General features: G+C 38.8%; 1 protein-coding gene across 4 annotated transcripts; it reads right to left on the bottom strand.

The window, feature by feature from the left end:
- Positions 1-60,924: 60,924 nt before the first annotated feature.
- C3H1orf94 (chromosome 3 C1orf94 homolog) lies at positions 60,925-127,083 on the bottom strand. 4 transcript variants are annotated; one of them, XR_012488480.1, is made up of 8 exons: positions 126,239-126,802; positions 99,906-100,630; positions 93,913-94,179; positions 90,860-91,035; positions 90,373-90,485; positions 74,358-74,432; positions 69,347-69,543; positions 60,925-61,409 (listed from the first exon to the last, which is right to left on the bottom strand). XR_012488480.1 is itself a non-coding variant. In XM_074305063.1 (8 exons), the coding sequence occupies exons 2-8, from the start codon at positions 126,307-126,309 to the stop codon at positions 61,334-61,336; spliced, it is 1,587 nt and encodes a 528-aa protein (XP_074161164.1). In that variant the 5' UTR covers positions 126,310-126,421; positions 126,818-127,030; the 3' UTR covers positions 60,925-61,333. The 4 variants fall into 4 exon arrangements, 3 of the variants coding, with proteins under 3 accessions (XP_074161164.1, XP_074161165.1, XP_074161163.1); XM_074305063.1 differs by lacking the exon at positions 90,373-90,485 and adding an exon at positions 126,818-127,030 and having other exon boundaries at positions 126,239-126,421; XM_074305064.1 differs by lacking the exons at positions 90,373-90,485; positions 126,239-126,802 and adding an exon at positions 126,818-127,083.
- Between the last annotated feature and the right edge of the window lie 17,096 nt (positions 127,084-144,179).

Raw genomic sequence — 144,179 nt, 5'->3', positions numbered from 1 at the left:
GCTATTTTACCTAATAGGAAAATAAGATCAGAAAGAAATGAGATACAGGGGAGGATGAAAAAAGGAAGACAGATTAATCAAACCAATGGTCAGAAGCAAAATAGATTTTCAAGAAGATACAAAATTTTAAAAAATTCAGAGAAGGATGAACAGAAAAAAATTGGATGAATGTAAACATAGAGCTAGTAATAATAACTATGAATGTGAATGGGATGAGCTGACCCATAAAATTAAAGCAGATAGCAAAATGAAGTAGAAACCAGAATCCAACAATATGTTGTTTATAAGACACAAACTTGAAACAGAAAGACATACATAGAATTAAAAAGATGGTGGCGATGGGGTTCATAACAAACCTGTTATGCATCAGATGAAGTGAAAAAAAAGTGTAGGGGTGGCAATCATGATCTCAGATGAAGCAAAAGATAATATGGACTCCTTTTCTAAAATGTACCATAGATAATGAAGTAATATAAATTTTTTTGCCCTATTCCCTCTGCAGCCTTACTCTCTGATTAAGGTCTCATTTCTCAAATATATAAGGAACTGACTCAAAGATGGAAAAATAAGAGCCATTCCTTAATTAATAAATGATTATAGAATCTTAAAGAATAGTTTTCAGAAGAAGAAATCAAAGATATCTATAGTCATATGACAGAATGTTCTACATCACTGTTGATTAAAGAAGTGCAAATTCAAGTAACTCTGAGGTACCATCTCACACTCCTCAGAAATAACAAATACTGCAGGCAATGAGGAAAAATAAGTGCACTAATGAACTGCTGGTAGAGGTGTGAACTGACTGAATTATTCTGGAGAAGTATTTGGAACTATGCCCAAAGGAATATAAAATTGTGTATACTCTCTGATCCAGTAATACCACAACTGGATCTGTACCATAAAAAGAATAAAGAAAAGGAAAAAATTACCTATATGTACAGGAATATTTATAGCAGTTCTTTTATGGTGGCAATTAATTGGAAATTGAGGGTTTACCCATCAATTTACCCATCAACTGAGTAATAACTGAACAAGTTGGGGCATATAGTTATAATGAAGTATTCTTGTGCTATGAGAAATGAAATGGGGGTTAATGTCAGGGGGAAAATGCAAGACATAGAGGAACTGATGCAAAGTGGAATGAGAAAAAACAGATCATTGTAACTCTCACCAATATAATTATCTAAGATAATTCTAAAGGACTCAGAAATGCTATTTATCTCTAGAGAGAGAATTGATGAACTCTGAGTGTAAATTGAAGTGTAATTTTCTTACTTTCTTTTTTGCCTTTTTTTGCTATATTGCTGATATGGAAATATGTTTTGCATGATTTCACATGTTTAATTGATATGATTTAATTTGCCTTCTCAGCAGGTGGGAGAGAGTTGGGAGGAAGGAAAAGAATTTGGAACTCAAACTTTAAAAAGAAAAGAATATTAAAAGTAAACAAAAAATTTTGAAAGTCATTAGATTATGAGGTCTTGGAATAAGTATTTTGTTTTTTGCTTTTTTTTGTATCCCCAGAACTTTGCACAGTGCCTGACACAATAGTAGACATTTAAGAAATACTAGATGATTAATTCTAACCCCTCTCCTTGTTCCAGATCTAAATCTATGACCCAATCATCTTCTATGAAGTACATTACAATTTAATGACCAAAGTTCTGAACTTTTTTTTGAGGCTGAGGTTAAGTGACTTGCCCAGGGTCACACAGCTAGGCAGTGTTAAGTGTCTGAGACCAGATTTGAACTCCCGTCCTCCTGAATTCAAGGCTGATGCTCTATCCACTGTGCCACCTAGCTGCCCCTGAACTTGGAGTCAAGAAGATACAGGATCAAATCCTACTTAAGACATCTATTATTTGATCTTAGACAAGTATCTTAAAGTCTCTCAGCCTCAGTTTTCTCACCTATAAGATACTAATAACAATCTAAAGCAGGCTTTCAATCCAGATTTTCCTGAATCACAATCCAGTTCTCTAACCACTAGACCACCATGATTTTCAAGAGGTTGTCTCTGATCTGGGTCTTGAAGGAAGAGAAGGATTTCAATGGATAATATGGAACAAATAGGTCCTTGATATGAGGAGTGGATTGTGGACTACACAGAACACAAAAGGCAGAATAAGCCCAGAGACTCTGATAGTCCAGCTTAGCTATAACAAAGCATGTTCTATGCATGAAATAAGGGCTGGAAAGGTAGATCTGATATATTGGAAAGGTCTAAAATTCTGTGGGGAAGATTTTGCATTTTGCCCTATAGGCATTAATAGCAGCTGTTGAAGGATTCTGAGAAATTAGGTAGCATAGTCAGATCTGTGCATTAGGAAGCATTGATAAGAGGAACAAGACTGGAGAACAAGAGAAAATGGAAGGAGTGAAATCATCGAAGAGGTTATGATCACAATTAAGGCTAGCAAGACTAGGGATCTGAATCACAGTGGTGGCCATGGGAGTAGAGAGAAAGGGATAGTTGCTGCAGAGGTAAAATTGCTAGGACTTGGCAACTAATTGAATGTGGGAGGTGAGGGAGAAGGAAGAGTCAATAGGGATTCTGACAATTCAGAGACTGGGTGGTTAGGAGAATGAGAATGCCATCAAGATGAAAAGGAAATTTCAAATTCAGGAAGACAATCATAATAATAACGTTTCTAGAGTTCTCAGTGATTCTCACAATAATAGCCTTGTTGTTAGGTGCTATTGTTAACCTCATTTTACAGATGAAGAAATTGAGGCAAATAGAGATTTAGTAACATACCTGAGGTCACAGTTAGTGAGTCTCTCAGAGGCAGTATTTAAACTCAGGTCTTCTTCACTGGCAGCCTCGTGTTCCCTCTACTATGTCATCTAGCTGTCTTTTATAAACTGGAGGATAAAGTGTACAGATGCTATTCCTGATTTGTAGCCAGAGTAACTCCTAAATGCAGGTGAATCTCTAGAAATGATCGTTGGTTATACCCATAAAGAGAAACAGTATTTAATAACCGTTAGGACATTCAGAAACCAAGTACCAAAGAGGCTTCTCTATTAAAGATAATATACCAGAGCCAGTATTTATCTCATCTCCAGGCAATAGGACTGGTGTTTAAGAATCTTGTTCTTTTTATTTACCCCACCCTGCTCTCAAGGGAATAAAATAAACCCCATCAGATTACCCCTAATCTCTACACAATATAGGGAGAATATGAAGAGTAGGTAGGATCCAAGGGACTAAAATTTTATGGGAAAAGTTAGCTATGGAGGGGGATGGGAAGCACTCAAGAATAATATTAGGAAGACTCAAAGAAAAACATTTTCAGTGAGGAAGAAAAGGGGGGAGTTGTCTAAAAAGACTGATGTGGATGGATGCCTGTGGAGAGAGAACTCATCAACTAGCTTAGATTTTTAAAAGACATGTGCAGAAGTTGGAAGCAGGAGAGGAAACAGGATGAATTGAAAAGCATGGCATAGTCCTGTAAGAAAAGTGTCAGGAGTGCTAAGGCTTAGAATGAGATGAGGCTGGTGAGGGAAGCTAAAGACAACAACAAGGGATATTTCAAATTTATTTTTTTAAAGCTACATTGGGGAAAGAGTAGGATTCAAGAATGAATAAAATCACTGCTACAGGTAGATGAGAAAATAACAGACAATGGAAAGAAAGCAAATCAGTTTGGCTCTCATTTTGTTCATTTTCTCTGCCAAGAACTATGATCGCTAGCCTGGAGAGAAAAGAACATAAATGGCTAATAGGTAGTTGATAACCAAGATAAGTAGAGAGAGAGAGGGAAATTGCACAAGAGGATCTAGATGCCTCTGATGAGTCTGAATCACCAGGCTTGGATGCATGACATGCTCAATATTGTGAGGATGTGAAGGAACAGATAGATGGGATTGCTGAGCCACCACTGATGATTATGAAAAAGTCATGGAGGGCTACATCAAGGCATTCAAAGATAGAAATAAAGATCCCATTGGTGTCAACATTTCATAGAAGCTTTTTTTTTTTTGTGGTATCAAAGAACCATAAACAAATTAAGTGCCCATCAGTCTGGGAAATGTCTAAAGGTGTGGTAGCACATGACTCCAATGGAATGGAATTAAAAGAAATAAGGAATATGAAAAATTCAGAGTAGCATGGGAAGACTTATATGAACTGATGTCAAGTGGTGTAAGCAGAACCTGGAGAATAATACCCAGGATCACAGTAATGTAAACAGAAATAACAACAAAACAAAACTGAACACTGAAAAATTGTGATAAAAGTTGGCCTGAGAAAAAAGTTGAGAAAATGCACTACCCTTACTTTTCTAAAGAGGCAGCTAGATAATGCAATGGATAGAGTGCTGGGCTTGGAGTCTGGAAAACTTCAAATCCTGTGTCTGACATTTACTAGTAAGCTGTGTGACACTGAGCAAGTCATTTAACCTTTATCTCAGTTTTCTCATCTATAAAATGGGGGAAATTACAGTTTCTATCTCACAGGGTGGTTGTGAGTATCAAATGAGATACTATTTGTAAAGTTTCTTACAAATCTGAAACTGATAAAGAAATGTGAGATATTATTAATAGGAGGGAATTGTAGATGTAAATCATTACATGCACAATCAGATATGGTTGACATACTGGTTGATTTTGTTGACTTTTTTCATTATAAAAAAGAACTTTGTTACCAGTAGAAATTTCTTGTATAGGGAGGGAAAAGCCTCAGTTTCTTCGTTTGGAAAATGAAGATAATAATAGCATCTACTTCCCAATTGGTTGTGAGGATCAAATGAGATAATAATTATAAATCATTTTGCAAACCTGCTGTAAAATATTAAATGCTAACTATTAAATGAAGATGGTAAAAACAAAGTGAATCTATAAAAATCAAAGAAAATAATCATGAAAAAGAAAGATCACAGAGAACTGAAAAAAAATGCTGAAATATTGGAGAAAGGGAAATGTTGCCACAGTTTGAGTTGCTCCCCCATAGCTTGCCAGGTCCAATTGTGGTTCACTTGATGCATCAATATTTCACCATCCTCCCTGCCATTGAAAGCATGCCTTCTCCAAACTGCAGATGACATAAGCCTGGGAATGATTCTTAGGATGTTGGATGAAAGAATCAGAATCCAAAAAGATTAGGAAATTGAGGTGAGCAAGATTAAGTGATTTGCCCAAGGACACACAGGTGGTGAAATCTGAGGCTGGATTTGAACTCAGGTCTTCCTGATTCCATTTTTGGTGCTCTGTCTACTGTGTCACTTAGCTATCCTCCACCTTCTAAAGACATTTCTAAAAATCCAAGTTGTTTGATGTGTTGCCTGTGTCTCACTTTGGGAATTCCACACCTGCACAGCTATTCTAAGTTGACCCACTTCTTTCATGAAGTCTACGTGACCAACCCTGTCCTCAACAATCTCTCATTCCTCAGAACCCTATAGCTTTTGTGGCCTGTACTAATAGTCTTGTATTTAGAATGTTACAAATTGTCACTAATCGTCGCTAATTTGCTATGCTTCTATCCTGTTTTTCCAACTAGATTGTAAGATCCTTATTAGGAGAGATAGGGTCATATCTTTGTATCCATAGCATCTTTTAAGATAACCTTCAGGTAGTGAGAGCTTCATGCATGTTTATGAATGATAGCCTTGATGGTTAGTCTGATGCTGTTGCTGAGAATTAGAAGGTGTCTTGAATTTTAAAATTAAAGAGCCCTGTGACCAAGGAAGTGAAGGAGAAAATCTGGATATCAGAGGCAAGGAGAAACAAGGTGGTTAGGTCTAATTAAATGAACAGATTTCTGCCTCTGAATTGGCATCTTTTGCTTCCGTCTCCCTTAGGGCTTGGCAGGAGTATACTAACTGCTAATCAAAGGCAGTTGAATAGATTGTATTGCCAATATAGATAAAGTGAAAAAAGCCCACCCCAGTATATTAAACTTCTTAGCAGGAGCCCCAAGTGACCAAGCCTCCAGTGGAGGAGACAATGTTACAAAAGGGCAAATAGATAGGATTCAATAGATCTTATAAATCAGGCCAACAGACAGTTAAGCCCAACATATAGCAAGAGTTAACCAAGTGTTACTAAGTCAACAATGAAAAATAGAATACAAAGGACTCAGAACCTGGGGTTCAACAAGTATGAGGGACAGAAAATTTTCATTAACCTACACAGAATGTTCTATATTTGCATTTCTGCCAACACCAAGGTTGCACAAAATGAGGGTTGGTCTGCATCCTAGAGGAGAAGGTAAAAAGACTTTTAGAATTTTGTTTTGTTTTGTTTTCTAGGTGCTCAGAACGAATGAAATATTTCTCGAAAGAATGAGGGAAAGGGGGGAAGGGAATCTTTCAAGAAGAAACAAAACAAGGGAAAGAATGTAAGTGACAAAGGGTAATTCCATCCAGTGTCATTTGAGGAAATGCACCCATCCAGACATTTGCAATAATGGTCTCTGCCAAAAGAGGAACAGTTAAGAAATTTGTGGCTTGCTTTAATGATAATTTAGTCCTTCAAAGGGGAAGTGATAAAGAGAATTACTACAGTTGGACTAAAAACATCAACTTTACAACTCTAGAATAAAGGAATTGTTACTAGACATGAGTTTATATGAAAAAGGTCAAGATTACAAGGGATCACAAGCTCAACAGGAGTCAAAAGTACAAAATGGCAGTTAAAAATGAATGTAGAAATATTATCATCCTTGGTCTGAATACTACATTTCTTACTGTAGCCCAGGAGAACATTCCATTTGAAATGCTATTTTGAAAAACAGCAACTACTATCAGTATTTATTTACACACATATATATGTGTTCCATCTGCTACCTTGCCTGATTTCAACTCCTGGAACCAAGATGCCCTTCCCAGGATAAGCTCATCACTTCTAAACTTACTACCAAGGAGCTAATTCAAGCCTTGATTGACACATCTAACTACTTGGGAGGATTGGAGGATGGAATACAAACTCCTTCCTATTCCTTCTTTTATGAAGTGCAGAGACAGAATTCTGCTGGGCTCTCTCCACTTTGCATCTGTTATCCTTCCTGGCTTCAACTTGAGGGACCAAGATGCCACCCACATAAGGTACTCTCATACTACTTCATTCTCCTTTTCTGTTCTTCTTTTGTGTACTGTCTACTGCTTTAGGTTGTAAGCTCTTTGAAGGCAAGGACTATCTTTCTTTTATTAATTGTATCCCCGGTGCTGAGCACACTGCCTGGTGCATAAGACACTTAATAAATGTTTATTGGACTGGATAGACTGTTTTAAAGTTTTGCAAAATACTTTTCCAATAATATCTCATTTGATCCTAACAACAACTTTGGAAGATAGGCTTTTCCTTTTTTTATAAATGAGGAAACTAAGGTAAACAGAAGTTAAAGGACTTTGTTCAAGGTCACATTTGATCTTAGGCCTTCTCATTTCACTTTTAGGGCACAGAGTAGAATGAAAATGAGAGATGCATTATAGAGATTGATGAGGTAATAGGGAACCTCAAAATGATGAGGTAACTTGAACTAAATCATGAGATAAATACCTAATAATGAGATATATACCTCAATAGGATTAAGTGAGGTCTAGTGGCAGAATTTGGGGTACAGGGAGTCACATGGAGCTCCCCTGCAACCCCCTTAGGATTCGGCGCAAGGATACAAAGCTAAATCAGGTCTAGTGGCGGCGAGAGTCCCCTGTAAATGAATTTACAGGCCCGAAAACCTAGATGGGTAAAAGATGTTTATTGCAGGGTTTGGAAGCGAAGTTAAGGTCTGGTTAGTAAAAGGCATTAGATAGAGGAAGATATACACCAAAAGCGGTGGGGACAGAGAATCTCTGATGCAAGCATCTTGGCTGGCATCTTTCAAATCTCTGAACCAAAGATGGTTCTAGCTTTGCTCTTTTTATCTGCTTGAAGAAGTAATGGGCGGAGCTCAGGTTAATTCCTAGAAGGCCAGATTTTTGGCGGGCTTTATCCAAGCCAGCTCAGATCCAGTGTGGGGCTGGGTACAAGCCCAGACTAGTTTGATCAGATCTTGTATCAAAGGTCCAAGTCCCAAAGGAAGTTGTAGATCAAACAAGGAATACCAAAGGGGCTACCGCCCTCAACAAGATCACATGTAACTAAAACAATAACAGCTCAAGTGAAAACTCTGTGCCCCTTTTTCAGAGTTTCATATCTTTATTAGGTGACTCTCCTCCCCTTTCCCTTGAATCTATAGAGTCTATCTCTTCCCTGTGTCATTCTTGAAACTGTTTCATTTTGGGGGTTTATAACTCTCTCAGTTTAGATCTGTACAGAAGGAGCATCTTTTTCATTGCTTGCTGCATCCTGGATTCTCTCAAATCAACTCTTGAATTGCTTGAATTTTTAAGTAAGGTGGATGGAAGAGGAAATCTCTCTTTTTTAAGATCTTTTTTTTCCCTGTGGGCTCTAGGGTCTCACTCCCCAAAGTTCTTCTGAACTAAATGCCTTTGAACTGCTAAGACTAACTTCTGGATTGGTAGAATTAGGTATGTAAAGGCCAATGAAGTTATGATCCATTTTCAAGCAACCAATACCAGGCTCTGCTTCATTCCATTAAAGAAACTTTGATATTTCATAAGGAAACATTGTGTATAAATTGAAAAATGTATAATTTTTATTTTCATATTCTATTCACATACTAATATCTCATTAATTCATTTATCTTTCCTTTGATTTCACTGATCATATCAAGTTGTGACTGGAAACAGAACAAATTAGTAAATCCAAGACCACACTGATCCTATGCTAGCAAGTGCTTTCCAAATGGGAAGGATGCAATGGAAGTAGGAGAGGGAGGGTGGATCCTTGATCAGATACATATGGGACTACATAATTAAAGCTTGAAACACATTGTAATTATTCTAGTCTTCTTCTGGGAGGATAATGTATCTTTGTGTCTTTACTCAATGATGGTTTGTACCATTGGATGCACCATTACACCATTGCATTGGATTGCACCATGTGGAGAGTCATCCACACTTTCTTACCTGGTTTTCTATGGTACTGATGGATTGGTTGGAGTTAAATGCAGCATGGGACCATGTTATAAATATTCATTTTGGTGCCAAAAGGCAAGGATTCAAATGCTATTTCCTGCATTTACTACCTGTGTTCTTTAGGTGTTATTGTAAGCCTTGGATTCCTCATCTCTAAAAGGAAGGCTTTGAACTAGATGATCTCTCTGGTCCCTCCCGGATCTAAATCTTCTGACTCTGTGATATGGGGATATTTATTTTTTTATAAAGTGACTGTCCCTTGGGAGAACTGAATTGACAATTACAACCTTATTAGCATCATGTTTTAAATACAGGGGTGACAGAATTCATTGGATTATTGATTTAGGCCTGGATGGGACATTATGAGTCATCTGGCTCACATAGCCCACTCCTCATTTTATAGATAAGTACTAAGACCCAAAGGACTAAGCAACTTATCCAAAAATAGTCATCATTACACTCAATGGCAGATAAAAATTGAAACTCAGCTCCTCTATGACCTTGATAAGTCACTTAATCCTGTTTGCCTCAGTTTTCTCATCTGTGAAATAAGCTGGAGAAAGAAATGGCAAACTATTCCAGAGTCTCTGCCAAATCTCAAATTGGGTCATGAAGAATTAGACAGAAGTAAATTACCATTGAACAATAAAAGCTCTGACTACAAACTCAATCTTTTCCCCCCAAAATACCCTATGTTGAGGGTGTCATTGTTATCCTGGTCACCCAGATTCACAACCTCTAAGTCATCCTCTATTGTCATGGCTATTTAGCCCAATTGCATTCTTCTGTCTCAACATCTCTTACATACATCTCTTCTTCACTCATATAGCTAAGACCCTAGTTCAAGCCCTGATCACTTCTTGTGTGGACCATTATAATAGCTTCTTATTTGGCATCTTTGCCACAAAGGATATTACCTAAAGAGCAGATATTACCATGACAGTTCTCCACCACCACCAATAAATTCCAGTGGCTCTTTCTATTACCTCTAGGAAAAAGAAGATTTACTTTTTCATTTGGCATTGAAAGTTGTACATAGTCTGGCCCCATTCTATCTTTCTACTTTAATTACACATTAATCCTTTCTGTACACATTACCATTCTGGCTTCTTTTGTTATTGCTCAGTTGTTTCAGTTATGTTTAATTTTTTGTAAAGTCATTTGGATTTTTCTTGGCAAAGATACTATAATGGTTTGCCATTTCCTTCTCCAGCTCATTTTACAGATGAGGAAATTGAGGCAGACAAAATTAAGTAACTTGCTCAGGTTTACCCAGGTAATAAGTGGCTGAGACTAGATTCTTGACTCCAGGAACAGTGTTATGTGCACTACAGCACTCTCTAGCTACCCTCTGGTCTTCTCACAGCTCCTCAAACAAGATATGCCAATTTTTCCCTCTTTGCTTTTGTTCTGGTTGTTTCCCCTCTTGGCAAGGCTTTTCTTCCTCAACTCTTCCACTATGTTTTGCAATATCTTTCCAAATTCAGCTTAGGTATCATCTTCTTTATGTGGCCTTTCCTGGTGCCCCCCAGCCACTGCTGCCTCCTTCTTTACCAGAGTTATCTTGTAATTTTCAAATGTGTACATGGTCTTCTATATTAGAATATAAATTCCTTGAGGGCAGGGACTGTTTGATCTCTGCATCCCCAGCACTTTGGACAGTTTCTGACACCTGGTAGGTGCCACGTTATTGACTAATTGATTTTTGTTTTTGTATACTTATATTTTGCATAGGAAGTATTCCATATCTGTAATGTGCTCTTGCCTCATCTCCATTTCTTAGAAGCCCATTTAATTGGATCTCAGAGTATTTGGACAACCATTAGCATCTAGGAACTGTAAAATCCTCATGAGATTTTCCATGAAAATAAAATGAGAAAATGTGTTTAAAGTGCTTTTAAAATACTATATAAATGTGAGGTGTTTCCCCTCTTTGTAGACTCCAATACTTTACACAAAGCCTTGCACTGGTTAGGTGTTTTAATCAATCTGTGGCGAATCAAACTGGTTATACTCAGTCTGAAGGATTGCTCTTATCTGTCAGATCAACCTGATCAAAAACCTCTTTTGGTCTTGGGTGAAGGGGATCAAATTCATCCACCACTCTCCCTACATCATGTCTGCTGGGCTGCAATTAACTGGATAATACCAGGCAACAAATGTTCTTCTTGGTCCCCAGATTACCTGGATAATTGAGCGACAGGTGAGTTTCACTCTGGGGGCTTGAAGAAAGCTTTTTCATCCTGAGCAATTTAGGCAGGCTGGCTTTTTACTCCGTCTGCATTTCCTGGCTTATTACCTACCCTAACCCCTACTCCCTCTCCTTCATCTTGTGCTGAATCAAATGGGCTTGAGAGCATCAGAAAGTTTCTTTCCTCTTCTGGGATTTACAGATGTCATGGGAAATTGTACAGTTGGTTGTACACCTCTCAGAGAAACTGGATAAAGGGATTACTACTAAGAATCACACTGATACATGGTAATGCATGAGGAGCAGATGATGAATGAGCATCATTTCAGGGGAGGGCTATTGCCACAAAATGAATACCCTGCTGGTGTTGTTTAATAGGTTTCTCAAACCCTCAGAACAGTTATAGATTCTGAAGCTTGGAAAGATTGAAGGCAAAAGGAAAAGGGAATGACAGAAGATGAAATGAATAGAGAATGACATGGAAACAAGGAACATAAACTTGAGTAGACTTTGCAAGATAGTGGGCGATAGATGGGCCTAAGGTACTCTAGTCCATGGGGTCTTAAAAGGTTGGACAGCTCAACAGCAACAGCAAATAACAATGAATAGCTATGAAATGACTGCATATGCGTGACCAGACCATCATCTCTGCTTCTTAGGAGAAGTGAATTTTGTAGATATCCTGTCTATAATAGGATATTAGTTTAGAAGAGAATCAGAATGCAGAGATGGATCAGTATCCAGGTCTATGACTCCTTGAAAAACCTGCTATAGAAGAGAAGGCCAACTGGAAAGTGGAGGCTATGGCATTGCTATGAGCAGTGAAATATCCTTCTTTACCATTATTGCCTTCTACAAGGCCTCAGACTACTGGATAGTAGAAAATGCCATCAGTGAGTAGGATGGTCTGTGCTATCAGGCCAAACAGATGAATTATTTTAAATGTCCAGATGATGAAATATTTCCCTCTTCATCTGATCATTGGTGTGGTGCTCAGAGAAACCTGAATGACCTGAGCAATTTATATAAATACATGATTATAGTAGGAAAGCTATGGGTTTCGGGTGGCTGAAGCAACATGAATATATTGCAGCTTTGGTTCTAGACTACTTTTGGTTCCCAATTAGCTATATAAATCTGGTTCTTCCTCAAGTCTTATTGAGACATATGCACAGGAAGGTATCTGTGTATATTTGGCTCTTCCCTAGTTCCTGTTGGAATATATGACCACCCATAAATGTGCTCATATAGATCTGGCTCTTTCTCAGGTGTGGGACATATGGACACCTAGGAATATGGTAGTTGCCATGCCTCAAATGTCAACATTGACTTCTTGCAGTTCAGGACCCAGGATGAGTTATTCAAAGCCAAATCTTTTGCATCTATATCCTCTTCTTCATTCAAAGAGGCTCCCCTAGAATCCAGAACCTCATTATCTCTTGCCTAGACCATTATAATGGACTCCTAATTGATCACTCTGCCTGCTGTCTCAACTCCAATCCATTCTTCCTGTAGATCTCACCAAAACAATCTTCTGAATATATAGGTCTAATTGTAGACCATTCCACTATTCCAAAACCTTCTATGGCTCCCTGTTGTCTCTATGATAAAATAAAACTCCATAAATGGGCATGTAAACATTCTCTATGATAAGAGCATAGATTTAGAACTGGAAGGGTTTTACAAATCAGGAAAATGAGGCCAAGAGTTGTGAAGTTACTTGCCCAAAGTCATACAAGTAGTAATTAATTGGTAGATCTGGGGTTCAAACCCAGAACCTGTGATTCTAGGTGGAGTATTCATTTTAGGCAGTTAGGTAGTACAGTAGATGGAAGGCAAGGTCTAGAGTCAGGAAAATCTGAATTTAAGTCTATCCATGAGCCTGGATATCTCATTTAACTTCAATCTTCCTCAGTTTTTGCCTATGTAAAATTGGAATAATAATAGCACACACCTCCTAAGGTTGTTGCTGGCATAAAATGATATAATATTTGCAAGACGCCTTTTCTGATTCCTCCTTAATTCAAGTGCCTTCTTTCTGATGGTCATTTCCAATATGAATCTTGTTTGTACACAGCTGTTTGTTTGCATGTTATCTCCTTCATTATAATGAGAACTCCTTGAAAGCAGAAACTATATTTTGTCTTTCTTTGTATCCCTAGAGACTGACAATGCCTGGCTCATATTGGGTTTCTAGTAAATGTTGACTAATTGGCTAATATAGTAATAGCTCTTAAATATCTAGTAATATATAATAAAGAACTCTGCAAACCCAAAAGTGCTATACAAATGCTATTACTATCACATTACTACTACTATTACTACTACTACTACCACTTCTATTACTGTTATTATGCTATTAATACTCCTATTACACTACTGCTACTGCTCCTACTCCTTCTACTCTTAATATTGCTACTGTTATTACTATTATCACCACTGCTGCCCCTACTATTACTACTGCTATTACTACTATTGCTACTATTATCACTACTATTACTATTACTACTATCATCACTACTGCTACTACCATTAATGCTTCTTCTATTTGCACTACTACTACTGCTAATACTGCTACTGCTACTATAACTACCACTGCTACTTCTATCCCATAAATAGCCTAGAAGCTCCTAAGTACAGGGACTGTGTTGTTTTTCATCTTTTTATCCCTAACACCTAGCATAGGAGGCAAATAATAAAAGCTCATTGAATTGTATTATCTGATGAACTGAATTTTAAGGAGAATGACTAGTGATACTACCATGAAGTCATTATACAAACCTTTGAGAATCCCATTGATGTATCTGCTACTATAGTAAATAAGTTTGTTAACTTAAAATGCTTTATTGATACTTTTTATATTTATATCACATTAATTTCAGGATATTCCAGAATCACCTTAGAAGGAATCTTCCCTTTTGACAAAGAAACCTGTCTAAGCAAAGATCAGACATTTTATATTACAGTGTGTTTGCCACATTATTTACCCCACAGTTTCCCATCTCTCAAAACAAAGGAGGAAGATGCTTCTAATATTTTCTTTGGGACAGTGGATAATTATACAAATATGGAAATATGTTTAACATGATGGTGTATATATAGCCTATATCCAATTGCTTGGGGAGGTAAGAGAAAAGAGAAGGAAGGAAAAATTTAGAACTCAAAATCTTACAAAAATGAGTGTAGAAAATTATCTCATCATATAACTGGAAAAATAGCTTTAAATAAAAATGTAAAAATTAGAAAACAAAATTAATTAAAAAGAATACTTGTTATTATTCATCATTAATCACTTTGTAATCTTTTTGTTCATATGATTGAAATCAATGAGCATATGATTTTTCTAATTCTGCTTTCTTTATTGTGTATCAGTTCATACAAGTCTTCCCAAGATTCTCTGAGTTCTTCATAGTCATTGTTTCTTATATCATATTATTCTATTAATATATCAATTTGTTCAACAATTTCTCAATCAATACACACTTCATTTCCCATTTTTACTCCCACAAAATAAAAATATGGCTATAAATATTAGCAACAGTTCATGTGGGTCATTTTTGGATCTTTGAGCAAGATAGTGAGATCTATGGGTTGACTAATCTCAATTTACCTCACCTAGCATTTATTATACATCTACTATGTTGTTAACGCTATGCTAAGGGTCCAGGATACAAAGAAAGCACAAAAAATCCCAACATTTGAGGATCATACAATCAGTCACAACAATTAGGAAAAATTTAATGCTATTCTAAGTTAAATGATGCAAGATTAAGTGAGAAAAATCAGAACCATCTACTCACCATGCCTAAATTTCAGATAAGTACCTTCAGGTAAATGCCATTGGTGGGGCATAGTGAACAGTGTGTTACCAAACCTCTCTGAGATTGAGTTAAAACATCTTTAAAATGGGGATAACAATGGCACCCATTTTAGAAGAATGAATATCAAATTAAATAATGTAGAAAAATGCTTTGGAAATGGTAAAACAATACCTAAATGCTAGTTGTTATTATTGTATTTATTTAGAATGATTAAAGTTCAAGAAGCATGCTTTAACTATTTTTGTTCTTCAGAGCATCAGGGATAAAGCATATGAAGCTTTGGTCAGCTGTTTCCTTAGCCTCCATCCTATAACTCCTCATTTGTAGGTATCTCCCACCATCTGAGTTCTTAGTTTCTCCTCTAGAGCACTGATTACTTTTGGAGAAAATAATGAAACTTAAGCTTTCACTCACTACTTTTGTCTATTACAAATTTATGTAACATAGCTTCAGTCAGATCTTCAGTCTACTTACTCCATGATCATTCTCTTCTACCATTATTAAATCCCTATTTCATCCATCTGTGTCCAATCTTTTCTTCTCTCTTACACTTTGGATAACCATACTCCAGCCCTTGTCTACTACCTTCTTTTCTTTCTTCTCCATTTTTCAAAGATTTCAGCATTATCACCAATCTTTTTTCACTTAGCCTGATCACAAAAGAGGTGTTCCCACTGTTCACTAAGGCTAATCTCTGAATCCTTGATCTCTTGGTCCATCAGTCACTAAATATGCCTTCTCTCTTCTGTCTACAAGAATGCTAAGGATCCCTTAAACCTTATTTAAATAATATCTCCCAGCTTCAATTAAACTGGGGTAAGAATGGCATCTACTTTATAGGGTGGTTGTGAAACTCAAATATATTGACACATGTAAGGTGCTTTGCAAATCTTAAAAGTACAGTATAAATGCAAACTATATGGTATATGACAATTAAATGTCTTTTCTTCCTTCTAGACTCTTATTTTCTAGAGAAAAGAGTTGGGTAATAGAATTCCAGACAGTTAGGAGGAACTAACTTGGCTCAGCTTTGCCTCACTTAAATCCAATTGATGAGCAAGTTAAGACTTCGGCCTTATGATGCCACTGGCTCTCTTCTTGAAGAAAGGACCACTATCATGAATAGCAGCAACAACAATGATCTTGGGCAAATCAACATGTCTCTCCAGGTTTGTTTCCTTATCTGTAAGTATAATTATGAGGCATCAGTATATAGAATACCAAATCTGAAGTTATGAAAACTCATTTTCTTGAGTTTCTTTAGTCTTAATACACATACTATCTGTGTGACCTTGGGCAAGTCACTTAACCCTTTTTGCCTCAGTTTCCTCATCTGTAAAATTAGCTGGGAGCAAGAATGACAATCACTCCAGTGTCTTTGCCAAGAAAATCCCAAATGGGATCACAAAGAATGAGACATTAATAAAATGTCAGAAAAACAACTACAATTATCCCAATTTTACAGGAGATAAAAATTAGACATATAAGAATGAAGTCATTGTACCTAGTCTTGGAGGTGGTATCATTGAAAGGAATGGCGTCCAGGCTCTTTGACTCCAGGGACCGTGCTCTTCTCATTCAATTACTTTTGTAATGAATATTCAATCTATTTACCTATGCTTTTCCTACAAAAATATTATTTGTTAAGAGGAAAAGATATAATGAAACTGAATACTATGCCCTTATAATGACCAAGCTTATTCTCCCATAAAAAGATAAGAAAATGTACTTTCCTTTCTTTACTGGAAAGGTGGGGGATGATGGGTATGAGACATTGCATATACTGCTAGAGTTGGTTTATGGGTTGGTTGCTTTTGTTGAATTGCTTATATTTCCTGTTTATTTTATTCTTTGTCACCAAGATGGCTCTCTGGGTAGGGGAGGAGGTAGGCAGAAGTATATTTAGAACTGAAAGTGATGTAAGAACAAAAGATATTGATAAAATTTTTTAGAAAGAAAAGTCATTTCATTTTCCACAATAGGCATTAATTTTATTCCAAATAAAGATATAAATATTCTTGGCTGTGGGAAAACAGAAAATGTTTCATATATACATATATATTTATATATGTGTTTGTGTATGACCGTGTGTATATAAATATAAAATACTTTCTTCTTCTAAGCAGCCTCTGAGTACCTCTCTTATTAATTATATTTTATGCTCTCTGACTGATTTAAACATTTACTTCTCTAGCTTCCTAGAGGAAGGTTGTTATCATTCTGTTATCTATGGTCCACCAGGATTTTTTTCAACTTTTTGTCAAAGCAAGATTATTAATTGCATCCTTAATACCTCCCTGTCAGTCTGTGAACATGAGTAGCTCTGCTTTTTTATATACACTGAAGCCCTCAGCCTATCATCTGGAGCTCTAAGCTCAGTGCTTTCTCTTTTCCAGGTGACTCTAAACTACCCTTCTCAATATAGCAACACACATATCTCCTTACTCACTCAGGCAGTCATTTGGGCAAATGATTCCTTTTTTTAGTTTTGCTAACTAGTTTCTTAAAGTGTTCAAACCCTTTTTCTTCTGAGAAATATTAACTTGAATTTACATTTATATAACATACTTGTATATTATATTAGAGTTTCCAAAGCATTTTCCCCACAACAATTCTGTGAAGTAGTTTGAGGAAATGTCACAATTTTCATCATACTTACTGAAGAGGAAAATGAAAGAAAGTGATGGACAATTTTTTTTTTAAATTGTAAGTTAAAAAGTGTATTGGCCAAGGTTAAGTAACTAGTAAATTTCTGCCAGCATGGGATAAGGATCAGTTTCCAGATTTACCTTTATTTTATTTTATTTTTTTATTTGATAGGTTTATAAGACTATCATTTCCAAGGAATAATATAGGTATAGAAACTTAGAGTTTTTTGTTGTTTTGAGAAGCAGTTGGGGTTAAGACACTTGCCCAGGGTCACACAGCTAGAAAATGTTAAATGTCTGAAACTGGATTTGAATTCAGGTTCTCCTGACTCCAGGAGTATTCCTCCATGTATTGTGCCATTTAGCTACCCCAGAAGCTTAGATTTTACAAGGGATTTAGTGAAGTCTCTCATGTATCCTTGTAAACAATCTGCAGAAATATAGACTGGACAATAACAAATGGAGGTGGATTAGGATGGTAGATAAAAAGAGAGATGATAAATATATTGATGGCAATTTAGGGTAAGGTCTAGTAGAGTGCTATAGGGCTCTGTCCTTGATTCACTTCTTGCCTCCACTGTGAATATGGCATGTCTATCAAATGCCTTACAACTTTTGAGGTAATGATCTCTCTCAGCAAGCTGAGAAAAAGGATCTGGCAGATAACCAGAATCAGAAGAAGCCCTAAAACTGGACGATTAGACAACAGCCTTAAGCAAAAGTCATTGGTGATGAGAATGCAGCCCCAAGCTATGTGACCTACTTGGCTGTCCTCCCCTTGTCATACCTCTCTGCCCTCACCTCCTCTTGGTCTTTGCCCTTTGACAAGTGCCTTCCATAACTAAAATTAAATAATGGCTATATCTTTATCTACATGGGCACATGAATTTGTTTGCCACTTGCTGGTCTCATGCATTCTGGACCACTAGCTCTTTTGCTTTGAGCACCGATTAAAACAAACACACAAAATAAACTCAAATCCTAACACTCAAGGTGAATCCTATTTAACCACTATCCATGAGCTAGGAATGATTCTTTAAATTTTTATTTTTAAAGACTTTATTTAAGATATTTAAATAAATATTTATTTAATTTGAATTTAATTTAAAATCATATTAAAACATTTATTTTTCAAAACTAAAATTTAATTTTTTTCAGAGGTCTGGCTGGGTTCAACACCCATCTCCAACACTTACTAGCCATGTGGTCATAGACAGACAAATTATTTACCTCTAAGCCTGTACTTTCTAAACTGCAAAGAGGAAATAATGATCCCTGTCTCATTTATCTGGCAAAGTTGTGAGAATCAAGTAAAATTATGTATATAAATCATTTTGATGATATGGATAAAATAATGGACCTAGGATAAACTATCCCTATCTTATTTATCTGGCAAAGTTGCTAGAATCAAATAAAATTATGTATATAAATCATTTTGATGATATGAATAAAACAATGGACCTAAGATAAAGAATTGAGATCAAAAAACAACTTCAGGCACTAGCCATGTAAATCTGGTCCAGTCACTTAACTCAGCTAACTTCTACCTTCCTCATTTGTGAAATGGGGTAACAATAGTATTTACATGACAAGGTTTTGTGAGGAGGACTAAATGAAATAAATATATGTAAAGTGCTTTGCAAGACTTAAAGTGCTATATAAATGCTATTATTATTTTTATTACTATCATAATTATTAAATATTATAAAAATCTTGGCTGTTGTTATTATCATGATTATCATTTGTCATCACTATCATTTAAATCAATGAGCTTGCTAGGATGATGGCTTGATTTGTCCCACATGTATTTACTCATCTATTCCCCTGTCCATACACATCTCTCTCTCCAACTATAAACCCACTTTATGTCCACTTTTCACTCTTCACCCCCTACCTTCCATCCTCCTCCTAATGGTTAAATAACAGCCCAGAAGAGAAAAGAAATTTAGGAAATCTGTGATTTCCCAAAATATTCCACCACCCCTTAGGGATTATGATGATATTGAGATCCTGTAGTGCTGGAACTCTGTCTTCACAGAAATCAGCCGGAGTCAGGATCACCAAAAGTCTTTATTCTTGGTCTTTTGAGGTCAAGGTCAGGGGATTAGCTCTAGCAATCTCCACACCACCTTCCTCTCTCTCCACTGCCAGGAGAGTGCCTCAATTTCCTCCTCCTACTCTCCCCACACACGTCACTTCCCCCTCTTTGTCCCACCAATCAAGTCAGCACAGAACAGCTGGGGAGGGTCAACCTTCAAACATGTTAATAGAGAACCGTCCAATTGGCAATTAGTCTCACGTGCTCCATTATCCAAGTGCATTTGCCCTTTACACTGTAGGGCTGGAAAGCCTGCAAGTTCAGATGATGCAAGTTGATTCCTGTGGTCTCTTCCTCCAGCTCCCATTCCCTCTCTCAGTATAAAATTACACAGCTTCCAGACTCTGGAGCCAGTTACTAATTGGGTTATGTCTAGATAGCCTATCTTCCGGTCACACTTGCATGTACAATTTCGTCTCCAGACAAAGATGGAACCCTGTGAACTGGCAATGAAGCATATGTGTGCATGTCTTCTTGAAGCCTCTCTGTATGTCTGTGGGGTTCATGTATTATTCAATAAACTTTATAGTTAGTCTAGAATGAGTTTAAGAATCTCTGTTTCTTGGTAACTACTCCAGTGAGTAAATTGGACATTTTAAGATAATGGTTATAATCCAAGTCCATGTGCATTGGTGGACAAAGACATGGGAAAATCTGGAAAGAATATCTTTCCTGAGGGAGAAGTTGTTGAATATTTAGAACCGAAAACAGATTGTTAATAGGGAGAAAAAGTCTGTTCCATGACTCTATCCAACTATAAATAGAGCCTTGTACATGTGGGCAAGTTGTCCAATATCTTTCTACCTCCTCAATGAGCCTCTGAAAAACCCATGCGGAGGCAATTACATGGGCTGGAATTTTAAGTGCCATAGCAGGGTTTCTAAAGGGTTAATTTTCCTCTTGGGTCAGAATTTGTTCTTTCTAGGACTTTCTGGCTGCTCGGTCCCTGCAGGACAATTGTGTTCCCGAACACCTTTTTGTCTTTTGATTGCAGCCCCCTAGAGGCCATGGTTGATGGGAGGGGGTGGTTGTGGGGGGAAAAAAAAAATCCTTCATTGCTCCAAAGTCATCCACATCTCTCCCTGTGGTTTCTCATTCTGTGTCGTGAGGGCTCTGTCTTTGAACCTGAGTAAGAGTGCTTGAGCTGAGCCCAGCTGGGGCTTCTCATTCTCTAATGGTTTCATTGAAGCAGAGGATTTTAATGTCTCAGCTTCCTTTTTCCTTTCCCCTGTTGTGTGACTGTGACAGGGTGGGGGTAACTGACAATATTCCTTTCTCTGATCACGGAAAAAAAGATAAAACAAAAGGGAGTTCTGAAAAAGATTAATAATGCCTTAGTTCCAGGTGACTTTTTAATTCAAATTTCAAATAGATCTGATGTCTCTCTGAGAAGGTGTTAATCTTTGACCTCTTCACACCATATTCAATCCATTACCTGGTGATCCTCTCTCCTTTCCCTCTAGAAAGTCATCTATTTCTAGCTCTACAGTTGGTCAGGCAGACGGTATCTACCTCACAGATGGGTAGGCCTCCTAAATTAACTTCCCCAGAGAGTGGCTGTTTCAGGAATGAGATTCCCGAACAGAATCTCTGATTCTGGGCAAGATGACTAGGGTGAGACAAGTGAGGCTTTGTCCCAGGGCACAGAAATTTAGCACTTCTGTTTCTTTGGTAGCAGAGAACTACTGAGCCTTGGATCTCTTAAGACTAATTAGTTAAAATAGGAAGTTACCAGATGGCTTCTTCCCAGTCATTCACCTGTGCCTTCTTTCTTCATTCAAGGGGGGTTGTATTCCAAGTCAACTCCTCCTCAGCCTGCCTCTGGAATCCTCTCATCTTTCCAGACTACAATCTCTCCATTAATGATCTCAAGGTAAGTGAGAAACTGGGAGGCTGGGGTGGTTCAAGAATGAGGAATAGGGATGTTTCCGTTTCTTTCCCCCATGACTGAATTAAGAGTAAGGAGGAGAGAGGACATTAAATCCAGACATTTAATGTCACTAATGCAGGGTACAAAGATTTCTTAATCCTTAAGGACAGACTAAACATGTCAGAGGCAGAATTTGAACACATATCATCCTAACTCTAGGACTCTGACTTCATCCACTATACCAAGAGGCCTTGACAAAGTATATTCAACATGATACAAATTTTAAGAAGTATCTAAAACAGTGAAATTCGGGGAAGGGATAGGCTTGCCTGTGATGAAGTAGACAGATCAAAGATGATGAATGGCAGAATGAATGATGAATGACATTCTCTGCCCCTGGGCATGATTGTATTGAGGGCTGTGCCATCCCAGAATTACAGCTGTCTGCCCTTTGATTTCATTTCTTCCTTGAAAACACGGGTTCCAGAGACTGACATCCATTTCAGCCAGGCAATAGGCCATCACTGCCTCTCCCTAGAACAGCTAACTCTCCCTCCTGGGCTGATAGGCTCATGTTTATTCATTTCTTTTGCTAGGTATGTCACTGGCAACATCTTGCTCTGGTCATCATCCTTGTGAATTAAAAGTTAATTTCTGAGCTCTGCCCACCTGTGAGGCAAGATGTACATGAGTGGCAGGAACCGGAAAGAACAGTGTCAAGAAAGGCAAAAAACCTAGAATTAGTAGAGACTTGATGAAAGCACGGAACACCTAAGATTCTTCAAAGCTGATAGGATCAAGGAGGAGGAGTGCTTGCCATGGTACAGTGGAAAGAATGATGGCTTTGAAGTCAAGATCTGGATTTGAATTCTGGCTCTTCCACCTAAAGCTACCTATGTGACTTGAGGAAAGCTTTTAATCTTTCTGGCTCTCAATTTCTTTATTTGCAAATGATGGATTTGCACTAAATGAACTTTAAAAGTGCCTTAATGCTAAAGTCAGCTAGGTGGTGCAGTGGATAATAATTTGCTTCACTGCCAACTCTTTGACCATCTCTTCCTTGGTCCTGTGTCCCCACAGATGCACTACCACACCCCCCCCCCACACACACACCAGTTCTCCAATGGAACCATGAACCATAATCAAATCTTCTCTGCTAATACTCCTGGATGAGCATGTTTATCTATTTTCCTACAGTTTCACTCACTATCCCTATATTTTCCCCAAAGGTCTATTTTTCCTGACCATCACCACCCCTTTGTGTGGACATGGACTTTCTGCTTTTGTTATTTGTAGCTCAAATGCTTAAGCACAGAGATTGGCACATAGTAGGCACCTAGTAATTTTTTCATTTCATTTTATTTCATTTATTTTTTATTTTCAAAACATATGCATGGAAAGTTTTTCAACATCAACCCTTGCAAAACCTTGTGTTCCAAATTTTCTCCTCCTTTCCCCCCCTCCACTAGATGGCAAATATATGTTAAACGTGTTAAAATGTAATTTCATTTATTTCTAATTAAATACCATGAACATTTATTAAATGCTTATTGGTACAAGGCACTATATTAAATGATACACATACAAAGGCAAACAAACAAAACAATCCTTTCCTTCAGGGAGATTACATTCTTCTGCAACTGAGGGGATAGAGAACATACTTTCTCCCCCCCCCTCTCAGGTGAGGGTGTGCAACTAGACCTGTGATTTCACTCATGTCACACTTCCAGTGTGGAAACATCTTTTATTCTTACAAACTCAGTGTCACAGAGAATTGTTCAGGGCATGAGATGGGTGACTGGCTTTTCTAGGATCTCATAACTACCAGGTGTCAGGGTAGGAATTACATTCAGACTGCCTGACTCAGTGCTTTAACTTTATCCACAATATTATACTGCTTCTCTAAAATTCATACCACAGAATACAAAGTAATTTTAAGAGATATCTAGAACTAGTAACTAGAAGAATATGTATAATTTTGGTTATTTCTTCAGATAGATGAACAAAGATAATGAATGAAAGAAAGCCAAGGTATTCAATTTCTTCTTCATTTAAATCAAGGAGAATGATCTTCAAGTTGACAAGAATTGTAGTTAAAAGATAAAGAAAGATAAATGATAAAATATACCTTCTGAGTTCCAGGTCAGCAAGCCAAAATAAGTAACATCTTGTAGATCTTGTAAATTTAAGGTTTTTCTGAATATTGGAAAGAGCATTGTACTTGGAGTCAAGAAGATTTAAGTTAAAATCCGCTCCCCCCCATGCCCTTATTAGTTCTGTAATTCTGGGCAAGTTACCTAACCTCTCTCTGCTTCTATTTCCTCATCTACAAAGTGAGGAAATTGAACTTGATGGTCTCTGGGTCTGTTCCAGTTCAAATTACTAAAGTTGCTGATTTAAGTAGATAACTTTTGAGGACTTGAGAACTCAAGTCACAGAATTGGAGAGAGGCAAATGCTTCACTGGCCAAAAGAGAGAAGAAATTGGATTCTACACATTATATTCAGTGAAATGAGCTTTATATTCACTCATGGAAAAATCCTCCTAGTTTTTGAAATGATGATTTTTGAGCTCTTAGAAGGAGAAACAGTAATTACCCCAAGCAAGCAAGTGTTCACTAAAGTTGAATCAACTAATCTCATTTCTTTTGACAAGGTTATAAAACTGGTACATCAAGGAAATGTTATGCAGCAGTATACCTGGAATTCAGCAAGGAATTTAATTTTATTTGTAACCCAATTTGAGTTTCAAAGCCTATTGGCATGGCACCCTTCTCATTCATTGAATAATGTCCATTCCTGCGAGGAGCAGGGAAGAGTTGGCAAAAGTGGGAGAGAGAGCTGTTCATTTCTTCAGGTCTCTTTATGCTATTAAATCTCTTTAGGTTTAGCAATTATTTTGGGTGGGTCAAATTTCCAGTTTTGAGAGAAAAGATGGATATCAGATTGCTAAAATGGATATAAGACTCTTGAAAGAAGCTGACATGAAAGAATATACTACTCTTCATCATGTTCCTATCTCCAACTTGTTACTCTAGAAACTTGGGGAAATTCCCTCTGGGTGTGAGTTAGGAACTTCTTTTTCTCCCTCTTAGTTAAGTTAAAATATCTCACTCTCAATAGGAGAGTTTCTTTATTCTGTATGTCCTAGTATATATAAAGAAATGCAAGTTAAATAATAAAATCCATAAGAGAATTTGAAAGTGGTTGAACAACCAGATCTTTCCTCTTATTTCTGTTTTTCTGTTGACTTGGATAAATGGGTTTCTTTATTACCTCCTATGTGTGTTCATTATGGAACTGGAATTTAGTGGGAAGGGAGTCAAGCTTTGGATAAAAAATCAAGAAACAGTGTTTATATTGAAAACTACATCCCAATTAAATTTTATCTTATTATATCTAATCACTTTAATCTGTTGAGATTCCTTTGTCCTTCATGTTGGCTATTTCCCCTCCCCACATACTTCATTTATCAACAAATTTGATAATAAGACATCCATACCTTTACCAAAAGGTAGGGCAAAGATATTGAACTGGACAGGGCTAAACCCAGGATCTTGCAGCTACCATCAGAAACCTCCCTCTAGTTTGAAATTGATTAATTAATCCACATTCTTTGGATCTGATTGTTGAACTTGAGAAATGTTTCCTTCCATCAGACCAATATCTACTTGTCAGGAACTTTTGCCAGATAATCCTAGTATTGCCCTCTGGGCCAAATGAACAAGGCTAATCACTCTTCCACAAGCTTTTCAAATTTTACTAGTTGTATTATTATCTAGCTTGCATTTCTTTCCTTTGTTTATAAGGTTATAATGGGAGACTTTTATTTTCAAACCTTGCTGGAGACCAATGTCTACTTGTCTGGAATTTCTGCCAGATAATCCTAGTACTGCCCTCTGGGCCAAATGAACTAGGCTAATCCTCTTCCAGAAGCCTTTCAAATTTTACTTAATTGTATTATTATTGTCTAACTTGCACTTCTTTACTTTGCTTATAAAGTTATAATGAGGGAGTTTTATTTTAAAATGTTGCTGGATCATGTAAAGTCCTCTACTTGGACTTTTTAAAAATAAAAATACAGGAATCAAAATTCACAAATACAGGATACATGAGATGGGCTTGAAAAACATTTTATATAAAAGATATAGTGATTGAATGGATTGCAAGCTCAATAAGTCAATAGCACAACATGACAACCAAAAAAGCTAATGAAATTTTAGGTTGTAATAATAGAAATCTAGTATCTGGAATAAGACAAACAATAATCTTATTCTCCTTTGCCCTGATCAGTCTATATCTGGAGTATTGTGTTCCATCAAAAGTATTACATTTGAAGAAGTAATTTGGCTAGTTGGAGGATGTACAAAAGATAGAATTTCTATCTTCCAGTATGGTGAGGGAACACAAATCTTTGTCTTAGGAATATCAGTTGAAGAAAAGACTTTTAATAGGGGTGTGATAGCTTCCCTCAAGTATTTTAAAGGCCTGTGGAAGAGTGATTAGCCTTATTCGATTGGCCCAGAGGGCAGTACTAGGATTATTTAGCAGAAGTTCCAGAGAAGTAGACATTGGTCTCATGGGAAGGCAACATTTCTCAATGATTGGAGCCATCCTAAAATGAAATAGGTTGCCTTGAAAAGTTTCACCAAAGATATTCAAGTGGAGGGTAAAAGACCATTTCAGAGAAGATTAATGTTCCAAAGTAAGTTGGAACAGATACCTCTGAAAGGAAACCTGGGTCTCTTAGCTGATTATAGGTTTAATTTGAAAAGCAAGTGTAATCTGAGTCTGCATTAAGCGAAATATTGTCCAGAAAAAAAATGAGGTTTATTATTCTGCTGTCTTCTGAGATGCTAAGACCACATCTGGGAGGTTTTGTACAGTTACACACAATAAATTTTCAAGAGGGAGGAGATGTTTATTTAAACCTCTAGAATACCATCATCCTGTGATTCTTTGGCCCTTTCCAACATAAAAAAAGTTCGGGACACACACACACACACACACACACACACACACACACACACACACCATCTAGGTCAATGAGGACACATCCCAGATGTAAAGTGTGGAAGGAGGTTGCAAGCTTCCTAAGGCCAGGGCCCCCATCTATGTAAATGCTTTGTACTGGGACTAGAAAGTAGCCTATGTTATTAGACCATAATGAGAGTTCTTTCAAATTTGCAAGAGTTCAAGTCATTCCTCAATTGATAAATGATCAAATGATATAAACAATTTTAAAATGAAGAAAATAAAGCCATTTGTAGTCATGGAAAAATGCTCTAAATCACTACTGATGAGATAAATAAAAAGTTCACACTTATCATATTGGCAGGAAAAGATAAATATTGGAGAGGATATGGGAAAATTGGGACACTAATGCATTGTTGGTGGAATTGTGAAATGATCCAACCATTCTGGAGAGCGATTTGGAACTATGCCCAAAGGACTATAAAACTGGGTATATCTTTTGATCCAGCAGTATGGGTCTGCATCCCAAAGAGATCATAAAAGAAGGAAAAGAATCCAAATGTGCAAAATCTTATAGCAGTTCTTTCTATACTGGCAAAGAATTGAAAATTGGGTGGATGCCCATCAATTGTGATGGTTGAATAAATTATAGTATATGATTCACACATATGTATTGTACCTAGACTATATTGTAACACATGTAAAATGTATGGGATTGCCTGTCATCGGGGGGAGGGAATAGAGGGAGGGGGGATAATTTGGAAAAATGAATACAAGGGATAATATTATAAAAAATATATATATAATAAAAAATTAAAAAAAATTATAATATATGAATGTAATGAAATATTATTGTTCTAAGAAATGTTGAGCAGGCTGATTTCAGAAAAGCTTGGAATGACATATAAACTGATGCTGAATGAAGTAGGCAGAACCAGGGGAACATTATAAACAATAACAGTATTATATGACAATTAATTGTGGTAATCTTCTCTCTTCTCAACAATGTGGAGATCTAAGACAATTTCAATAGTCTTGGGATAGAAAATGTCCAGAGAAAGAACAATGGAGACTGAATGTAGATTGAATAGGTTTTTGTAACGTTCAGGCTAGCTTTCTGGAGATAAATCGGACAGGGCTTGGTTTCAGCACGAGAATGGTCAAGAATAGAGTCTGGACTCTTTATTCTGGCCCAGTTTTGATCTTAGTGAAGGAGGCAGGACAGCCACCATGAGGCTGGTCAAAGTAGAATGTCTATCTTCCAGTCCTTCTCAGCCCTTATAAACCATATTATAATTACATCATTACAGCATACTGATTATGTGTGAATTTAGAGAACCATTAAATCACCATACTAAGTATTAAGTATATATGTGAACTAGAGAACCATCATCTCATTAATTCCACTGGGTTAACACCTTGTTTCAAGTATATTTTCCTCTTTTGATCTGATTTTCTTGCACAACCTGACAAATATGGAAATATGTTTAAAAGTATTGTGTATTTCTAACCTATATCGTATTACTTTTTGTCTTGGGGAGGGAGAAGGTAAGGGAGGAAGAGAGAAAAATTTGGAACTCAAAATATTACAAAAATGAATGTTGAAAACTATCTTTACATGTATTTGGAAAAAATAAGATATTGAGAAAAAATTAAACAAAATAAGAGCTTTTTTCTTTTTCTTTTTTTTTCTGAAGATGATTCAGATAGGGCAGGAATAAAGGGTTGCTTTGTTGATTTTGTAGCTGACCTTTCCTACTCCCTAAGTGTTCTCAGAGACATTAGTAATGAGAATCAAAGCAGGAAAAGGCTAGGATACTATGTGATATTGGTCAAATCACATGCAATTAGTGTTTCTGACCTCTTCCATTGATTGAAAATTGCCTGATGTTCATCATCAGGGCTTTTTGCTCTACCAGTATTTGTTACAGGTGCTGCCTGGAGAAGGATGCTTGACCTCTGAATGTAGAAGCCACTACAGAACTGGAACTGTGCTAATCACTTGGGATATAAAGGAAAAGACAGTCCTTGTTCTCAAAGAGCTCACAGTCTAATGGAAGATGCAGCATACAAACAACTACATTGAAACAAGCTGTATATAGAATAAATTGGAAATAATCTCAGAGGGAAGCCACTAGAATTAAAGGAGATTGGGAACTCAGGAGGGTGATAATAATGTGGGGGAAAGAAAGTATATTTTTTCTAGTTGTTAATACCCTTTCCTCAATTATTTTATATTTTCCTGGGTATAAATTCTGTATTTATTTATGTACCATTTTGTTTCCCCCTCAAAGGTTATGAGCCCTTGAAGGCAGGGACTATTTTATTCATTGGAAAGAATGTTGGATGTGGAATCACAGAATTTAAGTTCAAATCCTAGCTGTGATACTGAAATGGACAAATGTCAACAGGATGAGTGGGTACCTCTGTCAGGAATGCCCACATAGATAACTCAGACAAGGACTTCCTTTTCTATGGTGCTTTACACTTTGCAAAGAACTTTTCTTACAATTCTATAAGAAGATATAGGTTATGGAAGTACTATTATACCTATTTTACAGATGAGGAGGTTGAAACACTTGTCCATGATAATAATATGGCTAGAAGAATCTGAGATAGCAGGTGATTTGAATGTGGGTCACCTGGTCCCAAGTGTACAGCACATGCCCTCTATGTAGTATTTGAGCATTCATAACTATGCACAACACACACATATATATGTGTATATATATATATATATATATGTCAATATAAATCTATTTATCATTTGTGTGATATACATAATACAGTTGGGCTAGGGCATGGAGTAGGGTCAAATAACTATATACTGAATAGTTATAAAGGAGGGTGAGCACTCATGCACATTACTGACCAGAAAAGGCTAAGAAGCACTACTAAATGGTTTTATCAGGCACTAGAAGGCAGGGAAGCTGTGGATCAAGGAGCAACTAAAGTCTGATATCCTTTCTTGTCTGAACAACAATATGTTATGTGCCTTTTTGTAAAGCACTTGACCTCTCAGTGGGACAATTTACTGATCAGTATAGAAACATCTAATGTGCTTCATTGGTATTCATAAGTTGGGGGCAGAATGCCAAATGAATTTAATTTATTGTGAATAAACTGAGAACTCACCTTTGTCTGCCTGATAATTGACAATTCTTGATTTCAGAATCAACAGTCTCAGAGTTGGATGGGATTGTGTAGCGGAAAGAAGACCAATACTGGAATCAAGGTTCAAATCTAACCTCAAATGCTTAGAGCTTAGAGCCTTCTGGGCCTCAGTTCACTTATGTATAAAATAAGAATTTTATACTAGACTATCTATGAGTTCCCTTATAGTCCCTAGATCTAAGTTTCTCTGACCTGCGAGATCATCTAATCCAATTTAAACCTAGACATGAATCTTCTCTGCAATATATTAGATGATCATCTGATCTTAAGAGCATAGGAGTATGGACTTACATCTAATTCAGGGCTTCTGAAACTTTTTCCATTCATGACCTTTTTCACTCAAGAAAATTTTATGTGACCCTAGTTATATAGATATATAAAATAGGCATACAGATTAAACATTTATAGATAATAAATCATAAACTTGCAACCCCCATCTTTATCTTCATGACCTTATATAGGATCATGGAACACAGTTCAAGAAGCTTTGATCTAATTTAACAACCTCATTTTAGGGATAAGAAGGCTGAGGATCAGTGGATTAAATAAATGACCAATGTCAGAAGTAAGATTTTAATCCGGGTTTCTAACTGCAAATTTCCTCTATTCCACATACTTCTCCTTAAGATGGAAGATCTAATGATAAGGGAAAAGCCACAATTTTCCAAGGCATCCCATTCTACTTATATACACTGATCTAATAGATAGGAAGGTTTTCCCACCATTTCCATTATCCCTCTATAGTTTTGCTCATTCCTTCTCATTTTGCACTCTACCAAGGGTCCCTTTTATGTGTGATAATTCTTCAAATATTTAAAACTAGCTATATTGTCCCCTCTAAGTCTTCTCTAGGCCACAGATTTACTTTAGGCACATGGATGGGAAATGAGGGAGTAAGAGAAACCATGAGTTTGCTAGTCTAAAGGGAAGAGTACCAATAGAGTAGCAATAGATGAGAACATTTCTGATGGCAATGCGTGAGTTAAATGCGCTCTGTTTTGATTCCATCTCATTGTAACCAAGTAATTATAATGCAAGGTAGAGTTTGGTGGGGCAAAAGAAAGATCCAGACAAAACACACTGGAAAAATATGAAGAAGAGAACATTTTAGCTATTACGTGCCAGCTAGGCAGGATTAGCTAGGAATATTGGGAAGAATTCAGGGAGTGGGTGGCATCTGATCAGAGTTCCAAATAAAGATAAAGGTTCTGAATAGTGGAGATGTGAAGGGAACACATTTCTAATCATGGAAGACTGGGCTACAACAGCGAATTGGGAGATGGAATTTCATATTTGGGGAACAGCTTCTAGTCCAGTTTGGCTGAAATGTAGAGAGCCTGAAGGAAAGTACTGAGAAAAAGGGAAAGAAAAATGAATTGCAGCCAGATTGTAGGAGCACTCAAATGGCTGGCTTGAAGAATTTGTATTTTTTTCTATTGGCACTAAGAAGCAATTGGACATTTTTGAGCAAAATCATCTTGACAACTGTGTGAAGGATGGATTGCCGAAGGAAGACTGGGGCAGAGCCAGGATTGGTCCCTTGGTCTGGGTCAGGGCTGAGGCTGCAGGTGGGAATAAAGTGGACACAGCTGCCTAGGTTAGAGGGATGTTGGGGGTGGCAGTTCACTGTGGGATATTGCTTTCTCAGGGCTTTCTCATAAGAAGCAGAAAATGAGAGTTTTACCAGATTTGGGAATAGGAGTGAGGAGAAACAAGGGAGAAGAGATGACTATAAAAGGTTAGTGTGGCCATTCACTGGACTGTGTGGGAAAGGATGGGCTTTTATCTAAACTTTGATTCTTTTCCAGTTCCCAGCACATGATTAATGTTAAATGTTATTGAACCCCACTTTCTACAAATCGCCATCAGGATATTTTTTCATTTGACCCTTGAGATCTAATTTCAATCAATCAATCCATCAGTCAACTAGTATTTAAGTGCCTACTAAAGGTTTGATGTCATCCTAAGCCCTTGGATACAAGAAAAGGTAAAACAACACTTAAAAAGAGGCAAAGTTCTTAGAGGATTAGAACGGGAGATGTGGGAGGTTTGAGGAAGGATGAAAAGATTTGAAAAAGTGTCCTTAGTGAGCATTATAATGAATCAGTTAAGATTGCCTTGTTATAATGAGGGTCCTACTGAGATATGATGTAATATAAACTTGAGTGGATTCATTTAGCATGAGTTCCTCTTGTTTTGTTTAGCAACATGTGAGTAGGACTGAGAACAGAGAATGGAGGAAGGAATTCAAGTGTGGGGCTTGGAAGAGCGAGATCTTCAATAGGTACAAGTTACTCAAGAGAGAAAGGCAGTGAGGAGTTGAATTCTTCACCAAGTGATTAGGATGGGAAAGAGAAGATAGTTAAATTACCAGTATCTTTTTTGGATAAATAAATATGGATTGAATGAAACTGGAAGGAGGAGGGGTCACTGAGTGATAATGGTAGAGAGAAAGGCTGCAAGTGTCAATGGAGATCAAAGAGTAATCCATCTCCCCATGACCAGTGAGTTGGAAGATATGGGTAAAAGTGTAAATAATGCTGGAAAGGTAACTAGGGAAGCTGTATCTAGTCTAGAGGGAGTCAGGTCTCAATGAGAACAAGAAAGTGGAGGGAGGGAGTATAAAAAAGGTTTAAGATAAAATTGTTATCTATGGACTAAACATTCAAGAAAGTACAATGCAAAATTTGGGTAGTTTTAAAGTGGGAGGCTGTGTTGAGGGGGGCAGGAATAAGGGAGCACTCATTGGAGGATGAAAAACAGGTTTTGAACAATGGCAACCAGGGGTTAAGACTCAGTGGGATGTGTGTATGACAGGATGGGAGAAAGTTAATTGTTCCCTGCTAGAATTCATTCTTGAGAAGAGTTGTGCCAGGGCATCAGGAAAGTGTATGTGGTTGGTAGAGGTGGGATGAAGGATCATGGAAGGTACATGAGCTGAGAAAAGGCAAGACTTGTAGAACTGTGGGTAGCCCCAGGTAGTGCCTTCTTAGAGCCCTGTGGAGTTCAGTATGCACAAAGGGTGTTTACCTGGAGCATGATGGGAGGGCACAGGCAAAGTAGGTAAAACTACCAGCTTCTTTATTGAGTGGTACATATGGATTGAATGAACCACAAAGGAGGAAGGGTTACTTAGTGATGGTGACAAGGAGTAATCCATCTCCTCCACCAGTGAATTGGAGAGTGTAAATAAAAGTGTAACTAATGCTGGAAAAGCATTATAAAACTCCTCCAGGTATTCTATGTTCTAGTTGAACTGAACTACTCTCTAAATTCCCCATTTCTCATTCTTCCTATTTCCAGTGCCTGGATTTAGAGTAGAGGTTCTTCACTTCCTAACCATACGATCTGGGACAAGGCACTTCATTACTCTGGGGCTAAGTTCTCTCACATGTAAAATGAGGTGATTTTAGACCCCTATGGTTCTTTTCAGTTTCAATCTTGTGGTCCCTCTTTTCCCTCTTACTCTTTTGAATTACTAACTTTTTTTAAAGTTCAACTCAAATACCACCTCCACAAAGCCTAGATTCAAGCTTTTCTATATTTCCCCTGCCAGGAAGGACCTTCCTCCTCCTGCCTCTCAAAGCACTTTGCTTGAACCACTATTAAAGTATATTATAGGTTTGTGTCTTAAACATATAAATTTATGTGCACTTACACATGCAAATGTATATATGTATAAAACACTTTAAAGTTTATATAAAGCACTTTCCTCAAAACAAATCTTTTTTCACTTCAAAAAAGTAAAGCAATTTGCTCACTCCATCCTCATGAGTCTGAAAGAAAGGGAGGAGAGCTTTTGTCTCCACCTCACCTGCCTCCATCTCCTAGGTTTTTAGATCTTTTAGCCTGGGAAGGTGAAAGTGACAGGTGAATAGAGAAGCAGTCCATCCCAGTTCCACAGATAGCAGAGTGGGTAAATACGTGCAGATTAATTTTTAGAGCTAGAAAAATCATCATTGCATCATGAGATTTAGGGCTGAAGGAAATATTCGAGTTCTTCTGGTCAATTTTTCTTATTTATAGAAGAAGAAATATACTTAGGCAGGGGAAGACATTTATGGCAATGAATTAGTGGTAAAGTGTGGATACCTTTTAGACTCTCTCTCTCTCAACTTAAACTTTTCAACCTTCTTATTCACTGATGCTCTCAGAAGTTTAGAGCTTTCACTATGTGATCCCTGCCTTCTGTTATGATACTTAACTTTTCCTTTTGTTTTCAACTGTGGTAAATTTTCCCCTGGCCCTTCTTAGCCTGCACTGGGAATGAGAATATTTCTGGTATAATTCTGTTGTCTTTTGGTAAAAAGGCACCAGATAACTCTAACTTAATTGTGTTTCAGAAAAGGCCAGCTAGGTGGTACAGTGGATAGTGTTGGCTTTAGAGTCAAGAAGTTCAAATCCAGCTTCAGACATTTACTAGCAAGTCATTTAATCCTGTTTGCCTTGGTTTCTTTGTCTGTAAAAGAGCTGGAGATTCAAACAACAAACCACTCCAGTGTCTTTGCCAATAAAACCCCAAATGGGGTCTCGAAGACTTGGATATGACTGAAGTAACTGAACAACAATGAAGGGATACTTCCCTGCCTCCTCCAAGAAATATGACTTGGATCTAGGTTGAAAGAATTATCAAATTGCTAGTCAAGCTTCCTGCTTTCATAGGATTAGAGGGTTTGGAGGAGGGAAAAACCTTAGTTGAGAGAGGAAAGGTCACAATTTGAGAGCTGGAAGGGACTTTCAGAAATCATTTAGACCAATTCAGACTTACAAAAAGAATCTCTGCTCCAAGATAATTGACAAATGTTCATCCAGCCTCTTTTAGAGACCTATATTAAGTGACAATTCATTACCTCCTTGAGTAGCCCACTCCACTTTTGCACAGCTCAGATTGTTAGGAAATTATTCTTTATGTAATAGGGGAGTAGCCAATGAGAGCCCAGTCACTGAAGTATGCATAATCTGTTCTGTCTGATGATTCTCCATGCAGTTGCTTGGGGAGCCAGCATCTTGGTATACATAATGCTGTGCCCTCCCCATCACTTCAGAGCCGGTACAGGTTCTGTGTAATTGTTTCCTATCCACTTATTTTATGATGATGAGAAGCCTTTTAATTGGTTCTGAAGTGAGAGCTGAGTATGCATATAAAAAACTTCAAGGGTGAAATGTTTTCTTTTTCCTGAGGACAATTGAGAGAAGAATAAACTACAATGATCCCTCAGGTGGAGGAAGGATCTCAGTTCTTTTCCCACTCACCATCATGAAGTTAGAATATATAGTGCTGTTTTTCTTTTCTTTTCTCTTTCCATTCTCTGTAGTAATGCATCCTTTTCTGTCATTAGGTGAAGAAGTATTGAACATGGAATAATCCTGTGAGCCTGAAAAGGTCACAAGAGTCATCAGAAGTCCTGGAATTATACTAAAATTTGTCAGCAGCTGAGTCTCATAATCCAGTGCAGCCCTAAGGAGCAATATACCTCATCCAGTCCTTCAGTGCATCTCCCAGGCAGCTGAAATGCTCTATCCTGTAAGCAAGGGAGCAATGCTGTCCATCAACTTTGCCACATTCAGAAATGAGCTCAAATGCTTTGTAGCAGCCAGTTTAAGTGGGAGCCCATTCTCCCCAGGGACCAATGAGGCAGTAGGCCCCACTTTGGGAGGATGTTTTTGTACTCTGTTTCTTAACTGTATCTTGTCAGTATCTTTTAGAAAAATTATTGATGTTCATTGGCTAGATGAGTTCCACTGAATTCTTATAACTGACAATGGACATTGGGACAATATATGGAGCTAGTACTTGAAGCAGTAGCATTAGAAGAATCTCACTATAGCTCAGAGTAACCCTAGACTCTGAGAGGGAGATGTAGCTAGGTATATCCTGGTTTATACTTGTTAACACACCTGTGGATTAAGGAATTAGTCCAGGACCTTATTATTAAGTCAGAATTTGTCTCATAATTTCTTTTATTTCAAAATAGAAAGAGGTCAAAAGGAGCATGCTACTGTCTCAGTCACCTCTCAGATCTTTAAATACATTAAGACACCTACCATATGGCCTTCTTCACCAACCCCCTCCCCCAGTGGAAGGAATGCTGCCTTACAAGCTGGAAAAGGCAAATGGGTAGAAATGGGTTTGATAGATTTAGATTCAGTTCTCTAGGCTAAATATCTCCTGTTCCTTCCAACTTTTCCTTTGATAGATGAGGAAACTGAGGACCAGAAATATATGACATGCCCAAGATTACACAGGTAGCAACAACAGAATGCTATAATTAGAAGGGATCTTAGCATGTAAAGCTTTAGAACTCTAAGGAGTCTTAGAATGTCAGAGCTTGGAGGCACCTTGGAAAAAAGTATTGCTAGATCTGGAAGAGCTATTAGAACAATGTCAGGGCTGAGAAAGTCCTTGAAACACAAAATATCACACCTGGAAGAAACCTTAGAACAGAATGTCAAATCTGGAAGGGACCTAGAATATAAAAGTATCCAGAATATAGAAGAAACCTTAGAATAGAGAATTCCACAATCAGAAAGAACTTTAAAATGGAGAATTTCAGAACCAAAGGGATGCTTAGAGAGTTTCTAGTTCAGACTCTCATGGTGCCAATGATGAAATTGAGACTCACAAAGAAGGGGATTAAATCGGGATGATTTAATGGCAGAATCAGATCTCACACCCTGTCATCAGTCTAGTTTGGGGCTCTACCCAATGTACTGAGAGCATTCCTTATATTCCCTTGACATTTCATAGATAATTCTGAAACATGCAGTCTATCCCCAGCTATCTCTCAGTCCTGATACAGGATTTCTCATCTTCTTTTGTCATGACATCCTTGAAACAAGAACTCACAGATTCTTTGGACCACACTGTATAGTGCATTTTGTCTTAGGGAAGAAAATATGTCAGGAGATTCTAAATGAGCATCATCCAAGACATACCCAGGGGAGAAGTCCCAAAAGGTCTGCAGTGAATCTACCCCCAAAAGAAGCAGCAGAGGTGTTTTGCAAGATTGAAATGGGTAAATCTGGGTTTCACAAATCCTTTGTTCAGTTCCTACCCTATGCACAGGACCTTCCTGTCCAAGATGGTGGACAGATAAATAATTGGGACAGAAAGCTTGCTCTGTTTCTGATGAAGCAGTAATAGAGTGTTCTATGGTTTACAAAGAGCTTTACATATGTTTAATTCTCATAACAGTCCTTTTGGTTCTGGCAGATCACAGAAACTGTGAAGTGAAAAGGCTCCTGGATTTAAAGTCAGAGGTTCTGAATTCACCTCCTGAGGTTCTGCTATTTACTTTGTGTTACTTTGGGCAATAATAATAGCTAGCATTTATACTTAACCCTTTAGAGTTTGCAAAGCAAATTAGTGCCAATCAATAAACATTTATTTAGAGATTACTATGTACCAGGCACTGTGCTAAGTGCTGGAAATACAAAGAAAAGTAAAAAAACAGTTATTTCCCCAAGGAGCTCACAAATTGAATGGAAGAAACAAAACATAAAAAGAAGTTAAAGAGGAGGGAAGGAAAGGTGACAGGGTTGAGATGCAAAATTTACAAAATAATGAGATTCTAATGAAGCCCAGAGGTTCAGCCAGATAGGAAATTATGAGATAGCTTTTCAAGATAATTTCTTTAAATGGAGAATCTGGGAGAAACTCAACATTGGCCACTCTCTCCATCAGAGTGAGGAAAGGACCCTTTGTGCAACAGGTATAGAGAAGATATAAGTTTCAGGGTTTCACATAATGTATATTGTTTCATTTGATCAAATGAAATAATATTTATAAAGTGATTAGCACATTGCCTGTAACACAATAAGCATTATGTTAGTGCTAGTTATTATTATAGTCTTAAAACAACCCTGTGTGGTGAATGCTATTATTAGCTCCATTTTGCAGATTAAAAAAATTTGAGACAGAAATTAAGTGACTTGTCCAAGGTCACATAGCTAGTAAGTATCTGACCCAGAATTCAAATTCAGTTCTTTCTATGCTCTATTCACTTTGCCACCTAACTACATATAGCAAATTGTTTTCTCTGGCTTGTAACTGGGCTAAGTTATCAAGATACAGTCTGAAAAGATTCCCAACTCTGTCCAGAAAACAAAATTTTCTTCCCCATATGGCTACTGGAACTTTTCAATCTGGAATCCTCCAGGGGATACAAGCTAGAAATATACCCACGGGTGAAACTGGTGGGCAGCAAAAAGAAAGGGGACCTGGGAAAAACTTAATAAGCTCACTTGCTATTCAACAGATGGATTTCTAACGGCTGCCTCTTCTGCCCTGAGGATCCAGCTGTGGGAAGCAGAAAGCCCCAGAGGATGACCAGCCTAGTGCCAGTGAGGGAAAATAATGGTCACAGGTGGGAGAAATGGAGCAGGGGTAATCAGGAATGAATTTGTTATATTTTTGGCTGCCGGTGACCCCAGGTTGGGACAATAGCAGGGTTCACAAGGCCTCCTGAAAACATCTGAGGGCACTGGAGTTGGAAGATGGCTGTTTTAATTCTTCCCCTGAGGCCATTGTTCTTCCTGAGAGACTTTTACCAGTGCTACATATCAGTGAATAAGCTGACAACTTTCTCTTGTAAATGAAGGGATATTAGATCTAAGAATCTGGAGGTTTCTCTGGTATGTAAATGAATCCTGTGGAGGGTGTCCTTGGTGGTGGCTGGAGCAGGGAAGTAGCTACCCCTACGGAAAGCGAGATCACCTTGGGCTGAAAAAATATGTGTGTGTGAGGGGGTGTGTTGGGGGAGATGGATGGCTGTAGGGAGATGGATGGCTGTAGGGAGGAACTGAAGCCCAAGTCCTGGACTATTGGATCTGGGATGCCAGGGATGCAGGAGCGACACAGATACCAATGCATTCATAATACCCATCGTGTGTGGCTATTGTCCATGGCCTCTCATCAGTCTAGTATGCAGGTTCCTCTCAGTGTGCTGAGGATATTCCTCATATGCTCTTGACATTTCATAGATAAATCATGGAGCAATGGATTCTGTATATTTGTTATCTTTCACTTCTGATACAGGATTGTCCATCTCTTTTTTGTGTATTGTACATTGATGACATTCTGAAACAATTTTATATCGAGAGAGAGAGAGAGAGAGAGAGAGAGAGAGAGAGAAGAGAGAGAGAGAGAAGAGAGAGAAGAGAGAGAGACAGAGACAGAGAGACAGACACAGAGAGAGAGAGAGACAGAGAGAGAGATAGACAGAGACAGAGAGAGAGACAGAGACAGAGAGAGAGAGAAGAGAGAGAGAAGAGAGAGAGAGAAGAGAAGAGAAGAGAAGAGAAGAGAAGAGAAGAGAAGAGAAGAGAAGAGGAGAGAGAGGAGAGAGAGAGAAGAGAGAGATAAGAGAGAGAAGAGAGAGAGAGGAGAGAGAGAGACAGAGACAGAGAGAGAGAGAAGAGAGAGAGAGACAGAGACAGAGAGAGAGAGAGAAGAGAGACAGAGACAGAGAGAGAGACAGAGAGAGAGAGACAGAGACAGAGAGAGAGACAGAGAGAGAGAGAGAAGAGAGAGAGAAGAGAGAGAGAGAAGAGAAGAGAAGAGAAGAGAAGAGAGAGAGGAGAGAGAGAGAAGAGAGAGAGAAGAGAGAGAAGAGAGAGAGAGGAGAGAGAGAGACAGAGACAGAGAGAGACACAGAGAGAGAGACAGAGACAGAGAGAGAGAGAAGAGAGAGACAGAGACAGAGAGAGAGAGAGAAGAGAGACAGAGACAGAGAGAGAGACAGAGAGAGAGACAGAGACAGAGAGAGACAGAGAGAGAGAGAGAAGAGAGAGAGAGAGAAGAGAAGAGAAGAGAAGAGAGAGAGAAGAGAGAGAGAGAAGAGAGAGAGACAGAGACAGAGAGAGAGAGAAGAGAGAGAGAAGAGAGAGAGAGACAGAGACAGAGAGAGAGAGAGAGAAGAGAGACAGAGACAGAGAGAGAGAGAGAGACAGAGACAGAGAGAGAGACAGAGAGAGAGAGAGAGAGAGACAGAGAGAGAGAAGAGAGAGAGACAGAGACAGAGACAGAGAGAGAGAGAGAGAGAGAGAGAGAGAGAGAGAAGAGAGAGAGAAGAGAGAGAGAGAGAAGAGAAGAGAAGAGAAGAGAAGAGGGAGAGAGAGGAGAGAGAGAGAGGAGAGAGAGAGACAGAGAGAGAGAGAGAGAGAGAAAAAAAAAGAGAGAGAGAGAGAATGAGAGAATTATGAGGGAGAAAATGAGTGAGAGTGAGAGGGAGGGGAGAGAGCACTAACTGCCATGTGGAAGATAAGGAGAGGCTTTAGGGAAGAGGTGGCACATGAGCTGAGCCTTGAAAGACAAGTTTTCTAGACCAAGGGTTGAGGGAATGCACTTTAATATGGGGACTAACTTGGGCAAATGTCCAGACGTGGGAGGAACATTGTGTTTGAAGAATGGTCTAGAGTCCATATGGATTAGACTAGAGTGATAAAGGGAAGTGATATGAAATAATCAAAGAGACAGAAAAGATGGAAGTAGGGAGCCTGATTAGGAGACTTTTACAACTTCTAGGCAGAAAGTGATGAGGCCTTAAACCAGGGTACTGGCTCTGTGAATGGACAAAAGGGACTGAATGAAAGATATTAGGGAAGTGGGGTCCCCATGATTTAGCAACATTTAGATATGGGACCACTGGAAGGGGAAGAAATGAGGAGGCCTTTGTTGTTGGGTTACAACTTGGTGATGGGGCCAAAGTGCCTTCAGTGAAAATTGGGCGGAAGAGCACATATATGACTGAAAAAAGATGGGATGTCTATACCACCTTTCTTTTTAGTGATAGGAGAAGGTTAGCTAACTCTAGCACAGAAAATAAAAGACTTGGGAGAGTGTCAATGGAGCAGGTTCTAGAGTTGGGCATCTGAGACCTTGTGCTCAGTATCTTCTCTGGCTTCATCTCATATGACTGCAAATTGTTTAATTTTAATTTTCCTAGACCTCAGTTTCTCTATCTGTAAAATGAAGTTTAGACTGGATGACCTCAAAGTTCTCTTCCAGCTCTGGAATTTTCCAAGTCTATAATTGTATGAAGACACAAGGCAGGGGCGGATGCTGATGGTTTCCTCAGGCTGCCACTTGCATGGCAGTCCAAGGAGTTAGCTACCCAGCCTCATGGTTCCAGGGGCAAAGGGCTGGTGGCTGCAGAGAAGCATTTGGGGACAGGGCAAAAAATACCTCAGTAGATATATAAGCCTTTCCTTCTGAAGGAGGTGACATCAATCCCATCCAAGCCTTCCTCTCTTTCTACCCTTCACTAATCCACAGTGACAGTCAACCTGGTGCTCCTGGCAGGGAGATGGATTTCAGGCAGCCTTCTGTGCATGGGGCCTTGCAGCAGGTACATGTCGAGATTGATAAACCCCTCCCCTCCTGGCAGTCTCCCCTCCAGCACCCGTCCATCACCGAGGGCTGACTGCTGCCAGCTCAACATAGCATTAGGGAGCGTGCGGAGGTTAATGCAAAAACAGCCGCTTCAGAGACCGAAGGAATTAAAGACAAGGGAAACAGGCTTCTGAATTATCAACATAAATAAATGAGCTGTTCGAGAGGAAGATGTATGGCCCTGTCTGAGGCAGCTGAGGCGACAGACAGGAGGCAATGGAAAAAGCACCATCAGACAGGGAAGTGATGGGGCTCTGGAAACCCTTGCCAAGATTTGCCCCATCTGGGTCTAGGCCCTCTGCCTGCAATCTGCCTGGGGAATCATCAAACCCCCTCTCCCCAAGCTCCTTTAGTTCAAGTCAATTCAACACATGACTCTGTGGAATCTGTGGCCTAATGAGCAGTCCTTCCCTTCCCTACCACCTGACAACTAGATAGCCATAGGCCCTCATTGGTCTCAACACATTTTGAGTCATGTCCCCCTCTTAGACTAAAAGACATGCTCCTCAATATAATAGCTGTCCATCCCTCCACTTCGGGTCCCACCTGGGCATAGATAGAGCCCATCCCTAGAATTTCCTCTAGTCTCCTCTCTCCCAGCAAATCTGCCCTCCTCCTTAAATCCTACTAGACAATTGGCTGATGTGACAAATGCATTAGATCCAAGGTGGTCACTGTGGGGAGAGTGACTTAAGTAGTTACTGCAGCTCAATACATGCTTGTGGAATTGAACCCAAAGGAATTTGGGGACAAGGCACTTTGTCAGGGATAGTGAGAGAAGTCTGGAGAAAAGTTATTTTTCCTGGCCACCTCACAGTCTAGTATGGAGACGCAAGCCTGGTATAGATGATTAAAATTATATATATACATATTTACACATATATGTATGTATATACTTTCATTTTTTTCTGTGACTTGCTGAGTCTAATGAAATCATTCATTCACCAAATACTGATGGAGCACTTATGCTGAATTGAGCCATTAAGACTGAGAATATTCAAATCAACAAGACTTGGTCTTTTAGGAGTTCATTCTTACATGGAAAAAGAGACCTGAGCATACATTTAAAACCTACACATAAGTTCAAAAAACCAGCTACATTAATACAAGGTAGGGAAGATGTGGCTTTGATAGAAGTTCATCTGAAAAATATCTGGAAAGGGTTTAAGTAATTGACATTTATATAGAAGTTTAAGGGTTGAGAGGTAGGTACTGTTACTCCCAATGTAACAATGAGGAAATGAACTAGAAGAGGTTTGATTACACACAAAAGATCACATAACTAGTAAGAGTCTGAGGATCTTCTCACTTTATTCTGTATCAGTTCATACAAGTCTTCTAGGTTTCTCTGAAACAGTCTCCATCCCTCCTTGTGGCACAATAATATAAAAATGAATAAACTGGAAAAATTTATGAACTCTGATCAATGAAATGCAATCCAATCCATTGAATATTAAGTACCTACTATGTGCCAGGTACTGTGCTAAGTGCTGAACATACAGTTAATAAAAAAGACAGACAGTCTCTGTCTGCAAGGAGCTTACAACCTAATGGAAACAACACAATTTAAAAGAAGCAGGAAGGGGTGGTGGGGACACCAAAGGGTATCTAATTCTATGGAACTGAAACCAGACAGAATGGCAGATGCAAAGTGGAGGGAATGACCTCACTGCAATTCCACCTTCTGACATCTTCTGAGGTGATGGATTAGATATGCAGGATGAAACACACAGTAATGGACATGGCCAATGTGGGAATTTGTTTTCCTTAACTATATATATTTGTTATGAGGATTTTCTCTTTTCCCCCTGGGGAGGAAGCACATAAGAGAGAAAAAATAAATGTTTTTAATTGAAAAAAATTTTAATTTAAAAATAATCAGAGACAAAGTTCAAAGCTTGATTTTCCTCACTCCAGATCCAGCTTGTTAGCTCTTCCACAGTATTTCCTCCCTTTTAGTAGGCTGAAAGCTCCACGTGAGTCAACATGGCAGCCCACCACAAAAATGATTTTAGCTTAGGCCATATTAAAAGAGACATGGTACACAGTATGAAATGCGCATTATTCAGTGATCTAGACAAGAGAAAAGTCTCCTATTGTAGTTGGTTCTGGCCATTACATGTTAGGAAGAACGTTCATTTGGAGAACGCTGAGAAAAGAATAACTAACCGCAATAGTGTGGGAAGCCCCAATCATGATATACAAGGATCATTTGAAGAAATAAGAAAGTTTAATGTGGAGAAGTCTTAGGATGGATATGCTAGATAACTCAGTAGAGAGCAAGCCTCGGGTGCTTCCCAACTATCTGACAGTAGGTAAGTCACTTAACTCTGTTTGCCTCAGTTTCCTCATCTATAAAATGAGCTGCAGAAGGAAATGGTGAAATACTCAAGTTTCTTTGCCAGGAAAACCCCAATGGTCTCACAAAGAGTCAAACACTACTAATTGACTAAACAAAGTCAACAACAATAATGATAGACATGATAGCTGCCTCCAAATTGTTGTTTTTGTTTGTCCTTCATTCTCATGGCCTTTTTAAGTCTAGACCATACCCATACAGTGATTAAGGCTAGGTAATAATTGAGGCAAAGATTTTCTTTAACCTAGTCCAAAAAAACAAACAAAACCAAACCAAAAACTAAATAAATCTGGGAGGGGAAGACCCTCATGGGTTCTGCCAAAGCAAAAATGATTGTTACTTACATTCAAACTAAAATGCCAAGGTTTCCCATTTCATCTAGGACCATCTCCAGTTGTCCTAATTTTTATCAAGCCACTGGACCCAGATGGCTCTGGAGGGGAAAGTGAGGCAGGTGACCTTGCTCAGGTAACTTCAATCAAATTCATTTTTATGTCATGGCATCATTTCCCCGATGTCATGGCCCTCTTTGAGAACAAAGGACAAACAATAACTTGTGTGAGTAAAAATGGCTCACAAACTGGAACTAATCAGTTGGAAGACTCCTTCCCTCCCTCCCTCCCTCCTTCCCTCCTTCTCTCCCTCCCTCCCTCCTTCCCTCCCTCCCTTCCTCCCTTCCTCCTTCTCTCCCTCCCTCCCTCCCTCCCTGCCTCCCTTCCTTCCAACTTTCCTTCCTTCCTTCCTTCCTTCCTTCCTTCCTTCCTTCCTTCCTTCCTTCCTTCCTTCCTTCCTTCCTTCCTTCCTTCCTTCCTTCCTTCCTTCCTTCCTTCCTTCCTTCCTTCCTCCTTTCCTCCTTTCCTTTCTTTCTTCCTCATTTCCCTCTTTCCTACCCTCCTTTCTCCTTTCCCTTCTTCCTCCCTTCTCTCTTTCTCTCTCTCAAAAGCATTTTTTTCTCTTTTGTACCTCTGACCCCTCTCAATATATCTTGGGGTTTACTGGCTGGATTTCTTTCTTAAGGATCAAATCTTAAACCTAAAACACTCTGGTTTTCATTCATTGACTACCAACAGGTCCTGGGCCAAGCCCCATTTGGTCAATATTTAGTTTCCAGTTGACTCAGATTGAATGTAAATGGCAATTGTTTCTGCTTTGGCCAGAAACCCTGTGGGTCTTCCCATCCCAGATTCATTTATTTAGTTTTTTGTTTTTGTTTTTGTTTTTGTTTTTTTTTGATTATATGAAAGAGGAGATTCTTTGCCTCAATTGTTACCTAGCCTTAATCACTGAATGGATGCAACCTCAGTCAAACTGAGACCTGTTGAAGAACTTAAAAAGACCAAGGTCTCCCATTTCATCCAGGGCCATCTCCAGTCCTCCTGATTTCTATCTGGCCACTGGATCCAGATAGCTCTGGAAGGAAAGTGAGGCAGATGACTTTGCACAGCCCTCCATCACTTAAATCCAATTCATTTGCATGTCATGGCATCCTCTCCCTCATGTCATGGTCCTCTTTAAGAATCGTCAAGGATAAATAACAAGTCAATCAGGACACAAACAATGACCAAATGGGACTTAGCTCAGGACCTATTAATGACCAATGAGAATCAGATTGGTTTTGGTTTAATGGTTCTTAAGAAATAAATGTAGCCAGCAATCCCAAGATATTTAAATAGTTGAAGGGGAATCATGGTAATTTTATTTGATTCCAGAGGGCATAACCAGGAATTATGGAGTGAGGAATAAAGTAGGGAAGGTGCAAGGACAATGACGTGGGTATTTCATGACAGAGAGCCTATGGTGCCTCTGGAGGAGGTGGGTTCCAATCAACAAAGGAGTTGAAGCAAAAGTTGAATGATCATTTGGTGAGGATTTTCTGATCAGAAATTATTGTGCCATAGAAGGGTTTTCCATTTCTGGTAGTGGTTGAATTAAATGCCATCTGAGGTTTCTCCCTACTGTAGGATTCCATAATCCAAGGTATAAAACGACTTCCAAACAAGAGGTAAAAATGAGGTGCTTTGGGAATTTCAAGAAACTCAATTTCTAAACAGCAGCAGCAGGACAACAGTGGGCAAAAAAAGACATAAGGAGATAATGGAGAGAGGTGTCTGTGATACACATACAGGGAATCTCCCATTTTTCAAAAATCTGTGTTCCAATAAACCATATCATAAAGCAGATGACTATCCTCAGAAGCACAATATCATTGCTGAGCTATGTGCTACAGGCCAAGAGTATATGTACATCATCTACATCATAGAAGCTCCCAGTGATGTATCGTTATGGGGATATACACCAGCCATGAGCCACCAAATCATTTAACATTAGGGCTCACATCTTCAAAAACAGAGGGACACTCATTGGTCATACAAGGGATCCCAATGAAATTTAAAGTATACATATATCATACTTCATCATTTGAAGCTATTTGCAATCCGGATCTAACTTGCCTTTTTCTCATTAATAAACTCTACCTTCCTATCATCCTACCATAATCCTTGCTTAGTCTTATTCACAGTTTCATCTCTTACCTCTCTACTTGGCACAGATTTTTCTCCATCCTCAGAAAGCTCTCTTTTACTTCCCATTTAATAATTCCTATCTTCAGTCAAAGCACAGCTCAGGTTTACTTTTTATAGAAGGACTTGTGCTATCTATCCAGTTGTTGGTATACTCTCCTCATTTTGAGATTACTTTGCATTGTATATAGTTTCTTATTTGTGCATTTAAGGTTTGTTCCTAAAGAATGTAAGTCCCTTGCTCTAAATCACTACTGGACAGAGAAATGCAAATTAAAACAATTCTGAGATAACACTACCCACCTCTCAGATTGGTTAAGATGACAGGAAAAGATAATGATGAATGTTGGATGTGGGAAAACTGGGACACTGCTACACTGTTGGTGGAATTGTGAACTGATCCAGCCATTCTGAAGAGCAATCTGGAATTATGCCCAAAAAGTTATCATACTGTGCATACCCTTTGACCCAGCAGTGTTTCTCCTGGGATTATATCCTAAAGAGATCTTAAAGAAGGGAAAGGGACCCACATGTGCAAAAATGTTTGTGACAGTCTTTTTTTGTAGTGGCAAAAAAACTGGAAACTGAGTGGATGTCCATCAATTGGAGAATGGCTGAACAAAATTATGGTATATAATGTTAATGGAATATTATTGCTCTGTAAGAAACGATTAGAAGGATGGTTTTAGAGAGGCCTGGAGAGACTTCCGTGAATTGTAAATAGAATGAGCAGAACCTGGAGATCATTATAAACAATAACAACAAATTCTAAGACGATCAATTCTGATGAATATGACTCCTTCCAACAATGAGATGATTGAAGCCGGTTCCAATTGTTCAGTGTTGAAGAGAACCCTCTCCACTCAGAGAGAGGACTGTAGGAACTGAGTGTGAACCATAACATAGCATTTTCACTCTTTTTTTGTTGTTTCCTTGCACGTTATTTTCTTTCTCATTTTTTCTTTTTTGATTTGATATTTCTTCTGCAGCAAGATAATTGCATAAATATTATGCATATATTGAATTTAACATATATTTCTACCATGTTTAACATATATTGGTTTACTTGCCATCTAGTGGAGGAGGTGGGAAAGGGGGGGAATTGGAATACAAGTTTTTACAAGGATTAATGTTGAAAAATTATCCATTTATATGTTTTGAAAATAAAAAAGCTTTTTTAAAATCTCATTTAGAATTTTTTTCCACAGTATATATGCATGAGTAATTTTTTTATAATATTATCCCTTGTATTCATTTTTTCCAAATTATCCCCTCCCTCCCTCCACTCCCTTCCCCCGATGACAGGCAATCCCATACATTTTACATGTGTTACAATATAACCCAGATACAATATATGTGTGTAAATACCATTTTCTTGTTGCACATTAAGTATTAGATTCCGAAGGTGTAAGTAACCTGGGTAGATAGACAGTAGTGCTAACAATTTACATTCGCTTCCCAGTGTTCCTTCTCTGGGTGTAGTTATTTCTGTCCATCATTGATCAACTGGAAGTGAGTTGGATCTTCTTTATGTTGAAGATATCCACTTCCATCAGAATACATCTTTATACAGCAGTGGAGTGTACAGCGATCTTCTGGTTCTGTTCATTTCACTCAGCATCAGTTGATGTAAGTCTCTCCAAGCTTCTCTGGAAAATAAAAAAGCTTTAATAAAATTTAAAAAAGAATGTAAAACCCTTCTTGTCAAAGGGTAATCACTATTTAATTTCTGTCTTTGAAGCCCCAGGGCTTGGCACCTTGTAGGTACCAAAACAATGTTTGCCACAATGCATTGAATTGAATTGTTATTCATATGTACACTTGGCATGCATTGCTAATGTTTGTAAACAGTTATGTCTGCCATCATAAATGTTCATTATTTGTTAAAAACAATTGTGTTTCCCTTCTTAGAGTTTAAAAGGACTTTGGGGGATCAATTTATATAGTCCAGATTTATCTGAAGAAAAAATGTCCCAAGATGTCTGAATTTTCTTACAAAGGGCGATGATTGAGCTTCTGAAATGTTCACACACTATTTGTGCCTGACCTGTGGTAGAGCCTTTCAAGCTTCTGTTGGTTTAATCAGCCATAGTCGGACACCTGACCCTTATTTTGTAATGTCATTTTTATCCTTTTCAACTACAAAAGACAACAGAAGTCCAGTTTCCCAATAGAGGTCCAGAGCAATTTGCCGAAAATCACATAAATATGTAGTTAAGTTGTCAAGCCAGGATTTGAACTCCAAACTGATATTTGTCCTTCCCCCAATGCACCAATTTTCTCTTTAAAAATTTCCAATATAAATATTCAGAATCATTCCAACTGATGTTCAAACTGCCTCAAAGCACCCTAATAGTTTTCAAAGTACATTTCTTAGTGATGGTAGCAGCGATGCTGATCGTGGCACTGTGATGGTGCTGGCAGTGTGGGCATCCCAAAAACCCAGGTGCAGAGGTACTAGACTAGGGAAGTCCTGCCAAGAGGGACAGACTGGGTGAAAAAAATACTGTAAAGCAATTGCCAAACATTGTGGAATTCAGAGGCAAAGATAGCAAGCATATTCCAGGATTAGGAAAGGCAACTCTTAATTGCTGGTAGATAATTATGCTGGCCACATTCTTGTCCCTTTTTAGGTACATTTGGTGGCTTGTGAAATGAAGGTAAGATACAAACAATCCTCAGAGGCACAGGAAAGATTTGGGGACGCTTTACAAGTTTCTAAACATTTCCCAGCTAGACACATTTTAAATGTATATTTCCTCCTACCTGACACCCAGAAATAGTTGGGTCACAGAAACTATAAAAACCAATAGCAAAAAACTTTCTATAGGATCTACCGAAACCAACCACTCCCCCGTCTGTCAGGAGCCTATTTTCAGGACCTGGAGAATGGGTCTTTCATTTCCTAGAGAGACAGGAGTTATATATGGTGTCAGTCTGTTTATAATATACCCAGGTGGAGCTGAAGGGATTCTGAAGTGGGCCATAGGCAGATCAATTTACTAGAGGGGCAGTAGCTGTTGATGAAGCTTTGACTTTTGAATATGCTGTAGATCCGCACCTAAGAGTGTTTCTGCGGACCCACTGTGTCTAACACTAGAAGGACCATCCTGGGAAGCTAGCCAAGGCCATCTGGTACTTCCCCTTACCTTGAATTCATTCCAGATATTAAAAGAATATCTTCTTATATGCCAGCAATATTATTTTGAACCATTCCAATATAAGGTGAATATTTCCCTTACTTTTTAATAAAGGGCAAGGGTTATTTTTCTCACTGTACTGAGGAGGGAGGGAGATTAGCATCCAGATCAGTCTCCTGAAACCTCATCCTTCATTATCAACTCCCTTCTGGACATCTCTGCATAGATGTCCCACTGATATTTCAAATTCAATGGGCCCAAAGCAGAAGTGATATTTTCTCCAAAGCCCATCCTTCCTCCAAACTCTTTTATTTCTGATGAGCATACCATCAATTTTCTAGTCACCCAAGTTAATAATCTTGGAGTCTTCCTATTCCTTCCTTTCTTTTCCTTTTTCTATCCTGCCTTATCTCCATCGTATAGAATCCTCAGCTTCTTTCAAAGTACAGTTCAATCACCTTCATGGCAGGAAGCTTTTTATTTCTCCTCCTTCCAACTTCCCCTACTCACTAGGATTCCTGCCTTTTTGAAATTACTTTTGTGTTATTTTACATATGTTTTTCCTCATTTCTCATATGTAATCAATTATCAAATCTTGTCAATTTTACTTGCATAAAGTATCGATCCCTTTTTTTTTTTGCACTCATTTAGCACACTAGTGCTGATCTTTATCATCTCTCAACTGAACTATTCAAAGAAGGTTTTAATTTCAACCCTAATTTTTTCTTTCCTACTCTAATCTATTCTCACACAGCTGCCAAATTATTATTCCTAAAACACATACACACACACACACATACACACAGACTCACATATATACACATACCCCTCTCTTTTCTCTCTGTCTTTGTCTTCCTTTTTTTTTCCTGTAGTCTGTGTCTGTTTGTGTCTCTCATCTCCTACATATACACTCTAAAAAATTCAATGACTCCCAATCACATGAAGAATAAAATATAATAATTCTTGTCTTGATATTTGACTTCCTCCATAATCTGGCACCCACTTTCAGTTCCTTTGTAATTTATATTTTTACTTTTTACTCATTCACTGTTCCAGACAGACCGGCCTGCTGTCTGTTCTCTGTATTAGCTATTCTAACTCCTACTTCCATGTCTTTGAGATTAGTCTCTCATATCTGGAATATAGTCTTGCCTTATTTCCATTGTATAGAATCTTCAGCTTTCTTCAAAGTACAGTTCAGCCACCTCCTTCATGACATGAAACATTTTATGATTTCTCCTCCTTCCATCCTTCCCTACTCATTAGGATTCCTACCTTCTTGAAATTACTTTTGTATTATTTTACATATTTTTTTTATTTCCTTAGCTCTGTGCCTATTTTATCTTTCAGTATAATGTAACCTCCTGGAAGGCAAAATTTCCTTTTTTTAAAATATGCATCCCCAGTGCCTTGCATATAGTAGGTGATTAATGAATGTTTATTAAATTGAACTGAATGATAATGTAAGCCAATAGGGCAATGAAGTGGGGGAAACTGGATTTGCTACCATGTTATTCACAACTCCACACCTGATGTGACCAAAGGAATAGTCTACAGTCACTGCTATTACTGTGTTAGACTGATAAGAAATTGGTGGAAAAAAAACCTCAAAAATCTTTCACCGAAATCCTTTCTTTTCCTTCCTTCCCATGTGCTAACGTTCAGACACATGCTTTCTGACCCAGAGTAATCACTCTAGATCAATGGCTCCTCTTTTGAATAAAAAAAAATCCAACATGTTCATTTTAATTTTAAAAATGCAATTTTAAATGGTAGGGAGCCTTTTAATTCTCCACTCTAGGTTATAAAAAAATAATAGATAGGCAGAAACGTGTTATTAAAGCCATCTATTTTTCTTGGCGTCCTGGTAATTTAATAAACTGCTGAAGCCAGACTTCAAGACTTTATGATGCTGTAAGAAGAAAACTTGTCTGTTGATTCATCGTCGTCCAACTCCCACCCCAAATATCCCCTCCTTCCCAGAATGATTTCCAAAGAACAATGGATTTCTGAAGAGACTGAGAAATATTTGAAATATATGTGGTAAAAACTTTAGATTTATAAAGATTCCAGAGGGCAAAATGAGGACCAATGGCTAAAAGTTATGGTGAGCTAGCATAAGAAATTACTTGTTATAATTACACCTGTCTCAGAATAGGCTGTTTAATGAAGTATTGAATTTTCCATCAATGGCAATGCTGAAGATCAGACTGAATGACCATCTATCAAAGATGTAGGAAGTGCTTTTGCTCAAGTATGAGTTGGCAGATGTATTCTACACACTCATTTCCAGCTATAAATTTTAGAAGTTTTCATAGTAACATGGGAGGAACATTGGATTTAGAGGCAGAAGACCTAGCTCCAAATTTCATTTTAATTTTCATTTAATGATGATAGAGAAGGGTATTGTAGATCTTGGAGGAAGCAAAGGTGAAAAGGATTGAAATCATGAAGCATGTGGGTAAGCAGAGAATTATCCATTCTGACTAGAGCATGGAAGTATAAGAATAATAAAGTTACGAGGTAATGCCAAAGAGCCTGGATGACATCAGATTTTGGAGGACCACACTAAGGAGTTTGACCATTACTGGAGAGGCACAGAAGGATTTTGTGGAGTTATGTGGCCATGTGTGAACATAATCAGATTTATTTGGCAGAAGTGTAAAGGATATACTGGAGTGGGAAAGGAGAATATAGAGGAAAATTAATTCAGAGGTCATTGCTGGGTTGTGTATGGAATACTACAGTTGGTCATCTAGACTACTAGACATCTGAGCTGATCTTGAAAGGATGTTCTCCATTAAAAAGTGCTGAGAGATTTTTTTTTTTCCTGAGATAGATGGGGTTAAGTGACTTGTCCAGAGCCACATAGTGTCAGGGGCAGAATTTGAACTCAGATCTTTTGGCTCCAGATCCACTGTTCTATTTATTGCACCATCAACCTTCCTGAATTTAAAAGGTGGCATTGAAAATGGATACAAGAAATATGTCAGAATTAAGTCACCCAATTAGATGACGGAGGTGAGAAAGAAAGAGACAAATATAATAATGAGATTAGAAACATGAGTGAATTATGGTGCTACTGACAGTAATGGAAAAATCAGAAAGGGGAACAGTTTTTGAAAGAAAGCTAATAAGCTCAGTTTGAGGACAAAAGGTAATTTATAAGAGGTGGAGGAAATGGCAGATAGTAAGGAAGAAAAAAAAGTTTATACCGTGAAGTTTAACAGTGAAAGAGGTTAGAAAAGATGGATGGGTATAGATATGTCAAGAGAACTCTGACCTTAATCCTTATTCCTTACTACCATGCTATTCACTGCCCCACACCTAATGTGATTAAAGGAATAGTCTGCTGTCATTACTACGATTGTGCTAGTCTGACAAGATATTAGTGGCATTTTGAGTGTTCCTAGTCAGAGGGGAAGGATGATGGAAAAGAAGATACTTAAGAGACATCCCAAAGGATTATTGTTTTGTCAATGACTTTTAGAAAATTGAAGGAAGTAGACCAAGGATAGATAGAGAGATCTACTTCAGAGAGAAGGGATGCTGAGACCTTTTGTGACCCAAGGAGAGGACAGTTGTCACTGAAAAAAAAATTACTGAGAAGTTTAAAGGTACAAAGTAAGGAAAATGAAATGGCTCATGTTGATAGCCTTGATCTCTCTAGATCTAGAGATTTATTTAAAGAACTAAGCTTCTCCTGGAATCATATGACCAATAGATGTCAGAGCTGGGACTTGAACTCAGGTTGTCATAAATTCATACCTGAAATTTAATTAATTAATTGATTGATTCTGTCCACTGTACCATGAATCACCCTCCATTTCCAACTTTATTTGACATTATTTCTTTCCTTGTACTCCATGCAAACTGACTACTCCTTGCCCTTTATAAATACAATACAATACACATTTCCATCTGTATACTTTTTTTCAGCTTGCCCTCTATACCTAGAATAGCTTTTCTCCTCAATAAAAAGATGAATTTCCACCCCTCCTTTAAAGCCTTACTCAAATATCACGACTTTGTGAATCCTTTCTGAATCTTCTCAGTAGGTAAACTTATACCTCTCTAATAAACTTATATGTTGTATGTCCTGTGTATGCCTTATCTCTCTACCTTCCTGTGAGTTTCTTATAATTATCATGTACATTATAAAGCAAGATAATCGTCCCATGAGGGCAGGTCCATATCTCATCTTACCTTTGCATATTTACCTGGCTCCTAGCTCGGTGCTGTGCATATTTCCTTTAGTATTTCAGTGAATGATTTCACACATGTAACCACTGTATTCCCTGGTGCATAATAAGATCTATCCATACGTCTTTGGGCCTTGCTATCTTTCCACCAATCCTCCATGGGGGATCTGCTCAATATGACAGACACATTCTTTTAATTCTTTTTAACATTTTGCTGATACCCGTGATGCTCAAACTGCCCATCTATTATCCCTCACTCCTGCTAGATGACCTTTCCTGTCATTCTTGTCCTTTCCTTAACAATGTCTTTTGCATCATTTCTCAAATACAATCCAGACACAGTAATATGCGTGGATCCACTCACACACCATACGTCTAGCCACCATTGCCCTCTGGGGAACCTTCAGTTTTGCTTCTTTTGAGATCATGGCCTTCCACAATTTGCAGGCACACAGCTGAAGAATACCAGAGTTAAAAAGACGGGTTCTTGTGGCAGAGAGCAGCTTAAGATCATTGAAAACACTGTACAATTTCCCAAGTTCATTTAAACAATTTAATTTAACACGATTTTATTAAAGCCTTACCATATGCAAGACCCTATTGGGCAAATGGAATAGATGAAATGTATATTAGACACTCTATGCAAAACATAGTGCTTGGTACACAGAAAGTGCTTAAGAAACATGTTGATCATGTCTGCTCTTATTCAGTTCTCAGTCCAGTCTATGGCTTTTTAAATTTTTGCTTTTATTTTTTAAACTTATTTTCAATTCAGGGAACAAAGCAAACATTTCCACAACATAACACAACAACAACAACAACAAAAAGATTATTGTACATGAAACTGCAAATCTACCCTGTACAACTTAGCAACTAACAGGGATACATTGTCATTGAACTTTCTGTATAATTGAATGTCGTCAGCTGGGCAATATACACAATACAGTATTTCTCCAAATGTTTTTCCTTTTTCTGTATGGATGGCTAGGCTTAACTCTTCAGTGGGCATGGATCCCATTTAAGGAGATTTTGTAGTGTTTGGGGGCTTGATATATAATCAACACATCTTCTATAAACAAATATCTGAAGAAATATCTGTGCTTATTTCCTATATATAGGCTTCCTATAAGACATTCTCTGTGAAAATTAAAAAAAACCCACTTTTGACAGACTTGTCTTACTATTTTATGCTTTGCTGGATTCAGTACTCAGGAGAGTACTAAACAAAGCCATCTTTATGATTGGATCTTTGAAGAATCTTATATAATTTTTTTTACATTTGCAATGGAGACATCTACATTGTATTCTATCTAGTAAATGTGTTTTTTAAAATAATCAATGAAAAGAACTAGCAGGATGTTGAATTCTCTTCACCTTTTAGTCATGGTGATTAGAGATATGGTCACTTATGAAAATATCATTTATGAAAGAATCATGTTCCTTTCTCATGTTGTCACTAGGGATGCCCCCTTTTAGTACATTGACTTTATGTACATTTAATTTCATAAATTATTTCTAGAGTTGAGAAAGCAGGCATGGGGTTGGTCACTTCTGATGCCTTTTTAAAATCAACTTTTTTAAGGTAATAAATGGTCACTATTTTTTCCATTTGGAAAGGATTATTCTCTTTGAGGTTTCAATCCTTTGATACCTTTAAAAATGTTACCTTCAGCATGAATTGCTTCTTTGCTTATCAAGTGCTCTTCCCACCTTCACTGTTTACTTTCTCAATTTCTAATTTCTTCCAACTTTTGCATACATTATGGATTAAAGTTTCTTTTTGTTGTTCAGTCATTTTAGTCATGTCTAACTCTTCATGGCTCCATTTGGGATTTTTTTCACAAACTGAAGCAAACAGGATTAGGGACTGGCCCAGGGTTACACAGCTATTAAATATTTGAAACTAAATTCGAACTCAGGTCTTCTTAATTCCAGATTTGGTACTTTATCTACTGTGCCATGTACTAAGGTAACCAATCAAAATCTGGTGAATGATTTCATTGTCATTGATGATAAAAGGAGAATGCTATAGGCATTTTGGCAAATTTGATTTTAAATCAATTTGTTGTATTCCTTCCTAAGAGCTCAATCTATAAAGGCTGTCTGAATGACTTGTTTCAGTGGGGTTCTATACCAACATTTTTATAGGCTTATTTTTCTTTTCACTATTCAATTGTTTCATCTGTGTCTGACTCTTTGTGACCTCCATTTGGGATTTCTTGGCAAATATTCTGGAGCAGTTGCCTTTCCTTCTCCAACTTATTTTACAGCTGAGGAAATTGAGTTAGATAGAGTTTGTCCATGATCACAAAACATGTGTCTGAGATCATATTTGAATTCAGATCTTCCTAACTCTAGCCTCAATATTCTATCCACTAAATCACCTAGCTGCCATTTCCTTTCCACTACTTTTGTGTTATTTTAGATGGCATTACTGCTTGTAATCTTTCAGAATTGAGCTCAGTAATGTTCTCACAAATGACTTTGTAAGCCAGCATTGCCCTTACATGTCTGGTATTTGTCCACTTCCCTTCTCTCACATAGCCATTACTATGGTGCAGCCTTCATAGTGTCACACTTTGACTAATGTAATCACCTTCTGACTGGTCTTGCTGCTTCAAGTCCCTTCCCATTCCGTTCCATACTTTACTTGGCTGCCAAAGTTATGTTCTTGAAGAGGTCTCATTCTATCAGGTCATTCAATAAACTCCAGTTGTTACCTATTACTACAAGGCTAATATCTAAAATCTAGTTAGTACTTAAAATCATTCACAGCCTGACTCATTCCACTTTTCAGTATTCTTATGTATTAGTTCCTTCCATTCATCCTACAATACAACTACTCTGTCCCATATCTAGCACAGAGACTCCATTTCCCAACTTCTTGTATTTTCACTGGTTTTCCTTCAGGACTGAATTTCTCTCTCCTCATTTCTGTCTTCTGGCTTCCCTCACTGTCTTAGTTCAAATCCCTCTTTCTGGAAGAGGTGCTTCCTGCTCCCTCCACTAATGCCTTCCTTCTATGATTATCTCCCATTTACACTGAATAAACATTTTCTCTTAGAATTTAATCTCCTTGAATTTAGATACTATGTCTTCCTCTTTCTTTGGAGCCTGACACAGAGAAAATGCTTAATAAACACACTGTTTAGCAAAGAAATTATGTATTTGTTGAAATAGTTTCTAGATTCTGGACTTTTGTGGTGATTTTTCTATCAAGTCCTCTCTATATGTTAATCTGAATTGATTTACCTTCCTCATTTTTTTTCAGTCATCAGCTTGTCTGAATAGGATAAATAAGAGCTATTAAAATTATCCCTATTATCTTCTCATCTTAATCCTTTCTTCTAACTTGTTTACTTCAACCTTTGCTCAGGTCAGTGATTTGACTACAAGCAAACAGATCACTTTGAAATGACTTTAGTAACCAGTGATTTCTCTCCATTAAGATATTGTTATTGCTTTTTGTAATTTGGCCTTAGTCATATCCAGTGCCTTTCACCTTTTTTTACTTGAAGAAAACATTCATGATATATGAGTGAAGCTTTTGAGTAATCTATAAACCTCTGGCCTCTTTCAATTCTTATTCCAAGATCATATTTTCCAACACTTTTCACTATGCTTTCCTGTGTTCACCTTCATATCAAGCTTGCCATGTGTCAAGGTCTATATTGATTTGATATGGAACATTTTGTCCAATTTCTCCTAGGATGCTTTTACCTCATCCTTTACAAGATGTTGTGTTGTTCAGGAGAACAAGAACTTCTGGTGTGGAGACTTGCTGAGACTTTTTCAGGGCTTTTCATTTAACTTTGATGTCCACCTGTCATCCAACTCTCACCTGTGACTCTAAGTTGTAGCATTCACAGTAGCTCCACCCTGGCAAAAAATGTCTTGGCAGACAGGCTTAAACCAACATGAGAGTAACTGATAGGGCTCAAACCCATTGATGAATCAGGGGGATGTGAAGTATGTGAAGACTTCCCTCAGTGGAATGGACAGATGAGAACAATTTGTTCCCATGGCCAGGAAGGTGGCTGAGGCAGGTATTGTGGAGTGCTTAAGAGCTTGATCAGACATAGAAGTCACCAAGGTCATCCAATGCTTCCAAGGGCAATCACCAGTCATCCTGACTTTAGTCTTGCACTGGACTTTGATAACTCTGGAAGACAGGGAAAGGCTGACAACTCTACCTTGTTTAAATCCAATTCACACACAAGTGAAGACATTATTCTGTGATGTTATCGGTCCTCTGAGAAAAATGACAAATAAAAACAATATGATGGGAATATAGCTTAAAGTAGCTTCCTGACTCTTCATGAAGATAAGCAATTGTTGTCTTATCTCTCCATGCTGATGAAATCAAAGATATCAACTCATTTTTTTTACTTTACCATGAAATTTTTTTACAATCACTTCAATGGATAGAATATAAGACCTAGAATTAGGAAGATTTGAATACAAATCCAGATTTAGACATTGTATGGCCCTCATAAAGTTACTTAATTTCTTTCTGCCTCAATTTATTCATCCATGAAACAAGGATAAGGAATGAAATAAGAATTTATTAGAGTTAGCTAGTTTGCTCAGTGGATAGAGCATTGGGCCTGGAGTCAGAATCTGAATTCAAATCTGGCCTCCGACACTCACCAGCTTGTAAACTTGGGAAAAATCACTTAATCTATGTTTGCCTTAATCCACCAGAGAAGTAAATAACAAACCATTCCAGTATCTTTGATAAGAAAGTTCCATATGGGGTCACAAAGAGTCAAACATGACTAAAAACAAAAAAATTATTAAACACCTACTATGTGTCAGATGCTGTACTAAAAATGGCTTAAAAATATTTGATTCTCATAAGCACACTGGCAAGCAGGTCTCATGATTATCCTATTTTATAATTGAAGAAAAAGAGGCAAACAGGTTTAAGTGTTTTATCCAGGATCACATGGCTGGTAAGTTTCAGAGGCTAATTCTCCAGCTGATAAATGGTCAAAGGATATGAACAGACAATTTTCAGATGAAGAACATGAAACTATTTCTAATCATATGAAAAGGTGCTCTAAATTATTACTGATCAGAGAAATCCAAATTTAAACACTCTGATGTACCATTCAGATTGGCTAAAATGACAGGAAAAGATAATGATGAATGTTAGAGGGGATGTGGGAAAACTGGGACACTGATACATTGTTGGTGGAGTTGTGAACAGATCCAGACATTCTGGAGAGCAGTTTGGAACTATGCTCAAAAAGTTATCTACTGTGCATACCCTTTGATACAGCAGTTTTTCTACTGGGCTTATATCCTAAAGAGATCTTAAAGGAGGGAAAGGGACCTGTATGTGCAAAATGTTTGTGGCAGCCCTCTTTGTAGTGGCCAGAAACTGGAAACTGAATGAATACCCATAAACTGGAGAATAGTTAAATAAATTGTGGTATATGAATATTATGGGGTATTATTGTTCTATAATAAATGACCAGCAGGATGAATACAGAAAGGCTTGGGGAGACTTACATGAACTGATGCTGGGTGAAATGAGCAGAGCCAGGAGATCATTATACATTTCAACAACAATGATATATGAAAATCAATTCTGATGAATATGACTCCTTCCAACAATGAGATGATTGAGGCCAGTTCCAATTGTTTAGTGATAAAGAAAACCATCTACACCCAGAGGGAGGACAGTGGGAACTGAGTGTGGACCACAACATACACTTTCACTCTCTTCATTGTTGCTTGCTTGCATTTTATTCTGCTTTTTTTTTTTACTGGTTTGATTTTTCTTGTGTAGCACAATAATTGTATAAATATGTATGCATATATTTGATTTAACATATATTAATACCATCTTTAACATATATTGGACTACTTGCCATCTAGGGAAGAGCATGGGAGAAGAGAGGGAAAATTGGAACATAAGGTTTTGCAAGGGCTAATGTTAAAGAATTGTCCACACACATGTTTTGAAAAATAAAAACTGAAAAAAAAAAGTTTTGGAGGTTAGATTTGAACACAAGCCCGGAACTCTATCCAAGTATTATAATAGCAACTAGTGTTGTTGTAAAAATCCAATATTTGTCAAGTATTGTGTGAGTCTTAAAGTGATATCTAAATGCTAGTTATCAACATCATCATCATTATTATTCATAGTGAGAATGTCAATATGCATGTGGTTCAGTTCAGGAAGTACTTTTTAAATACTACTATGTGTCTGTCATTAAGCTAAGCGCAAGAGGTATAAGGACAAATGTTCACTGATCCTGCCCTCAGAGCTTACATTCTAATAGAAGCTTTCAACATTCAAAATGGAATCATGTTCAGGGAAGTCACAGGGGAGAGACAGGGAGTGGAGTGAAATCATAGGGCAATGGATTTTCTTTGGTAGCAATGAGAGTAATAATTTGAGTTTTTTCTTCTTCCCCAAAGCAAGAACAAAATATGGGGTAGGGGGAAGAGGGAGAGGTGAGAAGAGGTTTGTTGTGAATGATACTAGGGCAGATGGCAATATGGTTCCAGTATGTGGGCCTTGAAGTCTTGGTAGATGTCCAGATGGGATGTGATACATGGTCTGGGACTAGATATAAGAGTTAGATGTTTCTAACTCATCCAGCCTTCTAATAATCAAAGAGCAGACAGAGAATTTGCAGTTAAAATAGCTTTTGTAGGCAGTTTATAAACTCTCTTCCCCCCCCCCCCCCCCCCCCCCCCCCCCCCGCCATACCTAATTGGATGGAGGGTGGGGTGGAGGATTGTTATCTACTGTGTACTGCATTATCCAAGAATTCCTCACTATGCAGCCAACCTGTGGAGATGAAGTGAGACTGAGTTGTTGAGCAATGGCCGTGAGCCATTATAGAACCCATACTCCATGGCTTTTTAGCTTGTCAGTATTTGTAGGCAATTGGTGTAGTATCCAAAAACCAGGGAACCCTCCTTTCTATGACGAGTTATGGGCTTTTGTGAACTCCTTAAATAATAGATGCTTTATAAATGTTTGTTGAATTGAATTGAGTTAAACTTTCAAGATCAAGTCTATTCCCTCCTAGATCCTGAGATCACCTCTAGTACTTACCCTGGTTCAAGTTCTTTTGTTTAAGGAAGGGAGTTAATATACTTTGTTATCTCGACCTTATTAGGGGTTGTTTTCAAGTTTGCATTTGGTGATTGTCAAAGTCCTGTGGCAAGCAATAGGAAGTTCCATTCCCCAGATGAATCAACTGAGCAGGAAGTGTTTGAGGGTAGGCATTTTACCAGAGAAGTTCCATGACATTTTCAAGGTCACACAGTTGGTAAGTGACAGAGACAGGATTTTAAATCAGGTTTTTTCACCCCAGATTCAGTGTAAACAAAGGCAGAAGGAAACTTTCCATCAGAGCCCTGATAAAAAGACACCTCAATTGAAGGTTTCTGCTTTCTTCTTTCTGCTTTCTTCCCAGCCCATCCCATCCCCAACACATGTACTGAAATTGGGTAACTTTAATAAATGGAGGGAGACCTAGACAGGGAGATGGGACACTTCAAATCAAGCAGGCAGGAAGAGAGATGAATTCATTTCAAGTAGTTCAGAGTTTTATTATAAATACAAACTTTTTTCTTACTATACGCCTTACTCCTATTTTACCAACAACAACAACAAAAACCATTCATGTCAGCTAAATACAACTCTGTATGTGCATTTTTGTGGGTAGGTGTGTATGTTTGTATGGAGTATGTGTGTGTGTGCATGTATGTTTGTGTGTGTGTGTGAGTGTGTGTGTGTGTGTATGTGTGTGTGTGTGTGTGTGTGTGTGTGTGTGTGTGTGTGTGTGCATGTCTGTATGGGGGGAGAGGGTCTGCCTGGCCAGAACATTGGTTTTCCAAACCTGAAACCAGACGATCTTGGAGGCCAGGGTTTCGGAACACTTCACTCTGGCCCTATGGCATGAGAGGTGGCAGAGAAGAAAGGGAGAAGGGCGGCTAAAAATTGATGCCGTTGCCACTGGAAGAAAAGTAGGGGCTGTTCACCAGCGGTCCACTGGATGTTGAACTAAACCTACAAGAAAGAACAGTTGATCTGATGAGATCTCTCCCTGCCATCAGCCCAGGGCTTACTGAGATTCTCATTTGAATTGGGTGATTGTCAGAGTCCTGTGATAGGCAAGGAAATAGGAATCCTCAGGACAGACTCACATCTGAGCTCTATCAAGAGCCTAAGACTGTATTCTGATCAAAGCAAAACAATTAAACCTTTGCTCCCATCCCAAACCAGAAATTCCCATATCCATTTGGTGGGCTCAGGCCATAAGAGAACCATAGGCTCTGCTCATGTAACAGAAGAGCTGGAAGGAACCTTGGATATTCTTTCATTCATCCCCTTGTTTTACTGATGAATAAACTGAGGCCTAGGGAGGGGGAATTATTTCCCCGAGGGACACAGAAAAGATGACTAAAACATGGTTCTCTTGACTCAATGTTCTTCGCACTATCCTTCATGCTCCCTTCTTTTCCATAACCAGGACTTTGTGGTTGGTCCCCCAAAATTTAGGTAGGATAGCTAGGCTAGGAAAGACTGTAGCTTTAGGTTATGTTCCTGAACCTCCTGGATCTTCCACCATCCCTGGGAGGCTGCTGACTGGGAAAGTTAGAGAATTCTTGTGTTGCTGCTATCTCTAAAAATTGTGTTCTCATTCATGGAATCCCAAATCAAAGGAGATCTCAGGGTCAGACTTAGACAAAGGGTTAACTCCTTGAGATGAGTTTGGGGGCACAATAAGATTCCCTGGCCCTTCTATTTCCTTCCCTTCCATTTTACAAAACCTAATCCTATATTTCATTTTCAGTGCAATAAGTGTGCCAAGATCTGGGTGCTATGGAGATGACAAGAGAAGGAAAGAGTTATTCCCTGCTTTTAGAGAGTTCCAAACAATTAGACACTATGAAAAGGTTGGTTTGGATCATTGTTAAATTATATACTAGACATTAAGCAGGTGTGAAGTATTGAGGAATTAAGAAGGAGAGAGAATGGTATTTAGCTCAAGTGGCTAACAGTCTTCCTAGAGGAGGCAGGATATGGCAGGTGCTTTGAAGGATGTTGTATTGGATGGATAGGAGAAGAAGAGTATTTCAGGAAAGAGAAAATATTAAGCAAAGACAAAGACAAGAATAAGTTTATTGTGGTCACTTTCCTTTGCTCCGAGAAAATTAAGAATTTCTGGGTCTAAGCTCCTTTAATTTCCGGCTTTTGCCTTTTCTACATTTCAACATATTTGTTTTACTCACTCTTTCATCCTTATCTTGTCTCAAAGGAAAGAAAAAGAAAAAAAGGGTTTCCTTTTTCTTCCTGCATTCTTAATCCCATTCCCACTCTTTTCCTCTGGGACTTTTCCTCTGGTAGGCACTCCTACTTTTTATCACTGAATCACAAAGTCGGGAAGGAGAAGATCTGAAACCAACTGGTTTTTGCCAGATGTGGTAAAAAAAAAATCAGATTTTTATTACCAGATTTCATTGGTATTAGAGCTTCCTCATGATGAGCAAAATCCCTCTATAATGCAGATCAGCATCTTCTCTACAATGGGTAGTCTTGGAGAGCCTCCTGGGGCCCTAAAAGGGTATGACTTGTCCAGAGTTATACAGTTGGGATGTGTTGGACATGAAACTTGAACTCAGGTCTTCCTAATTTAAAGACCAGCTATACCATTACCCTTCCTTCATCTTTCATTAGAATAAAAACCCTTTTTACAGCACAACCAATAAATAGTCATTCAGCATTTGGTTGAAGACTTTAAGTGAGATAAATTAACAATTTTCTGAGGCAACCACTATACCTTCCATAACTATTTAAGTTTTTTCTTCTAATAATCTCAAATTTTCCTTTTTGTAATTTCTTTCCATTCCTGCCTCTTTGGTTAAGCAGAACACTTCTATCTGGTCTATTCTAGCTGGTCAAGTATTAGAATCATCCTTGAGTTGGAAAGAGCAGAAACAAATCACCAAATCCACATCATATCTGAAAAAGAATTCTCATTACAAGAAATCAGACAATGGAGCATCCCAACTTTAGATTTGAAGATCTTCAATAAAGGGTAACCCACTACTAATCAAAGAAGTCCATTTCACTTTTGAATACAGAGTTTTCCAAAATCTAGCCTAAATTCTTCTAAATCCTCCAACTTCTATCAATTATTTTTAGTTCTTTTTCTGTAGTTTATATATATATACATATATATGTATATATGCATATATAAAACAAAGCTAATCCATCAGACCATCCTCTAAATCTTGAAAACAACCATCAAATCCACTTATATCCTCTTTTCCCTAGATTAAACACCCTTACTTCCTCCTCCACAGGATAAACTCAGTCTTCGCTACCTGGTTCATAACTCACAACTTCACAACTTACCAGTTGTCCTCCTCCAGACAGTCTCCATTGTATCAATATTCTTACATTAAGCTTCCAAGAAAAGAACACAATATTTCAGTACGGTCCTAGGAGGGCAGAATAAAGAAGGATCACTTCCTCCTTTTTCTACCACTTATATTCATCTTGTGATGAAGCTCAAGATTGAAATCGAATTTTTGGTTGCCATATATTTTCCATATATTCACCTTTAATGAACTTGTAATATACTAAAGGTATCTGATCTTTTGCAGGAAAAAAAACTTCTTTAATCTTGCCTTTTCTGGTGAATTTGATTTTTTGAATCCAACTACGTGAGGCAGCTGGTGGCTCACTGATCCTGGAGTCAGGAAAACCTGAATTCAAATCCAGCCTTAGACACTTCCTAACTAGGTGAGTCACTTACCCTCTTGTTTGCCTTAATCTGCTAGGGTAGAATATGACAAACCACTCTAATATCTTTTCCAAGAGAAATCTCACAGATAGTACTGGTGTGCTATGGTCCATGAGGTCACAAAGAATCCAACACAACTGAACCACAATAACAATGACTTTAAATCCTTTTATATTGATTCCACCTTCATAGTTTCAGTCCAAAGCTCTGAACTGTCAAGATCTTTTTAGGTTCTGACCATTATCTAAAATGTTATCTCTCTCAGCTTTGTGTCTGTTTAAGTATGTCATCTATACTTTTATTCAAATTATTGATAAATCCACTAAACAGCACCAAGCCGAGCACAAATCCCTGGGACACTCCACTGGAGGCTTCCTTCCAAACTGAAATGGAAAAAATAATGATTATTCTGAATCCAACAATTATCCCTTTACGAGCCTCATACTCTTCCCTGCTAGAATAACATGAGATACTTTATCAAACACTTTGCTAAAGTCTAGGATATCCCTACAGCACTTGCTTCATCTCCATGCTTAGCTACCCTGAGAAATAAAGGAAATCAAGAGTGCATGACTTGTTCTTGATGGAGTCATGCAGGTTCTTTGAGTTCACTCCCTCAATATCCAGGAACTTCCTCTTTAAAAATGCACTCTGAAATTTTGTTGTGAAACAGTTGGTCACATTGGTCTGTAGTTTGCAGACTCTTTTTCTTTTTTGAACATTGAGACATTTACCCTCTCCAATCCTTTTATACCTTCCCTATTCTCCATGATCTTCCAAATATCACTGACTGTAACTCAGTAATCACATTCAACCTTTCCTTAAGTTCCAAAGGGAGCTAGGTGCTATTTCCATATTTGTTCTGCATATCAGTGCCCTAATAGGCATTTTTGTTTTGTCCTTCCTATTCCAAAGGCCATTTTCAGTGGCAGAGAAAAAAGAAAAATAAGAATTAAGAGCCCTTCATTTTCTTTGTTGTCAGTTATCATTTCATCTACCCCAAGCACTGTCCCAACACTTCTTTAAACTGCCTTTTTCTCCAAAGTAGCCCTCCTCCCTCCAATTCTCTTTGTTGTTTTCAGTTTTCCTCACTATCTTGAGTTCATTCTGAGTTTTAACACAACTGATACTCTTTTTACAAAGCTGCACCATGCTTTTGCATCCTCTTCTGTTATTTGCCCCTGCTTCCATCTTCTGTACATTTCTTTTTAAAATCTAAATTGGTTGGTAAGTTTTTTATTACATCCATAGTCATCTGTTCAGAGAACTTGCATTTTCTCTCTTCATTATTGTTTCCCTTTGCGTCTTCCAAATTTCATTCTTCAATTCCTATTATCCCTCTTTTATTGACTTCCCTTATAGAATTCTAGTCCATGGGCTCTTATCTATTTATCCTCTGAGCCCTTTGAAATCTGTTCTCCTTAAGTCGAGGGTGCATGTCATATGCTCAGCTTTCCTTTCCTCTATCAACTCTAAGAGGTAGGTAGAAATCACTTACCCTAAGGCTCCCATAATTGCTTCCTACCCCAGCAACTAATTCCCCTCTGTTAGAATCAGATCCAAGATAGAATTCCATCATTAGTTTCTCCACCTTTCAAAAGATAAAATTTTCATTGAAACAAGTCAAAAAATTATTATAAGCTCTGCTTTTGGCAGAAAGCATGCCAGTAGATGTCTGGATAATTGAACTGCTTCATTATTGCTATATTATGCCTCTATGCCAAGCTTATAATCTCTTTCCCAAAATCATATGTTTATTCTTGCTATACAGGTGGTCTGTAATATGCCCTGATTACAAAATCATGTCAATTTCTCCATTATCTTCACCCAGGTGCTCTCTTATGGTTCCTGGATCTCTTCACATGGCTGTAGCTTCTTAATAGTGCTATCCTCCCCTTTTATTGTTATCCTCTTTTAAAACAAACAATGTATCCTCATCCAATGCCATATTCCAAATTTGGGATCCTTCCCAAATTTCCGTAATACCTATGAGATCAAATTCGTCTCCTTGCTTTAGGTCCCTAGCTCATTTTATTTGTTGCCTAAAGCTAGCAAATAAGTCTCTTCTTTTCCATCCTCAATTCCACATGATATTTACACCAGATGAGGCTTTCACCATTCTGATTATCTTCCTTTGAACATTGACATTATGAACATCTTTTTGAAATTGTGATGCCCAGAGGTGAACAAAATACTCCAGATGTTTTATCATTTTAGTCTTCTCTTCTCTCTGAGGTCCCCCTATCATTAATAGAAGGAAAACTTCTCCCTCATATGTATCTCCTGTCAGAATTCTCTCCATACTTGTAGAAAGAGTCAACTACATTCACAGCCTTCATTTACTTGCCATACACTCACATATCAAACTCCCCGCAGTGAGATTTCCAACTGGAAATTCTACTCTCCTGAAACAGCTCTAATGTCAACAATGACTTTCTATTGCTATATCCAATGGGCTTTTAAAATTCCTCAATCTCTATAATGTCTCTGCAGTATCTGACACTGTTAGCCAAAGCCCCCATACATAGTCTTCTGGATTCTCTCTCTTCCCCTGATTTATGTGGTATTCCCCCAACTTGATTCTTTCTTTTTGCTTCTGTTTCTGATTCCTTTTCTTCTTCTCCACTATTATGTATATTCCACAGGGTTTAATCCTTGCTTGTTTGGGGGATGTGCATAGGTAAATGAAAAGTATTCTTTCCCTTGACAATATCAAAAACAGCTATAATCTCAGATGTCATCTCGATGAAGATAACCACCATATGCATTTTACTTACATGGGTATTTATGACCCATTTGTCAAGTACCATATTCCCAAACGTTAACTGGACTTCTTCACCAGGACTTCAAATTTAGCACATTCAAAATAGAACTTTTCATCTGCCTACGTACCTCCCAGACAAACAAGTATCTGCTCTTGACTTTTCTATACTTACTGAGGGGATAGAGATAAATATCATTACCCTAGTCTCCCAAGCTCAAATCTTCATCTATTTTTGATTCTTAACATTATTTTACTCTATCCTCCCATCTCCAATTAGTCTCTAAGTCCTATGGATTCCTCTTCCCTATTCCTCCCAAATCTTCCCTCCCTCTCTTCTAAAATGTGACCATTCTAGTGTACTCCTCTTCACTTTCCTGGATTTTAGCTGGTCTCTTTGCCTCTAGTATTTTCTCCCCAAGCCTTTCTTGCTGAAATCATATTTCTAAGGAACACATCTGACATCTTATTCTCCTACTCAAAATTATTCTATAATTGCTTTTAGAGCCATATCTCAGGCTGGCATTCAAGACTTCTACTTCTCCTCTAGCTGAACCCTACGCTACAGCCAAATCGGATTATTTGACATCTTCTGAACGTACTTTGTGTTTTCTCACCTCTGTTGCTTTGCGATACCATTCCCTTCACCTCCCAAGCCCTTCTCCTTTATCTCTATAGAAATCTTGCCCATTCATCAAAGTCTAACTTAAATGCTGCTTTCTTCATGAGGTTTTCTCTGATCATTCTGTTCAGAAGTGACCTCTCCCTTCTCTAATCTCTTATAGCTTCTTGTTGTATCTCACCACAGGAATTTTTTCAATACTGCCTTGCACTTGAGGTTTTCTCCTTATTTTATTTCCTTTCTTAGAGTGTATGTTCTACAGTCAAGATTTCTATGGGACATTTCCAAATTGTTGGGTAGAGTTCCTGTGAAGGATTGAAGGCATGATATGAACAAGACTCAGGCTAAGATGGCATGAACAGACTATTACATGTATCACAGAACAAAGTAGCTACATTGGTGAGTTCAAAGATCCATCAACACAACCAGGCATTGAATTGTAAGTTTTTAAGTACTATGTCATGTTCATATTTCTATCTTCTGCAGAGTCTAAGAAAATGGTAGGCACAAAGAAGGTGCTTAAGAAATCTTTTGAATGAATTGAGATTTATCATTGCTGCAATGAAGGCAACATATCAAAAAGGAAAAAAAACACAGACAAGTAATAATAGCTGGCATTTATGTAAAATGCCTTAAGACTTGCCAACTGCTTTATAAATATTGCCTCATTTGATCCTATCTTAGGAGTTAGATATTAGTATCAGTCCTATTTTATAGATGAGGAAACTAAGGTTGATATATTTAAATTTTGTTTGTTTGTTTTGAGGCAATTGGGGTTAAGTGACTTGCCCAGGGTCACACAGCTAGGAAGTGTTAAGTGTCTGAGACCAGATTTGAACTCAGGTTCTAACTTCAGGGTTGTATTCTATCCACTGTGCCATCTAGCTGCCTCTCAAGTTGACATTGTGACTTGTCCAGGGTTATACAGATAGTAAGTATGTGAGGCTCAGATGTCTCCCCTTCCCCAAGGCTTCCATAGCCTAAGACTCAAACTCAGCTCTTGATGATTCTGGATTTGGTGCACTGTATTACTTGGCTGCCCCCCAAAGGGTCAAGTTGTTTAAAAGCTATGAATTTGGATAAGACTGAGTAGGAGAATTATTGCAGGTTCTTTGAAGCAAGAGTAACACAAGTAAGATTTCTCTAGAAGTGATGTGTAGAGAAGAATTAAAAAGGGAAAGAACAGAATGAAGGAGAACAAACCATATGTTAGTATGTCACTCTGGGAATAGTTTGTTAAAGGCCTACTTCTAGTTACCCCTGAGAAGCCTTTCTTGACATTGCAAAGTGTAGGGTTGGGCATGGCTGATGTTTATGGTCCCTTCCAGCTCTAAAGTTCTGTGCTCTCTTTGTCCAGCAGCCCATAGCAATCTTTCTTTCCTGAGCTCTCATCACACTCACAATCTGTACTTAGAAATTTATATTTGGTGATATTCTAATATGTAAAATTTTTGCATTATAGATTCTTTGTTAAACTTCAATAACTGGGCTAAGAGCTCTTAAGGACATGGGACGTATCCCATCCTTCTGTCTCTCCATAGCACCCAATAAAGATTTTGGCTTCAGACACCATTTTACTGCATTTATGTCAATATAAAATAATATAATATAAATATAAAGTAAATAATATAAAGTAATATAAAAATCTTCCAGGGAAGGCTGCCTGTTGTCTAGTTAACACTCTCTGGGAAACCAGAATTGTCTGGCTTTGGAAGAACTCTGACATTATTATAGTATCCCCATCTCTAACCAATGTGTACCTTCTCCCCAATAAATGCCAAGTTTGATGAGGGTGAGATTTAGGAACATACCCATAAGCTTGGGGGAAGAGGTACTGTGGCCCATCTCCTGCCATGGGGGAGGGGTCACGGGGGCTGGTAGACAGCTTGGGAGGTGTCCTCTGTGGGTAAGAGTAGCCAGGCTGGACAAAAGGGATGTAACTCAGCAAAGGGGTATATGATGATCTGAAAATCTGTTGTCCCATCTGCTGCGGATTGTAGGGTGTCACCTGTTATTCAGAGAAGAGAGAAGATTCCCCACATTAACAATTTCCATTCCCACCACCATCCTCCAGTTCCCTTCCCTGAGTTTTACAGACCACAGGCCATATCCATGTATCCCATAGACTATATCTCCAAATCCTCCAAAGGCCCTAGTTCACTCTTTGATGTTTTCATCACCAAATATGCCAGGCTTGATTTGCTGTATCTCAGTCTCTGTGTCCTCATCACATGACATGGACATGGTAAAAAAAAAATGAAGTCAAAGGGCCAAAGGTGGGGTAAGGAGGAGGTTATCCCAACGACATCTATTTTCTCATTACCCAGAAAATAGACCTTGGGCCCACAAGAGTTGGAATAAAGAAAGCTCCCAAATTAATTTCTTAAAACAAGTTTACGTGTGGGGAGGAAGAACAGAAATGCCAGGACACAAACACTGGAGATGGAGAATCCAGTACATAATGAGGCTACTTAAAGGTAAGTTACCAGTAGGAACATAGGGCTGAACTGGGGAGGAACTTACCTAAGGTGAGAAGGGGAAGAAATATCTGGTAAATAACTAATTCTCTTGCTAACTAGCTACTATACTCAGATGATCCTACTTGTGAAAGGAACATAAGTGCTATTAACCACCCTCTAAATTTTAGTGCTCTAGGACAAAGTACCTACTTACACCTACCCTACTTACTACTTCCTACCCTAGTTACAATTCTGAGTCAAACATCCTACTGCCCTTTCCTCTCCTTTCCAAACTTCCCTCTCTACCTTGAATATATACAATTCCAAGTATTTAAAGATGTAATGTCCTGAAAAAGCATGTAAACTTATACAAGGCAGAGATTGATGAGTGAGTTAAAAGTTCAAGTTCCTTAGATGATACACATGACATTCTGCAATCTGATACCATCTGCCTTGTTAGTCCTATCTCCTAATGCTCTGTTCCACAGATTTAACATGTATTCTATTGCCTCCTTGCTTTTGCTTAGGGTATTTTCTCTGACACAGGCACCCAGTGCCTTTTGACCTGTTAAATTCCTGTGATCTTTAAAGCTTCCCCCAAACACTTTCCTAAAGCCTTCCCTGCTTCCCCTCTCTGTGTGAGTCTTCACTCTCAGGTCATTGTGTGTCTCTGATGTCCATATTATGTAACATGGTGTAATAGAGTTATCTAAATTGGAGTCTTATACCCCCTACTAGATAATGACTCCTATGAGGTTGTGGCTTAGTACAGCTTTCTGTATGTTGTATATATTTAAGACATATTTGCTATTAAAGGTATAAAAGTGCAGGAAGGAGTGTTCCTGATATGAGTGTAGCTTCTTAGGTTTTGGAAGGGCTAAAGTTCCTGTCCAATATGACCTAAATGTGAAGGCTGCCCCAGGAGCTCTGGTGGCCTGCAAGGCCAGGTCTTCCTAGTGGATAGATCGCATGTTCTGACTTCAACACACCTAACCCCTCAGAACGCCTCGCTCAATCTGTCAGGGGCAGTTTTGTCTGTTACTAGTGTCCCAGGCTTTGTACCCACTCCCAGAAATCTCCTGTGAGTGAGAATAGGGAGTGAGCTCATCTGGGACAACCAGATCCATAGACCTTAGCTTGATCTTTACTCCAACTTCATAGAAACATAGGATCACAGGACTGAAGCTAGAAGGGACCCCAGAGGCCATCTACTTCAACCTCTCCAATTTATAAATAGAGAAATTGAGGCCTAGAGAGATTAAATGGATTCACTTAGTCAAAATCATACACAGTCAAGATCACAAGATGCTGGTGTAACCTACGACATACCAGCTCCAACCTCTCTGTTGCTTCCTTTAAATTTCCTTGACCTGAACTGCAAGGCCGAGCAGAAGTGTGGATGCAATTATTCGCACTGCCTCCCAGCTGTTCTTAGCATCTTGGCATGATTAAGACCTCCTTAGAGGATGCTCCAGAATGGGGAAAATAGATACAGTCCCATCTGCCTTTCCCTCCACGGCACGCTGTGTGCTTCCTTCTGAAAACTAGGGATTTCACTGTCCCTCAGGATTTCTGGGCCCCCATTCCCCTTCTACCATCTGCTATACCTGTCTGTATGCAGCAATGTAAAAACACAAAGGGATCACAGACAATCCAGAGCAATAATAATAATGACAATAATATAATAATTCAGATTCCTAAAGTACTTTACCATTTCAAAACAATCTGCTCATAGCAACCTTCTGAAATGGATAGAGCAGGTATGCATGTGACTGATGAGGAAAATGAGTGGCAGTGACTTGCTTAAGGCCATACAACTAATAATGATCACTCCAGGGATTCTGACTCCCAGCATGGAGCTCTTGTTACTGCACCATGAATAGCTCACCAACCCCTAAGCCCCACTTGGGGCTAATAGGCCAATGTGAGACAAAACCACCAGAAGCCAAAGAGAGTGAGGTGAGAGGCAGGACAGAGCATCTGGCAGATAGCCCTGACGTCAACGTGAAAAGTCAGAAGTAATTAATTCTGTCTGGATGCTCCGGTGAGGAGGACACAACCCTCACTTATGACAGAAACCATCCAAGAGGTAGCCTGGTCTTTGGTGGACTGCCCAGTGGCACATCATATCCTGGACAATCCGATGAATCTCTGAACTATATCTTGTAAAGAAACAGTAGACTACAGCTTTGTGGCCCTAAAATTCCCCTGACATTCCATGAAGACCTCAGATTCTTCCCTACCCCACGCCCATGAGTGACCAGGGAAAAGGGAAAGGGAAAAGTTTATGTGTATGGCAGTGAGGAAGACCTGTGTTTGTGTCTGTGGTTATGTCAGTATCAATATACATCTCTAAATGTCTGTAGTTCTGGTTTTATGTGTCTGCTTCTGCGGATGTGTCAAAGCTACATCTATGTCTATTTCTATGTCTGTGCTGTTGTCTGTGTCTATATCCAAATTTTTGTCTGTCTCTTTGACTGTATTTGTATCCATGTGTGGATGTCTGTAGGTGTGGCTGTCTATGTTTATGCCATATCTATATCTATATTTGTATCTGTGTCAGTTTCTGGGTATCTAAATATCTGGGTTTATGTGTCTATATCCAAGTCTGTATCTGTGTTTATGTCTATGATTGTGTTATATTCATGTGTGGATGTCTGTAAGTGTATATATCTATGTCTGTATCTGTGTCAGTTTCTGGGTATCTAAATAATATCTGATATATGTGTCCATGTCTATATTCAGGTCTGTGTCTATGACTGTTTGTATCAATGTGTGGATGTCATTAAGTGTGGCTGTATGTGTCTGTGTCTGTATCTGTGTCAATTTCTGGGTATCTAAATATCTGGTATATGTATCAATGTGTCTGTGTCTGTGTCTATGATTGTGTTGTATTCATGTGTGGATATCGGTAAGTGTGGTTGTATATGTCTATGTCTATATCTATGTCTGCATCTGTGTCAGTTTCTGTATATCTAAATATCTGGTATATGTGTCCATGTCTATCTGTGTCTATGACTGTGTTTGTATCAATGTGTGGATGTCGGTAAGTGTGGTTGTATGTATCTATGCCTGTATCTGTAACTGTATCAGTTTCTGGGTATCTAAATATCCAGGTGTATGTGTCCATGTCTATATCCAAGTCTGTGTCTGTCTCTGTATCTATTGTGTTTGTATCAATGTGTGGATGTCTGTGTGGCTATATGTGTATGTCAATATCTCTATCTGTATTTGTATCAGTTTCTGGTGTCTAAATATCTGGTGTATGTGTCTATGTTTCCAAAATGATCTAGGGTAAATCGTGAACTCAGCTGTTTTCTTTAGTTCCTTCTGCTTTTCTTTTCAGGTAACTCTCTCCATCTCCTTCCCCTTACCCAACATCCTGCCTTGCTTCCAACAACTGCACCACTACTCATCCGGGGATCAGAATTTTCTGATAAAGTGAATGTAGTCATTGGACACAGAGGAAAGGAAGATAGAAAGGGGGGAGGAAAATATTTAAAGAGAAACTTGGAAAGACTAATGTCTTAACTCCAACATAGGAATTAAAAACCATAGGACCATAGAAGATCAGTGTTGAAAGGGCTCTTAGAATACAGAACATAAAATATTAGAGCTGGAAGAAACTTTAGGACACTGAATGTTTAAGCTGGAAGGATCTGGGAGATCAAAGAGTTCGATCTCTTTATTTTACAGAGGGAGAAATGGAGGGACTTTTCTGAAGTAGGAAGGAGTCAGTCTCAGATTTTTTGATTTCTAAAAACACGACAGAACGGTCTTGGAATCAAGAGACTTGGTTCATAGACCCATTTCACTCACTATCTCTGTGACTTCAAAGCATCTCCCTCCTAGAGTCTAGATTATGTGTCTTCACCCATAAAATGAGGATAATGGTTCCTGATCTAATGATGTCACAGGGCTACAATAAGAATCAAATTAATTAGTGAATAGGAAAATTGTTTTGGAAATCTGCTCTCCATCTGTGTAATTATATTACATAGCTCTTAGAAACAGATTTGTGATCAACAGATTCTCAAGCCTCTCAAATCTCTCTACACCAGAGACGGATTGCTCTGTCTCAGCAGGGCCTGATTGCCTTTCCAGGTTATCTATATCTGAGGATTTGTGCCTGTCTTTCTGTCTGTCTGTCAGTCGGTCTGCCTGTCACTCAGTCTGCCTATCTTTTCATGTCAGTGTTTCTGAAATTATTAGTGTGCCTGTCTGTATAGTTCAAGGATGGGGAAGAAGAGAGGATGGAAAAGGGGTGACAGAGGGACAGGAGAAAAGCACCAGGAAAGACAGGACAGACACACAAGTGGAAGGTGGATCTGAAGGACTGCCTGGAAGCAGTGACTGAGCACACCTGTCTGGAGTAGCATCCCAGCTGGGGGTGCAGCGCCTGGGGGTAGGGCATCCGTGCTCTCTGCTGATACAGGCCCTGGGGGAGAGAGGGGAAAAGAAACTCAGCACTAGATCTGCTGGGGAGGGGGTGGGAGAGGGGAATGAAGAGGAGACAAAGGGGCTGGTTCTGTACTGCCAGGGGCCTGACTGTGGTGTGTGTAGGCACCGGGCCTCCAATATGGCAGAGAGTATCTGAACCTGGGACTCTGGCAAGTAATGGGCCTAGGACATTGTACCACCTCCTTGCTCAAGAGCCTACTCTGGGTCTCCATTATCTAGGGCCTCAATGCAAACTCTCCAGGCTGGCCCTGTAATCCCAGCATCATCATCATCCCCTGAGGTAGATTTTCCTTAAGTACTAGGGAGCCCCCCAGCCCCACCTATTGGACCTGGAGATAGGAAAGCCAAAAAAAATCCCTGATTTTATTTTGGAGAGAACTGAGGCTTAAAAGGGATAATAACTCTCTGGTAGTCATTAAGTGTGTCAGAGCTGGGCTCTGACTAGCTCCACTAACTCCATATGGAGAGCCCTTCCCTCATTGCCACACATCCTTCTTCTTATTCTCTCTCTCCTATGGGTGGTTTCCACTAGTCTTGTGCCTTCAGTCTCTTCCTTTTCTTCAAGCAGTTTAGGACGCTGACTTCTGCTCCTTTCCCCCAGCTCCACCCCCAAATACCAACCCAGTCACAGCAGCCCAAAGCTTCAGACAGAGACCTTGAGGAAGGAAGGTGATTGGTGGAATGGCTTGGTCTTCTTTCTGGATGATAACTTCAAATCCAAGGATTGTCCCCTAGCCCTCTTTGACTATCCTTCCTCATTCCCACTAATCCCTAAATCCATGTTACTTCTTACTCTTTCCAGCTCTAGTAATTTAAATTCTTATTTCCACATTTATTCCCCAAAGCCTGGAATGCTCTCTCTCCTCAGGGCTACACCCAGAATCCATAATTTCCTTCTGAGCTAAGAACAAGTGCTGCCTTCTATATCAGGCTTTCTTAACCACCTTACATACTAGAGAGTTTCCACTAAATAATATTGTTTTATTTTGTATCTGTTTTGTCTTATTCTTACATCTACACAATTATCCTCCTCTCGTACCCACAGAACATATGAAATATTTGATTTTTGCTCTTTTTATCTTCAGAGCCAAGCACAATACCTGTTCCAAAGTAGGAGATTAATAAATGTTTGTTGATTTAAAACGTACCTTAAAATTCCCTCTCCCCCCAAAAAAAATCCCTCTCCCAAGTAGCTTTCCTTACTGATCACCTTTGCTCACACATCATGGTACATATTATTACAAAACATTTGTTTGGGGCAGGTAGGTGGCTCAGTGGATAGAGCACCAGCCCTGAATTCAGGAGGAGTTCAAATCTGGTCTCAGACACTTAACATTTCCTAGCTGTGTGACCCTGGGCAAGTTACTTAACCCCAATGGCCTGAGCAAAAAACAAAAACAACGTATTGTTTGTCAGGGGTTGTCAAGTCACTTCAGGTATAGTGCTTATCTTCCCAACCCTCTCACAATTCACTGGAATTATCACTCATTTCTGACCAGAACCTCATGTGTTCCTCTCTGCACACAGTAGGTACTTACCCAAACCCAATGTCTATGTCTGTCTAGATCCTAAATATATATTTCTTTTATGTCAGAGAATTAAGAGCACAATAGGAAATGGGTGTAAACAATTTCCTTCTAAGTGAATTAACATCCATGTTGCTTTTCCAGCTTTATAAATAGGTGCTCAATTAATTTTGATTAGTTGGTTGATTATGACATGAGAATTAATGACAACTTTTCTCTCAGGAACATATTCATTTCAGTCATCTAATTTGTTCCCTTATAACCTCTGTGAACTAAGAAAGAGTTAAAATTCATTCATTCAAAAAACACTCAATAAGCTGCTTAGTTAGTCAAGAGCCTATTCTGGGCTGAAGGAGATACTGTCAAAGTATATTGTCATGAAATATATGTTAAAACATATATTTGCTCTAATTTTACACATAGGGAAACTGAGACTCAGAACAGAGAGATGACTTGTTTAGGGCAATTCAGCGAGTTAATAGCAGAGTCAGGGCTTCAGACCTGATCTTCTGGATCCTAATCCAGGGTGCCTATGGACCTGGCCTTGCCAGGTTTCAGTGACTCCAGGAGCAGAGAGCCATTGGGATCTGAGGTTATTTTCAGTTTTAACATTATAATTTCCATCATATTCCGTGAGTAAGCTGCCCTGAATATTTCCCAGTTAGGTCAAAGGGTTTTGAAGAGTTGCATGGACCTGCCTGAAAACTAAAGGTTCAAGGCTCCAACCCTGAAAACTGCCAAAAGCAGGAACAACTCAGAGCAAGCTGAAGGGACAAATGCTTGGGAAGATGAAGGACAAGAGGATGATCAGAGAAGGAACAAGACCAATACTCAGAAAGGATGGAAAGATAATTTAGGACAGAGGGAAAGGGAACTCCCTAACTCAGATTTGACTCTTCTTATCTCAACCAAGAAGCCTCCTGATCAGGAAATAGAATAGAAATTATTAACAGAAGGTTGAGATGAGATAGAAAAAGAGCATCTTATTGTCCTTGATGAGATCAAGTCACTGAGCCCAGATGATCATCCTCTAGTATAGAGCGAGTTACCAGAGGAAATTGTTGAGTTGCTTTTAGGGATTGTGTAATGACCATGCAGAGCTAGACAAGAATCCGTTTCCAATTTTCAAAAAAGAGAAAAGAATAGTCTGCCAACTCTAGGCAGGATGAGCCTGACTTTAGATTGCTACCAAATTCTAGAATTTACAAAGATGAAAATCAAGACAGTTCCTTGCCCACAAAGAGCTAATAATCTATTAAAAGGTTATGACAGCTAGACATACATTTGATGCAATAAGAGGCAAGGGAGCATCAAGAGTGCGATAGGAAAATCTGAGGACTAATACTGACTTGCCATATGAATGTGGTTCAGACTTCCAAGAGGGAAAATAAATCAGCAGTGATAGCCTTTTTTCCTTTGCCTGTGGTCACCACCTAGATCATGTCCTCACAACCTCTTGGCTATATAATATTATAATAGGCTCCCAACTGGTTTCCCTTCCTGCGATCTCTCCCCTTTCTAAGTCATGATCCACATAGTGACAATGCCAAATCATATTCCTAAGATACAAGTCTCTCTCACCTGCCTCCTATTCCAAAAAAACTCCCTATGACCTAAAGAATAAAAAACAAAGTCAATAGCAAGTCATTAAAGATTTTTATAATTTGGCTATAATCTCACTAATATTTTTCACTTATTCTGTATTCCAGCCAAACTGAGGAGAGAAAGTTTGGGGGTGTAATGGGGGTGAGGAGGTGGTTGAGCATTTGCATTCATAAGAAGTAGAAGATATAGCTAAAAGAATGTGAATCTGATATGAAAGTAATGCAATATTATTGTTTTATAAAAATGATGAACAGGCTGGTTTCAGAAAAGCCTGAAAATATTATATGAACTGATGCTGAGTAAAGCAAGCATGCAGAAAGGCTAGAATAACAGAGACCATCTAGCAATTTCTTGCAGTAGACCAGATGGAAAAGAAGCATGGAAGTCTGAATGAGGATGATGATTATGGCAGTTCAGAGAAGTAAATGAGGGATTTGGTGGAAATTGAGTTGATCATATTTGCTTGAACAAAGGGAGCAGGGGAAGAATGGAGGAAGACAGTAAAATGAACATGGATATGTAGGAAGGAAATTTATTCCCTTGACAGAATAGAGAAGTTAGGAAGGGATATATTAAATGAAAGAGATGTATTATTGAATGTCTACACTACAGAGATGGTGATATATAGTAAAGAATTGCTAATATGGGATCAGAACTTAGGAAAAAAAGAAAAAAACCCTGAAAGCTGAAGACACATGAAAGTCATTTACAAAAATGGTTATTCTAACCCATGAGAACTAGTGAAATTCCCAAGAGATAAAATATAAGGTAAAATGAGATGAGGACTTAGGGCAGAGTGCTGGGGTAAAGCCACGGTTAGTGCTGGTGACATAGATGGAAATTCAGCAAAGGTGACTGAGAAGGATCAATCATAGAGGCAGGACTAGAATGCAGAGAGAGCAGTATCACAAAAAACCTAGATAGTATCTATGAGAAGAAAAGTGGTCAATAGCAGCAAATAACACAGAGGTCAAGAAGAATGGGAAAAGACTATTAGAATTAGCAATGAAAATTACTCATTAGTGTTTAGAGACAACAGCTTTAGAAAAGTGTTGGGGAAATGGGATGTTAGCATGGATGGCTATTGTTTTTCTTGGGAGTGTAACCTTGAAAGGGAGGAGAGATACAGGGTGATAGTTTGAGGGATGGGCAGAGTTGAATGAAGATTTTTTTTTTTTTTTTAGGGATGAAGAGGTCCAGGCTCATTTGAAGACAGCAGGGAACCAGTAGTAATATATGTAAAAGTGCATTGTGAATTTTAAAGCACTTAGCAATTGAAATGAAAACAATGAGGATGATGATGATGATGATACCACGTGATGTAAGCTCCTTCAGAGAAGGGATAGTTTCATATTTTATCTCTAGATACCTTGAATCTAACAAAAAGCCTTGAACACAGCAAGAGCTTAATAAAGGCCTACTGTTAAAAGTGAATCTGAGAAATGATCAAGATTCTATATTTCTGTGTCCTTGTAAATTGAATTTCTCGAATGCCTGTACTTTTCCCCTTGGCATTCGTAAAGCCTTGCTAAAAACCCATTTAGAGCTTGGACTTATTAAGAGGAAAGGGCAATGACATGGTAAGGACACTTTGGTGACAGCAGGATTTTGAGGGCTGAATGAGCCAAACCCTGCATGCCACAAGATGCTGGCTGCGATGATTAAAATCCGTGCATAAAGAGAGGGAGCAGAGCTGCTGTCTCCAGAGTGTGATTTATGGAGTTGGCTAGTTCCCTATCCTAGGGCTCAGAGGTGGTGGCCACATTTTATCACACTCATCACAGCCAGGCCTGCTTTGACTGCATTGCAAGCAAATGGTCCCTGAATGGCTGGAGCAACTATGATCTCTGAAATTCTCTCTTGGCCCAATTTCCAGCTACATCCTTGAGAAGGCCTCCATAATTTTAACAAGAATTCCTTGTCCATCCAAAGCCACACTGATTTAGATTAGAGGCCTATCAAAAAACTTTAGAAAAGTGTTCTAGTTTGTAAGGAACAGGGCTTAATGGGGGAGAAATTTTAGCGGAAGAAAGAAGATGAAGAGACTTCATTGAATATGTGGGCAATGGGTTCACCCACACTAGCCAGCCCACTGTTAATGTCTAGAATACATGGAAATAACAATAATTTCCATTGCTACCAGTTGTCACACTTCATAACATTCAGCCCAGGAAAGGAGCAGAAAGATGTATAATGGAGCCTTGAAAAAAAAAAAGTAGAGGAGGTTATCAGTAAACAGGCAAGGGACCATCAGGCCTTCAACATGATTGAGCATGATTGCTACAAAAATAATTCCAGAAATCACTGCAGTGTACAACCATCAAAACTCTAAGGGTATAATACTCTAAAATAACGCCAAGGAAATAAAATATCCTGCATCCCAGCTAATATGCAAACATAATACATCATTACCTGAACTAATATAACCTTTCACCCAGTGCAGAGGTAAGAGCAGTAGAAACAGAAATGTGAGATGCATCCACTTTAGTAGTTGGAGTCAATGGGAGAAGACTTAATTCTACCTTCATTTTGTGGCTTTGGAGAACCCTCAGGAAATGTAGCTGAAAGCCTGATGCTAGATAGTCTTTCAAAGGGGACACTTATAACCTCTTGTGGTCCATTCACTCTGGGAAGAATGTTTTTGCAATTGATCAAGATGGGGACACCACATCAGTCCATCTGCTTTCTGGATTTCATATGACTCAAGCCCCATAATCTCAATTGTAGTGACAGGAACATTGGCCCAGGTCCATAATGCTTAGATCTCCCATTAAAATAAATGAAGAGTGTCTATGTATGGAACAGTGTCTATAAGACCCTCTAACTAAAGGCAGAGCCAAGAGTTTCAAAATCTCCAGTTTTGTCCCAGCAGTCTTCATATTTTCCAATGGATACATTACTTTTGGACTTCTTTGGAGTTCTCCATCATTTCAGGTATTTTATTTTGCCTCCCCATGCCCCCTCTCCCATGATTTTCAGTTTTCTATTTTATATTGTCTTTCTCCATTAGATTGTAAGCTTCTTTAGGGAAATGGCAGCTATCTTTCTTTTATTTGCACTTATATCCCTGGCACTTAACACAGTGTGTGGCAAATAGTAGGTACTTGATTTTATTGTTTATGGCTACAACTATGACTATGTTTATCTGGCAAGAGCCAATTAAGTCTTGATGGCCAAGATAAATCTTAAAATATCTTCCAATCAGTAATTTAACAAAACCGATACTTATTCTTGATCATGGAATGATACATTTCGTGACTAGAAACCTGCTCTCCCAAAATCTCTTTTAGAAAATTCTAAGTAATTTGTAGCATCTTTTAACAATCTAGTTGGGGGTTATCAGGCAAACAAAGGGAACTTGGATAAAATTGTTGTACATGAATTTCTCAAATTTAATTAAGGTTTATAGGAAACCTATTCTCAGAAATAAGTTTCAGGTAGAAATAGGAGCATCATCAGCCATTTTGGGAAGGAGCCTACCACAATCAACAATTTCTTCTTTTGGAATGAGGGTGAAAAATCAATAAAATCAATATGAAAAATCAATCAAAGCTTTGACTAAGGCTTTGTAGTCACTTTTCAAAGTTAAGACAGGTAGCATTCAGTGGGTTATGTGGATTTATTTAACATGTAACCTCCTTATAATATTTTCACTATCAAAATTGTTCTAGGCAATAAGATATTACTATAAAATTATTGTTTTGCTGCAAGACTTCAAGCTTTCATTACAAGCAAGATTTCATTCAAACCATTTCAGAATGGTTAGTATGGTCCAAAGGATAGCTTTCTGAAGTCACAAAGTAATATGGAAAATGATGCCATAGATACATCCTCTAAGAAAACACAATTCTTGTAGGCAACTTGTGAATGGCTTAAAGCCCTGTCATCAATAGGTGACCATTCTCTGTTCTGTTAAAGAGATGTTAATTATGATAATTCTCCTTTTATCTATCTGGTAAAATAAATCATGGAGATCCTCTAATGTCAAAACTTCCATTGGGGTTGGAACAGCAAACTTTAGGGATTTGACATGGTAGACGGCTCAAGATATCATTAGACACCAAACAACTAGGCTTGTGTACATGCTTCTAGTAGTCATTAAAAGCTGTATAGCCATATATATGTACTGGCATAATTAAGAATATAATAATAATAGATAGCATTTACATAGTATTTTTTAGGTTTGTCAAGTGCTTTGTTTATAACTCAATGGATCCTCACAATCTCATTGGGAAATAGGTGCTATTATTCCCATTTTACAGATGAGGAAACTAAGATTGAGAAGGGCTGATTGATTTGCCAAGGGTCATATAGCTAATAAATATCAGAGGCAGAACTTGAATTCAGATCATCCTGACCCCAAAGAGCAGACAGATTTACAGAGGCCCATGACCAGTACAAAATGTTTAGGTATGCTTATGGTTCTGAAACTTTTGACTCTGACCATACTTTCCTGGATTTATCAGAGCACTTGAGAGTACTAAGCCACGAGGGTTCTTGAAATCTTCTGGCCACTTGGAGGTTGGGTATGGCTCCCACACAAGAGGTATGGTAAGAAGCAAGAGCTCCTATTCACTTTGATGCACCTAACCAGACTCAGAAGTCAATAACTGGCATTCTGAAAAGCACTAGATGCCACAGGAAGGCAAAGTTGAGTAATCTCATGGAGAAAGGATACCCTGGGAAGGTTTGGGGGAAGTGCAGTGTAGATCATACCCTGCCATATCTAGAGTGGTATAAAGACTAGTAGCATTGATGTGTTGGTCATAAAGCTGATACTGGGCACTCTAATTGTATCCTGTACTAACTGCCTTCATTTACTGACTTATTGAAACAGCATAGGCTTTTTTGGAGACTTTCTACGAAATCATCCACTGTTGCTCCCATGATCAAATGATTAAAATACAGTCTTACATTTGGGATCCTAGAAAGTGAGGTTTTGAAGACATCCTGAGAAATCCTCAGACAATGGAAATTCCACACTGGAGGAATTTAACTCGGAGCAGGAATGATGCTTAGTGACTGACTAGTGCCTGCCTAGTAATCTGCAGCAGTGCCACCATCAATCAGCTTTTTATAAGCTTGGGCCAGGTCACATTTTGTTAGGATCTTCCCTCCATCAAAAACAGCAAGGAATTGGCTTATGGCAGGCACTAAACATGGGAACTGCTGAAGAGCCTTGTTTACAATGCATTTGTCATCTTCCCAAGGCTTCCAGGTTTAGGTGCTCACACAATCAATGTAGTTCATGGATGTGTGACTGCTATTCATTTGTCTCTAGGCTGTACTCCTAACTCTCTTGACTTTATCATGCATGCCACAGAAATCTCTATACCCTAGAAGTTCACTGCATCACTGGACTTCTCATGCTGGAAGTACTTTTTACCCAGTGACCTCTTGCTCTGATTTTTTGATTTCTCCCTGAACTTTAGTTTTAAGGAGATCTTCCATGCCAGCCATGGCATCCACTTTAGGCTACACCCTTGATCCTTTAGATATTCTCTAACATACCTCCACCCTTTCAGTTTCCTTTTATGTGATGTCTTCTGCCATTAGAATTTAAGTTCCCTGAGGACATTGACTGTCTCTTTCTGTTGGTATTTCTACTTATAGCATGGTGTATTTGTACACAGCTCCTATGAACACTTAATATGTGTTGACTTGCCTTGGCTCGAGGATGTCTTCTTTGGGTGATACCTAATAAAGATGCCCAATAAAAGATTGTGAAATTGAGCTGAACTGAAATAAATTGAATTAAATGCTCAATATCATTTTCAGTTTTTGCCCTCAGGTTAAAGAGCAGATTCTCAGTTTTTAGATGAATCTATGGACTAGCTGGATCCAGGTGGAATGATATGTAAAAGTCTAATTCCATAGAAAACTAGCAAGAAAGAAAATATTGACAATGATTGTCTCAGGTGTGGAGGAACACAAGCTACATTATTGGCCTCTGATCCAACTAGAAAAGCCAAAAGCCTATACTCTACATTCCTTCCACAAGACAGACATAGGATATGACTTAAATTTTATTTTTCAGCTTATGTTTCTGATTCCATGGAAAAGGCATTGGGGTAAAATGCAAAGAACATGGTGTTTGGAGCTAAGATACCTCAGTTTGAAACCTAGTTTCCCTACTTACTATTTCCATGATTTGCTGCAAGACACTAAACCTTTCTAATCCTGAGCAACCATATGAAGGGTTGCTTCAGAGAATCTTCGAGGTGCTTTCTAGCTTTAAATCTATAAGGCTCTGAGTCACCTATTCTCAGCTTCTGCTTTTTTCATCTCACTAACTCTTCCTCCTTTTTTGCTGATGCCATTTCCAAGGCCAAGTTGGGGAGGCTTCTACCAAGAAACAGTAAAAGAGTTCCTAATAGGGTCACAAGCTTCAGTGTACACCTCCAACCTCTGTGAATGAGCTTCAATGAAAAAGTCTAACTGTGGTAATACTTTTCTACCTAGTTCCTGAGAGGTATAAGTCTTCTTGTCTCTGAAGGCTTTGGACCAAGTATTGTGACAGTCAGCTGTCAATGACAATTATGACTGCTATCAGTGAAGCTTGTAACATGCCCCAAAATCCAGAATCTAGGGTTAAGGGATGGTTATGTTAAACTGAACTGCTTCTTCAGGGCTAATGAGAATTGGCCATAAAACATATTTTATTTCTACCTGCTCCTATCTATGTATATTTCAATAAATATCACTATCCTTGCAACCATAATTCTCTCTTGTATAATTGCTTTTTGTACTTTGTAATTCAGACCCATGCAAGGATCAGCTGATCTAGTGAGGTGAATATATTTGGACACTAGCTTCTGATAATAAACAGAAGTTCCTTTCCATAAGACTTTTCTACTTCTCTTTTGGGTGAAGAATTGGAAACTTCTTAATGAAGAATCCATCCTGGCTCATTCACAATGCAGCAGCCTCCAGTTGGGCGACCTTGTCATCCTGAATGCATGGGTAGTTTCTAGAACCTGAGTAACAGGTCAAATAACAAAAAATGCAGACAGCATTTGTATCAATTATTAATGCAACACACTACAATAGGAGTCAATTTCTATCTTGTACTCCAAGTCATTCTAAATACTATGGCAAATGTGCAGCATCTTGAGACAATGGAGCCTCTGAAAATGATCCTGAAAACTACAGAGCTTTACTCTCATGTGAATAATCAAGATGGGTGATAGGAGCTGCGATGACAGTTCCTGGGCTTTCTTCTGATGGATTGTGAATGTGCGATTTTCTCAAGGTGACCCCATCTCTTACAGAATGTGCATTCTTGAATTTGCAAACAGAGTGTCTTTGTAATGTTTTGCAGCCTGAAAGAGGGTTGTTATATCTGAATTGATTTGCAGGTATTACCGAGTATGTCTTTTCTGTGTTCTGTTAGCAATATTTGCAAGAGTTCAGTTGCCAAGATGTTATGGACAGTGTTAAATTAGAAAATATACTTTTAATTTCCAGGACATATAGTTATTCATTCTTATTAGCTATGTATTTATAGCCACTAGTGTTTTAAAATTAAGTTCAAAAAGGATTCTACTGACAGTCTTCACTATGATTTCTATATTCAAGGTGCTTGTGAATCTATGACAGTATGATAACAGGCAATGGCATATAGCAAAAATAATATCGGCTTTAGAGTGTAGAGGATGTGGGTTCAAATCCTACCTCTTTCACTTACCATATGTGTGACCTTGAGCAAATTGCTTAACCCTGACATGTAATGTCTGGGCTAGCTCTCTGGAGGATCTCAGGATTATCTTTGGTCTTAGTGGAGAAGTGAAGGAGGCAGGAGAGTCACCAGGAGACTGGTCAAAGATGGAATGTCTCTATTTTCAGTCCTCTCAGCCCTTAATTACCCCAGTATGATTATATCATTACAGCACACTATGTGTGAACTAGAGAACCATTGCATCACCATACTAAGTGTGATTATATGTGAACTAGAGAACCATCATCTCATCGATCACACTGAGTTAACACCCTGCTGTACATATTTTTGTTTCAAGAATACTTTTCTCAGAGTTCCCCAATATCTTCGGTCCTCTACACTAACAAACCTCTTTACCTGTTAAATAAGGAATTTGGATCTCTAAATTTCCATTCAGTTCTAAACCTATGATCCTCTGTCATTTAGGAAATACCTAGAATTGCAGTATTGAGACCAAAGGCATAATAATACTTTTGCATTATAAACAACCATGTTCTTACTGAAAGATTGATTCTGTTTATTAAATTTTAAATCTTTGCATAATGATTGAAAAGAGGACTTTGAGTTTAGGGATTATCTATTGGTACTAATGAGATGTGAGTTCTAATAATCTCATAATTTGATTATGTGTTTTAGTCTTAAGGAAGAAAGGACAGTGAGGGAATCTTATGGCTAAGTATAATGATCCTGTCAATTGTTAAAAGCATAAAATTCTCCTAATTCAGGGTACTCATTTTTGTTTCCTTTAAGAAATAAGAATAGTTTATCTTCATAAGAATCCTATGAAACTCTTCAACATAACCTGGAAGTTATTTTAAGCAGTGGCCACTTTAAGGTTCTGAGTGGTAAATATATTCAATAGCTTATGAGTAATATTTGAAACTAGAGTGGGTCTGCCTATAGTTACCCAATCCTTGTTTCCAGAATATACTTTGTACGCTATATCAGTAAACAAGCAAAAGAGCAGCAGACCTTTTAAAATGGCAGGTTGCTTTACTGTTGTAAAAATTCAACTTTTAAAAAAAAGAACCTAAACACATGATTATGTGAATCCAAAAAATTTAAAAAACCTAAGAAACGCAAAACAAAATAAAATTGTTGAATTATACTGGAACATTCCCTAGTAAGTACTCACTACATGAAGTTAGTTTTAATTTTCAGAAGAGTAAGACAAAGCTGGATCCCTCCAAAGCCAATCTAAGTTGATATATAAAACTTAAATGTCATATTTCCTTGACTAAAGGGCTTCATAAATTCACCAGCTTTTACATGGTCTTGGTTTAATTTGACACCCTTTCATCTTTGCTTCTCTCCCTTTCTCAACCTCTTTTTCTTTCACCTTGGTACTTGGAATTTTTAGTATGGGACTGGATGATTGTCAGGTCCAGAAAGATTTAGAGCTCCGAGAGACACTGTGAAGGCATTTATTTCTTTTAAAAGCACAGTGTTGATCAAAATTAAAGATGGAGGATATTCAGAGTAACATTCTGAGATAAGAAGTGAATAAATCTAGGTTAGAAACCATTCTCATTAAAGGTATATAGATGCTCCTAATTAATCTGACTGGTTTAGGCTAGCTCTGTTAGTTCCTTTGAAACCCATAGACAGACACAGACAATTAGCACATTTATCATGGATCCTTATTCTCACAAGAACCACAGAGATAAGACATTGTTCCCAAGACAGAGACCCAAGGGAGACAAACTACTCAAATAATCGAACAATAGAGGAGAGAATTGTAGCACTAAGGAAGAGAAGCTCTTACTTCACATAGACCAGTGATCCTCAAACTTTTTAAATAGGGGGCCAGTTCACTGTCCCTCAAACTGTTGGAGGGCCGGACTATAGTAAAAACAAAAGCTCACACTCTGTCTCTGCCCCTCAGCCCATTTGCCATAACCCAGTGGGCCGCATCTGGTCCGCAGGCTGTAGTTTGAGAACCCCTGACATAGACCTATGAACACTGTCACAATGAAACCTAATACTGTATTTGAAAACTTGACTTGGATAAATATAGATTATTTTTTAAAATTGACTGATTAGGACTTATTTCAGTTGCATGCCTCCATGCATGGCTACTCTTTCCCCTTCTGTGCCCTCCTTTTTTGATAGTTCCCATTCATATGTGTCCTTGAACTTACTTTTTCCCAATGTCCAGAACATGCTACCATCAGGATATTGCTTTTCCTCTTGCTTCTAAGCTCCTTGGCATCAGGAACCAGTTTTATTTGTCTTTGTACTTCTAACCCCTAGGGAATACCCGGCACAAATCAGGCACTTAATGCTTGTTGATTCTTTGTCTCATCTGCTGCCTTTTTATCTTCTTCCCAACAGTTAGAATAGATGTTCCTCAAAATTCTACCTTTGCCCTCTTCCCTCTCTTCACACTCACCCTGGACAATAATCTCATTCATTCTAATAATTTCCCCTACTACTTTTATGTGAATGACTATCCAGCTGATCTTTTCTGAGCTCTAAACCCTTATCTCCAACTGTCTATAAGACATCATTACACAGACATCCTATTGGGCCTTCAAACTCAACATGTCACACAACAAACTTATGATCTTGGTCTCAAATGAATATATTATTTTTCTCCAAAAATCTGTTCTTCCTTCTGACTTCACCATTTCTGTCAGTTCCACAGTTTTCCAAGATTCAAACCTTTGAAATCATGGTTCTCATTATCTTAACCTGAGGTCACCCTAACCATCAACCTCCTCTACTCTTAGTCCCAGACTGCCAAGCACTGCTGAAGGAAGTCATAAAATTGCTGACTGTACCCATTATAAATTCATGCTATTGAATTTCAAATCAAGTTTCACTTCCACATGGTAACACTATTTTTCCTCTGATTCAAAAACCTCTGAGTTGGAAGAGTCCTTTGAGGTCATTTGGTTTAACTTCTCCTTGGAACAGGAATCTCCTCAATAGTATTCTCCAAAAAGTAGTTATTCATTCTCTTCTTGAAAACTTCTAGAGCAAGGGGATTTCAAGGCAGTTCACCTTACTTTTGAATAATTCTAATTTTTAGCAAGATTTCCCTCCTATCAAATGAAAATTGCTTTCCCTCTCTAATAGATTCTCTTTCACACTCCCCAAAGGGACCAATCTAAAACTCCATCCCACCCATCCCACCATATCTCCTTTATTCCCCTAGCAGGTGACTGGGAAGACTGGGATCATCTGTTATCCATACTGCCATCTTTCTACCTATATAATTCAAAACCTCTCTTGGTCTTCACTCATGCTCCCTTCTTTACTCTTATCAAACTTATCTTACTTGTTTGCATATATTTAATAAACTCCTTCCTGCACCCACCTCCAATTATTTTTAAAGGTCAATGAGGGCAGGGACAATTTTAGTATTTTATCTCTCCATTTCCTGTACTTGGCACAGTGCCTTGTACACAGTAACTGCATAATAAATATCTTTCAAACTGAATTGAATAGATTTGATTATTTCAAGCTTCCTCTTAAAAGTCTTTGGTGACTCTCTACAGCTTCCCAAGTAAAAATATCTAAATCCTCTGGCTGAATTTCAAGGCTCTTCTCAAGACACTACCTTTTCAACCTTATTTCATCTTACATTCTCCACCCCTTCTGCCCCACTTTGGCTTCCCAAATTCCACAGAAGTCCTACAGTTTTTCTTTTTTGTGCTTTTGCTCATATCATGCCTTATAGGTAGAATAACTTTCCTCCCCTTGAATTGCCTGTTAAATTCCTACCAATCATTTAAAATCAAATTTAAAATTCATGTCTTTCATGTGCCCTTCCTTTATCCTCTCAGTCAATAACTACCTCTCCCCTTTAAACTCAAGAAGCACTTTATTTTTTAATTATTTTATGCACTTAGCTATAGTATTGTGAAGCCTATGGTATTGTGTATTTTGCTTTTTTGTGTATGTGCCTTACCCCTTCCCAAACTGTAAGATCCAAGAAGGTAGGGCCTGATCTAAAGTTTCTATTTTCCTCACCTCCTACTACTATGCTCATTGGACAACATATGTTGAACAAATGCTTGTTGAACTGAATTGAATCAAAATGACGATATCCACATCAAACATGGAAAAAGCAAAGGAAGCAATCCCTGTCACTTCTAGCTCCTTACAGCCAATGCAGTTAGTGGGTGGCTTTTCCAGTATGAATTGAATGACTATATAGAAAATGAGTGAGCCCAACTGACCAAGAGGAGTTTCATTAGTTGCACTAGGAAAAATTGAGAAAAACTCAGGAGAGAGAACAGATATTTCTAAAAATGAGTGAACCTTGTGTTCAGAAACCGTGATCTTCCCAATTCAGAAATGATAAACTAGACAAAGTAGAGGCATGCATTCATATTACAAAAGCACTATTTAGTTTTTACAGAAAAATTCACTATAGAATTCCTTTTAAAAAGTAGATTCCTTGAGTGAATTTTGAGTCATGTTGCAATTTGCACAGACTCGGTTCTATATTTCCACAGACTGAGGTACAGTGGCAATATAAGAGGCTTTGTTAAATATGCATTTACATCACAAAAGCACTATTCAGGGGCATCTAGGTGGCGTAGTGAATAGAGCATCAGCCCTGAAGTCAGGTGGATCTGAGTTCAAATTTGACCCCAGACACTTAACACTTCCTAGCAGTGTGCCTCAGCAAAACAACCCAAATAAACAAACAAACAACAACCAAAAAAACTATTCAATTTTTTACAGAAAAATTCACTGTAGAATTCCTTTTAAAAGTAGATTCCTTGAATGAATTTTAAATCATGTTGCAATTTGCACAAACTGAGTCCCATCCTTCCACAAACTGAGCTACAGTGGCAATACAAGGGGCTTTGTTAAATATGCTCTATCTGATTTGTTTCGGTTCCCAAGAAGCCCATTTATCTGAAGAATTTTGCTTTCCCCTTGCAAGGACTCTGTCATCCATACCCTTTTACACCTTTGGTTGATAGCTATTCCTTATGTACCGCTTAAACTTCCTGTAAAATTCCTACCAGAGGTTAAAAATCAAGTTTAAGGTCAGCCCTTGCAGGGACCCTTCTCTGATACTCCCAATCAATAACAACCTTGTTACCAACCAAGTATGGGTGTCTTTCCTCAAGTAGTTGGCATGACCTGGAAAACCAGGAGGATGTTGGAATGAGCTTTCAATGGATGTTTCAGCCAGGCCTCCTGGTACTCTGCCCTGAAACTAGAAAAGAGCCTGTTTGGAGGCACCAGACCTACTCAAGGGAGCCCTGCCGTGTCTAGACATCACAGTGTGAACTGGAAACCAGACAGCGAAACACTTTTATTATGTCTAGGTAGAAGGGCCAACCAGAGCATCCATCGGAGCACAACAACCTACTTAGGGGCCTGATTGGTGGAGCTCTTGCCTCCTTGGCTCCGTGTGCCATGCAGGCAATAGCCTAGGTGCAGGAATATCAAGTTAGAGACCCAGGAGATCTATACCCTTTTCCCACAGGACTTTGGAGAGGTGTGGCCATCTAAGTCCACCTTACCCATCTAGAGCCCAGTCTATGGGTGACTCGGTGGCTCAGGGCCCAGGGGGCAAGTCACAGTTACCTGGTATTGTGGGAAGGTGGAGTGGTTTGTGAACACAGGAGGTGGAGGATAATTCAGGTTGAGCCAGAGAGGCTGGTTCAGTGCCGTCGAGGTCAAGGCTGTGGCGAAGCGTGGAGTGAACACATTTCCGGTGTACTTGAGGTTGTTCTTGTCCGCAATAGTCATTGGTGCATTGACTGTAGGACAGAGGGCAAGGGCTTCGCTCAGAAAGGGGGCTAGGAATCCCACCACCCTCCAGCTCAGCACAGCCCAGAAGTTATGGCTCTCAAAGGAGCACTCCTCTGCAATCCAGGTGAATATACCAACAGCATCAGCGTGTGAGAATTCTGACCTGGCTCAGACAAGAGTTTGCCTCCGGCTGACAAAACCAAGCAAGAAATGAGCCATCTCCTCCTTTCCTCAAAAACAAACAGCAGTAGCAGCAATAACAATGGCTAAGCAAGTTCATAACATTAATAAAAGAGAAATGTTCAAACTGCTTTAAATAATCAAGAAACACTTGTTTTAATATTTTTATTGAATATGGTTGCTATTTTCATCTATCCATTAAAACAGACCTCTAAGGACTTCTATTTGTTCCTGAGAATAAAGATGAATGCATTAGAGTTAACTTCAAGATTTGAATTAAACCCTGTTCTGCTACTTTATTTCTGTATGTCCATGGGAAAGTAAACTACAAACTCAGTACAAGGAAAATGGCAACTGAAAAATTGTATCTTCTCAAACTACCTTTAGAGAGACTCATGTTCAGGACAACGATGGGTATTTGCTTTACTGTACTTTGCTTTTATAAAATAACATCTGTAGTGTGGTATTCAGTTCTGCTTGCCACATTTGAGGATAGAATTGATAAGCTATAGGGTATCCAAAGGAAGGAGAAAAAGATTATGAAAGACCTAGGCAGCTAGGTGATGCAGTAGACATCAATCAATAAACATTTGGTTAAAAGTTTGCTATGTGTCAGGCACTATGTTAAGCACCAAGTCTAGAATCAGAAAGGCCTTAGTTCAAGTCCAGCTACAGATATTGAATGAACTGCACAAGTCCATTAACCTAGCATCAGTTTCCTGAACTATAAAATGAGGAGGATAATGATACCTATTATCTCCTACAATTATTGATAAGATAATATTTACTAAATAGAGATTAACACAATGGCCCTTCACATACTAGACATTAAATATATAATATTTTCTTTCTTCCCTCAAAAGCATGTTTTAAGGAGATAAAACAAAGGAACTGGGGATGCTCGACCTGGAAAAGAAAAGACTTCAAGTGGCCATGGTCTGCAAGTGTCTGAAGGGTTGTTTTGAGGTTGAGAAATTAGACTAAATCTACCTGGACCCAGAAGACAAGAGGAGCAGCATTTTTGAAGGTGAAGAGAGATAGTAAAGGTTTTACTGTAAATCAAAATTTCCCACCAATGGGCACTGGCCACAAAATAAATGGTTGCCTTGGTAGAGTGTGCCTTAGTAGAGGCTTTCAAACAAAGGCTGGTTAGCCATTTTCTGGGTATGTTGTAGAAGGAAGGTCCCTTTGTATACTGAGATTCTTTGATTCCATGAAGTTGCTTAGCCTTTCTGGGTCTCAGTTTTCTCATTTGTAAAAAAGAGGTTGGACTAGTTGATCCCTAAAGTTCTTCTCTAAATGTTTGTACTGTGATCCTATGAATGGTTTTAAGTTCTATAGGAAGGTAGGAGATTTGTTCTTTTGGCAATTCCTCTCTTCATAGAATATTAGAGCTGGAAGGGTTCAGAGAACTGTGTTGTTTGTGCTGAGAAGTATCAAAGCATTTTTTCCTAAAATATTCTAGAATGTAGCCTAGACTTGCCCCAAATTAGCCTGATTCAGTGAGATTTTTACAGTATTATTTATCTGAACCTCAAAATTAATTGGACTAATTGGAGGGTCGACTAGCTTCTTTGTTGGGAATAATAACTGGTTTGTTGGAAGGAGTAGCCAATTGTCAGAGAGATTTAAAATATTAGTAATACTGGAGCCAGATCCTGACTAACTGTGCTAAGAGCAGGAAATTCCAAACCACAGATCCAACAGTTCAATAAATTAAATTTAGCAAGAGTATTGTATTCAAGGCTATGAGCTTGGCAGTAGAGATGTAAAGAAAAAGAGCCTGACCTCAAATAGTTTACAATCTAATGGGAGAAGATATTTGCAGATAGAAGAAAGCTATAAAAAGATAATTCTTTTTATAAGGTGTAGAAGAGAGGTCCTGGCAATATGTTATGGGAAATAATTGAGAAGAGGGAGGAGACTGGCTTTATTCTGTTTTATTTTACAAGTGAAAAAATCAAGGATGTCTTCCAAAAAGATGATGTGACTTGGCCCTAAAGGTAGACAACAATTTCAATTGCCAGTGCATTTAAGGAGAGCTTGTGAATTCCAGACATGGTGAGACAATACAAACAATGGCACAGAAATAGGAAAGAATAAAATGAGAATAAAGACTAGAAAATTATTCTGTTTGGTGTGAGCCTGGAGTCAGTAGGAGGAGGAGATAAAGATGGAAAAGATGGTTGCAGAGAGGTTTGGAAGGGCCTTGAATACCAGCATCCATTACTTTAAAGTAAAGGGAAACCTTCTGTTACTATGTTAAATATCAGAATCACAGCACCATACTGGTATGATCTTAGTTTATAGAACTTGAAAATGAAATTTCTTTGGAGAGAAAAAAAATCTACACACTGAAATAAAATATCTACATCCTGAAAATTGAAATTACATAAAAATTATATAAAATCATTGCATAGATTTTTGTGATTTCTAAGTGTCTCTTCACTACATCAGGCTGCCTATGATTTACAGAGGCAAAAAGTGGGTCTTACAGAGGTAAAGTGACTTGCCCAGAATCACATAATTATTCTACTTAAGAAGCCTAGATTGCAATGGTATTTCTGTCCCAAGACTCATACCTCTAGGAATGTCTCTTGGGATTACCTGCCTAGGAGCAGTTGCTCGAATTCTTTCCCACAAGGATGCTCAATGAATCCCTTCCCTCTAGTATGCTCTTGACCCTCCCCTTCCTCACAGCTTACACTTCAGCTCTAGCCCATCCACTTCTGTTTTGCTCCGTAATCTCAGCTGTCCATCGGGATTCTTTGCTGCCCCGAGGAACTCATAAAGCAGGTTCTTTTCCGTGGGCCACGAAGGCTTTTTGGAGGGCAGGGACACAAACATGCTGCTGGCCTTGCCGCTGCCAGGGCCCTCTTCACTACACATGTCCTTCCGGCTCTGGGGCCACTGGCTGGGAACCAGGGCGTCTCGGGGGGCCTTGACCAGTTCCTTGGAGCTTGGAGTCCTCTCTGTGGGGAGAGGGAAGTTGAGTCAGGACCAGCTGGAACTGGGAGAGTTTCTTCTCTACTCCATGGGAGGATGGCTCCTCCAAAGGGTCCACAACACCCCCCCCACACACATACATACTGACCTTTGATTCTACAGCCTTATCTTCTGCTCACATATATATTGCTTTCTCCACTAGAATATCAGCTCATTCAAAGCTGGGAATGTTTTACTTTTCTATTTGTATCCTAGGGACTTAGCTCCATGCTTTGTATATATAGTAAGCACTTAATAAATGCTTTTTCATTCAGTCATTTTTTGGTTGAAGAGAACCAGTAGGAGACAAAAGATCTCTGGAAACTGAGGCTACTAGTGGACAGGCCACCCTAGTGACTAAGGGAAGCATAAAAGGCCTTCAAAGAATCCACTTTTTCACAAATGCTACCAGTGTTATGTGTTTGGGCCCGGGGACAAGTACCTATTTGTCATGACCTAGTTATTAATTCTACTCAACTATCTTTTCTTACCTCATCTATCCTAGGGATTCTACAAGACCTTCTTTGACTTCTTTGAGCTCCTGATTTCTTCTGACTCAGCTTGATACTCAACTTTTCTCTATAGCCTTCCCTAACTCAGCTCATATTGATCTGTCCATCCCCTAATACCACTAATTGACTGCACCAGTGACTGATTGTTGGATTGATTGGTAGGTTATATTCCTGGAGAGTAAATTGCCCCTTAATAGTCCTCCCCCATCCTCTTCTCTCAGAGTAGTTAACTGACTTGCTCATGGTCACACAGTTGTTGGGACTGATGGTATCCCTTGGCTCCAATGAAGCACACTGGACAGTGAAGAGGGACAGGAAGAAATGCAAAGGATGAGAAGTCTCAGCTCTGCCCCAACTCAGGACAAAACTGTTCCGATCAGAACTAGTTTTGAGGGGGGAAAGACATTTTTAGCTAAACATGTCCCTAGAGTCTCTTCCAAATGATTCTGTATTTGCTGAGTTTTGCCTGGAGCCAATGAGCTGCAGTAACAATGCCCACTAATAATAGCAGCATCTCTTTTCCCACACATTGAGGGAGGTGGCAGAGGCTGACAGACAGAGGGAGGATGAGAAGGGCAGCCTGACTTGGGCTGAGGCTACTGTAAAAAATGCCTTGTTGTAGATAGAGCACCCACTCTGAAGTCAGGCGGACCTGAGTTCAAATCTGGTCTCAGACACTTAATACTTCTTAGCTGTGTGACCCTGGGCAAGACACTTAACCCCAATTGCTTGTCAAAAAAAAAAAAAAAAAAAAACAAAAAGAAAAAAGAAAAGAAAGTGCCTTGCCCATCTCATCCCCAGCCAGGATCCCAAAGTCCCCTCTTGGTAATCCATTCTCAGACAGAACAGGTCAATCCCAGAAGAACCTTCCTGACTAGAATGGAGTCATTCCATCATCCAGCTAACCTTAATTAAGCAAAAGTACATTCTATCCCTCTTATGGAGAATTTATGAATGGACATGGCTGAGAGAAACATAGGATGAACAGGCATGAATCTGTCTTTGGAGAAAATCCCACATCACTGGAATTAGGAATCCACTGGATAATTCAAGTTTTAGAATATCATCATTTAAAAATTTCCATTTTAGCATCTCTGTAGATGTCTTTTCTTCCTTTATTGATATGTTAAGCTTCTTGAAGGCAGAAATTGGGTCTTATTCAATCTTTTTATTTCCCTGGTCCCTCCCGTAGTGCCTTACATGTAGTAGATCCATAATGAATGAATGAATGAATGAATGATGATCCCATTATGCACCAAACCCTTTGCTGGGAATTAGGATAAATAGGACCCAGATTTCTGCCATGTCCCCACCCTAGTCACTAAACTTTAATTAATCCTGTGAACTTGAAATACAGACTACCTTTAGAAAATTTCTCCTTTTGATGTCAGGAAAAAATGGATCTGAACCCACAGAGGTATAGTACAGAGACATTCATTATCTTCAGAGATGACAAAGAAAATTGAAGAATAATACTAATTGATATTTAAAGCTTTTTATGTTTTTCAAAGCACTTCACCCACACTTCTTTATCTGATACAACATTCTTCTGAGTTAGATATTGCAGATATTATTACTAGGCCTATTTTGCCCACTTCTAAAAAGTTACTTACCTCTAGTCACACAATTGTGACCTCTAGTCACACAATTGTGACACAATCACATAGCTATGATTTGATCCCAAATTTGTCCTAACTCCAAATCCAGTACCTCTTCCCCTTTTCTATATTATTCCATAATCTTAAGTCAAGCAAAAGGAATTTTTAAAAAAAATTTGAAATGCCACATATGAGACATTGCCTTGTGGAGCGGCTAGGGACCAGGGGACTTGGACTTAAGTCTTCCACTGATTTGCTTGAAACCTCAGTCAAGTGCTTTCTTTCTGAGCCTGAATTCTTCATCTGCAAAATGAAAGAGTTAAACTAGGCGATCTCTCATGTCCCTTCCAGTTTAAGTAACTTATATTTCTGTGTCTAGTAATCTATTTTAATCTTTTAAAATATATTTTCAAGAGAAAGCATGGTGCAATATGCAAGGAGGCAGGAGCCTTGATGCTTGAGCTTACTCAAGTGTTTTTCCCTATTCTGAATCTCAGTTTTCCATCAAAAAGACATTGGAAGGGGAACTAGATGGGCAGTGGATAGAGTACTGGCTCTGGAGTCAGAAGGATCTTAATTCAAATACTGCCTCAAACACTTTAGACTTCCCAGCTGTGTGACCCTGGCAAGTCACTTAACTCATTACCTTGCCAAAAAAAAAAAAAAAAAGATACTGGAATAATTGGTCTCTAAAATTTGTTCCATTTCTAAATCCTAGGCAAAAAACTTTTTCTAATAATAGCTGATATTGGCCAATATGAAGATGAAATCTGCCTTGAGGCTGCAGCATACACACACACACTTTATGTCTGTGTCTCTGTCTCTCTTTCTCTCCCCCTCCCTTTTTTCTCTTCCTTTTCCCCCCTTTTTCTCTCTTCCTCCCTCCCTCCCTCCTTTCTTCTTTCCCTCCCTCATTTTCTCTTTCCCTCTTCCTCTCCTTCTCTCTCTCTTCCTCTCTTCTCCCTCTCTCCTCCCAACCCAGGGTCAGGCATAGAGCAGATGAATCTTTAGATGCCAGAGAAAGGAGAAAAAATAGGGTAAGAGACAGGGGATTTCCCTGGGACATTTAATGTAAAGGTAGTTGTCTAAGCCTGTCCTAATGTCACAATAATGAGGAGATTTTAGGAGAGCTATTTGCTTTAAAAGAAAGCTATCAGGATGCTGGTCAGTGGAAAATATGATGGTGAGTCTTCTCCCTAGAAATGAGCAACATGTCTTCCTCCCCACTTTGATCTCAGAAGTACCATCTTCTGGTGTTGGTTTCCCCCAACTTCCAGGGTTTCCTAATCCTAGCAAAGAGCCCTTCAGCTCAAATGTCAGTAAGCCCTTCTGATTTGAACCAAACTTTGGAAGACCAGGATTTGCTTCTTTTTTTTTTTCTTTTTTTGCTTCTTTCTCACAAAGCAGACAATTCTCCTTCAAAATGTTCCCTCAAAATAGGACATTTAAAGATTTTAGGCCTTTCTATTGAATGGGCTAGATAATTTGCTTCTACTATCCTTATTTTCTCTGATTCCTAGGGATGGCAAAAAAATAAAGGGAAAACTACCCAGAAATATGAAGCTTACAAAAGGCTGTTACAACCAAGTGCTATATTGGACTGGATTTGTGTAAATATTTAACAAACATTCACTAAATTTTTTTCCATGTTTCAGGTATTCTGCTAGGCCCTGAGAATACAAAGAATATAGGGAATACAGTTTCTACCCTCAAAGGGTTTACATTCTATTTGGGAAAGTGATATGTACACACAAGTAATTCAATAATAACACATTAAAAATAAATTAAAAGCCATTTTTTGGAGGGGGCACTAACAATTTGGGGAGCCATGAAGGTTACTTACAGTAAAGGAGAACTTGAAATGAACCTTCAAATGATCTAGGCCCCCAAGAATCAAAGTGAGGGAGAAGTACAGGCATGGAGGACAAAATGTGAAAACACATGGGGGAAGGAGGTGGAATGCCAGGTACAGGACATGTTTGCCTCCCAGGTATGCTTGTTTCATGGAAGCAGAGGGTGCTCTACCCTTAGGAGAGTCTTCTGAGCTCATACTAGCTTTATTGGCCACAGTTAGACACAGTGTACCTTGACCCCAATATAATGATATCATTTTGTTCCTCTCTGAGCACAAAGGATAACAACCAACCAACCAACTGTATATACTACTACCTGGAAGGAAATGTTGGAGCCAGGCTATGAAGAAATTTAAATGACAAAGAGGAGTGTCATTTAAACTGGAGGAAATAGGGAGCTCAAGAGCTTCTTGAGCAGGAGAATGATATGGATGGACCTGAATTTTACATGAATATTTCTATTGTCACAGGTCCCTGGCAGCAATACTGAGAACACCCCTGTACCTCAATAGACTGGATAGGATCCAAAGAAATCATCTCATCCATTGCCTGTCTTGAGACCAAGTCATGTCCATCCAATCCTAATGGAGAAGATCTGCAGACTCCAAAGGCACAATTCAAATTTTTCCCTTCCATCAGCTCTTGGTTGACACTGGCACTTTTCCCAAATCCTCCCATGGCAGATTCATAGGATCACAGATTTAAAGTTGCATAGGACTCAGAGTCCATCTAATCCAACTCTCTCATTTTATAAATAAAGAATCTGAGATCAAGAGCTATTCAGGTGACAATGTGCATGTGAATTGGACTGGGATTAAGGAACATCTGAATTCTAATCCTGCCTCAGGATGATCACTTAATTGCGTGACACTGACAAAGTCTCCCATTGCCTCTCACTCTCAGTTTCTTCATCTCTAAAATAAAAAAAGTTGGTGTGGGAATAAAATGAGATAACCCAAAAAAGTACTTTGTGGATCTTAAATTGACCTATAAATTATTACCTACATAATAATTATTAGTATTGTGCAAGATTACATAGGTAAATGTCAGAGTTGGATTTGAACTCTCAGAGCCCTGACTTCAAATCCAGTACTCTCTTGTTCTGTGCTATATTTTGCTTCTGTATTTTCAATGTTTAGCATAGTACCCAACTCATAAATAAGTATTTAATAAATGCTTGTTGCTGATTAATGTGGAAATGTGTTTAAAATGATTGTACATAGCAAAATAAGTGTTTGGACATATATACATATATGGTATTTAACTTATACTTTAACATTTAACATGTATTGGTCTACCTGCCATCTGGTGGAAGGGATGGGGGAAGGAGGGGAAAAGTTGGAACACAAGGTTTTGCAACTGTCAATGCTGAAAAATTACCCATGCATATATCTTGTAAATGAAAAGATATTTAAAAAGAATAAAATGATTGCACATGTATAACCTCTATCAGATTGCTTGCTGTCTTAGAGAGGGGGAGGAAAAAGATGAAAGAAGAAAAATTTGGAACTCAAAATCTTACAAAAACGAATGTTGAAAGTTATCTTTACATGTAATTTGAAAAAATAGAATGTTATTAAATGAAAAAAAAATTACTTGTTGACTGATTGGCCAATTTTCTGAGATACCTGTGGATCCACTAGAACCAAAAAGTTAGTCACTCACCGCCTCAGTCCACCATCCTCCCCTTCCAAACCCTTCCCCACCCTTCCCCACTCAAGCATCTTTCTACTCATCTATCATCTCTCACCCATTGCAAGGAGCCCCTCCACTGAGGGGTCGGCCTCCGGTTTGGAGCAGATCTTGGCAAACACTGGGAGCTGTCTCTTCTGCCCAGGGAGCTCGGAGGCCTTCTCTGGCAGTGCTGGCAGTGGTGGCGGTGGCAGAGGAAGCAGGGGTGCAGGCCCTGATGGCTCTTTGGGGCCTGGGCCACTGAACATGCTATTCTGAAGGAAGTCCTTGATCACCCTAGTCTCCTCCAGCACCATTTTGTTGTCGGGGGCCTTGGATGACTCAATGTGCTTCAGGGGGAACTGGGCCAGGAGCTTGCTGATTTCTGAATTGGAGGCCGCAAGACTGGCAATGCCCTCCTCCCCACCCTTGGTGCCCTTGCCCTTGGCGGAGCGCAGGATCCCTGTGACTGTGGACTTGACTGAGTCACAGTCAGAGCGGCCAGGCAGCTCCTTGTCCCCCGGCCCACTGAGCATGGGCTGGATGGCCTGCCCCACAGCCTTTTTCTGGCCCAGCAATTGGTCCCCACCAAAGGCGAGGGCTGAGGGGAGGCCGCCAGCCTGGGCCAGGGCATGTGGAGGGAAAGGCGGAGTGGCCGGCCTGCTCAGCTCAGGGGTGTCACCTGCTGTGTCCAGCTCCCCAGGGCTGTCTCTGGCCAGGCTCAAGTTTTCTTTCGTGAGGTTCAAGTACTCCTGCTCCACCAGGAGGGAGATCTCATCCTTGCTGCAACTCTGCTCCAAAGCTCTGTGTGGGGATAGAGAAAGATGAGTTTATGGGCCATTCGTCCAGAGACAGCTGTGGAGAGATTCCAATGCTGGCTGGGAAATGAGCGATTTGGAAGCAAATACAAATAACCAAACAAACCATCCAAAATCCATTTTGTCCTTGAGAGGAGAGCGAATTCCCAGCCCGCATAAGCTTACCTGTGAGGCTCTGAGTACACCTGAGCCTGAGCTGGATGGGGATCCAGGAAGCCGGGACCCCAGCCCTGCCTCTGCCCCTAACTTACTATATCACCTTAGAGCAGTCACTTCCCTTCCTCTAGGCTTCTGTTTCCCACTTTAAATGGAGCTATTATATCACACCCACTTCCCTGTGAGAATCACATAAGAGAATAATAATAATAGCATATGTTTTTCAGACATAAAAAGTGATTTCCTGGTAATAAGAATTCTGTGAAATGGGTGGTGGGTTTTGCTAAATGAATTTTGAGGAGGAAACTGAGGGTCTAAGAAGATAAAACACTTACTGAGGTCAGACAATTCTATCACTTACTACTGTGTCACAATGGGTAGGTCATTTGACTTCCTAGGATTTCTTCATATATAGAATGAGAATTGAACTACCTGACTCTGACATTCCAAATCTATAACTCATTCAGCTTAGCCAAGATGGACATGAGGGTGCAACCCCCAAAGTGCTCCACCAAGCATGCATGTACACAACATAGACATTCATCCAGTTATTTGATGGGTGTTTAACCCACAAGGTACATTGCTGGTCAACTATTTGCTTTATAATAGATTATTTACATTGGAAAAGGATTTAAAGAAAGGAAGAGTATGTCAAAAAAAATCTGGATTCACCTCCTATGCTGACACATTGAGACTGGGCAACTCACTTTACCTCTCACGCTACTGGCATAAACTAGGATGCCAAGAGATTGTTCTCTGCTTTGTAGGAGGAGCTGGCTACCAGGGGCTCACTGTTCCAGTAACATCAACAAGTCATTCTTCCATCAGAAATGATGGTGCTTCGCTTAAGGTTGCCAATTCCCAATGTTTTGGGGTTGAGTTTGAATAGGTACAAAGAAGGTCTCTCAGTAGCTGTTTTCATAGGAATTCTGGGAGTAAGCAGATTCTACCTTTTGCTATTGGTCAAGTTTCTCTTCCTTCTCAACAGAGACAGTGAGAGGCAGGTTCTGAACTTAAGTCCTGTACATCATCCCTGTCATTGGTAGCAATGAATTCATTATTTCATCTCTTTGGGGGATCTCACAGTCCAGTCTGTAATTTTAAAGCAGAATCCTACTATGAAGTAGGTTCTTAGGGATAATTTTAAAAAAGGCAACTAATGAAGGGCAAATGAGATAGTTCAGTGGGTAGAGCACTGACCCTGGAATGGGGAACACCTGAATACAAATTTGACCTTAGACACTTACTAGCTATGGACAAGGCAAGTCACTTAATCCCAATTGCTGCCTAAAACAAACAAAAGGATAATGCAGATAGACATAAGAGGTAGTTGGAAGACTCAGTCCTGGATGCAAGCTTAAACAATACACCTTTATGAAGTACAAGGATCTCCACTTCCCCTCCTCTAAACTTTGCAAACCATAACCTTCAATATGCTTTGTTATTAACAGTAAATATCACAACTGTTCAAAGGTTATCGAGCAATTATAAGGTTTGCAAAATGTAGAAAGAGCATTGGCTGGAAGCAAAGGACTGAGTTAAAATCCTACCTCTGATATATATTGAAGTAACCTTGGGTAACCTCCCTGCGTATTAGCTTACTTATATATGAAATTTTGAAGACTAGATGCTTTTTGAGATCTGTTCCAACTTTAAATCAAAGATCTGATGTCCCTGAGAAGGAGGCTGTGGAAAGATATTTTTCAACACGATAATTTAGGGCTTGAAATCATGATCATGTAGGCTGATGGACATTGAAAATTCAAATATTTCCATCTGCCTTCTATTTTCTCTTCATTACCAGGAGGATCTCAGGGACTGTCCTAGGAAAGAGCCTGCCAAGCACTCCATGAAATCTGTATGGAGTTGGAATTGAACCTGAATCAGCTCACTCATTTCAATTCCATAAAAGAAATATTTATTAAGTGCTTTTTTCAAGGGGAGGGAACCTTGTTCTGGGTTCCTCAAAGCCCAAGTTTCTATCACCATGCAGCTAAATCTTTTTGAGAACTAGGACTGTTTGGGCTGTTAAAGAGAAGCCCACAGAATCTTATAGGCTCAAAAGTAGTTTTGCACATTTCTTGAAAGGATATATAGTTATCTCTTCCATATTATAGGGGTTAAAGGTACAGTGTCCCCACAATCTGGAAATTTTTTGCCCCCCTTCATCCCAGAGGAGTTCTAAATTATTATAATATATAAAGAAAACATTTGTTGATATTATACAATACTATACACAAAATTTATGCATTTGTGAGTTGTAAACTTTTCCTGTGTCATCTGCTGGCCTTTTCTCATCATCTGTGGCTTTTGCAAAACTCTCCAAAAATTCCCATTTAATTTTTTATGCCAACCTCCAATATTTCAAACAGTGGTGGGGAAAGTCCTGATGTGGAAGGGATAGCTATACTCGCTAAAGCAACACTCTTAAGAGGCTCCATTTTTAGACCTCGTAAGGAGCTTACTACCTCCTGAGGCAAGCCATCCTATTTTGGGACATCTCTAATTAATTTCAAGGTAATTCATCCTCCTATAGATTTGGAATCTGCCTTCCCATAACTACCACCAATTTGTCCTAGTTCTGCCCTTCTGAATCAACACTGAAAAAGGCTGGTCTTTCTTCCACATGACAGCCTTCAAATGCTTGGAGACAGCTATTGTCTCCCCTACCCCCATCTTTTTTTTTTCCTTTCGGGGCAAATATTCCCAGTTCTTTACTCATATAACATGGTTTTGAGTACCCTCACTATCCTGACTGTTCTCATTAGGAGGAATTATAGCTTATCATTGTCCTTTGCAATATGTGATATACAAATGAATACACTATGTAGCAGACCAGTAGAATAAGAGATGTGAGCATGCGATCATGAGAGGGTTTGCAGGACACTGGCCAATCAGGTAGACAGGTGATCTTTATTTAGGACCATATCATGTCAGGATGTATGTCCAGAACTGGAAGGGGCCTGAGAAGAATAAAGCCACAGATCTGGTTTGAGAAATTTTAAATGGAAGAGCAATACCTGGAGCCAGGAATCTAGGTAAGAAGTTATCACAGTGGAATACCGAGCATGAGGGTGAGGTGGACACTGGGTCAGTGTAACTAATCAGAAGCCAGAGACAAAAATGCAAAGCAAAGGTGTATTCTTTCAGGGGGATTCAGGACATAGAAAGTAGCCTGATTTTCACATCCAGAATTTCATGGTTTACAGTCCATCCTTACTAAACTGCTGTCTGTGTCACCTTCACCAGCTGACACCTGTACAATCTTCCACATTTACCAGGGATAGTGTCCAGAGAATATTTTGGATACTTTGGATATGATTTGAGCAGTAGGAGTGCTCCCTCTCCACCTCTCCCAAACAGCTTGATCCAAACTCAAATCTTTTATTAACATAGCCTAAGATCGCATTAGGTTCTTACTTTTGTTTTTGTTTTAGCAGCTACACCATCTCTTTGGTTTATGTTGGGCTTATAATCACTATTCCCTTCCTCTGCTCCAGGTAGTTTTTCACATGATTATCTATAAAGCCATGTTTCCTCTAGCTTTTATTTGCACAACTGATAGTTTTCCACCTAAATTCAGAGATTTAAATTTACTTCTATTCAAATGCATCCTGTAAGTTTCTACCTATTTTTCAGCCAATCCAAATCATTTAGGAGCTTTATTCAGCCTTCAAAAATATGAACTATCCATTTCAAGCCATATCTTCTGAGTTTGTATGGTTGGGTTTTGTTGATGTTGATTTTTTTAACTTCTATGTTTAAGATTCATAAATATATATATATATATATATATATATATATATATGTGTGTGTGTGTATATATATATATATATATATATATATATATATATATATATATATATATATTTGTGTGTGTATGTGTGTGTGTGCGCGCACACACAATACACATATTGAACATGAACAGTAATACTAAACAGGAAAATATTGAAGGAAGTCTTGGAAGGAGCTTTAGGTTCAAGCCCTGACTCTGTGACCTTTTAAAAGTTGAATGACCTTTCTAGGCTTTGGTTGCTTCACCTTTAAAATGAAATAATTGAATCAAATGATATCTATTTTCTAACTCTGATTCTATACTTCTATGATCCTTATGCCAGCTCCACAAATCTCATTGATAGAGACTTCTCTCATGGTTGAAAAGGATATATTTATCCACTATTTCCAAGGATAATCATTCAATAATCCATGTAATAATATTATCAATAAACTCATTTTGCATCTCTATGTTGTTTACAAGTACATAAGCAATGCCTGGCTAAAACTGAATTCTATGTTATTTCCCTGTTTTACTAGTACTTCCCCCCCCCAAATAAAAAGAATGAAGTTATTTTGCTACATCCCACTAAAAGTTAATTCTTTTCTAAGTTTTCATAATCCTCCTATTTAGGAATCCATTCTAGATTTTTTTTGGAGTTGAGTATCAAGATTATTTGTCCACTCTTTTCAGAATCCACCCTTCCTCTGCTTATTCTAAATCATAACAACCTTGCCTGTTCCAAGTCTTCTGGAACCTTTTCCATTATCCATGATTTTTTTTTGAGTTAGCAAAAATTCAAAGGCTGTCAAAGAGAGAAATAATGAATCATTCAAAGAAGCTAAACCAAACTCCCTGTCTCCTGAGAACAAGAGTGAATCAGAATTAGTGAAGTGGCTTCTTTGAGTCTCCTTTTTGTCTCCTCAGTAGCTTCACCCATTTCCAGAAAGGATAGCTGTCCAGTGTCAGCTATTTGCTCAGACATTGTGCATTATTCCTGGATCCATGACATAAAGGACAATGTAAAAATAAAAGATATTGACTAGTTGGCATCCCCCTCCAGAATAATGACTAAGATAGTATGCTGTTCATTTCCCAAACAGCAGTTCAGTGTACTGTATAACATAGAAGAAAGATGAAAACTGCTATCCATCTGAAGCCAAAGCGAAAAAAAAAAGCAGACAGAAAATAGTTAGTGTTAGAAGAGGACATCAAAATAAATATTTCTATCCAGTGGAGGCATTTCAAGTCTGCTGCAAATATATTGTTAATATTCTCTTATTTCTATGGCTAAGTCTCACAGTCACAGTGAGACTGCAGTTGTACTGTGAGGTCAAAGGGGTTTTCATTTTTCTGTTTGAATATGAGGTGGTAGAAATGATGATGATCATGGTAGTGGTAGTAATAGAAGGGATAGTAATGATGATGGTGATAATTATAGTGGTAGTGGTGATGAATATGGCGATGAAAATGGAGGAGGAGAAAGGGGAGAAGCATGAACACAAACAAGGATCTTATGAGCTAGAAATGGGCACAAAATGTTTAGGTTTGGAAAAACCTTCTAGGTTATCTTCCTTCTTTTACAGAAGAGGAAACTGAGACCCTGAAAAAAGAAATCACTTGACAAAAATCAAAAAAAGGTAAATGATGGACCCTTGGGCTAGAGTCCTTTTCATTGGACTGTGAGCGATATTTTGATTTCACAGAAACTGTCTACATTTCACAGAAATTTCACACAATCCTTGTATATATATTTTTCTATGTGACAGAATCTTACAAATGGAAGAAGCTTCCAACCCTTAACTGAACAAGAATGACCTCTATATCACACCCAACAAGACATCACTCAGCCCCTACATTAAGACTTCCAATGAGGGGGACCTTTAAAAGCAAGTGCATTCCACTTAGAGGAGCTTCTAATTATATAAGGAATATTTTCCTCATATTGAGATTTTATTCTTTGCAACTTTTACTTATTGCTTCTAGTCTCAATCTCTTTAGTCAAAAAAATAAAGTTCTAGTATTCTTCAACATGATAGTTCCTCAAATAGTCAAAGACTATTATCTCCTCCCAAGTCTTTTCTTCTCCATGCTGAACATTCAGCTCCTTCAGTCTGTTACATCATGATCCATCTCCAGGTCCTTCTCCAAAATGTTACCTTCTTCTAGATAGTTCATTTTAGCAATGTTCTTCCTTGTTAACATGCGGCACCCAGAATTAAACTCAATATTCTAGATTCTAGATATAGTCTGAACATGGTGAGCACAGTAGTACCACATCCCTAACCATGGTCATTATACTTCTCAATAAAAACTTTAGTTTGAGTTAGCTTTCTTGCCAGTCAAATTACATTATTTATCACGTGGCACTTGTATTCTACTAAGTTAACCCACAGGATTCTTTTTAGATCATGGATTTTAGTCTAACTACACATCTACCATGTTATATTGATGAAGTTGATTTTTAAATCCTGTACAAGAATGTACATTTATTCCTATTCAATTTTATCCTATTGTATTGAGCCTAATGTTCCAGTCTGTTGAGATTATTTAGATTCCTGGTTCTACCATCCAGTGAATTAGCTGTTGGTCCCAGTTTTGTGTCATCTGCCATTTTGATAAATAAGCAATCCCATACCTTTATTCAAGTCAAGGATAAACATAAAACCATACAGGGCCAAGCAGAAATTGCCTGGATTCTCGAATACAAACTTCCTCTCAGATTAATACTAAACTATCAATGGCTAGTCTTTGGAAATAGCCTTTTGTCCATTTCCAAATCTATCTAGTTGTACTATGATGTAACTTGTATCTCTATTTTCTAAAATAATGGCAGGAAAGATTCCATTAGATATTTTTCTAAAATCTAAACACATTTAGACCTGGGTATAAAGCAAAGATGTCATTGACCAATTAGAAGGATTTCACAGTTGCTTTTCCATATGTTTGAGTTTGTAGCTCTGTGAATCTGAGTTTTTTTGAAGGAAATGGGACCCTTGAAAAAAACTGGTTCATGTGCAAGAAAATTATGATCAGTTCAGTATTGAACATATTTTGCATTCTAGGCCTCAGTTATTTTAAACTGTAAAATGGAAGAAAGAAAGAGTACAACAGATGATATCAATAATCCCTGTCTAAGGGAAATTCTATGTACTTTTGATCTTTGTTTTTGGTAAGGGAGCTTTAAGCAAGTACTCTTGGTGTGGTCATAATTCAAAGGATGGACATGATTATAGGGAGAGGAGTGACTAGTCTTGCTGCTCTCCTGTTAGTATGGGTGATGTTCAGGAAAATCTTTTCAGGCAGAGTTCTAAACAGGCCATTTGGCACTCTTAGCTCAGGAGAGGGCTCCAAGATGGTTATTTCTCATGGCAGCAGAGAGAAAATCCCATCTGGAACTGGTCTTTTTGTTAACCTTTTGCTCAGTTTCTAATGATTCACTTCATGAAGATAAATCGTCTTTTAAAGTAAGGAAGTGATATCACTGTGATAAGAGAAGGAGCATAACTTCTCCCCAAATCTTCCTTCTAGAAGGGAGGGGGCAGACCTTTCATAGCATGTCACAGTTGGAAAATGTCTCTTTAAAATAGATGAACCCACTAAGACAAAAGACTCTAGGGACCTGAGAAGTAATTTAGTCCAACCCCTCATTTTCCATATGAAAGAATTGAGGATCAGAGAAATTTGTTAAATGACTTTCCCAAATTGTCACAGAGAATAAGACATAATTTGATCTCTAGCCGTCAGAGTTTCTCAGCTCTATTCCCCTCTGTGGCTTTATGCCATGGTCCACAGAGAGGAAATACTGGGCAAGGGATATGCATAGTAGGAGCAAGAAGGGCCCAGGGGCCCAAATATGGCCCAGAGGCTGGAAGAGGCAACCAGTCAGGAATGCTCTGAATTAAGGAAAGAGATGAAAAAAAATGGTATGAAATAAGTACAGCAATAAATGGAGCTTCAGCTGGGAGTCAAAGTGATTCTTTTTGTTCAAATTATCTTTAAAACTTTTCATTTGAATCTGTTTAATAAGAAAAGGCTTACCCAGAGGAAGAAGTATTTTTTTAATGTGACTGGGGAGTTGAATTGGAAAGAACATTGTAACAAAGATATTAAAAAGAGGATTAAATCAAACCACTAGTGCACCACTCTGTGAGTTCCAGAACCTAAGATGGAGACACTTAAACCCCATAATGTTCATGAAAAAAGAGCTGCCAAAAATGGGCCATAAATCCTGGTTGAGCTCCCTTCTTGAAGCACTGGAAACACTGCACATCATCATCACAAAAGAGTATTGGGTGTGTGTTATTGAGATCAGCATCTTTCAAACAAGGTACATGTTCACATAGCCTCAACAGCTGATCCTCCAAGGGGTGCTTCTTGGACTGCGGTGGGGAACAAGTTTGCGAGAGGGTGGCTAGGATTCATGCTGGGGCTGGCTTCACCTTCTCCAAGGGAGACTCAAACAGCAAACACTCAAGAGCAGTTATACCTGGTATCTCTAAAGCTAAGACAAGGAAGGGTCTTCCTTAATACTCCCTTCTCCTCTATCCCTATACACTTGATTTTTCACCGAGCTCTGTCACCTTTTTCTTTGAAGTATCATATAGGATTTTAGCCCCATTTAACTGATCTTGGACTCTTCTGATTTCACATCTAAATGATCACAATCACCTCTCAATTACAGGATAACTAGTCAAAGAGCTCCAGGAGAAGACCAGCTAGATTCAAGCTCCAGATCCAACACTCTTGAGCTGTATGACCACAAGGACCTCAACTGACTTCTGTGAATGACAATTTCTCTATAATGAGATGTATATTAACTACCTTACCAGGTTGTTGTGGGGAGGAAAAAGAAGAATGATTCTTTGTAAAGTGTTATGTTATTGTCAGTTATTATCCTTCTCTTTCTCCCTTACCATTATCTCATACATCTTACACACCACTGACAAACTGATTTTCCTAAAATATTCCATTTCATCATACTACTCTCTTCCTCAAGAACCGATGGTGGCTCCCTAATGACCATACAATATAATTTAAATTTCCCTCAAGGCTGACCACAATCCAGCTCCAATCAACCATTTGTGCAGTGGAAGGAAGACTGTGCAAAACCGCTTGAATAAACCACTGGATGGAGAGCTTCCAGAAGGACATAAAAATATTGTCACCTGTATTAAGGGCTGCCTATGTGGGCTAGTGGGAAATCAAAGAAGTAAAAGAATTGATGGATCACCTCTAAGTGTACTGAATGCCACCAAGTCTCCAATGCCAGATGGGAAAGAAAAACAAATGAAATAATATTCATTCATATTTATATAGTGCTTTTAGGTGTGCAAAGCACTTCACATTTATTATCTTATTTGATCTTCACAAAAACCTTGTGAGGCAGGTCATATTATTATTTTCATTTTGCAAATGAAGTTATTCAGAGGTTAAGTGATTTGCCAATACACTTACAGATTTTAAGTGAGTATCTAGGTTTCCTGACCCAAGTTTCCTGACTCCAATCTCAATTTGGACAAAAATATAAGATGGAATCATCAATATGGGAATTCAGTAAATCTGTAAGTCATGACAACAGATATAAATATGAATGAATGACTCTCCCACTTCTACTACACTCTGATCAGATCCATTGCAGCTCAGTGCTACAAATATATTTTACTCATTTCCTGGGTACAAAACATTATTTTGCAAACAAATTAGACCTCTTCTTACCTCTGTTTGTTTTGGCCATTTCCCTGACATTTCCTTCTCTACTTGCTTCTCCAAATCCTACTTATTTTTTGAGATCTGACTCTATGGCCATCATCATACCACTCTCTTAATTAAGACCCATGGTGGCTCCCTAGTGACCATACAATATAATTTAAACTTCCTTCAAGGCCCACCACAATCCAGTTCCAATCGACCATTTGTATAGTGGAAGACTGTGCATAACTTCTTGAACAGATCATTGGATGGGGAGCTTCCAGAAGAACATAAAATAAAAATTAAAAAAATAAAGTATTAGGGACTGCCTATGTGGGTTCCTAATACAAGATGGCCTTCTCTGACTGTCTGGCTCACATCTGATCCCTTCTTGGACATCAGAATTTGTTTATTATATAACCATTTGCCTGCTTCTTCATGCATGTCTAAGTCTTGTACCCACAAACCAGACTCTTGTTCCTTTTAGGCAAAGATCAAGTCTTAGACTATTAGAATCATGGGATGCTAGCAGGAAAGAACTTTAGAGATAAACACTGGAAAAGAGAGGGTCCCAGGGCTGAGTGCTTGGTAGATGTTTATAAATGCTTATTGATTGATTACTTAAAGGAAAAGTTCTTCCTGCATAAATGAGCTCCTGGTCTTCCAAACCCACATCATTGAGGACACATGATGTTTCCAGCTCCATGTCACCCCCAGAGTTGATATAACACCTGCTACTAAGCAACCAAAACTTTACTCATATCACTCACTACTTTACTTGTTAGGGAAAAGAAAATCTGAGAAAAATAATATATGAATTTGTCTATCCAATTTTGCCCATTTAAAGTGACCTCATGTTATATCTTAATTGGTGATTTTTGCTTCCAGACTGCAGGGACACCGATGTTCCCCTCTCTTCTCTGCTTGTGTACAACCCAATGCATCTGGACCAGTTCCCTGGGACTGGTTCTTCAGTAGCCATGAGTCCATGAATAGAGACCATCAAAACCAGATGGTGACAAATGTTCTTTGTTTCTTCTACAGCCACAGGTTCCTAGGCTTCTTCCCCCAGGTGGCTCATGGTCTGAATGCTATAGAATATAGTAGAGAACATTAACCTTCCTTGATCTTACCACGGGATGGAACTAAACAAGGAGGAGAGAGAAGTGCTAAGAGCTAGATTTATACTTCATGTACAGAAAAAACAAACAAACAATTGTTGATCATTAGATCTGTTTCAAGAAGGCAGTGAATTCCCCTTGTATTTCAAAAGCTTGTACTGATGTACAAGTATGAATTGGACTAGATGGGCCCTGAGGTCCTGTTATTTTGTGGTTATATCCATGATTTTTCTTGGGAATGTTGCAGAGGGAATTTTATATCAGATGGTGGTGATGAAATGAGATGATGAAGCTCTGAGGTCTCTACTGGATCTGGGATTCTATTTATTTATTTAGATTTTTTGACCTAGGTGAAAGAGGAGATTTATTTGCCTCAATTGCTATCTAGCTTTAATATTGAATGGGTTTATGACTTTAGCTTAAAAAGCCCAAGATATCCAATTTCATCCAGTGCCATCTCCAGTCATCCTAATCTCTATCTGGCCACTGGACCCAGGTGGCTCTGGAAGGGAAAGTGAGGCAGGTGATCTTGCACAGCCTCCCTCACTTAAATCTAATTCATCTGTGTGTCATGGAATCACCGCCCAGATGCCATGTCTTCTTCAAGAACAAAGGACAAACAAGGATGTCATAATTTTTTGTATTAGGTCCTAGTTTATCTTACTCTTGAGCCTATCCAGTTGTTTATAGGATGCTGGCCAATTCATTCATTCAACTAATACCTGAGAAGTAAGTACCTTTGGGGAATTGTGCTGGAACCTCATATTGACAGGAAAGTTTCCGGCTTAGGAGTGAAATGGGTGACAAAACTCCAAGAGCCCAATAGGCAGTTAGGCTGGGCAAATATTTAGACTGGCTAGAGAGTTATAGTGAGGAAAGAGGATAAATGGGGAAGCTGGGTTGAGAAGAAAGTTGCTATGTGCAATGTAGTTGAAGAGGGCTCACATGTGGGCTGAGGAATCAGTTGGATTAAGCAAGTAGTTAAACAGTTGTACTCAGGAGACCAAAAATGGGCTGAGCCAGCTCAGCCCAGAGGATTCTGGAAAGAAGGCTTTTTCTTTCCTAAACAGGTATTTGATGGGAAAAATCACAAATCAGGAAGGGCTGTTGTTCTCCTGCCCCAAGGTAGTGATTCTCTGACCTTCAACCTCAGACTGTGGAAAATAGATTCAATCAGTAAGCTTAAAGTTGGCCAACCCTGTAGCAATGAGATTATGTTGCTTCCTAAGATCTCTCCCACTTTTTGCATTACTTACAAGTTACATCTTCCTGTAAATCAGCAGTTCTCAAAATGGGACCCTGGGGATATCTGAGACCCTTTCAGGCAGTCATCAAGGTCAAAACCATTTTCGTAATAATGGAAAAATGTTTTAATCTCCAAATACAGTAAATATTGCTATAACTCAAATAAATAAAAGTTCTTTGAGGTGCTTAATGAGACAATTAAGTGTCAAAGTTAATAGAATGCCAGGCCTGGAGTCAGGAAGACATCTTCTGAATTCAAATCTGGCCTCAGATATTTTAGACTTTAGTAGTTCTTTAGACTTAACAAAATTTGAGAATGATTGTTATAAATACCCTTGCTTAAAATTGAAAAAAGAACTTCAGGCTGGTAAATTGAAATGAGAGTAGACAGTGATGGATTTGAATTTAATCAAGGTAGTAAAAGTTTTTCCTTGTTTTGTTAGGAAAGGAGGGAATTAGGAAGAAATACCTGAATGTAGAGTGGACCTATGATCTCTAAGGGATTAAGGAGTTTGACGTATCCCAGCCTGAATGGAATTTCATTATTCTCAGGATAGTAAACATGACATTGCCTCCTGGTGCAGCATTCTACAGAGTTCTGGTAGTGGGTGTCTTTTTATATATAAGGAGTAGGAGGGAGAGACAGACAAAATCAAGAATGAAACAACATTCTTGGCTAAAGAATTATGGAAAACTTCTCAGAAAGGGTGACATATGAGTGGGGCATGATTTTAACAGGCTGACCCTGAGGAAGAAAGTTCAGTCAAATGAAACAACAAAAAACTGGAGCAAAAATCTGGGAGGAAGGATGCTGAGTAGCCCAATTTGGGTAGAATTCGGAGGATAGTTAAGGGAATAGTATGCGATAAAGCTGGGAAAAATGCATTGGGGTCAAATTTTAGAGGACTTTGAATGACAGGATAAGGAGTCTGAGCTTTCTTTAGTAGTCAACAGGGAAACACTAAAGTGCTTTGAAGAAGGGAATAACATTCTTGATACTGTTTTAGGAGAATTAATAGGATAGGGATGATTAGGGATAGATAGGTGATGGGGAGAGAATGGAGGGAAATCAGTTATGATACTATCAAAACAGATGAAGTAGAGGATAATGAGAACCCATATGATGTACGGGGGTTTTTAGATTTAGAGCTGGAAGAGACCTTAGAGACTGAGTAATATAAACTTTTCATTTCTCAGAAGTTGTCCCAAAGCAGCTGAGAAATTTATCCAGGTTATATAAGTAGTAAATAGCTTAATCAGAATTTGAAACCAATACCTTCTCCATCTTTGCCATATGTTGGGAGTGAAAGAAAAAGGATGGGTATGAGATATGTTCTCCAGAAAGTTGTCCCCTCTATCGTCCTACCCCCTCACTAATCTTCAGTCTTTCTCTATTTTCTGTTTCCCTACTACCTAGGAATATGTCTAGGCTTCTCCCATACTCAACAACTTTCATTGATTTGTTCATACCAATTATGTATCCACTTAGATATCTCCTCCAACTTTTGGCTAAACTATTTGAGAAGATCATGTTCAATTTGTGCTTTGGCTTCCTTTTTCTTTCATTCTCTTCATTCAATTCTCTGTATCATTCAGTTGAAACTGGGCTTTCTCAAATTATCAAATTTAAATTATAATTGTTCCCCACTAATATTTCACCTTCTTGACCACTCTGAAGACTTTGGTACTATTCATGACCTTCATCACTTTGGTATTCTCTTCTTTCTAGGTCTTTAAATAATGTTCTCTCCCAGTTCTCTTCCTGTCTGTCTATTTCTCAATTTCTATTGTGGATCTTCATCAAGGTTTTGTATGTCTATTAAACATGAGTATCTCCAAGTGCTGTCTGTCCCAGGTCGTCTTCTCCCTTAATACTGTTTTTACTCAGTTATCTCATCAGCTGTCATCAATTCAAATATCTCTTTGCAGATTATTTTAGGATCTATTTGTCCAGGCCCAGCTTCTGGTCTCTCATTTCTAATTGCATATATCAAAAATGACATATAAAACTCTATGTGCCCAAAGAAACACTTATTCGTTCCCAAAAATCCCTTTTCTGTTCCTAAATTCCCTATTGTTCTTGAGGGTACCACCACTCAGGTTTGAAACTTAGGTATCCTCCTCAACATGTTGCTTTTTTTTTCATCTCTCATATGAAATCCATTGCCAAGGCCTATTGATTTTAACCTTCACATCATCTCTCATATGTGCCCCCTTCTCTTTTCTGCCCCTGCTACCACCCTGCTCCAGGCCCTCTCATTACAGAGGACTATTCCAACAGTGCTGGGTGATCTTTCTGGCACAAGTCTCTTCTTATCCCAATCCATTATCCATTCTGCTTTCAAGTTGATCTTCCTAAAACACAGATTTGACTATGCCACTTTTTAAAATGATAAAGACTAGTGGATCCTTACTGCCTCCAGGATCAAATAGAATCCTCTGGCTATTAAAGCCCTTCATAAATCCTCCCTTTCTAGGCTTTACTCCCATGTACTTTATGATCTAAGGACAGTGGCCCTCCTTGCTGCTCCTTAAAACATAAAAAGCTCCTGATTCTAAATATTTTTACTGGCCTGTCCCCCATTTCTCATTTCTATCTCTTAGCTTCCTTTAAATCTTAGCTAAGTATCTTCCTTATGCAAGAAGCCTTTTCCATTCCTCTTTAATCTTAAAGTCTTCCCTTTGAGATTATTCCCAATTTATCCTGCATATATCTTGTTTGTATCTAGTTGTTTGTATGTTGTTTTTCTCCATTAAACTGTGAGCTCCCTAAAAATGAGGACCATTTTTGTATCTTTTTGTATACAATTTCTGGCACATAGTAGACATTTAATAAATGCCTGTGGACTAACCAAATTTATGAAGGCAACTGAGTGGATGGGGTGTGGGGCTCATGGTTCAGCCAGAAATTACTGAAGCTTTAAGCCTGGTTATATCATTAACAGAAAAAAGGCAAGGAAGAGGTCGAATTTAGGAGAAGATAATAAGCTTAGATTTTGAGATCTCTTATCTTTGGGGCATCCAGGAAGAGATGTTGAGTAAACAACTGAAAATGCAGAACTGGAGCACTAGAAAGATATTAATGATTGAAAGATGAGAGAGGGAGGGAAGAAGACTAGAAGAGAAAGAAACAGAGGAGATACAAATAGACAGACACACAGATATAGATAGATATAGATAGAGATCTATATCTATCTATATCTATTATCTATCTATCTATATCTATATCTATTATCTATCTATCTATCTATCTATACATATATATACATATATATATATATATACATATATATATATATATATATAAAGAGAGAGAGAGAGAGAGAGAGAGAGAGAGAGAGAGAGAGAGAGAGAGAGAGAGAGAGAGAGAGAGAGAGAGTCTTAGAGATAAGAGCCTGAAAATAAGAAGAAGAAGCTGGGAGGAGAGGAAGACAGATGCTTGTCTCAGTTGCTTAGGTTCTACACTTAGATTTGAAGTTTGGGAGAAGAAGAATCCAGATGAGTGATATACAGTCCTAATTAACCAAGTGAGATGACATAAACCAATCTCTCACTGAGCACAGTGTCTTAAAATTGGCTTAAAGTGTCACATTATTGTAAGGAAAGTAATTGGAATACTTGGAAGAGAAATATCGATTCTTTCCTCAGGGTCCCTCCTTCAAGATGAACATTTCCCATCTCTTCAGGTAACCTGTGCCTAGACTTAAAGCCAAACACTCTGGTTCTCTTCTTCCATCCAACACTTCCCACTTTCAGATTATCTTTTCTAAAATATGGTGCCCACAATAGAACACGGTCTGCACCACAGCATTCCTGTTGTTCTACTCCTTCTTCTAACTTGACTATTCCTCTTGGTAGAAGCACTTTTATCTCTTGATAAGCTTGAAATGAACCCTTCCTTTTTTCTTATCCCATATAATTTAACTTTCCAAGATTTTGTGAAATTATTTTGTTGGGATTCTTTTCCTACATGGCTGGCTAATCTATTTCAGCCTTCCCTGATGGAATTATGACATTCTGCTTCTTGCGTGTAGGGCCTGGCATTCTAGCCAAAGGTCCATTCTACCTCTTCTCATTCTACAATCTCTCCCTTGTTGATCTCAACAGTTGTAAGCTAATCACCTCTGGATTTGATCTCTATGAAGATAACTTCCAAATCTACATGACCCAATTTCATCTCTCCTGAGTTTAACACCTTCAGTTGCCTTTTGGACATAACTCAATATATCCAAAACAAAATTCATCTTTCCCCTTAACCCACTGCTCTTAACTTCCTAATTCTGTTGACTATATTACCATCCTTCCACTCAACTAACTGTAAATCTGAGTCACCTGCACCTCTTCACTTTCTCTCCTTATATAACCAATTAGTGGCAAACATCTTGTCTGTTCTTGCTCTTCACAGTCTCCTTCAACCTCATTCAGACCCTCAGACATCTCCTCTGTTTTATTACAATAGCTTCCAAATTAGTCTCCCCATATCCATTCTCTTCCCTCTCCAGTTCATCCTTCATGCAGCTACTAAAGGACTATTCCTAAAGAACCAGTCTGATAATACCAGCTCTCTGCTGAAGAAGCTTCAGTGGCTCCCTATTGCCTTTGGGATCAAGTATAAACTCCTCTAGTCTAAATAGTTCAACTCTTTCTGGGTTGATTGTATAATACACTCGTTAGATCCAGTCAGACTAGAAACTGGTTTCCATACTGATCCCAGGAAAGCCTCTTCATTTCTCACTTCCCTGATTTAGGACAGGCTACCACCCACGTACTCCTTTCCTGATTGATTCTCACTTTATTTCAAGTTTCTATTCCTTCCGACCTTTCCTGACTTTTTCAGTTATTATTGTCCCACCTCTCAAAATCTCTTTGTATGTGTTTCATATTTTGTAAACATGTTGTATTCCACTAGCAGAGAGCAAGCTCTTTGGGGTAATCATTGTCACTTCTTTATTTACCTCTCCAGTAGCTACATACTGTAGCTACTCAGTAGGAACATACTGAGAGTTTAAAATTTATTTTTTTGATTCATTGACTCTTCAAATTTAAAATTTTCAAATTTCAAATTCACTGACTCCTCTCTTGAGAAGATTCTTTGTGGTTTTTTTTGTTTCTTTTGTTTTGTTTTGTTTTGTTTTGTTTTGTTTTTGTTTTTGTTTTTGTTTTTGTTTTTGTTTTTGTTTTTGTTTTTGCTTCCAGAACAGGGATAGCTTGAGATCTTGAGGGGATCTCAGAGGTCATCTACTTTTATCCCATATTTTGCAGATGAGGCAGCTCACACCTAGCAAGAAAAGCTATTTGCTCCAAATCCTGCCCCGGGAAATAGTTATCAGGACTAACCCCCCAAGCTTTTGACTTTAAAACCTTACACAAGACCCCTGTGTCTACCACTTTATTTCTATATTGGGCATTTCTAATGGGTATTGGGTATTTCCTCCTCTGCTCTCTCCCTCTCTAATTTATCCATTAAACCATTTATAGGACAAACTTCCTCACACACAGATCTGATTGTGTTCTGATATGATGTGATTTTTCTGCTTAGTGTCATCCTACTTACTAATAAGTAAAAACTCCTTTGCTGACTTTCAGACCCCTACATATTCTGTCCTTTTCCATCTGTTCAGCACTATTCCCTACCATAGACCTCCAATGCTCTAGCCAAATCAACTCCATGGCCATCCAAACTCTTCCATGTCCCACCCTCTTCATCTTTTTAAAAAAATATCTATATTCTTTATTCCTGGAATTCTTCTTGCTCCCTCTTTACTTGTTGAGTTGCTACGCACCCTTTGAAACTCAATTCAAATGGAATCTCCACCAGGAAGCTTTTTGTCATCTTTCTTATACTTCATCTAGGGATTTGGTGGTACCTCTCTGAGACTTTTCTTGTATTGTGGTATATTATAGTTCTCTATGTTGGCAATCTCTTCCTCCCACATACACATATAACCACATTTTTCTGTAGACTTCATGAAGGCAGGGCCCACATCTTAGCTAAACTTTTAAAACTCTCTCAAAACCGAGAACTCTGATCTGCACAGTAACTAGTCAATGTTTGCTAAGTGAATGAAGAGGAGAATCATCAGCTGAGTGAGAGGGTTCAAGTAAAAATGACAATATTTGGAGTTCCCTCCTAGGTTCACCTAGGTTTCCCCTTCAGCCAAGTCTTGGCCTTGACTCTTGGTCCTTCTCAGTGACTTCTCCATCAGCTAAATCTCAACCCAGCTTTAACAGGGTTGGGAAACATTAATGGCTGGGGAATCACTTTTCCTATGTGACTGGAAAAAGATCTTCATGTTCTCAGTCTAAAGTAGATAAATCCAGGAGTTTGAGTAGAAAGAGAAGGGGAATTAATTTCTAATAGTCAGAACTCTTTGCAATGGGCTAGATGTTTCAGGTAGTAAGCTGATCACCAGAATCATTAGAAATGTTAAAGAAGGGTCTGGATGACCACATTAAGGAAGTCACAAAGAGGCTCTTAGCATTGGAATAAGGACTTGTACCAGATATTGCTTCTATGATCTCTTTCAATTTTAAGATTCTATGCTTGATTTTTTCATCCATTCATTCAACTAACATTTAGAATCTTTCATCTAGACTTCCTGGGCTAATAAGACTTCATTTACTATTATTTATAGAAAGACTAAGAGTATATCAGCAGACCTTTTTGAGTAAAAGGTTATCTTTTGCTTCTAGATGGTAGATTTTGATTCTGAGGGGATTCCAGTGGTTATCTACTTATCCCACATTTTGTAGAAGAGGCAGTTAAGACACAGCAAGAAAAATCACTTGACCCAGGAAATACTTGTCCAGACTCATATCTACATCTTTTGACCACAAATCCATATGCTGTCTTGAGGTACAAGGGGATAGTCTCAGGAGGACATTTGGAAGGAAAAGATTCAAGGTCTGTGAATTCTAGTGAGTTGGAAGAAAATGTTTGGAGGTGAGATTATTATGAAGGTAGCAACTTTGGGCTAGATGAGGGGAAAGGCATAGTATTGTTAAGTAAAACTGATGAGGCCACAAAGAATTTAACTGAATCAAATCTAATGATTAGCAATAACAAAAATAGGTCCTACTCAATGACTTTGGGAACTCGTTCTCCCCCTGGTAAAATGAGAGGATTGATCTCAGTCTCTTAAGTCATAAATCTCTAACACATACTAGGCTTCAGATGGGTTATACAGTTCTTGCTTTTACAGAGTCCAAAGTCCTCCATGTTACATTTCTCCAAGCACCATTCCTGGGTTCCAACATCCTAGGGAGTTTTCTTGTATTTACAACATTGGTGCTAATTGGTAGAATGAAAACATCTTGATAGTCTATATCTAACTGAAAGATCATTTATGTTGTAATTTTAAAATATGAAATACCTTTTGGAAAGGTTGCAGAACTTCCAATTTACCTTTCTAATTAGGTTTTGACAGAGGATAACAAACACTGTTGTAAATTAAGTAGAAAGACCCAAGTTTAGGTTTGGATAATGATAAAGCTCCCAGAGGCTGAAGGGTTAGTAGTGCTGATTAAGGATAAAGCAAGCAGTTGCCACAGTGACAAGATGGGGGAATTGTGACTGGGGGATGGGTACAGCTGAGGCCTGGCAGCTCCCAGCAGTGAATATATAGCACCCACCCTGGCTGATGGGGGGCTAATTGCTACTGAAGACCTATACCAATGGTAGAAAAAGAAAAGGGATTACCTCACAAACAAGAGCTGTGAAATGCAGTCATTCAAATCAGAATCACCCATTTCAGACTACTGGTATGCTCCCTCATCAGACTGCCCTGCCAATATCATTTCACAATGAGATTTTTAACATATCTTCCTGTAAAGTGAAGAAACCCTACATTAATGCTCTTGGATTGATGGCCCATTTACAAAATGGTTTCGATGAGAATCAGCTGCCCCCTATGATGGCATTTCACCTAATGTGTTTTCACAGAGCCAATTAACAAAGTTAGGCAGGATAGAACTTGATTTTTTTAAGCTAGAGCACAAAATGTACTAAGGCAGAGCCATAATAACAGCCTGACCAATCCTGGTCACATGAGCAAGATCAATGAACTTATTGATCTAGACGCCCTGCCTAAGAGAATATTCCCAGGTGTGACACCAAGACAAAGCTTGTCCCTCAGTGGGAGATGCTAAAGCTGTTATTGAAACTGAGGAATATCAAGGTCAACCCATGTTCCTCGTGATATCCCAGGGAGCAGCAGTTTCATCTATAGAGATCTCAGGGCTCCCAAAGTTGGGGAGTGATCAGAGTTCATCACGTATCCACACCCAAATTTGGAATAGTTCCCAGGATTTACTCAGACAGAAGCCACAGTTCACTCAGACAATGGGGGCAGCTTCCAAAGCTCAGATTCATGCATGCAGGCTGGAAAGCTCCCAGGACCAGATAGCTCATGTAATAATTGGCCCAATAGACTGGGGTTCATTGAAGCACATGATCTGATTAGCTTATTGAATAAATAGCTTTCATTTTCTTAGTGCTTGCCCTTCTCATACATCATCTCCTTTGATTCTTATAAGAACTCCGTGTCTTAGGCACTGTAAGCATTATCTCCATTATTATCTTGATTTTGTAAGTGAGGAAGCTAGGAAAAAGGTGAAATGCCTTCCCCAGGATCACACAGTTAGACCACATTCAGAGCCTGGATTCAAACAGATGTCCTGATGCTCCATTATGAGACTTCTTACAAAACTAGGGCTCCTCAATATAGGCTCCCAGAATCCCACTGGGCATTGCCAGAGGAATTAGTGTAAAAGTCACCAGAGTAATATTTATATGATGTTATCCAAGTCTACAAAACACTTTCCTCATCATAGTAGTTTTGTTTTGTTTCTGTGTATGCTCAGCAACAAGCAAACACAGGGGGGAACCACAGAAAATATACCCTTGGTAGCAGAAGGAATTTTGGTAGATGTAAAAGAATTTCCTGATTGGAGGGAGCCTTGTTCATAGAAAGCCCTTAAATGTTTGCTCAACTGAATCATGGAATCTCAGGAAAAGGATCTCAGTTGATGTAAGTATACCTGACCTAGAATCTCCTGTACAACATCCAGTCTTTATTTGAAAATGAGCCATCCTGAACACCTGGCCTCCTGCCTCCTGAGAAAGTCCATCCCACTCTTGGGCAGTGCTCATCGTTACATCAAAACCTAAATTTGCCCCTTTGCCACTTCTACTCATCATTCCTACTTCTTTTCTCTGGGACCAAGCAGGATATGTTGAGTCCCTTTTTCATGTGTTAGCTCTTCACATACAAGAAGGTCATCTCTATTGCTTCCAAATCTTTGATCCTTCAAGTGATGGTGATACTCAAATTGATGCTTAAATCTCATAGCCTCTACTCTCCTTACTAAATGGTTACCCATTAGTGGAATTCTCCAGTTTATCAGTGTTCTTAACATTTCTCACCCAGGCTTAAACGTGTTACTCCAGATGTGCTCTAACTATGGAACACTGTGGTAGGATTAATATCCCCTGACTCTGGACACTGCTTAATTCTGAGCTCAATACCTATGCTTAATACTGTCAGTTCCCATCATTTAAAAAATATATACCACACCTTCTCTTTCTAAATTCCATCTTGCTCTAATATGTCAATAGCTCAAAAAGTGAGAAAGTCACTTATAAAGATTAGAAAACTCTCAGACACAGCCTAAGAATTGTCCTGATAAGGAGTTGGATAACACATATATGTTGAACAAATGAATGAGGAAATGAATGAGGCTTATGCTCACAGAGCAGATAGCACGCAAGCCTGGGCTTATACACATAGTCCAACAATTCCCTGGCCTGGGATAATGCTTAAAGGCTGGACAGCTCCCAGAAGGCATTTCTTTGAAGCATGGCATCTGATCAGTTGTTTGACTTGAAGTTGGATGTTCATTAAATGAATGATTAAATGAGGGTCATGCACATAGGTCACACAACTTACTCTCAGATCATAGATCATGCACACAGCTGGGATAGCTTAAAGACTGGAATTTATTAAAACATATCAATTGATTATCTAGATTTACAGCTGGATAATATGTATCACTGAATGTATATGAATGCATGCATGAATGAAACTTGTATACATGTCAAAGATCCTCAGATATCTGATGATTACAACCAATAACTAAACAGATCACAGATTAGGACTCATATACAACAGACAGATCTGCTCCTACACCTGAATAATGGTAAATGAATGAATGAATGAGACTCATGCTTGCAGGCTAGGTGTTTTCCAGACATGTATTCAGCTTTATCTGCTCTTACATCTGGAGCTAGATAACATTTGTTGAAAGAAAGAATGAATAAATAAATGAATGAATGAAATTCCCAAGCTCAATCTTTATGATTATATAGGCCAAGCGTCTCCCACACATCTGGCTCATGTATATAAGCTATGCAGCTTCCAGGATTCATAAAAACTAAGGAACTCATTAGCTTCTGTACCTGGAGCTAGAGAATAAATTTTTGTAGAATAAATGAATGGATAGGTGTTTAGAAGAATGAATGAATGTTATATATTTTTGGGCCAGATAAGTTTCCTGACCGGGCCTTATGGACAGGGGGTTAGACATCTAGATACAAGGCTCATGCACACAAGCCAAAATGTTTCCACAACTGGGATTCAAATACATAAACCATTCAGCTCCCATTTAGAGGCCAGATAACTTGAACAATTGGCTGATTTGTCATAGTTTCAAATAATCTTCAAAAGATGGTGCTTCCACTTCATAAGCAGATTCCTAAATATAGATAGTGATATACTTGCTTGTTACCTGAACAGTTATAATGATATTGTATCTAGGGATATCTGGGCAATTAAAAGTGTAAGAACTTGCACTTTATATAATTTTTTAATTTAATATTTCTAAAATCTATCATCCCTTCTCGTTCTCACCACAATCCAGAAGATAAACAGGACCGTGTTCATCACTCAGTTTAAAGAAGGGGAAACAAAGGGTTGCTCCAGGGTAAACCCGCTCAAACCAAAGTGAAATGTTAGATCTCCTGAAACTCATACATTTGTGCTCCAGCCCAATTTCAGGGTTCATATACAAAGAGGAGGACAGGAGAGTAGAAAGGCCTAAAGAAGCCAAGGTTATTTGGGGAAACCAAATCCCATGTTAAAACTACCCATGAAGTTGTGAAGTTATCCAACCATTCTGGAGAACAAAATGAAACTATGTCTAAACTGTGCAAACCTTTGATCCAGCAGTGTCACTGCTAGCCCTGTATCCCAAAGAGATAATAAAAAAGGGAAAAGGATCCATATGTGCAAAAATGTTTGTAGCAGCCTTTTTGTAATGGCAAAGAACTGGAAACTGAATGGATGTCCATTGATTGGAGAATGGCTGGATAAATTATGGTATATGCATGTTATGATATATTATTGTTCTATAAGAAATGATCAGCAGGATGATTTCAGAAAGGTCTGGAGAGACTTACATGAACTGATGCTAAGTAAAGTGAGTAGAGCCAAAAGAACATTGTGCACAGTAATAAAAAGATTATGTAATCATTAATTCTGATGGATGTGTCTCTTTTCAACAATGAGGTGATTCAGGCCAATTCCAATAGAGTTGTGATGGAGAGAGCCATCTGCATCCAGAAAGAGAACTATAGGAAGTGAATTGGATCACAACATAATATTTTCACTTTTTATGTTTTTTTTTTATTTTCTTTCTCATTTTTTTCCTTTTTGGTCTGATTTTCTTGTTCAGTATGATAATTATGGAAATATGTATAGAAAAATTGCACATGCTTAACATATATTGGATAACTTGCTGTCTAAGGGAGGGAACGGAGGAAGGGAGGGAAAAAATTTGGAACACAAGGTTTTGCAAGGGTGATGTTGAAAACTATCCGCATATATTTTGAAAATAAAAAGCTTAAAAAAAAAAAAAAAGGACAATTGAATTTAAAAAAATCTATTCATGACCAATCCACCAAGTGGATAAATCGAACTTAGATTTTAAGAGTTGTCTGGAGGTTCATTACTGCTTGTTACAACTGCCTAATTTGAAGTGGGTAGACTTCACCTCTTAGTTATCCAGAAGCAATGTAGTTCAATGGGGAACAAAAGCCCTGATGTGAGAGAGCCAGCATTTGGATTTAGGCTATGCTACACATTTGTGTGGTCTTAGGCAAATCACTTGCCCTCTCTGTTTCCATCTCTGTAAAATGAAGGAGCCGGATATTCTGCCAAGGATCAGCTCAGTATTCAGGCAGATTTGCCTGCAGCTCTGTACTGTTCAGCTGTACCAAGCTTGGGATATTTGTTTCTCTTAATGCAGCTGAAACAGATAGAACAAAGTGCCTTTAACTTCCTTTTTCTCTGACAAAGACTGCAGAACAGGAGAGATGGGAAAGGAGGCAGCGGAGCTGTTTGCATCTTCAAGCACTGATGTGCTTAGGATTTTCTATTCTCTGGGATCTAAAGGTAAGCTTTGCAACAGCCTATAAGCAGCTGCTAACAGCTGGTCATTGCCTGGGTGCTGCTTGGATTAGCAAGCAAAGATTCCACCAACTCCCCAATGCTATTCTCCACTGTGCAGAACCATGCACTGGGGCCTGCAACACTTAATTATCACTTAGCCTCTAATTAGCACTTAATTATTAACACTTAATCCATCTGTAAAATGGGGACAGCACTATCTGCCTGGCAGGGATGCTGTGAGGAGTAATTAATTCAGGTTTGCAACACCCTTTGAAGATAAGAAATTTAGGGAAGGACTAAATAAGGGAATGAATCATTGCCTTTCACTTGCTCTCCTGTCTCTCCCTCCCTATCCCCCAGCTCTTGTTCCTCTGCTTCCCCTACTCCCTACCTTTGCCCCACTATAGACACTTGACACTCCCAGATACAGGGTTTCCCAGCAGGAAATAGGCATATTTACAACCATCTTCTAGAATGTGTTAATTTTCTATTATGGTCTTTGACTATGTCAGGGCTTTCCCAGTAAATATTTTGATGTGTGCTTTTGGAGAGGTTTCTGTAGCGGCTGAATGGGACAGCTGCTTCCCAAGCTGGGGGATTCCAGATGTGGCTCCACACCAAGATCATCAGTTTATGCAATGAAAAGGAAAGTGAGTATCTCTGAAAAAAACATCTCCCTAGAAATCCCCATCTCAAAACCATCTCTGAGGAGAATCCTGGGAACCCTAGAGGTAGATAGATCTCTGGGACTGGCAGATCATTCTAGCTCTAATTAATGCAACTTTCTTGCCTCTCATATTCAAGGTTTTGAGTGGAGAAGTGATATCAGCAGGCAAAGGAGAAAAATTGCCCCTTCATCCCGGGATAGTCCCAAAAGGTGTCCCAATCATCATAGGGCACAACTGTTCCCAAGGCTTTATTCCTTGCAGCCCCTGAGGCTTGTGAGCCCGATATGCTGATTTGTTGGTATTGGAAAACCCAGAGGGAAATGTGAGGTATGAAGTAGGGAGAATACAAGGTCAGCCACTATAGAGTGGCTGTGGTTATGGAGCCAAGGGAAATATTCTCCACAAGCAACGGCCTCCCAGAGAATAAGACTTTTTTGATGCTCAGAGTCCCCCAGCCCAAATTTCTGTCATGGCAGGGGAAAAAACACTCACTCATCCTGGAAAGTGCTGTCCTGGTCTCTGAGGGCACCAGGTGGGGCAGAAGTGGGCTGTGCTGGTATCATTGCCCCTGTCCTAGGCTGGAAAGCTTCTGGAAGGCCCTGGGCCCTCTTCCATATTTCATGGCAGGTCTTGTCCAGGCTGTCTTGAGGTGTGTCCTGGTGGATCCAGATATGCCTGGGGAACGGGCCCAGGGGTGAGGGGCGCTTGGTGGCCACCGTGGGAGAAGGGAGCCCGTTCCCACTGGCCATCATCCTCCTCTCTTTGCAGAAGGGCCCTTGCCTGCCCAGGGCTCGAAGACAGACCATCCACAACCCCTCATTCACCAGAAATCGAGTTGGGGATACAGGAGTATAGGGGGTCAGATTTTCCTCTCCTCCAAGGACAATTGTTTTACAAGGCTATGAGTGCTTGTGTGTGAAGTGTGTGTGTAGCTGTTTGTATGAGTGTATGAGTGTGTGTGTGTGTGTTCTGGGGGAGGGGTTGTTTAGATTTTTTTATTTGCTTTCCTTTTCTTTTGCCCCCCTCCCCCCTCCCCCAGAAGAAAATATTTTAAAATAAAAGACAACAAACCTAGTAGCTTAGTAACCGTGGAATCCCCGGAGCTCAGGATCCTGGCAACTGGGCCGGCAGAATAACAACTGGAGACAAGCTGAGAGGGGAAGCCAGGGGCCGGCAGGGTCCCTTCCTCCCGTGGCTGCCACAGCAAGGAAATAGGGCAGCCGCGGCCCGGATAACCCGCCCTCAACTCCCCCCACTCCCCCACGCTAGTTCACTAATGGAACACCACCCCTCTCCCCTACTCCGATCCTCTCCTGGCCAGAGGCGTTCACAACTGGGCAATCTGGGCACGAGACCCCTTCAGGAAGGGGTGGGGGTGGGAGGAAGGTCTCAGACCCTCCCCCATCCTCATCTGCCTTTCCTGACTCTCTCGAGCCAACCGCTCTTCCGAGCCACCCACCACCCCAGGGCACATCTTCCTCCAGCCCCGAAGCCGCATCCCGGGGATGAGACAGGGGGCCTGGGAGTGGAAGGGCACCAGGAAAGTCCACAGCTCAGGGATCCGAAAGACGCTTTAGTCGATCCTTTCCATTTTTACAGATGAGGCAAACGAGGCCGGGGGAGGAGATGGCTAGTTCTAGGGCACACAGGTGAGTGACAGAGTAGTGTTTTCTCACCCACGTCTTCTGACGCCCAAGTTAGTGCTTTTTCTATGGCAGTACATACTCTCCCTGTATTCTGAGGGGAAGACAAATCGCGCGCTCTCCTCAGCCCCTTCCGCCAAACCTCCCTGGCAGCTACACTCCTCCCGGACTGCCACGAATGAAAACCCGACAGTTCTTAACAGTCTCCCCAATCCGCGGCCTTTCCCGGTCCCCGGGGGCTCAGCGCTGGGACGCTTGGGTTTCAGGGACACAAGAGCGCAGGAAAGAACAGGGACGCCCTGCGCTCCCCTCCGCTCCCCTCCCTCGGGGCCGCTGCCCCGGACGCCCTTCAGCGCCTGCATTTCCCCCACCCGTGGTCAGCAGTGGAATTCTGCCTTAAGTTTTTCGAAGTCCCCATCTCCTAGACCCTGCGGCCTCTGCCTGCCCAGGACCGGGGAGGCGGAGGCGGAGCCAGAGCCTCCAGGGAGAACTAACCCGGGGCTGGAGGCAGCCGCTTCGGAGACAGTGCAGTCAAAGGGGAAGGGAGCCCGCAGAGGCTCTAGGGCCGCCAAACCGCTGGGGGAGAGCCTAAGGCAAAAGGGCCGCTGATGCCCGTTCTTGTCTGGCCAGCCAGGGTATGCCCCCCCCTCCCAACCCCAGCTGCTGGGTCTTCCCCACTCTTCCGGTAGCAGAAGCTCAGTGTCTGGTGACAGAGTGAAGGAGAGCCTTGGGGACTTTGCCTCTTGCCCTCCTATAATCTAACGGTTCTCTCCCTTTTCCCCAGGGCTGGCGTCCCAGGCACGTCCCAGCGGTTGATGTGCTCTCTCCCCTAACTGCCCCTGCCCCAACTCCGTGTCCTTAGGCCCACAGGTCTTCCCAGCACAGCCACTACAGCGATAGACAAAGCTGAGGGGCCCTGACAGCAGGTCCCTTTGGGCCAACCTTCTATTCTACTAGATTATTTCTGCTAAAGATGCAGGAGCCCAGCCACCCCGACAACCCTCAAAGGTCCTGTTTGGCTTGGCAACGCTTTATGTGATGCAGGCCATCAGATTTATTGGCTTAATTCTGTTTGGCTCATTTTTATTTTAAAATGAGTTTGCATTCCCCCAGCAGGCCCTGACAGTAGCACAGTCATGCAGGGTGAAGAGTGAGCCAGCCTGGCTTTCAAACCTGCGTTCAAAGGACAAGCTTGTCTTTCCTTATTACTGTCCAGGGCCCCAGCATCCTCCTAGTCACCCAGGTTCCATCTTCAATCTACCTCATTCCCTTTATCCCAATCAGTGGCTAAATTTTGTCATTTTATCTTCACAAAAACTCTCCTGTAATTTAGTCAATTTCCACTCATGAAACCATTTATCCTAGCCCAAGAAGGCCCTCATTGACTTCTTCCCTGGACTATTGCAATACCCTCCTGCTTTCTTTGTCTTAAGTCTCTACTCCATCTCCCTCACAGATGTCAAATCCATTTATCCAAAACACAGGTTCTACTATGTCATGCCCTTCCTCAAGAAATTCTAATGACTCCCTATTTTCCTTAAGATCAAATGTAAACTCATATGCCATTTAAAGTTCTTCATAAACTGTCTTTTTTCCATTTTTTCAATTTTCTTAGATTTAACTTCCTTTCATGCACTTGATAGTTCAGCCATATTGGACTATTTACTGCTCCTTACGCATGATATTCCATGCTGACCACCATACCTGATAGGCTCTCCCCCCTTCTGGAATTCCTGGTTTTCTTCAAGGCTCAAGTCAAAGTGCTACCTCTAACATGAAATTTTCCAGATTCTTCCTCTACTAAGGTCTTCCTCCTCCCTTAATTATTCACACATTTACTCTGTATATGTGTATATATAAACATATAGATGAATACGTCATTTCTGTTGAGATTATAAGCTTCTCAAGTCCTTGTCACTTTTGTCTTTGCATCAATTTCTACTTAAATAATAAAAGCTTGTAAATGATTGGGAATAAAAAATTATGGACAATGCTTCAGGACAAGAAAGTGCAGCAGCAAGGAGAAAATGGGAAGGATCAAAATGGATCTATGCTTCTCTATAAACCACTGGCCATCTTGGTTTCTTCATCCTCTCACTGAGCTTTACTTCCTTCAAATTAGTGAGGAAGCCAGGACCTCTCCCCTCTTCACTCTGGCAAGATATAAATCAATCTCTCTCCTTCTCTTGGGTTCTCCCAACATTGGCCCTAACACTGCTGCCAGAGTCATTAAAAATTGAAGGAGGGAAAAACAAGTTACTTGCAAACAAACTGTCTCTATGCTCGTTAGATGCTGTATTTGTGTGGTCTAGTTATTTCTCACGAGAAACTAGAGAAAGCTAGGGGAAGAGGAGGAGGGAATGGCACAAAAGAAATAAACTAATAGTTCTTCCACTTACAGAATAAGTGACAAACTTGTCCAAAAAATAAACATTTGTATATCAAATTCCACTCTGGCAGATTTTCATGATAGAATTTTTGGGGATATTTTAAAAAATAATTATTCTAGTATTTGTGATTTTATAGGTGTGGGAAGTTCCTGGTGTAGAAAATCCCTCTGTGATCAGCAGCACATCAAGCTGATGCAGTATGGTAGCCTGAGGACGATATGGGAGGCAACATGTGCCAGGAAAATCAGGTCAGCACCACCACCATTTTGACTACCACTTCCCTTCAGATCTTGATGCAGATGGACTAGGGTCTCTAAGCCCAAGAATTTTGGAGATAGCAATACATTCCAATTCTGCTTCCAGCCCAACTTCCACAGGTATCATTGAGGGTAGGTCATTGTAATAAAGGGATCTACTTTATCAGCATCAACAATTGTCAATCAATGGGTACCAAGAAGCAATTAGACTCAGGAGCCCTGGGAGTGATAGTTCCTTCCAGGTCATTGACCCTCTTTCCAAACAATCTTCATAGCCATCATCTGAGACAACAACTTCTATGCATAGGGACCACATAGGACAAACTTGGCTAAAGCAGCAAAGTATCCTGAGAGAGATGGAAGGCAGAATGTGCCTATCCAGTTGGACTACCACCACCATCTTGACCACCACATCCTCTTATATCTAGATGGAGACAGCTCAAGACCCTGAGTCCAAGTGCTTTGGGAATGACAAAGTTTCCAGCCCAGTTTCCTCGGTCATCATTTTGGGAAGCAACCCATGTGAAGATGCCATCCAGCCAGGTGCTACAGCCACAGCTACCTAAGACCCAGAAAATAAAGTTCTTGTCAGGAAGGCCTTAGCAGAACAAATAATTAACCAGCAGAAATTGATATTTTATCAGACATCAAAGAAAAGCTGTGACTATCATCATGAAGAAGCTAGGTGGCACAGTGGTGCCTAAAGTTTGGAACACATCTTCCTGAGTTCAAATTTTGTCTCATATACTTCCTAGCTGTGTGATGCTAGACAACTTACTTAACCATGTTTGCCTCAATTTTCTCATCTGTAAAATAAGGTGGAGAAAGAAATGACAAACCACTCTAGCTTCTTTGCCAAGAAAACCCTAAATGGGATCAGGAAGAGTTGAACATGACTAAAATGACTAAACAATCATAACCATTACCATCTGTTTTTCCCCTACATTGTAAAGAATGTGGGACTTTTCAGTCTTACAGCTGAAACCTTCTATATACATTGTGTCTCTATTGAATGGAAGCTCTCAGAGATCAGGGATTATCTGTTTGTATCTCCAGCACTTAGCACACATATATATGCTTTACACATATAATTTAATAAGTAGTTCAATCATCTCTAAGGTGTAGATTATCAAGTTATACTGAATAAGGGAGTGGCCCATCTCATACAGTTCATTAGTGTCAGAGACTTGAACCCAGGTCTAACTGTTCCCACCAGAGGCAATTAGGTAGTAGGGGATACAGTGCTGGATCTGAACTCAAAAAGACCTGGCTTCAAATTCAAACTCAGAAAACTAGTTGTGTTTTCCTGAGCAAATCACTTGATCTCCCTCTCAATTTCCTCATTTGTAAAAGAGGGATAATTGAAGATCAAATGAGATATTTGTAAGGCACTTCCTGAATCTTACAGGATTATAGAAATGTTACATCATTTTTCTCATGGATGCAGTTAGGCACAAGATCCCTGACAGTGCTCCTCCTAAACCATCAGGTCCTAAACCACTAGGTTGCTTCTAACCTACCCCTCAACGACCACCATCTGGGAAACCATTATGCAAGAATGGGGTGAGGGAACAGGGGAACCAGCCCAACAAGGAAGAGCTAGCTCATCAGCACTTCAGACAATTCTATCTTTGGACTGCTGTAACTAATTGCTTAAGGAAGTACTTCCTTATACGGAACTGAAATCTGCTCTCTGTAACTTATACTCATTGCTACCATTTCTGCTCCTCAGAATTAAGTTCAATCCACTTTCCATGTAACTACTTTTCAAATATTTGAAGTAAACTATCATAGCTTCCCTAACTCTACTATCTTCAAGTATTTACAGTTCCTTCAGAGAATTCTTATGTCTACAAGCCTTTGACTAGTTTTTTTTGTATACAATCCAGCTTGTCAATGTCCTTTTACTAAAATTTGACATCCAGAACTGGACATAATACTCCAGTTGTCAAGTGACCAGAGCATTGAAGCATCTCCCTCTGCATACTATTCCTTTCTTAATGTGAAGATTTCAAAGGCTTTATCTGCTATATTATGTTAATTCATATTTGAATTTACAATCCATTAAAATTTCTACATCATTTTTGCATCTGTTCTTCTTTTGCTTGTACATTGGATTTTTCCCCAAAAACCCAAGTGTAGAAATTTGTATTTACTTCTGTTAAATTTAATCTTAACTAGACATGGTCCATTCTCCTAGCCTATCAAGATTTTTCCAGAAAATGATTCAATCATCCAATATTGTAGCTCTCCTTTATTATACGTCATCTGCAGACTTGATAAGTATGCATGCTACTTATGCTTTCCTCCAAGTCACTGATAAACATATTGAACAGACCCAGGCCAGTGACTGATTTCAGGGATCAGAAGGGCACATTCCCCAAGATACAGCCTTCCAGATTGGTATCCAAGAATAATAAATCATAATTTTAGAGCTGGAAGGCAATTTAAAAGTCATCTAGTCCAACATCCATTCAGATAAAGTGGAATTTTGCCATCTACAATACATATGTTAAGCTTTCCTGACTCTGTATCTTTGTTCATACTATTCTATATTTTGAAATGACCTCCCTTTATCCTTATTTCCCTTCTCTTCCTTGTTACAATCCTTCCCTCTTTGGACTGAGTCAATCACTTCTGAATCTCTCTCTTCCACTGTTATCCAGCTCACATGTTTATATGTTATCCACAAGGATATCATGCCTTATATAACATAAAGGGGTGTGTGTGTGTGTGTATGTGTGTGTTTGTGTGTGTATCTGTATTATTGGTAATGTAGCAGGATGTCAGTATGATAGTTCTTACTATTAATGCAGATTACAACATCTTTATAGGGTCATGCTTGGGGATTACTTGAAGATCATTGAGGCAAAAAGATTTCACATTTAGCAAGTGTCAGAGGCAGGATTAGAACCCATTTTTTTTGACACCATACCCAATACTCCATTGATTATTCCAATATAATAATCTTATTTTAAAAAAGAAATATTAATCTGAATGATTATTGATTACTATGAACTATTTATTGCTCCTATTGATTGAATTATTATTAATCTTTGTGATCACTGCTTTTTTCTAAATATTTACAAACGGCCCTTTTAATTAATTTTTTCAGGACCTACTGACTCTCACTTTGCTTCTATTTTTCATATCTTCAGACTAGAACAAATAGAACAAAAATGTGTTAACAGAATAGAAGCCCAAAACATTGCTGAATTGGTCATTGAATACCTAGAAAATCTCAATGGGTCAAGTCACCACACTTGGATGAATCCTAGGGTATGAAGAGAACTAGCAGATATAAATCCTGAAACAATGTTGATCTCTTAGAAAAATGGCGGTTAAGGATAGGCCTTTCAAGATAGGTCCAGGCTCTGAACTCTGGAGCTTACAATTTAGCAAGAGGGTGGGACATATACAGAAATAATTATGATATAATGATACCTAGTAAGTACATAAGAAATGTAAAAATTGCGATGTGAGATTCAGGAGGAGTAGATCATTATCAATTTGGAAGAATCAAATGTTTTCCTAAAGCAGTTTGCACCTGAACTGGGCTTTAAGGATGAGCATGATTTTAAGAGGTGGGAGGGAGGCAAGGAATGAATTTCAAGCATATAGAATGATATGAACAGAGAAAGGTATGGAAGCCTGGAGAATGTTTTATGGGTGGTAAAACTCTAATTCAGCTGGATGGTGGGATACATGGAAGGGTATGTTTATAAAATAGGGCTGGAGAAGCAAAGTAGGGAGCTACACTGTATATAGCCTTAAATACCAGACATAGGAAAATGAAGTTCATTACATTGGCAAAATGGAGTTATGAAAGAATTTTGAGGAAAATGACTGCCATGATGAGATCTAATATCAATATTATTCTGGAAGTTGTATGAAGGGCAGGTTGGTTGGAGGAAAGAGTGAAAGTGAAAAGAAGGTAATAGTAATGAGTAATTGTAGGGCAATGGCTCTGAGAACAGAAAGGATGGATGTGATAAATGTTTCTGAAGGAATATTATAAGACTAGACTGTTTGTATAAAAAGCAGGTGTTATTAATTTTTATGGGTCATGAATTCTTTTGGCAGAATGGTGAAGCCTTTGAGCCCTTCCCTTTTCAAATGCATAGAATAAAATACATAAGATCATAAAAGAAACAAATTATATTGAACAGTATGACTTATTGTAATTGCAAGGATCTGAAAACTAAAAGGGGTTCTTATCAATTGGGTAAATGTATATAGTGGAATATATTATCCATCAGAAATTATGAAATATGCTATTTCAAAGCAACTTGGGAAAACTTGTATGAACTGACAGAGGAAAGTGATTAGGATGTGGAGAAGAATACCTGAGCTTCTTAAATTTTTTCCACCTGTGACCTCTTTTCACCTGAGACATATTTATACAATCCCTGGTAAATAGCTATATAAAATAGGTATACAAAGCAAACATTTACTGATAAACATAATTTTGCAATCCCCACATTCAGTTATGTAGCTCCATATAGAATTTGGCCCATAGTTTAAGAAGCTCTGATTTATATTACAAGAATAACATTGTAAGGAGAAACTTAAGAGCTCAGATCGATGCAATGATGAGCCGTTATTCCAGAAGTACATTGATGAAGAAGGTGAACACCTCTGACAAAGAGAAGTGAAGGTGAACACCTCTGACAGACATGCAGAATGAGATGCATTTTTTGATATGGCCAATATAGGTATTTGTTTTACTTGACTCTGCATATATGTGACAAAGTTTTTCCCCCTCTTTTTTTTTCCCAGTGTGGGGAAGGGGAGCTGAAAAGAAGAAAAAAATAAATTATTCATCATTGAAAAGCTAGTGTTCAAAATTTTAAATATTAAAAAATTCATGGACCCCAGGTCAAGAAATGCTTTATTAGATAAATGAAAATGAGATAACTTCAAGTTTCTAAATATGGAAAACAAGATGACACAGGCAAAAACTGCACAATTAGGAGTGTACATTAATTTCTTTTGGTGGGGGAGAGAATATAATTTTAGGAAATACTGAATTTAAGGTTAGTCGTGAGGCATCTGGTGAGAATAATGTAGATCCAGAACTCAGGAAATGGGAAATGGGATGGGAGTGAGCTTTGAGATCTGATCCAGAGAAGACAGACCAAAGCAGGAGGAGATGGAGAAACAAGAACAAAGATTTTAGGTACAGCAGGAGCAATGAACCAATTTGTGCTGAACTGATGGTTGAGCAGATTTCCCAAGAACATGTAGCACATGTCCATGAAGTAATGCACAAATGCTTCCTGGCACACACGACACATGTGGAGTGATCTTTGAAGAGACCCCATAAATGGAATAAGGTACATGTTTGTGTCTTGAGATTAGGCTCCCAAGAATCCATAGCACACATGTGTTATTAGAGTAGCAAGTTCATACCTGGAGAAATCAGGAAGATCCCCAGGAACATATCAAGGCCAACTTTTACATCTTACCCTATCCCTACTTCCAAGGTAAACTAAAATAATCCTCAGTGAAGAAATATCTGAATGAATGACAGGAACAAATATTTAGACATGGAAAGAGCATAAACATCTAGTCTAACTTGTACTTCTAAAGCTAGGGGAAACAGACCCAGTAACAGAAGGAACTTGTCTAAAGTTCCATGAATAGTGGGAAGTTGGATCTTTAAGACTTCAGCTGATGAATCTTCAAGTGTCCAACACCTCTGTCCCTTATCTATCCCCTGAAGATTGAGCCTTTTGGGCCTTTTCACAGTGGCTAGAAACTAGAAACTGAATGGATGCCCATCAGTTAGAGAATGGCTGAATGAGTTATGGTATATGAATATTATGGAATATTATTCTATAAGAAACAATCAGGAGGATGATTTTAGAGAGGCCTGGAGAGACTTACATGAACTGATGCTGAGTGAAATGAGCAGAACCAAGAGATCATTGTACACAACATCAATATTATACAATGATCAATTCTTATGAACATGACTTTTTCAACAAAGAGATGATTGATGCCAGTTCCAGTGATCTTGAGATGAAGAGAATCATCTACACCCAGAGAGAAAACTGTGGGAACTGAGTGTGGACCACAGCATAACATTCTCACAATTTTTTTTATTAGCTTGCATTTTGTTTTCTTACTCATTTACTTAATTTTTTTAATCTGATTTCTCTTTTGCAGCAAGAGAATTGTATAAGTAAGTTTACACATCTTAGTTTTAACATTTTAACATGTTTAACATATATTGCTTGCCATCTAGGGGAGGGAGTTGGGGAAAGGAGGAAAAAAATTTGAAACACAAGGCTATGCAAGGGTCAATGTAGTCAAATTATCCGTGCATATGTTTTGAAAATAAAAATAAAAAAGCTTTATAAAAAAAGATTGAGCCTTTGACAAGCCCCCTCCTAATGTCCATTTAGACAAAACAAGGCTACATGGTGTATTACAGGTCAAAATGGAATAGAGGAAAGGTACACTATCCAAAATGATAATGTTGTTAGGATGTTCTCCACCTAACTCTGCTTCACTGATTTCCCTTCTTACCTTAACCCATGGATAAAGCACTGGGTCTGGAGTCAGGAAGATGTTAGTTCAAATGACACTTCAGACACTAACCATAAGACCCTAAACAAATCACTTAAATCCTGTCTCAGTTTCTTCAACTGTAAAATAGAGATAACACCTACTAGTGTTATGAGGCAAATGAGATACTATAAAGAGATTAGCACAGTGCTCAGAATAAAATAGACAATAAATGGTCCTTATTTCTCTGCCTGTTCCCCCATTCCTTGAGCCAGAGATCAGGCTGGTGACTCTTGGTGAAAAGTTTATCTGTTATTCCACTGCATCCCACCAAGGACTGCCAGAACCTAGCTATTCCACTAGGCCCTTCTAAAAGTCCTGAGTAGGGACATTCTTCCTAATTCAGAAATTTTCCCATGCACTTGGCAGCTTCCCCTAAGATTCTACTGCAGGTAACTTTCCTTGGACCTTAGCTCTGTCCCATTTGCAGGATAGGATTTGCAGGATTTTTTCTTCTTGCAGGACTGACTTGTGGGATCCAAACAACATTTAACATGATTCCACCTATCTTTGTTTTCTAGATACTAGAGCTAGTTGTACCAGGGAAGTGCCAGTTCAGATCCTGACCACAATCTCCAAAAACTAGTCATTTGATAATATAGCCCATTTCTACTCACAATAAGAGAAGGATCATTTTTATTACACTCTCTGCTTTATAAAGTGCTTTTACAGAAGCAAAGATCACTATGTTCTTGGCTTGGGATATATTTGGAGAAGAGAAGATTTGGGAAGAAGGAATATTCTTAATATGGGAAAGGTTTTGATTTGTACTATTTAAATACCACTACTAGTAAGTATCCCAAAGAAACCAGAGAAAATGAAAAAGCAATTGTTCATATGAAAATGTAGCAGCTCTTTTTGTGGTGACAAAGAATGAAAATTGAGAAGATGCTACTCAATTAAGGAATGACTAAGCAAGTTGTGGTATATGATTTGAGATGGAATACTATTGTATTATAAGAAATGACAAGCAGGATGGTTTTAGAAAAACCTGGAAAATCTTATATGAACTCATGCAAAGTGAAGTGAGCAGAAGAGGAGAACAATATATAGTAACATTTTGTGGATGATCAATTAGGGAGGACTTAGCTTCTCTAATCAACACAGTTCCAAAGAAAGATGCCATCAACCTCCATAGATGAACTCTGAATGCAGATTGAAACACCTTTTTTCACTTTATATTTCTTATGTGTGTGTTTCCTTTTGCAACATGGCTTCACATGTATAATTGATATCCTATTGTTTGCCTTTTCAACAGATGGAAGAGGGTCAGAAGGGGAAAATAGAATTTGGAACTCAATCTTCTAAAGTGAATGTTAATTTTTAAATATATATATATATATATATATATTGGAGATATTTAAAGAAATAGAAATATATAGATAAATTTTAAAATTTCTTTTAAAAGTTTAAATAGTTTTATCTTTCCTCTGTTACATTTAGAACTAGAAATATACTTAATTTTTTAAAAAGATTTGTGCTGTGTGGTCCCAGAAAGCAGAACCAGAAGTCATTATTAAAAGTGGCATAGGGGCAAATTTTATCTCTATAAAGGCATTTTTAATCAGTAGAGCTGTCCAGTTGGCTGTATTCACCTAGGTAGTAGTGAATGCCTTTGGTGTTCAGGAAGAAATCAGATGACTACTTTTAGGCATATTGTAGAAGTTCGATTTCTGCTCTGGTGGACAAAGTAGCCTAATGTCACAGATTTCAGAGCTAGGAAATATTTTCTAGGGCCTTTAGTGTAGCTCCTGATTTTACTGATAAGTTCAGAGGGAAGTAACATGCCTGAGATCACATAGACAAGTCATAGAGCTAAGATTCAAGCTCCCAAACTCTCTACCATTGCCACCTGAGAGACTTCATATTAGCAGATCACAGATTTGAAGTTAGAAGGACTCTCAGAGTCATTGAATCTAGCCCAAATGGGAGACTGATGCAGGTAAAGTATCTTGCCCAAAGTCACATGAATAAGTCAGGTGGGACCTGAATCCACCTTGAACTCTGATTCCATTGCTCAGTCTCAATAACTAATTAGGCAAAACTTGAACCCAGGTCTCCTAGATTATAAGATCAACTTCTTATGGGATCATAAATTTAGGTCTGGAAGACACCACCAAGGTCATCTATTTTAATTCTTTTACAGATGAGGATGTTGAAGCCCACAAAGAAAGTTAAGTGACCTCTCCAAAGCGACTTAGAGAACAAATGTCAGGACTAGAATTTGAATTCAGTTTCTCTGACTTTGGATCCAATGTTCTATACATTCTACCATATCTTCTTATTAATCATATCATTATTATATTACTTGTTTCATGATTATGGATAATGATGATCAAGATTAGCCAATCAGTGAAATATGGTAGACTTTACTCAGGCTTGCCTTACTCTTTTTTTTTTCCGGGCTTGTACAGTGAGAGGAATCTGGAATTGTCCTCTATTCACCTCCACCTGATTGGCTACTGTCTTCCATTTCTCCTTCCCTCATCGATTTTTCATCTTGAAGATACAGGAAATCTGGAAAGGGGAGGGGGAGATGGAACTCTTACAAAGAGATAGGTGGGGGATGAGGATCAATGGGAATCTGAAGCAGCCCAGATCTGGCTCCCTTGTAAACACTTTCTTAAATGATAAACCAGCAAGGAGATAAAACCACAAACATCTCTCTCAGGGAGAGCTTTTCTTAGAGGTATCATATCTATCAGCCCAGAGATGAAGTTGTTTTGAACAGATACTTTTTAGGGACTGTGAAGCTTCAATAGTTTCCTGTACTTGAAAGTTCCAGTATTGGGTACTTTTAGGGGGGAGGGGATTGGAAACAGAGGAGGGGAGCAGAATATAGAGAGAGCGGCTTTGTTTTTGTTTTCTAAACCTTTGAATATCTGTCATGTCTCTTGTCTGATGATAGCTGTAATAATCCCTTGCATTTTTATGACATGTTTAACTTTTCAAAATGCTTTTATATCCATTATCTCCTGTGATCTTCGAAACACCCCCTCTCTAGGGAAGCAGCTAGGGCAGTGATGATTATCCCCATTTGGCAGGTAGAAATTGAAATTCAGAGATGATAAGTGCTAGACCTGAGACTAGAACCCATGTCTTCTACTATTTACAGTAGACACCTATAAACTGCTTTGTTCTGAGACATTTATTTATGTCCACGGCATCAGAGTAGCTTATACAGATAGCATCTTTTCATGCCTTTTTAAGGGTTATATCAGGTAGATGATCATTGTTATTTTGCTTCCAGTCATATCTGACTCTTCATGACCTTTTGAGGGGTTTTCTGGGCAAAGATATTGAAGTGGTTTGCCATTTCCTTCTCAAGCTCAATTTCCAGATGAGGGACTGAGGTAAACAGTATTAGGTGACTTGCCCAGGGTTAACAGCTAATCAGTCTCTGAGGCTGGATTTGAACTCAAGTCTTCCTCACTTCTGGCTTGGTATTCTACCCACTGTACTATCTAGCTGCTCCATCAGATGGATGATAACAATATAGAAATGAATATGAATTTATCTAAGATTTGCCCACCCCCCATTTGCTTTAGATAGAATTTTTATTAAATTATCAATTAAAGGTAACATAGTATAATGGTTAGGGTGCTCTGCTTGGAATCCAGAAGACTAGATTCATCCCATCTTTGATCTTCTTTATCAATAGAACCCAGAGCAAGGAACTTAATCTCTTAGTGACTCAGGCAATTCTAGGATTTACTTAATAGGCTGTAGGTAGGTTACCTCAAATGCTTTGGAGGAAAAACTTCCCATATTTAAGAGTCAAATAAAACCATAGCTCTTTCCAGTATTTACAAAAGGATTAAAACACAAGTGCAAGATAAAACATTAAGAATGACACAGAACAGCATATATCAGAAGGGATTAGAAAGAATAGGTCATAGAATCACAGAATCCAAGAACTGAAAAGACCTTCTCAGATGATTTACTCCAATTTATATCTGAATAGATAGTCTTTATACATTCTAATCAACAAATGACCATCCGTATTTCTTCTGAAACTTTCAAAGATGGGAAACCCACTACCCCCTAAGACATATCATTCCACAGTGGTTGGCACATAGTGTGTGCTTAATGTTTTTTGTTGATTGATTGTTGGGACAGCCCTAATTATTGGAAGTATTTTACCCTCTCCTTAGCTTCTCCATCACATTCCTCTATCACTTAGGCTAATAACATTGACATATTCCTAGATTTCTCTTATTCCACATATTCAATCTGTTTTCAAGTTTTGACATTTCTGCTTTCACAACATATCTTTCTACTCATGCAGTAGCTATCCTAATGCTAGGTCTCATGATTTTACAATTAGATTCTTGGAATAGTGGGTTGGTTGGTCTCCCTGACTTACACAACTTACTTGAGTTGTTGGAGCTTACTCCAATCCATTCTCTTCTCAGCCACCAAGGAGATTTTCCTAAAGTGCATTTCTAATCATGTCACTCCTACCCCCCAACTCAATATACCTCTGTGATTCCCTATTATTTTTAAGATTAAATAAAAATCCTCTAATTGATATTTAAAGTCCTTTGCAATCTGTCCTCTTTCAAAGTTTTTTGTCACATTTTGAATTTCAAGTTGTTTCCTTTCCACCCTCCTAATCCTACATCAGAGAAGGCCAAGATCACACACACACACACACACACACACACACACACACACACGAAGCTATTCTATCTATCTATATCTATATATCTATCTATATATATACATATATGTAAATATATATATATATATATATGTATATATATATATATATATATATATATATATATATATATATATATATATATATATATATTTCCATCTATCACTTCTCTGGAGGTGAGCAGCATTTTCTTTCATAAGTCCTTCATAGTCAATTGGAATGTTCATATTATTCAGAATAGCTCACTAATTCACAGTTACTCTTTGAATAACCCTGTTTACAACATTGGTTCTGCTCATTTCACTTTGCCCCTCCTTACTTTTCCAACTCTTCCCAACCTTGTTGTTCTTTGAGCATGACACTGCATCTTCCAATTCTATGCCCTTTTTACTCCCCTTCCTTTGTATGCTTTCCCTCCCCACTTCTGCCTCCTTTCTTCCTTTGTTTCCTCCAAGACTCATTCACCTTTAATAAGCTTTTTATGGTCCTCCTAGATGCTCATAGATTTAGATGATACATCCTATTTCCACTCTATGGATCTTATATTTATATAGTTGTTTGGAGGCTATCTCTCCTACGAGAATGTGAGCTTCTTGAGGTCAAGAACTATATTTTTGCCTTTTTTTTTTGGTATGTCTTATGCTTAACACATTGCGTGGTACATAGCATCAGGTATATAGTAGTACAAATGCTTCTTGACTGATTGACTTACATAAATCTTAAGTCTACTTTGAAATTTCCCTTATTCCCTATCTCCTTGCTTCTAGTGTTCTGCAGATTAGTAGAACAAGTTGAGCTTCTGAAAATATTTTTCAGTCATCTGTCATGTTCTGCCCCTCCCAGGTAGCTTCTTCTCCAAGATCAAAATTCCCAGTTCATTCAAGTGGTCCCTATAAAACATGGTGTTTAGCTTTCCTTATCAAGATGATCATTCTCTTCTGCAATTATACAAAACTTGCCAATGTCTTCTTTGGAATGTAGTACCCAAAACTGAACTTAGGATGAGATTTAACCAAGCTGGGGAATACCTGAACTCTTACTTTCCTTATTCTAGGCACTGTTACTCTCAAACAGCTCAGGGTAACCCATTACTTTATCTGTTTTAATTTTTACTGTTAAAGTATTTATCCATTAAAACTCAAGGATCTTTCCTTTATAAACTGTTGTCACACCTCCAAAAACGGAACAAATTACAGTATACAAATAATAAATTTGGTCATAAGTTTCGTTGCTAAAGTAAAAAGATAGTGGAAAATCTATTCAACTATGGTTTTTATAAGAAATGTAGAACATTGTTTTAACCAGGGGTTATTGCATCAGCCAGTCCTATTTCTCTGAAGACTGAATGCCTCATATACAATCCCACCTCAGTGAAATTTCTTTCAGTGGCTGAGATAAGTAGGCTCAGATACTTTGCTTTCTGGTGCCCCAGTCTGAGAATATGTGGCTAGGTTTTGAGGGCAAGAGATCATCCTCAATGTCAATGGCCATGGCCCTGAGGAAATGAAGGAATAGCTGTATAAGTTGGCATCTCTATGGGCCTTGAAATATCCCTGCTTTATTTGCAGGGTACACCATTTTCATGAAAGTCTTTCCTTCACAGTGGGAGAGGAGGCATTTCTCCCCATAAATATGAGTTTGCTGGCAGATTCCTGCCCATTGCCAGCACTTTAGAACTCAGGAGGACTACAGGATGTGCAGCATTAGGGGAAGGGGAGCTCAGTTTGCCAAGACTCCCAGGGAGGCCTGTTCATCTCTCTCTGTTTTCCATGGTTTGCTCCTGACCTCCTCATTAAAGCCCTCTTCCATCTTTCCTGGAGTCACTGGTGTGACAGCCTCTCCCTTGGGAAATCCAGGCTACTGTCTGATCATTCTGACAGCTGAACAACTCCTTTCCCAATTCCCAGACCAGTCAGACTTCCCCTTCTGAGTCTCTATCCAGTGTTCTGTGACCTCCCAATACAAGAGATCCTGACACCTTCCTTCCTTCCTTTCTTCCTTCCTTCCTTCTTTCCTTCCTTCCTTCCCTTTCCTTTTTTCCTCTTTTTTCTTTCTTTCCTTCCTTCCTTCCTTCCTTCCTTCCTATTTCCCTTTCTTTCTTTCTTTCTTTCTTTCTTTCTTTCTTTCTTTCTTTCTTTCTTTCTTTCTTTCTTTCTTTCTTTCTTTCTTTCTTTCTTTCTTTCTTTCTTTCTTTCTTTCTTTCTTTCTTTCTTTCTTTCTTTCTTCCCCTCCCCCTCCTCCTTTTCTTCTTCTTCTTCTTCTTCTTCTTCTTCTTCTTCTTCTTCTTCTTCTTCTTCTTCTTCTTCTTCTTCTTCTTCTTCTTCTTCTTCTTCTTCTTCTTCTTCTTCTTTCTTTTTCTTCTCTTTTTCATAAAAAACTTTTTTCTCTCTGAGCCATAGAGCAGCTTGTTTTGCTTTCTTAATCACATTTAAGATGCACTTTAACTCTCTTAATCCCCAATCAAACTATGGTCCCCAATTTCAGAATGAATTTTCTGTGCAGAGCTTCTGCATGTCCTTCTTGAAATAACTCTAGTTCTTGCAGTCAAGTAAGTTGTTTTCCTTCCAAAGTGAACATTGATCTTATCCGGATATTTGGCTTATCATGGTGAGTCATTGCATTATACTGGGCTTTTTTGTTTTGTTTTGTTTTGTTTTGCAATGTGATACTATGATGAGAACAGAGCTCATGGCCATTTTTTATCCAGAACAAAAAGATCTTCAGGAATTCAGGGGTGCAGAATGAGAATGCTGGCTCTAAGGCCAGCAGCCTGCAAATTGCTGTGTCTAATAAGGGGAACTGGGAGATCACTTACAAGGAAAGTTGATCTTCTAAGGATGGAGGGGGTAAAGGAACACCACCAATCTGCCTGCTCAAAGCCCTTAACAGAGCCATCAAGTCCCAAAG

The sequence above is a fragment of the Sminthopsis crassicaudata genome, chromosome 3 (assembly GCF_048593235.1).
Source record: "Sminthopsis crassicaudata isolate SCR6 chromosome 3, ASM4859323v1, whole genome shotgun sequence".
Classification (NCBI taxonomy): domain Eukaryota; kingdom Metazoa; phylum Chordata; class Mammalia; order Dasyuromorphia; family Dasyuridae; genus Sminthopsis; species Sminthopsis crassicaudata.
This window is presented reverse-complemented; position numbering and strand designations above follow the sequence as displayed.

What these genes read in the sequence shown, in the direction of transcription:
- C3H1orf94 (XM_074305062.1), bottom strand. Translation starts at nt 126,552, where the DNA reads ATGGTCTGTCTTCGAGCCCTGGGCAGGCAAGGGCCCTTCTGCAAAGAG. An exon ending in GACAGCACTTTCCAGGATGA is followed by an intron (nt 100,631 to 126,238) that starts GTGAGTGTTTTT and finishes ATCCCCACACAG; the next exon opens with AGCTTTGGAGCAGAGTTGCA. An exon ending in GGAGGGGCTCCTTGCAATGG is followed by an intron (nt 94,180 to 99,905) that starts GTGAGAGATGAT and finishes CTCTCCCCACAG; the next exon opens with AGAGGACTCCAAGCTCCAAG.